This window comes from Cupressus sempervirens, chromosome 4, assembly GCF_028749045.1.
Source record: "Cupressus sempervirens isolate cs-2001-9-10 chromosome 4, ASM2874904v1, whole genome shotgun sequence".
Taxonomy (NCBI): Eukaryota; Viridiplantae; Streptophyta; class Pinopsida; order Cupressales; family Cupressaceae; genus Cupressus; species Cupressus sempervirens.
Genome location: NC_143121.1, coordinates 56080385 through 56224563, shown reverse-complemented (window position 1 = coordinate 56224563; position 144179 = coordinate 56080385). Strand labels below are relative to the sequence as shown.

The 144179-nt window shown below is 34.0% G+C and overlaps 2 pseudogenes; both read left to right on the top strand.

The window, feature by feature from the left end:
* The first annotated feature begins 33056 nt into the window (after nt 1-33056).
* Nucleotides 33057-109691, top strand: LOC149559918 (DExH-box ATP-dependent RNA helicase DExH12 pseudogene; annotated as a pseudogene).
* A 1818-nt stretch (nt 109692-111509) lies between these two features.
* LOC149559917 (GDSL esterase/lipase EXL3-like) lies at nt 111510-118467 on the top strand (annotated as a pseudogene).
* Nucleotides 118468-144179: the final 25712 nt, after the last annotated feature.

Sequence of the window (144179 nt, the reverse complement as noted above, 5' to 3'; positions counted from 1 at the left end):
TTCTTGGTGTTGAAACCTATCTTTTAATATATCTTTCAATGCAGAAGTTATTGAATTCATGTGAAATGAATTCACCACCTTTGTCTGACCTTAAACATTTTAGTCTTTTCCCTATTTTTTTTTCTACTCTTGCCAAATACCATTTAAATTTCTCAAATGCTTCTGATTTATTTTTTAGATACATGACAGTCATCATTCTTGAGTAATCATCAACAAAGAGAATGAAAAATTTCTCTCTAGTATAGCTTTCTATTCCAATAGGTCCACATAAATCAGTATGCACAATTTCTAATATATCTTCAGATTGATAGTTTTTACTTTTAAAACTAGTCCTTCCCATTTTACCAATCTTACAGTTCTTGCATAGACCAACCTCAGGTTTCTTAATGTTAGGAAGGCCTCTTACTTTCTTGAATTTGCTTATTTTTATCAAATTATCAAAATTGACATGACACAACCTTTTATGCCATAACCAACTCTCTTCAATTTGAGTAGTAAAACATGAGCATTCACCAAGTTCTAGATAGAATAAGTTACCTTTAGTTTGGGTGCCAGATCCTATCAGCTTCCCTTGCTCATTCAACAGTCTTTCCTTTCCATGCATGAATTCCACCTTGAATCCAGTATTGAGTAACTATGCCACACTTAGAAAATTATGTTTGAGACCTTCAACCCAATAGGCATTATTACAAACAAGTTCTTTGGTTAGACAGATTCTTCCTCTTCCTTTTATGAAACGAGGTTCATTATTACCAAACCTTACACTACCACCATCATAATCTTCAAACTGATCAAACTTAGTTTTATCACCAGTCATATGATGTGAGCAACCACTGTCTATAATCCATGTATCATTCTTACTTATATGAGAGATAAGATCAATTTTATCTTCCTCATCATTATCAGAATCATCTTTAACAGCAATATAAACAAGTTCATCCTCACTATTATCAGAATCTTTAGAATTTTCAGCCATGAAACATGATTTCTTACCTTTGTTCTTGAATGATTTGAAATATTTCTTGCCATTCCATTTATGATCCTTCTTTTCATCATTGTTCTGCTTGTTCGGGCACCTAGCTGCAATATGACCAATTTCTTCACATGAAAAACATATTAGAGGAACTTTACCTTTATATTTTCCTCTACCTCTAGAGTATTTTCTTGGTAGAAGAGCTTCAATTACTTCAAGATCACTGTCTGAGCTTAGATCTGATTCATCTTCACTTTCTGACTAAAGTTTCTTTTTGCTTTTCTCCTTGAGTGAAATTTTGGCCTCAAATGTTGATTCCATGTTCTTGGAAGCTAGAACATAGTTGTCAAAGTTATCTAGTTCAAATGCAGTTAATCTCCCAACTATGGCCTCAAGATTTATCTGATGATTTTCTTCACATCTTCTTTCCTGAATTGCAGACACTCTGATTGCATAAATGGGAAGCAAGGTTCTGAGAACTTTTCTTACAATTGTTTCTCCTTTGATGTCACCACCAGCTGTCCTGATTGCACTTACACATGCTTTAACTCTTTCAACATAATTTGCAATGTTTTCATCCTCTCTCATATTCATTTGATCAAATTTTCCTCTTAGACTTTCTTCTTTTGCTCTTCTCACATTGTCATCCTGTCCATAGATTTCTTTTAGCTTGTTCCACATGTCAAAGGCGGTTTTGCAGTCCTTAATGTCATCAAATTCTTCATAACTGAGAGCAGATGCTATGTCTATCATCATGTTGTTGTGAGTTTTCTTTTCAGCAATATCATTAACTGACAGTGTGCTAGAAGGTTCTTCATATTTTTCTTCAAGGTATTTTAGTCCAGTATCACCAATAGTAGCTAGATGAAGTTTCATCAGTTCTTGCCTTGCTGAGAAGTTATCTCTATTAAGTTTTGGAATTTCTCTTTTGTAAGACATCCTGATCTTTTGCTTAGATCCTTGAAATCTTCTCCTGCAAGTACCAAAAGCTCTGATACCAATTGTTGGAAATGAGAATGAAGTAACTAAGAGGGGGAGGGGGTGAATCAGTTACTACAAAAATATTTCACAGTCCCTTAGATGTCTAAAAGTTTGATCTATTTTATAGATTACTGAAACTTGATATTGCAGCAAATAATAACAATCATTAAGAACTGATATCAAAACAATTCAGCAAACTCAAACACTAGAGACACCAGATTTAACGTGGAAACCCAATATGGGAAAAACCACCAATGTAACTAGTTACTATTTTTCACTCTTTTGAAGTGAGCCCTGTTAGGAGCCAACCCTGTTAAAGGTTACAAAAACACACTATTAGGTGTGACCCTGTTAGAGGATTTAAACACTCTGTTAGAAGTGGCCTTGCTAGAGGTCTTTACAAAAATTCAACTGAATTATCACCTTGTTAGAGAATTTACAAAATGGCTGTTAAACCAACTCTGTTAAGAGATTTGGATTCACTGCTGCAAAGGTTATAAAGCAACAATGAAGTGACCTGAATAATATGCAACTTATCTTTTGCTGATTACAGATCTCTGTTTGGCTTGATTGGATCCTTACTGATCAAATACAACTTTACAGCTCCTTTAATCCTTCATCAGGATTCACTCAGTCTCCTCTTATCCAAGTATTTGCTTTCGCATCCTTGCTTCTCTTGTTCTTCACTTGTTTTTACACCTTTTTTTTTTCACACTTTTACAACTTGAATAACTCTATATATATATATATATATATATATATATATATATATATATTTCAGATTATCAAGTCGACTCAAATAACTTGGAAAACAATTATTCCAACAGTCAGCTGAATTTCAAGATTTAACAAATCCCTTTACTGGCCGACCCAGCATGGTAAACACTGTTCAAAAATAATTCCTGTGTTAATCAACTGAGCTCGGTTAATATAGAGAATTCCGTGAAATCCTTCAGTCGCTGAGTGAACTCGGTAAGCACTGAGTTCCCTGTGATGACCGATTGAGCTCAGTGAAACTGACTCCACTTTGATGACTGAGTGAGCTCAGTGAAAATTGACTTCTCCATCTTTTCTTCGATGATCGAGTGAGCTCGGTGAAAACTGACTTCTCCATCTTTCCTTCGATGATCGAGTGAGCTCGGTGAAAACTGACTTCTCCATCTTTCCTTCGATGACCGAGTGAGCTCGGTGAAAACTAACTTCTCCATCTTTCCTTCGATGACCGAGTGAGCTCGATGAAAACTAACTTTTCCATCTTTCTTTCGATGACCAAGTGAGCTCGGTTATTACTGTCTATTTTATTTTCTTCGATGACTCAGTTCTCACTGTCTGTTTTATTTTCTTCGATGACTCGGTTATCACTGTCTGAACTCGGTTAACTGAGATTAAAGACTGATATGACATTTTTTGTGACATCAAGGACAACACTATCCAACAAATATGTCTCTACAATAGACATTGATAAGGGTTGCACATACATTATGTTAGATTAAATAATTATTATTTATGCTTTTACTTAAGTTTACTGAGGTTAATGCATTTATTTATTAGTTGTAGTCTAGGAATTGTTGACAAAAAGGGAGTTTGTTACTATCTAAGTCATACTTATCTCCTCACCTTGATTGAGGATATTCCACATTTTGTGGAGATATGTTTAGTTGTCAACCTTATCTTCTAGTGCTTTCTAGCTTGTTCTACAAGCTTCCTAAAAGCCTTTATATTTGGGCTCTCCTATTGTAATTTTATATCTTTTTCATATCAATATTTCATAGCAATTTTTTTTTCATTGTTGCAATACTTTCTCTCTTAGTTTGTTTAGTTTCTCCAAGCTCCACCCTTCCTTCATTGGTTTCCCTTCATTAGGTTATTTGCATGCAAGTGATCTTGGTGTATTGTGAAGTTGGCTTTCATTTTCTTTCACATGCTACTACTTCTTGGCTAAAGAATTTTTGAAGTTGCAATTTGAAGATACAAACCCTAGTTTGTTTGTGATATTTTTCTTCAATCTAGGGGAAGAGGATTTTTTTAGAGCATTTTGGGCCTAAATGGACATTTCAATTGAGTTTAAAAGGCCGCTACAGTCAAGATCCATATAAAAATTTTGGATTTTGGCTTCTATGGCATCAGGGAAATTTTTTTAGCCCCTCGAGAGGTCATATGGATGAAAAACTAAAAAGAAATATATTTACAGAGCTATCGAGAAGCCATCACCCTGCCACTATAGCCTCACTCACACACCACCAATTCTTGGTTAGGGTGCCACTATAGCTAGCAATGATGCCTAAGCATGGCCATCACTGGTGGCCCACTAACCCTCCACCATGCCAATGAAGACACCAGCTCATCACCGATCGTGCCTCCTCCTGATAGCACTTTTGCTAGGTTCTACTACATTTGCATTGGTTTACAGCCACCTATACTTGTGTCTAGACACATGAATTTTTCTACTAACTTGGCACTATTCTATGGGTACCACATGGCATTGGTGCCATGTTGGCACTTACCACGTGACCCCTGCTATGTCAGTCCACCACACCATCTTCCTACCATGTGGATGCCATGTTGCACTACCACATGACATATTTTTTCTCTAACAACCCCCTAGCCATCAATTTTAATCTAGTGATTTGTGGACATTAGCATGATGTCAGCACTAGATCAACACCTTTTTTACCTACTTGCAATTTTTTTGCCATATCTTGAGCATACAGAGGTATTTTTTCAATCCGAAAGAAGTTCTAGAAAGTTGATTCTAGGATGAAGACATTGGAGTAGATATTTTGTGGTTTTGATGTGGTTTAGTGGCTCATTTTTGTATTCAAAGTTAGATGTTCTATTTTTCACTTCAGCAAGCTTATCTTGTGCATCCCATCTCTATTTTTTTGAAAATGTTATATTTTTGTAAAGTTGGTTCTGTCCTCTTTTCAAAAATGCTTTTTTTTTTCCTTTAGATTTTGTCCCATGCTCTTTCTATCATGTTTTTAGCATTTTTTCTCTATGGTAGATATCTTAGGTATTCCAATTTTGAGGATCATTTTCATGACATGGGATCTTTTATTTTGGGTTGTACTATCTTTTGTATCATATTTTTTCCCTTTCTAATCATTGTTGATATCATTTTAAATCATCTTTATGCAAATTTACTAAGATAAAGTGTCACTCTTGCATTTTAGGTACATGAACATTGTTTTGAGATAGTTGTACTTGCACTATTTTATAAAGCACCATGGTGGGGTTAGTTGTTTCTATTTTTGTGCTCTCTTCCTTTGTCAAGTGAGTGTCCCTTCCATGACATAGCCCCATTATGTATCGATGACACATTCCTTCATAGGTCTTTGTACCTCTTACACTCTCTCACCATTCTTGGTTCTTTCTATAGAGCATTTTGGCCCACTTTCTTAGTTGCTTGTCATCTCACCCCATCTACATTAGGGGAGGTTATTCTATTGTTCTAATGCTTCCTTCGTTTGATGGTTAGATAGTGTGAGCTATGTATTTAGTACTTGATCTTATATACTAGGTGATTGTAGTGGCTGGCTACCTATGAATTTTGGTGAGATGGATCATCTACCATATAGACACTCTTGATTCACAACCTTCTATTTCCATGGAGGTTCATTAGATCAGCATTTTCTTTCTAACAAAGTTTGTGTCTTCTTCATGCTTCAGTGATGCTCTTCATGATCTTCTCTTTTTTCTTATTTTCTAGGACATTCATCTAGTTGGAGGCTTCTTTAGTCCTTCACTAGGTTTTCTTACCTCTTTTTGGAGGAAAGTTTTTCCCATTTGGATTTATCTCTTTTCTCATTTTTAGATGTTGCATTTTTTTTCTCATTTCTACATGGGTACCTAACATGGCATAGTTGTTGAGACCCATTATGCATTTCATCTTAGCTATTGTAAGATTAAGTGCATTCCCCTAAGTTGCACTTAGTGGGGGTGTTATAGTAAATAATTATTATTTACGCTTTCACTTAAGTTTACTTAGGTTAATGCATTTATTTATTAGTTTTAGTCTAGGAGCTATTGACAACTTGAGAGTTTGTTCCTATTCATACTTATCTCCTCACCTTGATTAAGGATATTCCATTTTTTGTGAATGTATGCTTAGTTTTCGACCTTATCTCTTAGCACTTTATAGCTTGTTCTACAAGCTTCCTAGAGGCTTTGATGCTTCCTAGAGGCTTTGATATTTGGGCTCTCCTATTTTAATTTCATATCTTTTTCATATCAATATTGCTTAGCAATTCTATTTTCATTACTGTAATACTTTCTCTCTCAGTCTGTTTACTTTCTCCATGCTCCACCCTTCCTTCTTTGGTTTCCCTTCAGTAGGTCATTTGCATGAAGGTGATCTTGGCACACTATGAAGTTAGTTTTGATCAACTTCTACAAATTATACCTTGTTTCATGGTTTATCTAACTTCCTATGACTCACTTTCTTTCATAGCAACCTTTGCTAAACTTTTCTTCATTATTGTCTCAATCTTCTTGTGAGATGCTTTCTCTAAAGATGCTTGATGGGTTGATTGGGTAATCTCTTCATAAGTCCCAAATCTATACTCTGCTTGGTCCTTCTCAAAGTTCAACAATAAATCAATATATCCAATTTCTAGATCATCACTTAACACATAACCTAAGTGATCAAAGAATGTTTCCCAATGTTCTATTGCTTGAATGTGAGTTGAATTTGTCTCAACCATAACACAAATATCTTCTTTAAATCTTTCTGCAATTGTAGGTGCAATTCTAAAGCTTTGTCTCATCTCATTCTAAAATATTTTCATTATTAGATTCCCATTATCCAAGACTTTATCTATTGGATGTCTTTTATATACATTGGTAATGTTCTCCATGGTACACTTCTCACTACTCATAATATTTGTAACTAATATGTATGAAAATCTCCTAAGTACATGAAAATATATACAATTGATCAATGATTGAAATCTAAACACACCATTGTTAGTCCTCTTGAGTCTTTGCTAGTTTTCAAGGAATTGCATTCTCAAAATTTCACTAAGGTTAACTTGTTCCTTCTCAAAAAAAAATCATATAGGCTATATAGATGAATCTTGCTAACAATTCATCAGTCTTAGAACTTGCACATGTGGAGTAGGCAATGATTCTACTCAAGAATCTTACATCATCTTATTTAATGGTGCTTATCACCATTGTCTTCCCATTATAAACTGATTTTGTGTAGCTCTCAACTTTCTTCTTAATAAGTTTCTCACCAAACGAGACATTTTCTTTCTTAATAAGATTGGTTACCTCATGAATAAGGTTGGCTAAAATATAAACCACATTGTCTTTCATCCATATTTTTCCATCATGAATTCTACTTAGTGTGATCTGAGTCCATTCATCAATGTCTAATTCTTGGTAAAAGTGTTATTTGAATAGGTCTAGTTCTTTCAAAATGTTCAAATCTAGGCATTATAGTCATGTAATGGTTAAAGAATAATTCCATATCTTTATTTATATATTATCTCCCAATAGTTTCAAACTTTTTGCTAAGAAAAATTCTTATGTCTTCCAAATATGCTACATTGTTTGGAGTAATGGATAATGTTGAATAAGGTTTTCGTTTTATGGGTTTCATGGAAGCAACCTACAATTTTGGTCTCTCCTTGTTCTCAAAATTATGAACTACTAACATATCCATGATTCTACCAAATATAAATTTTATCAAAGAAATTATGTGGAGAAACAATAAAATACCTCTTTCCAAAAATAGAGTTTACTTTGAAATTGCCTTGCCAAGTTTGTTCTAAGTACTCTATACTTTGAACATAATCACAATGAAGTAGTAATAAAGTTTGTACTCCATTTCATTCAATTCAAACTTGCATTAATTGTGTGCTTTGAAAACATGAAAAATGTTGTTAACTACATTCTAAAATCAAATATATGTTCAAAAAAACTTGTTTTATCTTCAAATGCTACCTAAAGTTTATCGTAGCTTCCTTGCATCCTAACAATGCTCCAAGAATCCTTGTTCCACAAAATTCTTTATAAAAAAAGTTTTCATTTTCTTCTATAGAATTAACTTTCTATGTAATAACAATAACTTTTAATTCCTTTGTAACAAGTTCTGATAAGCTCCAAATTTTAAGTAAGCTTAGATATTGTCTAAAATTATCTTGCTACACCTTTTCCCAACTTTGCTACCCATAATTCACTCTCTTAAACAAACTTTCAAATTCTAGTACTGTGAACAATTTTAATTCAACTTAGTTGAATCAAACTCGATTAATAACTTCAATCATCATGTTTCACCATTTTTTAACTTTTCTTTTGAAATGTATAATCCTTTCACAAATGCCTCATTAAGTTCTTCTCAAAGTTCACTAACTACATTTCTTTGATCTTCATTATCTTTTCTAGTTTTGGAGTTCCTTTCATGAATCCTTCTATCATTTCTGACATTTCTTCAATCATTCCTTCTATTTATAAAGTTTCTTCCATTGCTCCTTCTATCTCCAAAGTTTATGTCCATTATACAATAGTTTTTTGTTTATCCAAAGTCATTGCATAAAGTTGACATACTAAAGTTCTATTTCTAGGATTCTACTGATCAATAGTTGCATTAAAATTTTTAGCTATATCAAAATTTGTTATACTTATAACACACAACATTACCTCTTTCTTCATAAGGTCTTACTTCTCTACATGTCCTCTCATTAGATCTTCTTCTATCAGCAAGGTTAGTATTTCCAAACATTCTACTATTCCTCCTATCATTATCATATTTAGGTTTCCTACAATCAATTTCTCTATGACCCATACTATGAAAATTATGGAAATAAAAATTCATAACATAATCAAAATGATTTATTTGCACAATTTATTTTCATACAACGTATCTCATTACATGAAAAACACTTACCTCTAAATTCATACCTGGTTTCCTTAGTTGATTCCACTTGCTTAGGTTCATCCAATATAATAGTTTCCTTGTCTTGTCCAACTTATTTAGGTTTATTAGAAGATTGACTAGATTCAATCTTATCATTAGAATTATCTTTTTCTTTCAATTGACCTATTTTGAAGCTTCTTTAAAGACATGTTAAATAAATAACTAAGACTAGTCTTTTCATAGGTAGGTCTTTGTACAAACATTGAATCATTGAGATTTTCTCTATTGGAGTAAATATTTTCAAGTTGTTGCTTGCACTGATTTAGTTAACCTTTCACAATAATGTTGTACTTATGAAGTTCTTCATGATCTTCTTTCAATGCTTCAAACTTAGATCTCTTCTTTGCTAGACTTGTTTTAAGATCTAAATTTTTAGTCGTCAAGTCAAATTCATTTTTTCTACAATCACTCTTAAAACTCAATTTTATATTAGTAATCTTCAATTCATACTTGAAGATCTTCTACTCTATATTTAGCTTTGAATAATCATCATCACTAGTTTTAGATGTAGTAGATTCAACCTTGGATTTGAGATGTTCAATCTTTTCCCTCAACTATCCAATATATACTTTGAAATCTTCTTATCTATCCTTTATCTTATCTCCTTCTTTAGTAAGGAGATCAATTTGTTCATGTGCCTCTTCAAGTTTCTTCATTAATTGTTCCATATCCATAGGGATCTTACTCAAGATGATAAACCTCTTCTAAGTAATTGTGCTCTGATACCAATTGTTAGAAATAGAAATTACTAAGAGGGAGGGCAGGGGGTGTGAATCAATAATTTAAAAACTTTAGTCACCAACTAAATATTATTTATTAATTTCAACCATACATAAGAAATTAAACAAGTGATGTTGAACATTAACAATAACCATGCACAAAGATAACTTGTAACACCATATTTTGATAACTAGGGAAACCCTAGCCAAGGGAAAAGCCTGATGGGAATGATACCCAGTACATAATATACTGATATATATGTTCCTTGTTAGAGGATGGACCTTATTAGGATTCAAAGAGAAAATTGAGTATAGAGAGCACCTATTAGGATACTTTTAATCCCTATTAGGAATTGTAGTACAGTAGATTCAAGATAAGCCCACTACCCAAACATGAACTTCCAATTACAAGAAGAGTTCACTACCCAAACAAGTAATTAATATAGGTGTTGTAACTTTTTTCTTGACTAAAATCTGACCTCAGCTAGATCTTGGATCACCAAATTGGGTTCTCAAATACTTCACATATATCACTTCACAAAAAGTTTGCATATCATTTTTCATAATAGAAAATGCACAATTCCTAACAACACTTTGAATTCACAAGACATCCTTTGCATAAATACCATGCCTTTTCAATAATTATTTCTAGGTCAGCTCAAACCATCATATACTTTTCCAACTTATAGTAAACATCTAGGATATTGGCCCTAATTGGTCAAGTAATTATTTTGTAAACAAAATAATTCATTTCTTTTACTTTTGTTGTCTCATTTCACTGGTAAAACATGAATATGTCTTTTCCATACTATTTTCTTAGGTTATACATGCCATCATCAACATATATAATATCTCTATCTAACTTCTCTAGTCATAATATGATGTTAATAATAAGTTACATACAAAATAATACATTGATGTAAATCAAATTCATACTTAAACAATTTTTTGAGTACCAAAGCTAAGTATCTTTATTTCTAAGGTTTTCTACAAGCATGTACATCATGTATTGTCATAAATGACAAAAATTACATATCTTCATTAGCTAATTGTCAATAATAGTTTTCCTCCAAATTATTGAATGGTGGTATGGAGACAACATCCCTATTGTTTATAATTGTTGGAGAATCATAAATTAATGGCCTAAAACATATTTTTGGGGAAATTTTTTAGAAGGATACTAAGTTTTAAAGAAAATCCCATAAGTAAAGACACATATTTCAAATCAAATCTATTTTGGGAAAAAGTGAGAAAGGATAAGAAGATTCATTGAAAGTTTCTAGAATAGAGATGCATGTGGAATCTACATACTTAACCTATAACCTAACTTTAATTTTTACGAAATATTGGCTAATAAAATCTATTTTGGGCCAAAGTGAGAAAGGATAAGAAGATTCATTGAAAGTTTCTAGAATAGAGATGCATGTGGAATCTACATACTTAACCTATAACCTAACTTTAATTTTTACCAAATATTGGCTAATATGACATTGATTATGATAAAAATTTGAAATTTTAGGCATACATACATATATATATATATATATATATAACATAGTGCATGGAAAAAATAGATTGCATTGGCAAAGTCATCACTTAAATACAAATACTTATGTATTATTATTAGCAATTAGCCTAAAAATGGGACCCAATTTTGGTAATGTGCCAATGACATTGTGACCCCAAAAGTGCAATAAAAAAAGAAGAAGCCAATTTTGGGGTCCCTAATGAGTGAGATTATCCAATTGGTGAATGTTGGCCACTAAGGTTAAACTTGATTTCAGTGCCACATATCTTAGCAATCTTATTCTCAAACTCAACCATAATACTTGAACTATTCAGTTGTGATGTACTCAAAAAATTATAGTTAAGTCCTTCAACATAATATTCATTGTCACATAAAATATTTTTTGTGAGTTTGATAGAGCCTTTTCCTTTTATCAAACATGGTGCATCATTACCAAATTTTACACTATTGCCATCATAATAATTCAAGGTAATGAACTTAATTTTATCTCTAGCCATGTGATGTGAACACCCACTATGAATGATCCATCTATCATTCTTGTTCACACAAGACACTAGTTTAGTTTCCTTATCCTCATTAGAATCATCCTTCATTGCAACATACACCACTTCATCATCATGATCATCAAATTCATCTTTGGTTTCATCTTCTACAATGTAGCAAGACTTCTTACCTTTGTCTTTATAATCTTTGATGTCCTCATCTCTTCTACTCTTATATTTGTTTCCACCTCTATGGTTCTTCTTCTCTAGACATCTAGCCATAATATAACAAATGACATTGCAATTAAAACACATGATAGGTACTTACCTTTGAATTTTTCTTTATCTCTATGAAATATCCTTTCTAGAAGTACTTCAAGTTATCCCACATCGTCTTCATCTATATAAATATTAGTGGAAAAATATTTTACCTTTTCCTTCTTCTTCTCATTAGGTTCCTTCAATGACAACTTAGCTCTGAAAATAGATCCAACATTCTTAGATTTAAAGTTATCAAAATTAGATAGTTTAAAAGCACTAAACCTACCTACTAGACCTTCAAGAGTCAAGATAGAACTTGGTAAATATCCCAACTCTTGTATTATAGAAACTCTAATAACATAGATGAATAGTAGTGTTCTCAAAAATTTACTTAGTGTACAATCTCATCATCTTTCTTTCCAATAGATCCTCTTATAGAATTAATAACATCATTTATTCTAGAGCAATACTGAGCAACATTCTCACCTTCATACATTCTCATATTATCAATCTTATCTCTAAGACTTTCAAATTTGGCTCTTGATACACTTGCATCACCTCCAGAAATGGTGTGAAGAGAATCCCACATTTTCATTGCACTATCACAAACCTTCATGTCATAAAAATCCACATAACTTAGGGTAGAGGTAATCTCCAACATTTCCTGATTTTGTTCTTTCTTCTTTTTCAAATCTTAAATAGTTCAAGCTCTAGTAGGATCAACATGCTTAGTAGTGATGGTAGATTGTGCATGATCTCCAAGACCTCCTAGGTGTAGCTTCATGAGAATTTTCCATGCAGGAAATTTGTCTCTATTAAGCTTGGGTATCTATTATTTTTACATCTTGATGTTTTGTTTCTAGTACCTTAAAACTAGTCCTCTTAAGAAAATGACTTTGATACCAATTTTTGAGATTTCTTACAATAATTGGAGGGGGGGCAGGGGGGATGTGAATTAGTTATCCAAGGTCCAAATGTACAAATAAAACTTTTCATAGCTTAGTAAATCCATATCCATAAAACATATTCATCATGCATGCATCCATTAGATCATACAAGCAATTAAACTTGTAGGTTAATCCCAAAATAACTTTATATAAATAAAAGCATAAAACATAAAAGATTCAATAATACATTTGTTATAATAATTTAATGTGGAAAGCCAATTTCAAAAAAATTACAAGTAACATGCTACTCATTCTCATTCTTCTAAAGTGATGCCCTATGAAAGGCCAACACTAATAAAGGTTACAATACACACTGCTAAATATGACCTAGTTAGAGGATTTCAACCACCCTATTAGGAGTGAGTCTTGTTTGAGGACTTTATATAATTTACTTGTAATGTCACCTGGTGAAACAATTTACAAATGAATTCTAGGTCAAACTTAATCCAAAGGATTTATTGTAGAATGGTACAATGATAAGAAAGTAAAAATAAGACTTGATCTAATAACAACTTACAATTAACTTGAAAATTATAGATCTTTATTTTAGTCCTTCACTCTAGTTGGCTTTCATGCACTTAAGCTCTAATAGCTTGTTCACCCTTCAACATTCATACCCTTAAACTTTCTTTCTTATCTTTCCAATAGTAGTCTCTTTTGTTTGGTCTTTGAATGAAAAAGTAACTTAGACCTATAGTGTAACTCAGGTTCTTGAACATGGGTTAACCTTGCTTCTGACTAGACATCTCTATAAATAGAAAATTAAGGTATTTTTATGTTTATCCTCTATCATCCACATTAGGGTTTGGTAAGATTAGGTAGGATTCAATGAATCTACCCATCTTTTCATTTTAGTACCTTTTAGAAACTTCTCCTTCAATCCTCTTTGAATTCTCCTCAAAATGATTTACCATGAATTCTATGCCACAAGCTCATTATGTAGTCATCTTCAAAATGCTTTAAAAATTCCATGAAAATGAATAGTCAACTCAAATTCATCAAATTGACAATTTAACATGAATAGTGGCACTCAACATCAATATGTCATCACCCAGCTTCCATACTATTCGTCAACTTGTCATCCACTAGATAACATGATAAACACTAAAGCTTATTGGTCCTTGGAATTAACTAAACTTTACTCAACTTATATTGTATCACTTAGCATATGCTGAAATTTTACTTTTCTCAGCTCCAACCAATTTTCTTCTTGGCTTGCACTAACTTTTCTTAACACCTATTGTCCACTAGATCAATCTTGGTAGACTCAATTATTCTTGCTTGTTCTTCTAGACTATTTTAGTCTATCCAACCTTTACAACCTTAAGTAGATAATACACTATATCATCACTCTCTTAACTAATCTTTTACTCCTTTTTTATACCATAACTCAACCTTTTCTCTAAATTCTTATCTCATTTGACCAAATCCTCTTCATCCATCAAAAAAATGATAGTACTCAAATCAACTAGGTAGTTGTCTTACCAATAATTAGCAGGTTTGACATTTGTGACAAAATAATGATTGAAACATATTGTCATACTATATCAATATGTTTTCAACAATATGATGATTTAAAATCATATAGTGGAGACCTATTAAAATATATTATCCCTTTGAAGGAAAATGTCAAACCTTTAAGACAAAAGAAGAGGCCTGTTACTCCTATATTTGTACCAAAAATGCAAAAGGAACTAGTGAAAAGTAGGAATGGGGAAATTATAAAGCCTAATAGACACCCCACATGGATTTCAAACTTGGTGCATATTAAGAAGAAGAATGAATATATCAGGTTGGTTTAGATTTTAGGAATCTAAATGTTGCTTTCTTAAAGGATAAGTATGGTTTACCAAATATGTAGGCTATGTTGAAGCAAGTTACTGGTTCAGAGTTGATGTCAATTATAAAAGGGTTTCTAGGTTATAAGAAAGTGTTAGTGGATGAAGTTGAGCAATATAAAACCACCTTCACAACACCTTGGGGTACTTATGTGTATGTTAGAATACCTTTTGTCTTGACCAATCCTAGCGAAACATTCCTAAGAGTTAATGTTTCCTTCACTGATTTTATAGATAGATTTATGGTGGTGTATGAAGATGAATTGCATGCTTACTCTAGGAATTCATATGATCATTGTAAACACTTAGAGACTATTTTTGTGAAAGCTCTAGAGTATAAAGTTTCCCTTAAACCAAGAAAATATGTATTTAGGGTAATAGAGTGTAAACTTCTAGGTCATATAGTATCTAAGAAAGGAGTAAGAAAAAATATAGAAAGGTTTGTTGCAATAGATAAAATTCCCAAACCTAATAATGTAAAGGGAATTTAGTCATTCTTTGGTCGGGTCAACTTTTTGAGGAGATGCATAACAAATTTTGATGAAATTAGTAGACCAATTTCTAAAATGCTCAAGAAAGTAGTAGGGATCAAGTGGGATGGGTAACCTTTAATTGAATTCCAAAGTGTCAATGAAGAAATTAAGAGTGCACCAATGTTGAGAACACCATATTATGGAAATCCCATGAACATTTTCTCTTTATCTTCATTCCATACTATTGCAGTAGTGTTACTCCAGAAATAGGGTTTTGAACAACCCATTGCATTTTTACCAAAACCCTTCAATCTGTGGAGCTTAAGTATGACATAAATGAGAAAGATTATTCTTTCATGAAAGGATTTACATCTTTCATATGTTCCTTGGTGGGTACCATTTTCATAGCTTTTGTTCCAAGTGTTGCATTTAAAGATATTTTCTATTAGTGGGAAGTTTCTTTCAAAATATGTAGATGGATAAAAAGGATCCAAGAGTGTAATATAGATATCTAGATCAAAAAGTTTATAACAAGTCAAGTTTTAGAAAAAATTCATGGCACAATCAAACTTGGACGCAAATAAGATAAATATTCTAGATGATGGTCATCACCCTTATATTTGTGATTTGGGTCAATGTGATTGGTATGAAGACATTTTTCCCTATTTTTATAGTATATTTTTGACCCATCTACAATGAATGATAATGAGAAGAGATCCTTGAAACTCCAAGATATTAATTTTTTTAGTGTTGAAGGAAAATTATGGTGGACAAGTCTTTAAGGAACATTATTCAAATGTGTTGATAAGGAGGAGTGAATCAAAATTCTAAATGAAATACATAGTGGAGTATGTGGTGGCCATTCTATGGCTAAGACAACATCTCACAAGGTGATGAGATCTAGTCTTTAGTGGCCAAATTTATTTAGAGATGCTTATGAACTAGTGAAGAAGTGTGACTCATGTCAAGGATTTTTTGGTTAGCTGGATTTTTCTTGAAATATGTCATTGAAACTAGTGGAGGTACAAACCCCTTTTGAGCAATGAGACATTTATTTCATAGGTGAAATAGCTAACATGTCAAGTGGTGATAGCTCATGGATTTTGGTTGCCACTAGTTATTTTACATAATGATTAGAGGTTAGTCCAACCACAAGGTCAACTAGAAAAGTTGTGAATGACTTCCTCTTAAATAATATCATTAGTAGATTTGGATATCCTGAGAAGATTTTAAGAGATAATCCCGTGCATTTTAAGTCTGATGAATTTATTAAATTTTGTGACAAATATGGTATAACCATATCAACTTCCTCCCCATATCACTCACAAACAAATAGATCAATTGAGTCTCTAAATAAGAGTCTACTAAAGATAATTAAAATGATCTTAGATGAAAACAAGAAGGCTTGGGATTCCAAACTATCTTTGGCAGTATGGGTAGATATGATAACAGTTAAGAAGGATATTGGATTGACACCTTTTCATTTAGTGTATGGAATTCTAGCTAGACTACCTTAGAATAATTTGATGGATATGTATAATTTTATCCAAAAGTACGATGAGGATATGACTGATGATGTGCAAGAAAGGATTCATGAGCTCACTAGATTAACTCAACATAGAAGAGAAGTGTTAGAAAGAAATTCCAAGTTACATTTTCAGGTAAAACACTAGTTTGGCAAGAGGCCAACAAATAGAAAATTTGAACCTGATGACCTGGTACTGATGTGGAATGCAAGGCGAGAAGATAAGATGAAGCATGGTAAGTTTGACTCCATATAGCTTGGTCCCTATCTAAATATTCCAAATAGGCAGAGATTCATACATGTTGAAGGAACTCTTTGGTAATGCTCTTGGATAGCTAGTTCATGGCACGTTCTTGAAAAAGTACTCTACTAAGATGTATTTTCTTTCCATCACCAATAGGATAGTTTTGTACATACTACAAATCCTATATATAGGTGTGTTTCCTTCATGTTATTGTTTGTTTTTGACCTCTAGCTTTTTTTCAGGTGTGTGGTCTTCTCTAATTGGAAATTTTAAATCCTTATGTGAACATGGAGTATCCAACATCCCCAAAAAGAGTCATTATTGGTTTTTTTTAGTAAGAGTCCTTTTTCCCATTTTAATGTTCTTATTTTTCTAGATCTTATGCAAAATTGATTTCCCTATATTGCAAAAAAATCTTAGTTGCAAGCGTTTTGAGGTTAAAACCCTAGATCTAGTTTGAAAATCATCTGAGTGTCTTATTTTTCTTTATTTCTTTTTTATTAAATTAAAGAATGGGGTGTCCATCATCCTTTTTTGTTTGAGCCTAGTAATTATTCACTTTAAGTCATGACCATATTCCTTTTTGTTTTAAATATATATTATATCTTAAAAGACAAGTGTTACTTCATCATAGTTAGGGCTCCTTTAGGAATGTCCTATATGTTGACTTCTATACTGCCTTTGGTTGACACTTTAGTTGATAACTAAACCTTAGTTTAAAAAAATATTAAACATTAGCTGGTTTTAAGTGCATGAAATGGTGGGATCTCAAATCAATGGCACATGTTTCCTTGCAAGCTTTTATTGTCTTTTTAGTGAGAATCCATGATATTTCCACATGGATAATGATAGGACTAGATACTCTTTTCCTTAACCTTACAATCGAACCAAATCAATGACCAATGTTTGTTGGCAAGATTTTTCTCTCTTTGAGATGATGCAGTAGCATGTGGACACATGGCCAAGACATGGGCCTATGCCTTCTAAAATAAAAGGATGTTGATCCATGATCCTTGTTAACTCATAAGCCCTAACAATAGTTGTAGTGATAAAGAAAGATCTTGATGTGTAGAGTACACCGAAGCTCGTGTTGTTTAGTGGGACCAATTCCAATGGTGATTCAATGCATTATGATTGGTCCACATATGATTAGATTTTCTATTGTGAATGGATTTGAGGTACCAATCATACAATGGATATGCCAAGATTCTAATATGTAAACATGAGGATTAGGTTTTCTTTTATAATACAGTGGGTACTCTCTTCTTTGAATCAATGACTACTATGGTTTTGTATTTTGATATATGGAATATAAAGTTAGTAAGATCTTGAGATGTGGTTTGTGTTAGAAGTGGCCCAAAATCCCTCATAGGATTCATGGGATGGCTTAACCACCTCTTGTGGTTCTATGAGACTATTGGTTGTATCAAGCATTGAGTGGTTGATATTTTAGTGAAATGGAAACCCTGGCCCTTCTAACAAATTGTATCAGAGCTTGGTCATAGGTTTGAATCTCACAAGCCATGGAAAATAATGCTAGGAGGGAGATTGTTGGTAGTAGCCTAGCATCCCTCATAGGATTAGTAAAATGGATTAACCACCTCACATGGTTCTATAATACAATCAGTTGTATTGGGAATTGACAAGTCAATATTTTTGTACAATGGTAACTTTGGCCTTTGTAACAATTTGATTAGTAGAAAAGTTTCTAGCAGAACCTAAGGACTTAGCAAAGCCTTGCTATATGATTGGGCCTTGTCAACAATATTAGTGATTTTTATTATGTAAGCATCTAAATTTTTAATCCTAAGATGATCGCATGGTTTGCATTTTTTCACAAGAAATTTGTATTCTTATGGTGATGAACCATGATACTTCCACATGTCAAACCCACACTATAGTATTTTATTGTTACTTAAAATGAAGAATTATGCACAAGGATGAAATCAATGATGGGGAATTAATCACACAATAAATATAATTCATCCATTTATTTAGAAATAAAATGAGATTGATGACTTGTGTATTATTGCAACTATTTGGCATCTATATGGCAAAAAAGTGTGATGTACACATGTGGCCCATCTACTTTAGTGCATGGAATTTTCAAAAGATCTTACATTATCACTTTTTTGGACTCTTATTGGTTGGTGATGGGTGGTAAAGGATGAGTTAGATGGTTAGCAAATGTCAAAGGGATATCACATTTGTTTGATTTGAGTCAAAAGATAATCAACACTAGATGTTTAAACTTTGTACTAAGATAAGAAGAGGGGCTTTCTTCATCTTGATAGAGTTATAGTTATTTTTCACAAATTCATGTTTTTATTTTTTAGTCAATTGAGCACCTTTCATACTTCCCTAAAGATACATAGGTGCAAAGGTGTGCAAGTGAGCAATTTGATGATTAGGTGAAGGAATTATCTCTAGAAGGTTCATAGGTGCCCAAGTGCACATTGTAATATTGAAATAAGCATAAGTTGAAGGACTCCAAAAGGTGTGTAGGTGCAAAGGTGCACATGTGTGATTATGTGGAGGTGCACAATTTGAAATTCTTGAAGATGATCAAAGTCCCAAAGATACTAAGGTGTGCAAGTGTGTAATTTAATAAAGTTTTGAAGAGCAACATGCATAGGTGCAAGTGAAAAAATTGTCTTAAATCATCAAAAATATCAAAATAAGTACACTAGAGTGCTCTCAAACCCTGCCTAACTAAAATGCAAAAACCTTTTCCAAAATTTGCAACTTTGATTTTTTGGTGAATTGATCACCTTCCACACTTTCTTGAAGGTGCATAGGTGCCCAAGTTTATAGGTTTGCAATTTGAAGATTATTTGAATGAATTGTATCTAAAATATCTAGAGGCTCCCAATGTCCCAAACATTACCATGGCTTCCTTGTCTTCTACAACAGCTAAGATGACACTCAAATCCATGACTTTCAAGTTTCAAGGAATGCCCAAGAATTAAAACTTCATGATTTCCATAGGGAAGTGAGGGGAAAGTATGAAGCTTTAGACTTGTTAGCTCCTCAATAAATAACCTCCACCATCCAAAAGTTTAGATGCAAACATCCACATATCATTTTGGTTGAAGGTAAATAAGACCAAGATGATGAAAACTAAAAAGTTGTGAGTTAGAAAAATTCTCACTCTTGAAAAATTGTGGAGTTAGAAAAAGTCACACTTTTGAAAATTGTGGAGTTAGAAAAATTCTCGCCCTTGGAAAACTGTGGAGTTCAAAAAATTCTCACCCTTGGAAAATTGTGGTGTAAGAAAAAGTTTTTCAATTTTGGGGTTTTCATATAGGTGAACTTTTCATAGGTGCACATTTTAGAGGTGTACCAAATCAAGAGGTGGATTGACAATTTTAAAGAAGTAGTGCACGACTAGTTGCTATTTTTGAGCATTTCATTCATTAGAATCACATTTTGACAATAGTTCAACTTGTATAAACACCTACAGAAGACCAAGATTTCATTTTTAGAGGTCCTAATGACTCTCAAATCATCTCATGATTTCTCTCTTCTTATCTTCTTCTTATTTCATGTTTTTTAGTCATGTAAAGGCTCATGCACCTACTAATTGATATAAACAATGGTGGAAACCTACTTAGAACCATTTCAAGAGTCATTTTGTATGTAATTAATTTTATTTTATTAGTTTTTTAGCATTATTTTTCATTACAAGAGATACCTCGCCTAACACAAAATGAGGAGATGATTTATTTTAAATACATGGATGTAATATGTACTCCAAGCTGATATTTTGATGCAAAAAAGAATATTATTGGTGGTCTCATTCAAAGTGTAGTAAATCTTACCAGAGCGTGTTATTTTTTGTGAGCTCATGTTCATGAATGATAATGGAACTAATGGTTTTATTTCCTTGGTATAATTTTATGATCTTTGAGTTCTCCTATTTTCCTTGTGTTAACAAATTTTGCTATTGTGACTAATTGGAGAAAGAATCACAATTATTCATGTATAGTGTTTTGTCTCGTATGAGTGCACTTTTTGTGGCCTCACAATTTCTTGAAACATGAGACATCTTTTCACTTTCATTAAAGTTTCCATTGACAATTGCATCATTGGAGTTGAGAAAGTCTTGCTCCAAATTCCATTGGTTTCCTACTAGATCCTTCTGATAATTTAATTCACATACATGTTGTTACTTTGGTCTATGTCTATTAGGAATTTCCCTTTTAGTAATTTTCTTCAAATATGTTTTTACTCTACATTTGTTATTTTATTTTTAAAATACTTGGATAAAATAGGAATTCATATAGGTACATTGGTTAGGAATTGCAATAAACCATAACATACAAAATAAAAATATATATCTTTCTTTGTAATTATATCTTAGAAAAGTTGTGCACATTGGTGGGTACTAGAAAAGGCCTCCTTTTGAACATTCACATTTATCTTCAATTGAGTTACCCAATAGGTTTAAAAACAACCATGTAAAACCTTGGAGTTGGTCATTGATCATCTTTTTAAAAGAGAGATTTGAAAGGATTTTTTTCATTATGGATTGTGTAAAAGTACCACTCAACAGAAGTGAGGCTAGAAGGAGAGTATGAAAGCCATTCATCTGAATGAACCAAGTTTTTATTTGAAATTTCTACAATTTTGGAAGTTCTGTAATTTTTGAACACTATCACTATTAGAAGGTACACTTTTTAGAGTAGATAGAAATTGGAAGATCCTAACCAACCATCTCCATTTTAGTGAGCTTTAATGTCTTCACAGGGTGGACCTGACTTCCTAGAACTAGGAAACTTTTGCAAATCTCAAAGTGATAAGGGGATACCAAGAATCTACTACTACCATTTTGTATTTCAAGATATTCATATGTTCCACACTAGAACTTACCTCCACCATCGATTCCACCTAACTTGCCATCCATGTTTTTTCTCAATACCCAAAGTTCACCTTTTAACCTAACTAGTCTATTACATGACTTCCCCAAAATCCCTAAAAAAATTCTGATGGTTCATCTATGGAGAATCAAAAACAATAGAAGATTGTATTAAGATTTTCAAGGAAATCTATAATTGAAACTACATTCAACATATGGACATGGTCAATTGCCTATTCCTTTGCACTTTGAGAGAAAGGAAATTCAATTGGTACCTAGAAATATACTACCACAATCAATAAGGGATTGGAAATCCTTTTAGAGAAAGTTTTGGGCATAATTCAAGGTCTATATTGATCCAACTATCCTACATCATTAGTTCATCTCAACTAAGAGGGATCCCTTGTAGACTATTTCACATTTTAATCATTGCTTCTATGGGATGCATCAAAGAATAGAGTTTTCTTGCACGATACCACAAGAAGTTATCATCCAGATCTACTTGGGGATAATGGATTCATTAGCTTCTATTTTCTAAGTAGGCTCCCACCCAGAGACATTGATACCATTAAAAAGGTCTTCAAAGAGGCTAAATTACATTCATGAAGCAAGTAGATACCCATGGTGAAGGGAACTTTGGGTCTTCCTTCACTTTGAATAATATAGTAGTCATACCACCATTTGTAGTAGGAGCATCTACCATGCCCAATCAAATTCCCATGTTCAATCCAGCTCCCTTAGTACAATAGGTTAATGTTTTTCCAATGCCAAAAATTACATATTCAGGGGATGAGCCCCAAAATATTGTATTCCTTGACAAAAAGACTTCTCCACCTACAAAACTCGAGAAAAATATGGCTGGTAAATTTAAGTCCATGAAGAAGATGATATATGTTTTATTCAATAAAATTATTAGAATAAATTTGAATTTCTCAAGAAATCAAGGAAAACTTTCATGCTGTTTAAAATAATTATTCTCAAAATCAGAGAAGAAATTATGGTCCCTATGATAGCATCAACACTAAGGATAATGGTATTACATCTGTGAGTCCAAGTAAAAATGGACATGAGTACAATGATGTTTCACATTAGCCACCCAAAATCATGGAGAAACAAACTTTTATATTTAGTACAATGGTGTTTGAATCATATGATAAATCTACAAGAGGACAAAATGATGGAGATGAACAAGAGGAGTTTGTCTTCCCAATCAATGAAGAGAAAGAGCACAAACACTCTAGGATACATGTTTATTGCAGCAACAATAGGAACACACAAGGTTGGAAATGTAGAGAATAATACCAAATGGATGATTCCTCTTTATGGTTGCATTCTACTCCTCTAGACATAGAGGCCTATAATACTCCAATGTATTATGAGGCTCCAACCAACATTATTGTGATAGTTCAAAAGGAATTTCATGTAAAGGTTGAGGTTTTGAAAGGTTTTATGGATAAAACAACAAGAAATTTGAAGTATCTTGGAGAAGATCAAGATTTAAACAACCTTTTTCTTCCTAACTATTGTCATCTTCATCAAATGATTTATTCAAAGTTGGAATTTGCTAGTTACCAAAGATGTAATATCTAATGTGTTAGTGTGGATAAGTCAACATGTTGAAATTACTGGAAGTACTAAAATTTTTGCAAGTTTTGATGTTGCAATAAGTGTGGATATCCTAGGAAATTTTTAGGACAAATAAAATTCTGAAGTTCCAAAACTCCATGGAGATGCACAAATTCTAAAAGTTACAAAAAAAGATCAAAATGTAGAAAATTATGAGGTTTCTAAGATTCTAGAACCAAGAAGTGTTCAAGATGAAGATGCCAATGCTTCCTACTATCATATTCGTATGCCATTTGATAATGATAAGGTACCTCCCTTAGAACAAGATATGTTATCAAAATAGATGGGTAGAATGCTTAAGTGGGTCTCAAGCTCGACTGAGGAAATGTCTATTTGTATGTATTCTATGCACATATGAAAACATTCAGTCAAAAATTCATTCAGAATCTATCCTTCTGGATTTCATGTAGAAGTAAGTTGTCCTAATTTCTTATTGTCCCAAAAGATTGCAATGGAGGGAAAGTGTAATTTTGAACATTCTTGTTTGGTATATGAAGGAGGAAAAACCTTAATTAATGAACCATGCAAATTGAAAGGAAGGCTTGTGATTGTGGTTTTTCATCACAAGAAGCCTAAAGGAGATAATTAAAGGTTGAAGGCTAATGATGGTGATAATAAGAACCATAAACATAATATTCTATATTTTGGTCCTTGTTATAATATCTATATTACATCATCAACACTAGTATTTCCATGTGTGCATGGAATTGTGCACTACGATAAAAGGCCATGAGAATGAGAAATTAAAATGTGTGAGTGTACCCATATAGTGGGGGACTCACAAGATTAGGTGGCATCTTTCTGTTATCCCTCTTAGTTTGAATATGATGATATAGGTAAGAAAATTTATTATTGGATCAATCATAACCATGGAGAGTTACCACAACTTCTTATTTTGTGTGATTTGTATCCAAAAATTGAACCAAGATTGTGTTGGAATTATTTATAATAAATAAGAGTGGGACGGGGGGGTGTGAATCACTAATCCAAGGTCCAAATATACAAATAAAGCTTTTCAATGCTTAGTAGACCCATATCCATAGTGTTAGAGTAAATAATTAATTAATTATTATTTATTTATTCTATTACTTAAGCTTACTTAGGTAAATGCATTTATTTAATATTTTGTATTTAATGCATGTAGTGGTTAGTTGTTAACAACATGGGAGTTTGTTCCCTTCTAGCATGTTCCACCTTTTTGTGGAAGTGTGCTTGGTTGTCAACCTTATCTTCTACCACCTTCCTACTTGTTCTACAAGCTTCCTTGAGGTCTTTATAAGCAACCTCTATCTCATTGTAACTAAATATCTCATTGTGCATATTGTAAATATATTTTTATTATGTTTGCATACTTGTTCTCTCTCATGTCCATTTAGGGTTTTTTCCTTGCTTCATGCTCTTCCTCTCCTTGGCTTCTCTTTGACATGTTCTCGCATGCAGGTGATCTTGAGTTTCTTTGGATTTGGGTTTCATCAACTCCAACATGGTATCAGAGCCTTCCTACTGCTGCTTTGTTGAAGAATTTTTGAAGATGTGATTTGGAGTCACAAACCCTAATTTGTTTGTGCATTTTTTCTTCAAATCAAAGGATCAAAAAAAATTTGGAGCACATTGGGCCCAAAAAAATGCTACCATTGGATTCAAAAGGCATTTTCAACTAGGATCCATATAAAATTTGTCAAATTTGGAGACAAAGCTCCAGAAGGAAAAAAAAATTATTCCAAGGCTTTTCTATATGGATCGTACGGATGCAGTGCAAAAAACTTTCAAAAAATATATATAAATAGTGTTTTGCCATAGCAACACCGAAGCACCACCCAGTGGCCGCTCACGCTCCACTCACGAACCACTGCGACCAACTCTGCCACCTGAAGTCAGCTCGACCTCCTTCGTAGAGTTTCTCCTAGCAGTGCCTCCTGATCCAACCATTGCAACTAGCGTTTGCGCTTGTCTGCAACACTTTTGCTGGTGGTTTCCACCCAAGTGCCACTTTTCCCAGCTGTCTGATAGTAGTCGCTGCTCTGGAGACTCAGTGGCCACTTCAGTACTTCATCAGCCACCTGATCCAATTTGGTTCTAACACATGGACAATGTTCTTGCCCCATCACCCACTTTTGTTAGCACCACCTCAGCAGTTTGACTTCCATTTGGCCACTCATAGGGGTGACACATGGCCTAAGTGCCATGTGGCACCTTGCCACATGGACCCACCACATCACCATTGCCACGTCAGCACTTGCCACATGGCTGCCATGTGTCACTACCACATGGCATCTTTTTTTGCTATGATGGCTGATAAGCTATCAAATTTAGGTCAATGTTTTAATGATATCAGCATGACATCATCTCTACATCAGCATACCTTGCCTTACACATCTCTAGGATCAGATTTTGACCTACTTGTGGTTTTTTGGCCATAACTTTTGCATACGAAGGTATTTTTCCAATCTGAAAGAAGCACTAGAAAGCTAGTTCTGAGATGAAGACATTGGGGCAAGTATTTTTAGGTTTTGATGCTTTTTATTGCCCATTTTTTTAGTTGAAGTCTGAAGTTCTATTTTTCACTTCTGCATGCATATCTTACATGTCCCATGCGCATTTTTTGAAAACTCTATATTTTTGGAAAGCTAGTTCTATCACCTTTTCAAAAATGTGGTCTTTTTGTCATTTTTTGGCCCTTGCTCTTTCTACCATATTTTTTTCATTTTTTCTATATGGTGGATATCTTGAGTATTTTAGGCTCGAGGATCATTTTCTTGGGATGGATTCTCTTATTTTAGGTTGTACTTTATTTTTTTATAGCTTGATTTTAATTTTGATCATTGTAGCTATCATTTTGAAGCACTTTTATGTATTGCACTGAGATAAAGTGTCACTCTTGCATTTCGAGAGTCATGAACATTGTTTTGAGTCAGTTGTACATGCACTATTTTCATAAAGCACCATGGGAGGGATAGTTGTATGTTGTTTTAGGCATTCTCTCTTTGTCAAGTGAGTGTCCCTTCCATGACATTAGCCCCATTCAGCGTCAATATGACCATGTCTTTATAGGTGTTTGTACCTCTTCCTCTCTCATCATTCTTGGTTCGTCTATAGGAGACTTTGGCCCACCTTCTTAGTTGCATGTCATCACGCCCCGTTTGCATTAAGGGTGGGTTATGCTGTTGTTCTAACGCATCCATAGTTCAATGATTTGATAGTTGGAACTATGTATTCAGTGGTTGATCCTATACACAAGGTGATTGTAGTGGCTGGCTACCTATGCATTTCAGTGAGATGGATCTTCTACCATATAGAATGCTTGGTTCATGCCTTCTTCTTTCATGGAAGTTCTTCAAATCAATAGTTTTTCTTCTTGATAGAAGAATTTTGTGGCTTCTTCATGCTTTAGTGATGCTCTTCATGATCACTCCTTGTTCTATTTTTAGGGGACATTTCCCTAGTTGGAGGCTTCTTCAGTTCTTCACTAGGTTTTTACCTCCCTTTGGGGGAGGGTTTTTCCCATGTGGTTTTCTCTCTTTCCTTGCTTATAGAGGTTGCATCTTTGCACTGTACATGGGTACCTAACATGGCCTCATTGCCGAGACCCATTCTACATTTCTTAGTTTTGTGAGCTTAAGGCATTTCCCTAAGTTGCACTTAAGGGGGGGTGTTAGAGTAAATAATTAATTATTTATTAATTATTTATTCTATTACTTAAGCTTACTTAGGTAAATGCATTTATTTAATATTTTTTATTTAATTCATGTAGTAGTTAGTTGTTGACAACATAGGGGTTTGTTCCCTTCTAGCATGTTCCACCTTTTTGTGGAAGTGTGCTCAGTTGTCAACCTTATCTTCTACCACCTTCCTGCTTGTTCTACAAGCTTCCTTGAGGTCTTTATAAGTGACCTCTCTCTCATTTTAACTAAATATGTCATTGTACATATTGTAAATACATTTTTATTGTGTTTGCATACTTGTTCTCTCTCATGTCCATTTAGGGTTTTTCCCTTGCTCCATGCTCTTCCTCTCCTTGGCTTCTCTTCGACATGTTCTCACATGCAAGTGATCTTGGGCATCTTTGGAGTTGTATTTCATCAACTCCAACACATAGAACCTTATTTTGCATGCATACATTAGATCATATGAATCTTAAATGTTGTAGCTTACTATCTTAGGTCAGAACAATTTTGCAAAAATGTAAATCATGAAACATAGTAGATTCAATAACACATTTTACACTGGAATTTTATTTGGAAACCCAATTTGATAAATACCAATACCAACATGCTATTGACATTATAGTCAAGTTTGTTTATTAGTGTTGCACATTTATTTAGATAGCTAGTAGGTACCAAGCCTATTGTATAGTTAAAATTTCTAACCAAGTAATTTTGGCTCTACCAAGTTCTACAATTGCTATCAAGTTCCAAGAATATCATTTAGTTTATACCTAGTAGTATCTACCAAGTTAGTGCTTGTTAGTGTAAACCAAGCTTCATAATGTTCACCAAGTTTCTGAGTAGAAACTAAGTTCTATTGTGGTTACTGAGTTCATAGTTTCATTGATGTGAATACACTATTGACTAAGCTATGCAATGTCAAACAAGTGATTTAGTTTATATTGAGCTCATAGTGATCACTAGTACATTTGAGGCCATTTTTTGACCAATATTAATCAAAAATTTGACCCAAAATTTGACCAAATTTAATAGGTTGAAATTTTTCTAATCAAAATTTTGACCAACCTACTGGTTGGTCAAAATTTTGACTAATAAATTGGTAAAAAAATTTCAAACATGGTTGCCCAAGTTCTACCAAGCATTGGTCAAAATCTGCCAACAATTGGTCAAATTTTTTTGAGGCTCACACTTATTCAGGTCCAGTTCAGCAATGGCCCTTCTTATGAAATTGCTATCTAAAACCTTTCTAATGAGATAATGTTTTATGAGCTCTTCATCAATGGGATGGAATGTGAATCCAGGAGGCAGTTGTGCATCACCTATATCATGACTATAACTAATGTTAAGATCCTCTATTATTCAATTCTCTTCCCTATCACCCATATTCATTTCCTTTGCTATGGGAAATAGGTAAGAGAATTCAATAATAGAGGCTCTTAACTTTAGTTACAGTCATGATCTGGGTGATGCACAACTGCCTCATAGATTAACATTCCATCCCACTGATGAAGAGCTCATAACACATTAACTCATTAGGAAGGTTTTAGATGGAAATTTCATAGGAATGGCCATTGTTGAAGTGGACCTCAACAAGTGTAAGCCTCAAGGAGAGTTCAATTCCCTCCTTTATTATTCAATATGTGTATAATCCCACACACCCATTTGATCTCAAATGATGATATGTACTGAATGTTGAGTGTCTGTGATGATTGATCCAAAACCATCCATTTCATGCCTTCATCTATACATAATGTCTTTCTAGTTTCTTTCTACTTGCATGCGCATTTCATTTCATATGATCATTTGAAAATTGTGTCACTTTAAGCTCTCAACTATTTCCTCTTGATTGATTATCTCATAAATGTTGAATGAGAGCTTTGGGATAACATATAGGCATCCATCAAAGTATAAAGGATTTTTTTTAGATGGTGTAGATGAAATAGTAGCATTTTTCTAGGGAGACATGCTTGTAAAATGGAGGCATAGATAAGTCATGTGAACTATTTGACAAGATTCCTGAACATAATGTGGTCATCAAAAGCCATGGTTGTTGGATATGCACAAAATAGATATATTGAGAGAATATATTTGTTTAAGTTGAAACTACCCTGGTAGACATGCATGCAAAATGTGGAATCATAAGTAAGGCATTTGTACTATTTTATTGATTGCCTCCATGAAATATCATCTAATGGCAAGACAATATTGCAAGATATGCATATTGTCCTAGTAAGAATCATTAAACAAGGAATAACCTAAGGCCTGATCAAAGAGCTACAAATATCAAAGAACATAAAGGAACTAACAATGGAACCATGATTAATCAAGATATATATCAAGTAGCATAATATGCCCGAAAAAATTGGACATGCTAAAAGAACCTCTAGGTACCCAAGGCATAAATCATTTATAAGTAAATCATTGAATTCTTTCTTGAAAGTGTAAAAGATAGGCTAGGTAAAAATCTATACCAAATTACTTAGATCAAAATTCATAAAACATATGTACCAGGTTTAAAAAATTATTCAAAACCACCAGGTTTGATCAATTCAATGTTGAAAAACCATAATTACCTAGTCCAAAAAATTGATTTGTTCAAGAGATCCATAAAAATTGGAAATCCAAAACCCAAGAAAGAGTTCACTACAATTTGTATAGGAATTGAAAAGCTAAATATGAATTGAAAAAATTTGCTAGGTACAAAAAATTTGGAGCAAGTTGAATTTGATTTAAAACTAAACAGATCTAGCAACTACGTAAGAAAGTTCACCATTTGACACTTTAGCATGAAAATTCAATCAAAATCAAAGACAACATGAATACAAAACACTTCACACCAAGACATATACCATAATTCAATTACCTATTAAATAGACATTTCAACCTAAAGAAAGTGGGGATAACATAATAGAGCAATCATGCAAAAAATTAGAAGCCTATCATTCAACTGCCTATAGAATTTCCAATTTCACTACCATAAACATTAGATACCTACAATCAAAGGATATCTTCCTTGCTACTGACATCCACAACCCATAATATGATTTAATTTTCCATCCCATAGGCTTTGACTCAATCTTTGATTAAGAAACTACCATAATACATTCATAAAAACTTCAGTCAAATGTTCAAAAATCATTTCACACAACTTTCTACAACTATTAGTATTTCTTACCTATAAAAAAAAAGGCAACAAATATACATGATTACCTGAGTCAATAAGCTAGTTTGAGATAGCAAACCTCCAACTAACATCTAGCTTGTTGGATTTTCAAGACCAACAAAGTTGAAACTAGATCCCATACCTCCAATTGGTTGATGTGAACCTTGATACATATGTATTATGATGAAGAAAATGTATGCAACACTAACACTTTTGGTTATGCAAGTCGAAAGGTTAGAAATATGAGTAGAATTAGATAAAAAACTATTTATTAAGAAATGGATGCTTTAATTTATATAATTCCTTTAATATGTAATTCACATTATGCATGTGGTTTTTGGACCTACTGATGTGTGCAATGAGTGTGCAGGAAAATTAACCGAGACAACTCAAAAAAAAGAAGAGCTAAATTACTTGTTAATTTTATGCTAACCTTGTATTGTAATTCTTTAAAAGGTTTTAATTTTATCTTACTACTCCCCTAACTTTTAATTGTTCCTAATAAGTCTTTAAAGGCTTAGAAACATTAAATTTAAGTACCCATATGGGTAAGGGTATGGGTGGGGGTACTTTCCAACCCTTTAGCCTCCTAGGTTGACTCTTAGGGTCACTCAAAAACCCTATTCTAGGTTGATTTCGAAAATGAGTTGTTCTCTACTTGGGTTAGTGAAACCAAACCCCCATCTTGAGTTACTTGTAGCCTAGTGGAGTTAAGGACCATACTTAGAGGCATTTTGGGGGGAGTTTTTGTTTTGTCAGGTCAATCCTCTAGTTTTGGAGGAAGTCTTGAAGATTGAAGGAAGAAAGGGAAGCTCTTCTCAAACCACCATTTTCATAACTCTTTTATGAAGGTAGGAGTTCTTCACTCCATGAATGGTTCTTTATGTGTGTTCATGTTTTGAATCTTGCTTGAATCATGTTGGAGACATTAAGTAGTTATGCGGAGGGATTTTATCTTGTTTTTTCTTAATGTTATTCATATGCCTTCTTGATGTTTTGATTTTTTTTGAGAGGTTTTCATGGGGATGTTTTTGGCAACACTCACCCTTGGATAGGGAAGAAGTGGCCATGCTTGGGAAAAAGGGCCTTAGTTGGACCTCAATAGTGTAGAGTCTCCTCTCATGGTGAGAGGAGGGAGAAAGGGTAGGGTGTATGGGCCCCTACTTGTCATCCCATACCTTGTTGTTATTAAAAATTCTTGAATGTGGAAAAGAATGAAAATCCTTGTGGATATAGCCTCGAAAGGGCCTTGTGAAAGAATGGAAGTTCTTGAAGTTTTAGCCCCGAAAGGGCTATGTGATGGTATGGTGATTGACTTCTCCTATTGAGAAAATCCACCTTTCCCCTATATTGGTTCATTGTTGGACCTATTGTGCAACTAGGTGGGAATGCATGTTTAATTTGCTTATCTCCTTGTGTTGTTTATCTCCATGTTGGTTCTTGCCTCTTCCATGTTTACCCTTGTTGCAATGAAGACATTTGATAAAAGTTCTCTTGTGGAAGCCTTGAAGAAAACTCAATGAATTGTAATATTATGTAAGTTGTAATTGGATTTGATGTAGTGGCAAAGACATCAGGTTTTCTTACTGGTTCTTTCCCGATGGAGCCTTGAACCAGGATGAATAATAGAGGAAAGAAAAGATTATGAAATTTTCTTTGCAATGCTCTCATATGGTTACAAATTTTGGCATATGTATATAAGAACTTAGAATGATAGATAAAGTCTTGAATTGAGAAATTTCAAGTTTCAATTATGATAGTGAAAGACAATTGATGTTTTGAAGTGTTCAATTTGATGTTTTGAATATTAGCATGTAATAATAATTATACATGGTGATCACCTAGTTATCACATTCATTGTTAAGCTTCATTAGTAATACAATAAAATTTGATAAGGAGTATTCATCACCTTCTTGAATTCTGAATATAAGATCATAATTCCTTGTTAAGCTTCATAAAGAATAAAATCAATTTGATTAAGAGGATTATAATCCTTTGCATGCTTGTGTGTCAATTTGATTTAGGGGATTATAACTCCATATTGCCTCTAGAAATGTTTAACTCACCTTGTTTATCAAAGAATTTTAGCAAGAAAACATGTCAGCACTTAGCCAAAATTGGCTTCTAAAAAAAATAAAAAAATGTGCACCTCCAGGTCAAAAAGGCTCTCTGGAAAATGTATGGAGAAGCCTTAAAACTCCCCATGTCACAAAGAATATTTCATGAAACATTCTTCTTTACATTGCAAATTCAAAATCATTGCTATTTTATTTAATAATACAATTTTAATTAGATTGAATATAAAGCATTTTTATATATGTATGTTAATGCTTTTAAAATTTCATCCCTCAACTATAAAACTTTATGCAATTACTAACACACTCACATCCCCACCTTGCCACCTGTGCGCAGTACAATGGTCATGTCAATATGGGGTGTATGGAGGAAGAGCATTAACACCAATATCTGCCTAAACTTAATCCACCCACCCATATTTCCTTACCATGCGTTGGCATTGGTCTATTCCATCCCTCAGGCATCATGGAAGTACGGATGTCCCCCACTCACGTTAAGGAGGCAATGTAAATCCGTCCATGCTATGCAAAATAAACAAGGGGAACTAACATTATTAAGTGGGACATAATCCCCTTAATATCTCCACATATTCTCCCTAGCACTGACTCTCCCAACCCTTATTCATAAGCAATGTACCACTCATATCATCCTCGAGTTGCATGTGTTGGGAATGAAAAAGGCTTGGTTGAATTTTTTTTAAACTACCTAAACTTAATCACCAACCCTCAAGCCACTTATTTCATCCCCACGTGAATTATTAAGCTTGCCCTCACTCATGCAAGGGACAGAGGAGGCAGGTCTGTTAGCACTGACAGACCTTGGTCAATGCGTTGGCGATTGGGCAGCATGTAAGGTAGGTGGGGTATGGTTTGGGGTTAAGTCTTGGGTGGGTGTGGGTTAGTAGTTTAGTTAGTTGTGGTGCGGTTTATAATGACCATTAGTTATAGTGAAACATAAGTTTAGTTTTAGGTTAGGGGTTTAATGATATAGTGTTAATAAAGTTATGTTATTAATCGATAATATAGGATTGTTAGTTTAGTATTGGTTAGTAGTATTGATGTCTAAGATAGCTTTAGATATGTTATTAGATAAGCTAGTTTGAAATTAGTGAGTTAAATTGTATGAATAGTTAGAATTTGTCAAGTAATGTGGCTTACTAGTTAGTTTTTTTTTAAAATTGATTAGTAATGTAATTAGTTATTTCACGTATTAGTATATGTCACTCTATAATTATTTTAATTATTTAAATTGATTTTAGTTAGGAATAATAGAGATCAAGTTGGTGTTGTTGATTTTATCATTCGGTTAATGTTTTAATTGGTATTAATTATTTCATGTTATTAGAATGTTTAATTAATGTTGTTAGTAGTCGTTTTCTTATTATTTGTAAGATTATTTCTTAGATTTAAGTAGATATTTTATGTCATTAATTAGTTTTTCCAAAATGGTGAGATAGTTAGTTTAACTCTAATGTTGGCATTATAAATGTGGAGTTGAATTTATTCTAATTCTAAATAAAGTCTAGATTAGTTTTATTTTACATAGCTAAGATAATGTGTTAGAAATTGTAGATAGGTAAGTAGTTAAGTTAAATTATTTCATTGAATACTTTAGTAATAAGAATAACTTAGCAGTTTTAAGATGTACTTTCAATTAGTGTAATTTGATTTTAGTTAATACTCTAGTTAGCTACTGGATAGATTTAGTTTTAGTTATTATGTTATTAAGTTAGTGTATGGATGTTAGTATCTTTTGCTATTGACTTATAATCTAAGAAAGCTAATTTTTCCATTATTAGTATAATATTAGTGATCATAGTGTCTTTAATTATAGATAGCATTTTCGTATCTTGAATTTGACTTGGGTTAATGCCGGTTATAGATTGAGTTTGACCATTAGGCTCAACTTAAAGTATTGAAGACATATCTTGATAGTTGTCTGGCATTTCATGTTACTTTGTTCTAAGGATGTGCGATCTCATTTGGGTTAAGTCTATATGAAGTTGTTAAGTATAAACTAGACTTAATCATTTAAAAAAAAAAAATAATTGTTGTGTGTGTTTTTCCCTTATATTTTGGGCATGACACTACAATTAAATGATCCAACTCATTGATCCTTATCTTCAACACATTTTTCATATCCTAGGAAATCAATTTAGTTACCTAGAAATTATGATTCCTTGCAAACAACTAAAATGTTGTTCCTTAGCTAACACAAAGTTATGGCACTAGGTCATCACTGAGTTACTCAATTTCTATTAAAATTATTTCTTAGCATTAACATTGTCACTTGGTTGATATTGATGCTTGGTCAACACTAAATTTTCTTGGCCTTATTGTAGCTTTATTGACACTAGCATCAGTCAACATGTTCATCAAAATTCCTTAGTCTCTTACTATATTTCTTTGTCAAGCCTGCACATTTGATCTATCTTGGCTCACCCTTCCAAGACTTGAACATTATTGTGCTCTCCTTTTGCAACATGATTTACACAATTTCACTTTATCTTGTCAAAGTCTAACTAATCAAATGCCCATATGTAGTTTCCTCTTCATAACTCAACCTTTCCTCTAGATGATTTTGTCAATGTCCATATGAACAACTTTTCAAATCCTCTTCATCAATAAAATAGATATGACATTTAGATTAGATATAAATTAGTCTCACCAATAGATTTGACATCAATAATAGGACAACAATTTTTCCAATTGTAGTTTCCAACAATAAGTCATAGAATCATAAGTAAATAAGCTTATGCTATGTAAACTCATCTTCTACAAAATCAAAAAGGGGCTTTAGACATGAAAAAAAGGTTTTTAAAAATTTCATTGAAAAATAAATTCACCTTTTTTCATGGAAAAGAAGAGCCCAATTAGTATAAATAGTATTATTAAGAAATAATATGGCATGATTTACGTATACATGTGTGATTGAAGCTTGCAAAAATCTTGTTTCTAGAAAATCACTATACCTCCAAGCTATCAAGCCATTCCATTGAGATGATATTTTCAAAGCCCAATTCTTGTGTTCCATCAAAATTGTCCAATATATTTGCAATGTTTCAGAGGTAAGATATTGAGGTTTGAATTTTATTCTAGCCTAAGACTTTAGCATTTATCAAAATGAAGTAATAAGTTAGCAATTGTGATTTTGATGGGAGTGGTCAATATCTATATTAGGAAAATGTAATACTTTTTCCTCTTACATTTTACTTATCTTAAAATATATTAAATAATCCTAATATACTATTTAATATAGTTAAGTTTATATATATATATATATATATATATATATATATATATATATATATATATATATATATATATATATATATATATATATATATATATATAGAAACAAAATAGGATGGTCATATTTTACATTCATCATAGTATTTGGATAAACATAATTGTGAATATTAATAGATAATTATCTATTAAATTTTTTTATATGCAAGTATAGAACTATTATATAGTTAATGGACACTTTTTTTCATGAGTTATATTGTGGGAGATGAGTGTCTTGTTTTCACATATAGGACAAGGAATCCTTTGATGCTATTTTGAGTATAAATTTGAATTAGTTTGAGTCTTTTCATGGTTAGAAAATAGATGAGCATTTATTTGGGATAGTTAACTTACACATACTTTTAGTTCCTTTACCCTTTTCTTGTGCTTCAAGGTGGAATCCAAGTTCTTAGTTACTACATGATTTTTTGACTTGTTTGATGCAAATTTATATATTTTGAGGCTAATTTGAGTTGATTTTTAGTTGAACATCACTTGAGCATAGTTTTGAGGAACATTGATAGACAAAATCTTTTATTTTGGTCAAAATAAATTACATTATTTTTGCTTGTGTATGTGTATGAATTCTATTTTTAAGATTTTGATGGGATGGTTATATTAATATATATATATATATATATATATATATAAACATTAGGGTTAGCCTTTCTATATGGTTAATTTCTTAATGGTTCTTCCTTAGGTCCTTATTCTATCTCACACTTTGCACCCCGCATATTGCATGGATATTTATGTCATGAGCCCAAATTAAAAGGATATATGAATATTCGAATAACATATTATACAATGATAATAATTAAGAATAATATATAAAGAAAATATACTACGTAATAGTATCAAGAATAATGATATTACTAATATTATTATTAATATAATATTTTATAATTACATTATAAATCAATAATATGATGATATATCTAGCTATTATCACATTGGATATAAATAATATTAATAACTAAAGGTAATAGATTGGTTAATTAATCAATATAATATTATATCTAATATGGTACAACCATTAATATGAAATGATAGTACAACATAAATATACAAATATAAAAGTAAATAGTCTAATATTATGTAATATATCATTAATATAATAATACGACATAGAATCAATAATACAATAAATAAATAAATAAATTGTAAACATTGGAAATATAGTTTATTATATATATAATAATAATCTATTATAAATATTAAATGATTTATAAAGTCAATAATCCTTAAGAAGAGTTATTAAAAGATAATAAGTATAAGACTATACATAGAACAAACCATTGTATAATATTATATTATCATTAAAATATATATGATTATAATTGATATAATTTATATCATATATTATATAAATGAAATAAATATCATTTTAATTTTGACAAATTAGAATAAATAAATATCGTTAAAAGTATATACTATATATTAACTAAATATAATGTTAACATATTCATAATAATAATAATAATCACTATGAGTAATATGCATTAATATATATTACAAACATTTAAATATAAATCTAATAATAAAAAATACATACTAATTTAAAAGAGTATATCTATACCCTAAAAAAATATAATCATTAATACGTAAACCCACCTACAAATTGAAGGACACGTCCTTTCAAGACAAGGTAGTAGTATTTATCTAGAGTTGACATCATCAGTGCCGAGAAAGGAGTTCCACGGAGTTGTGAGCAACAAAATCCAGGTGAAGGAGGACATACACTTAGTGACATTGGAGAATAAAGGGTAGATCGAATTCCTATTCACAACAAATAGAAAAAACACATGGATTGTTCCAATCGGCCATGATAGCAACTCAAGTGAAATAAGGTGGCATACGGATTGAATCCAATATATGATCAGAACTTGGAAAAAGATATAGGAGATAGCACAGACTATTCATGCAAACATAATAAGATTTATAAGGTTGTGTCTCAAGAGAGCGCGATACAGAAACTCCATTCATCATTCACTTTACAAATCCATCTCAACAAAATAGAAGCACGTCACCATCCAACGCCAATATTTTGAACCAACTTTGACTGCATATTAAGCGAAGGAAAATAAACGTGGCAAAATCTTCTGATTGTCCAAGCATATTGACATATCAGATACATCACCAAATTGTCTACGACTTGTAAACATTTATATCAGACATAGCCTGATCGTAAGAAGGTGCGTTGCATAGTTTTCTTGTCGTATTAAGAATAATAGTGATTTCACTATTCAAAACATTCATGAGATATATCAGTCATAGTTTTAATCATCGGAGGAAATATGACAAAAAGGATACAAATAAGGGAAAAGTTGTGAAAGTAATGACCTCCAAAATGGCTTCATTACAACTGGTATCAGAGCCAGATTTGAAACTTTGGAAAATTGAAGGCCGGCACTTATATAAATATTCAAAGTGCACTGGAAATATGGGAAGATCTGAGTCATAAATCTCATCACAGTCATAGATCTGCTATGATAAATGTCATAGGAGCCAGTAATGTTTGAATAAAGTTATGAATGTCAAGATCAAAATTCAATGGATCACAACACAGTAGCGATTCCTCTATAGTCGATCCTCTGTAAGCATTATGAAAAATACAAGGACGGCCGATTCAGATAAGAAACAGAATGATTAATAAGATGCCATTAATACGATAATAGTTGAGACTCGTCAACACCTTACCAAGGAAAATACAACAATTTTCATAATCGGCGTTTCTGTATAAATATTGATTTTCAGAAGAGGTATCAATGTGATCGATAACAAATAATAATATCAGTGATCACCATATCAACCACGAACATCAACATTAGATACTAATTTACTTAAAGAGGACAATTAGTTCTTCACAAATATAAATTAAATGAACTGATCACCTATGAGAAGCATTAAGTAATAAACCAAATGGTCTTGAGAATGCAGGAAAATGCGAATAGCCAGTTGAGAGCAAATTGCACACCAGTTATAGTTGGAGATAATTATTAAGGGACATACAGAAACTTCCCACAAAATATGCCTCGTCACTGAAAGAATACGTAAATGAGAAATCATTTCAGATCATCCATTGAAGACATCAGATTATAACTTATTTCGTCTTAAGCTATTTTGGATCTGCATTGATTGAGTACGAGGTTGGAGCTGTTTGAGCCATATATCCTAGTCTGATTGCACAACTTGTTCAAGTTTGGAAACCACCTTAGAAAACACATGGACTCTTGTTTCATTACCTAGCAAAGATTTCAGTTGCTGGCTTGTGGTTTGAAGACTGGGCATTGCTTAGAATTTGGAGTGTAGTCGGCATTTTGGAACAAATAAATAAATAAATAAATTCTGAAATAGGTGCACAGTGTTCCATTTGGTAATCTTCGGATGAAAGAACCTGTGAATCTTTAGCATGGAAAACATTCTAAGGGTATAATATCATGGTGTCATGAAATCTGTAAAGGCCAGAGATAAGTATGGATTAGAGACAATATAGAGCCCTAATTTGAGACAACACAATAGCAAGAAGCATCAACGGCCAGATAAATAAGATAAGCAGCGTGCATAGTGGTTTGAATACATACCCAAAGAAATTAATGTAGAAAAACTTCGAATAAAGATGTGCCTACCAACAAAGCAATATGCTACAACAACAATAAGGATGTGAAAATCTCCCAAAATGGCACCAACAATCAGAGTAAATGATGTCATGGGTTTCTAGTTAGTGTTCATATGACAGATGATAATGATGCATTGAACGAATGGTGACGTGAATAAAAAAGTTACAATAAGGAATTTAGTAACAAGTGCAATCAAACTAAAAAGGGAAAATATTAGTTATATCATATGGAGTCAGTGTGATTGGAATGGTTCCAACATAGAATAAATTGCGATACTATAAAGAAGTGTTTAAAAGAATTCTGACTATGATTTACAGCATTTTAAGAGTAAAGATCACATTCATAGGCATTTATTGAAGACAATAGACATAATGGAATCGTGATTAAACAAACCAATAGTTGCTATGATTGACATGAAGTTGTTGCAAATGCTTATATAAGAGACTGATGTGAAGACGTAATTATCAACTATTATGAGCCAAGCATTTGATGATGTCAGATTGAAGAGCCAGACCATCTATGAAGATATTGAGGCTTGGAGAATGCTTTTGGTACAGACCTAATACAAACCCCCAATAAAATTTTATAATATCAGAAGTTAGTAATAGGAGCAACTAAAGATGTGGTCTACATCTAAAGAATATGATTTCGATGGTTGACATATTCTTGTAAATTGTCTTTTGTGGGAAGCCGGATATCTTTTTGATGGGGAATAAACAAAGACAACGATGAGGTAAATAGCGGTATCCTCTTTAATAGTTGATGTCCCCATTCCTGACTTCAAGACAACTAGAAGCTATAAATGATTAAAATAAGTTTTAATTAAAGAATTAAACTTATTATTAAAAAGAACGATTAACTTCAAGCATGATATCAAGTATTAACAAAGGATAAGAAGTTCAAACATTGAGAAATCAATATTTCTATAGTTTGGAAAGGTAAATGTGGAGTCAATAAAGAGATATAAGAAAGATAAAAAAAGTATAATACAGATTTAAGGTGCTTCCTTTTATGTATTGTCAAGCATGACTTAAACTTTGCCAAGCCATTTGCTTTATTGAAAGATTTGCAAGATTATCATAATTCAATATCCACTGACGGAGAGGCTTCTCGGCTTTTCCTTCAATTTTAAAATGAAGTGGAATTGTCATACAACGATGGAGATTAACGAAAGAATAAGGAAAATGAATCATAAGTTGTCTATGCCACTTAGAATGCAAATAGATATATGGAGCATAGGATATGGAATTATAATGGAGAAAGTGGATAAGAAGTTACCCCATAGTCCTAAACTACCACTTCAAACACATAATGGTAATGAGGTATGGTAAGGAGGTAATTTATATCTTATTCATATATTGTTATTATATGGAAAATTGTTATATTGTTATTATATGAAATGAGGTGTAGTGACCTATCATAGTTTAGTGACTATTGGTTTTACACCTGACATTACAAAAGAATAAATACATGTCCATAGAGTAGTGTATATTCCAAAAAAAAAGAATTTAACCAATTATGATAGAAGGGAAAACCATGTGATTAGATAGTACATAGGGGTCTATTTCTCATCCATATTATATTCTCTTAAGGTAGGGAGTTGGTGGAGGGAGAGGCAGAGTAAATTCGAGCACCTGACAGATTTCCTCTAGGGAACCGAATGTAGCTTGTTTCAAGTGCCCTCTGCATCATCAATCTATCATCTCAAGATGATCGTAATAAGGAGAGAGAAAGTTTTTTGTGTATTATAAAAAGAAATCCTTCAAATGAACTAAGTAAAATAAATTTAACACTCATCCACATTATGATATCCTAAGGTAGGGAGTTGGTGGAGGGAGAGGCAGAGTAAATTCGAGCAGCTGATAGATGTCCTCTAGGGAACTGCTTGTAGCTTGTTTCACATGCCTTATGCACTATAAATCTACCATCTTATGATGATCATAATAAGGAGAGAGAAAGATTCCTTCCAAAGGATTGTGTAAATGAGAAAAGGAATCATCACAAGACTCATCTTTCTTTAGAACTATTATATGCTAATATTTATTTGTGTTGCAGGTCCATGATCAAAAGGTGTATTAGGTAAGTATATTATATAAATCATTCCCTTTACTCTATTTCATTGTGAAAATTAAATTATAGTGAATCAACAAAGAATGTATAATGTGTCTGCATCGTGTATGCTTTGTGTTTTCATGCATTCATGTGGCTACTTTGTGTTTGCTTTGTGTCTTCTTCGATTAATATGTATACTTCATGTCTACTTTGTGTCTTCATGCGTTAATGTTTATATATTGTATATATTTATATTTCATAATTTTTTTAGCATAATCATTATTTTAATAATCCCAGAATAGGCCATTAATTTTATGATTATAAGTTGAGTGGAAATTAGAAATTTCTTGAGGGCAAGCAATTTGAGGAAGGGCGGACTTGTCATGAGCCCAAATTAAAAGGATATATGAATATTCGAATAACATATTATACAATGATAATAATTAAGAATAATATATAATGAAAATATACTACGTAATAGGATCAAGAATAATGATATTACTAATAGTATTATTAATATAATATTTTATAATTAGATTATAAATCAATAATATGATGATATATCTAACTATTATCACATTGGATATAAATAATATTAATAACTAAAGGTAATAGATTGGTTAATTAATCAATATAATATTATATCTAATATGGTACAACCATTAATATGAAATGATAGTACAACATAAATATACAAATATAAACGTAAATAGTCTAATATTATGTAATATATCATTAATATAATAATACGACATAGAATCAATAATACAATAAATAAATTGTAAACATTGGAAATATAGTTTATTATGTATATAATAATAATCTATTATAAATATTAAATGATTTATAAAGACAATAATCCTTAAGAGGAGTTATTAAAAGATAATAAGTATAAGACTATACGTAGAACAAACTATTGTATAATATTATATAATCATTAAAATATATATGATTATAATTGATATAATTTATATCATATATTATATAAATGAAATAAATATCACTTTAACTTTGACCAATTATAATAAATAAATATCGTTAAAAGTATATACTATATATTAACAAAATATAATGTTAACATATTCATAATAATAATAATAATCACTATTAGTAATATGCATTAATATATATCACAAACATTTAAATATAAATCCAATAATAAAAAATACATATTGACTTAAAAGATTATATCTATACCCTAAACAAATATAATAATTAATATGTAAACCCACCTACGAATTGAAGGACACGTCCTTTCAAGACAAGCTAGTAGTATTTATTTGGAGTTGAGATCATCAGTGCAGGGAAAGGAGTTCCACAGAGTTGTGAGCAATGAAATTCAGGTAAAGGAGGACATACACTTAGTGACATTGGAGAATAAAGGGCACATTGAATTCCTATTCACAGCAAATAGAAAAAACACATGGATTGTTCCAACCAGCCATGATAGCAATGCAAGTGAAATAAGGTGGCATACAAATTGAATCCAATATATGATTAGAACTTGGAAAAAGATATAGGAGATAGCATAGACTATTCATGCAAACATAATAAGATTTATAAGATTGTGTCTCAAGAGAGCATGATACAGAAACTCTATTCGTCATTCACTTTACAAATCCATCTTAGCAAAGGAGAAGCGCGTCAGCATCCAACACCAATATTTTGAACCAACTTTGACTGCATATTAAGCAGAGGAAAATAAACGTGGCAACATCTTGTGATTGTCCAAGCATATTGACATATAAGATACATCACCAAATTATCTATGACTTGTAACCATTAATATCAGACACAACTTAATCGTAAGAAGTTTCATTGCATAGTTTTCTTGTCATATTAAAAATAATAGTGATTTCACTATTCAAAACATTCTTAAGACATATCAATCACACTTTTAATCATTGAAGGAAATATGACAAAAAGGATACAAATAAGGGAAAAATCGTAAAACTAATGACCCCCAAAATGGGTTCATTACAATTTATTGTAGCAAAAATGATTTGTAGCATTTTTCCTTGAGTAATTACATAGAGATATTGATTCATACTACTGTGTTTTAGTGATAAATTCTAGCTATGCGTTATATTCAAATATTGTGTCAATTTCTTTCATTGGTGAAGTTTTATTTGTACAAATTGTATAGAATATGATGCCTCATGATGAATATAAAAATTGTCACTTTCCTTTTAGTTTTCTCATGCACAAGAATTACAATACCAAGCCCATTTGTTTAAGTCATTTTTGTAGAGATTGTATGGTAAAGTTGTGAAGTCAAGGAGTTTTATTTATGGATAATTTTGTGAAATATTTTTCTACAAATATTATCATTTTGGTTTATCAAATACATAGATTTAAGTTTCAATTTCGCACAATATTCTATTTCTTTTCCTATCAAATATAGTTTAAGTGATTCAACAAGGTAGGGAGCCCATATTCCAAATATTGAATTTTCACAATAGGCATACGCACAAGTGTAAATTTTATTCCATGTTTTAGGGAATTATGAGTTTTCAAACATAACATTTTAGGTGCAATTCCTTGTGATAATACATTTTGGCATATTTAGTGGGACACAAACCAATTCTTATTTTATTTGAGCTACATTAAATTTTGTTATTTTGGTGTGAATGTAGATTTTAAATTTTGTTGAAGATTATTCATAGAAGTTGGTGACTTTGTGCTTTCAATTTCAAGATTCAATGGTTATATTTTATGAAAATGCACATATTAGGAAGCCCTAATAGAACAAATGAGAAATTGAGCATTTGTTTCATTTTTTTAGGCTGGTTCCTTATATTTGGCTCAATACAATGATATAACTATTGATATTTTTAAAAAGTGTTTCAAATTTAAAAAGAGTGTTAACTTGTGATTTGATAGAAGTTTAATAACCTTTTGAGGTGACAGAGAAAACCTAGCAATTAGCTAAAGACCATGGCATGCATTCCCACATAAGTCAAAAGGACCCACTAACAAGACTAAGAAGTGTTCTCCCCTTTGAATTCTGCAAGATTCATGTGGGTATAACATTGAATTTATCTTCACTTCTCTTTATAATGTTGTTTATCATAAACTCCATTATAGTAGATGGTTTCCCTTGCTTCTTCTAATTTATAGAGTTGGTGGAATATACTTAATGGCTAATTCATCAACCCTACACCTTCCTAAGTCATGTATAGGTAAATCTTTATACATCCACAAATAATTCATGAAATATGAAGGATTTTACTTAATATTTTGAGACCATGTAGCTCAACAAACTCTATTTATTATCAATTTATGAAGAATTCTTTATCCATTCAGGTTGTTCATTCACACAATATGATACATTAGACTAAACCTATTTCCTTACTCTATAAGAAAAAAATTAGTACCCAATTTCAGATCTCATGCTTCTCAAAATCTTCAAATGTTATCCTCAGTTATCCTAAATCATACCAAGCATTTGCATAAACAGTTGGGTTAATAAAAAAGCATGGATTAAGATATTATCAAATCTTAGAAAATTTAAAGATAATATAAAAAGAGACAAGATGTGAATTAAGAAACCACATATTTCTTATTTTATATTAATCTCCTTGAAAATTATACTTTGAAAATGTCAATTCATATAAACTAAATTGACTTAGAACAAATTGGACACAAAAACTTATGAATCCATTAAATGGTTGAAAATAGAAAAACTTTCTACAAAATCTTAGGCTAACTTAAAATAAAAACTGGCACCCCTTATCTAGCCATGGGAGCTCACCTATATAGATGAGTTGAAATAAGGTTTGGACATAGAGACTAAAACACATGCAATATTTTGATTGGATATTCTAGTTTGTTGCAAACAATTAGTCAACCAGCTATGTAAAACAAACATTAATTTATTAAAAACTTGATGTGACAGCTTGTTCTCACATGACCATCTCCTTTTGTATTTTACACTTTATCTTGTTTAAATTATTCCTTTATTTTGGCCTTTATGGTGGTGAATCCTCATGATTTGAGTCTTCAAGTGGAATACACCTTTTAACCCACTCTTCAAATTCATCATCTATTGGCCACATGTGACTTAGGATTTGATCTGCTACCTGCCTATATTGGTTGTACTTAACCATGGCTTCAGTAATCTCTTTCTCAAAATTCTCATAGAATATCCCAGAGTTAACCAAGTTGTACATGCACTCTTGGAAGAGTATCATATCCACATTCTCTTCTATCCTTTCACCATGTTACTTACCATGGGATGGCCTTAATTCTCCAAGTAGCAGACCCTTTGATATTTTTTTCTTTATCCAAAATAAGTAGAACCAAGGTGTCTTGAAAGCATTGTATCATATCTTTAAATTATATCATTTTATTTTAATGTAATTAGGTAATACTAAGAAATTTGAGGTGGTTTTCCAACCTTGGTTGTAGGCATATCATTTTGAGGAGCATGATGATCTATCCTCACACATAGTTCTACCTTTTTCATCTTCTCAATCCTACATACCCACTTCTAATATGTTGGCTCAACCAATTCTCTACCATCTTTCATTTTTCTAATGGTTGAATACAATATATTACATACTTCAAGAAGCCTAAACAACCTATAATTTATCTTTTCATGTAAGAACATTAATGGACTTGCATCAATAAACACTTTTTTATAATAGAATAAATTATGTTTATTTTCTAGCTACATTTGTAAATCCAAAACCTCCTTTATCAGTGCATCGTCACTTTTTCTTTTCTTTGAAGGAGCTTCCTTGGGTTGTACCAGGATAACTATTCAAGTAAAAGGAACCATGCTTAACTATTCTAATGAAGTACCTTGCTCATTACTTGATGATTGATCCATAATATAATTCTTAGTTGTTTCAATCTCAACTATCCTTTTCTCCAACATATTTACTTGGCGTTATAAATTAGCATTCACTTTTGTCATTTCTTCGTGTATGAAAAAAACATATGGTTCTATGTTTCCTACAACTGCTCATATTTCTTTTCTATTCCTTCTACAATATTATGCACATAGGAAACATGTTCTCATAGATTCTTAGTAGAATGGGAGAGTTTAGCATCCTCCACTATTTTTAAAACCACATTCCCTCTAATTCCACTATCCTCATTAACACTTCGAACAAAAGAAGAAGATAAGGAAGGCCAAGTAGCTAACATAGCTAAATCCTCATTGTAATACATTCCAAAGATGGACCTCTAAGCTTCCTTTTTAGGCCTTTTTAACCTCATGTCTTTCATGATTGAGTCAACTGCAATTCAATAAAAAATATTTAGATTTGGAAGTAATTGGATCCCTAATTCTTTAAAAATTATCTTCCCTTATTCTAGGGTAATAGCATAAAACTTAATTATCATCTCATGCTCCACTTCTTGAGCAAGGTCATTAGGATCATCATGTGGCATTATTATTCTTTTCTCTTTAGGTTTTTCGATATAATAGTCGCTATGATATTTATATAGCAATTTATTGAAGGGGATTGATTTGATAAATTTATCATTAGTCACATCCAACTTATAAGACTATATTCTCAACTCCCTTGGGAAGAGTCCTTTTATTTCTTGTGTCTTAATATCAAAAATTGGTGCCCTACGAACTTGAAGATCTCTTCCTACTAACAATTCTTTAGGAACATAGATGCATTCTTCTTCTTCTTCTTCTTCTCCATAAGGTTCAATTCCCCGAATTTCTCTACTTCTTGTATGCTTTTTATATCCCTTTGGGACTTCTCCTTCACCAAGTACATCATCATCATGCTTTTCATGTAGTGGGGATATAGCAAGTGGTCTTGGAGATTCTAGAGAAGGAGATCTTTTTATTGGATCTTTTGCCTGTAGGCTCTAGTTCTTATAAATTTATTATCTCACCCAACCTTAAGTAAAATGGTTGCTCTTCTAGTTTCCTACTCTGATACACTCTTGAAACATTTGGTGTTTTAGTATCATTCTTCAGTTCATCACCATGCATTTGTGATTATTCTCTCATGCTTGTCTATCCTCTCCCTTCTTTTTGAACTATGTTGTCACATTGTATCAACATATTCAAGATCTCTTCATCTTCTACAAAAGTATATTCTTGCTTCTTTGTGTTACCTAGCTTTTCATTCATAGTATTATATATATTCGATAAATTTTCAATTATTATTCTTCATTTCCTATCTAGGCTCTAGAAATTTGAAATTGGATCACAATTTGTATCCTTTTCATGAATATTTGGCAACATCTCTTGGTATTTATGCTAATAAGATTTCTTTATTTTCTAAGATTTCAAATCTTCATCATTTTTTATGATGTCCTCTCGATAACCAAATTGATTCTTACCACTAGGTTGGTTGTTGATCTTGTGCATCAATCTTTCATCAAAGCCTCCAATGTCATTCAACATTTTTGAACTTATTTCCATACTATATGGTCTAAGAAACTATGCTAAATCACTTCTTCCATCTTTAATGATTGCAAAGTTTGAGACTCTATAAGATTGGGAAAAAAAGTTCATTTTTGGTCCTTTCTGGTAGGAAATTACTTTCTTGAAGCATGGAAATCTACCTCATAAATTGAAGAAAACAAATCCTCAATGGAAAATACTTGGGTAGAAGAAAAGGCCTTCTTGGAAATACATATATTCTGATAACTATGGTGTGAGGGTAAAATAATAAACCCATTAATGACACATCTTTGGATTGACACCAATATTAATTGGTGCCAAGAAAGCTCTAAAAAGAATCATAAATTACTTCATCCCCATGCTCCTAAATTCCATGACACATCTACATTATAGATTTACAAAATTTCCTGCTCGTTGTTAACCCTAATACTTGGTAAAGTGAAGTATAAGTATATACCACAACATCATTTTAATGTTCACAATTACCTATGGTGTGTGATATGACCAATGGTGCCAATTTGATTCCATTTATTTCTTTTAAGAAGGAAAAAATTTGTTTTTGTTGCATATCAACCCCTTCTTGATCAAAATCTTCTTCAAAAATTTTAAAATTTATATCCTCGATTATGTCTAGGGTAGGGTGTAAGTCGAAAGCTTTTCTGATAGGTTCAACTTTAATATTTAGTAGGACGTCCCCATTTACATCTATGATTTTGTGTAAAATAGGGTCATATCTATCGACCAACTCCAATAGTAGGTCAATATTGAGGAGTATAGTGGGAATTACTCGAGTGGTAATTTTACACGGTGCTTAATCACATAAGTCCTTTCAAATCTTTCTCTTGAAAAGATGATCAATGACCAACTTGAAGGTTGTAGATGGTTATATCTGAACCTTCTAGATAACTCAACTTTTGATAAATGTGATTGTTCACAATGAGGCCTTTGTTGGTATCCACAATATGAACAACTTTGCTAAAATTTAACCACAAAGAAGATTTTTTATTTATTTATTTATGATGAATGCAATTCCTAACCAATGAAACTATATCAATTCCTATTTTAAACCAAATGTTTTGAAAAGTAAATAACAAAGATAGAGTAACAATTCATGGGTTATATCCTGAGGTCACTAACAACATGGTAAATTTTTGGAAGGATGGCAAGGTTAAGGTGAATGGTGTTTTGTTTATGACCACACAGGAGATTGTCATTGTAGTTACTAAGATTCCAATGGAGGGTTTCAAGTTTTTCAAGGATAAAAAACTCTCTACCAATGCAGTGAAGGATTTTGTGAAGAGCACTGATGAAGTGAATGAACTAGTTAAAAATGAGACATTTTATATAACATAATCCATCAAGAAGCTCTGGAGGTATGTTTTGTATATTGTCATTGAATTTATTACTCTAGATCCTAGGTTTGATTGAGTAAGAACCCATCATTTTGTTCTTCCTAATCATTTTTGTCATGATAGTAAAATATTTTTCCCTTACTATCTATTTACCTCCATGAGTAAGGAAATTTCTACTTTTAAGAAGAAACCTACTATCAACCCTACTTTGTATGAGGGATTGTTACTACTAATCTATGAGCACTTCAAAGCTTAGACGGTTAGCAACTTTCCTTCCTTGGATGCGAAAGTTGACAATGGTAGTTCTAGCTACTATTATGATTTTGATGACATTTAGAGCATAAGCTCAGAGAGGGAGGGGAATAACTCTTCTGGAAAGAAAATTAAGGTTCAAGTTAAGAAGTGTCCCTTTGTAATAACCCTAAGAAGAAAGAGTCCTAGGGACCATGGCCAAATTTCTAGTAAAGATGAGATGGATCATAATGAGGATGATGTAGACATGGCTTTAGATGATGAGGGTAAGGAGAAGGAAGAGGACAACATGGAAGAACATGCAAGGAAGAAATAGAAGAGGGATGGTATGAATGATTAGAGGGTATCGAATTAGAGGCCAGATGTTATGATTCTCCCTCTATCCCCTATCCATCCCCAATCCCATCCTGAGGACAAGGATAAGGCTAATATTGGTAGTAAAGAGGGGGATGTGCTTATCAAAGATAGGAGAAAATCTTGCAGGAATTTCAATGTTAGGACTACAAAGATGGGAATTTTTAGAGAAGCTATGAATCCTTAGATTTTGGTGGCTAATCAGGAAGAACCTCAACTTGAAGAGCTCATTGACCCTTCTATTTTGGTTATCACTGATAATGTTGGGGAGACGTGAATGAATCTTTTGAATAATGCTCATAATAGCATGATTTATAATTTTAGATCAATCAAGTGGCTTTACCATGAGCTAGAAGAGGTTAGACAGAAGGTTGGTCAGTTGGAAGGCAACACAAAGAATATAGATAAAGAGAACTAGGAGGAACAGGAGGAAGGAGTCAGTCTGGCTAAGAGGAGAATAAAGAATCTAGAAAACTAAAATCATAACTTGGCTAATGAGATGATTTCTCTCCTCAATTTGATCAATGATGAAATTATCTCCTTAATTGGTGTGCTTAAAGATAGAGGCTTGCTAGCTAGTGAAGAAGGTAAGGACAGAAAAAGAGCTCGGTCTGATGAAGATATGGCCACTGATATCACCTATACCAATTTGGACCAGGATACATAGAAAGCCCAGGAGAAAATGGTCAAGGAGAACCAAAATATTTATGAGGTAGCCTAGGCCATGTAGGATCTTGAGAGGAAGAATGAAGAGTAGACCTCTTATTATTTATTTTCGGTTTTTTGTTGTATCTTTTTTGGCTTTTTGTTCTGGATTTTGCTAAGTTTTGTTAAAAGACAGTTTTTTTTTTCGCCTTTCTATTGGCCTCTATTGCTAGTTGAGCCTTGTGCTTATTATGAACTATTAGACATGTTTTTATCTAGATAGGCTTCTATTGCTTAATTTTATCCATGTTTATGTAGCTACTTTTTGGTTTCAGGGTCCTTGTAAAACTTGTTTATCTTATCAAAAACAATAGATTTGAAGCAAATTACGGAAAGGGAAATTCCTAATGGACATAAGCCAAAGTAACAAAATGTTTGCAAACTAGATTCTCAAAGGGTTCGAGTAGGAAACCAATGAAATTAGGATCAATTCTTCTTGAAGTCCACTAATGCAGTCATTGATGAGAACTTCAATAAAAATAAAATATGTTTCACGTTTCATCAAATTGTGAGACCTTGGAAAGTCACTCACATGAGACAAAACACCATGCAAGAAGAATTGTGATCCTTTCTCCAGTTTGTTACAATACCTAAATTCATTAGCATAAGGCAAACACCAAAACTAAACGATCACACAATTATAAAAATGCAACATAACAATTAGCTCTATTATCATTCATGAGTTCACAAAAAATAACACACTTTGACAAGATTTACTACACTCAGAATGAGAGCACCAATAAAATTCTTTATTGCTTTAAAATATAAGTTTAGATTATGTATTACATCCATGTATTTAAAAGAAATCCTCCTTTTGTGTTCGTAGTGAGAGATCTTCTAATGAAAACTCATTGTAAAAAAATAATAAAATAAAACTAATTACATATAAAGTGACTCTCTAAATGGTGCTAAGTAGGTTTCCACCCCTTTTTATATTAATTAATGTGTGCATGAGCCTTTACATGACTTAAAACCATGAAATTAGAAGAAGATAAGAAGAGAAAATTCATGAGATGAATTTAGTGTCACTAGGACTTCTAAAAATGCAAGCTTGTCCCTCTCTAGGTGTTTCTGGAAATTGAATTTCTATCAAAACATGTTTTTAATGCATAGAATGATAAAAAAATAGTAACTGGTAGTTAACTATAGGTGTACTACTTCTTCCTCAAAATTGTTGGCATACCTCTTGATTTGGCACACCCCTAAAAAATGCACCTCTCTAAAAAGTCCAAAATTGACAAAAAATTTCAAACTCCACAATTTTTTAGTTTCTATCATCTGGGTCTTGTTGACCTTCAACTAAAATGATGTGTGGATGTTCCCCTTTGAACTTTTAAATGGTGGAGGTGATTTCTTGAGGAGCTAACAAGTCTAAAGATTCATACTTTTTCCTCATTTCCCTAAGTAAATCATGAAGTGTGAATTCTTGGGCATTCCCTATAACTTAAAAGTCATGGGTTTAAGTGGAATCATAGCTAGTACAAAAGACAAGGAAACCATAGTAATGTTTGCTACCTCGAGGGCCTCTATATGTTTTAGCTATGCACACCTACGCACCTTTAGAGACAATTCATTTATTAAATCTTTAAATTGTGCACCTACACACTTGTGCACCTGCACACCTTAAGGGATGTACACAAGGTGCTCAATTACAAAAAAATCAAAGTCCCCAATTATGAAAATAATTTCTCGTTTTTCTTAGATGGGATCTCAGAGCACTCTAGTGTTTTTATTTTGATCATTTTGATGATTTAGGCCTATTTTCACAAGTTTCACACATGTGGACTTTTCTCTTCAATTTTTTTTTTAAATTACACATTTGTGTACCTTAACATCATTGGGACTTTGGGTATCTTCAAGACTTTAGAATTACACACCTTCGTACATTCGTAGTGTGCAACTTGACACCTCTGCACCTTCTAGAGACCTTTGACTTATGTATATTTTAAAATTAAAATTCACATGTGCACACCTTCTAGATCTAATTCCCTCACTTAATCACCAAATTATGCACTTGCATACCTTTAGGGAAGTGTGCAAGGTGCTCAAATCACCCAAAAATCAAAGTTCTTGGTTTTGAAAATGATTTTTTGGTTTTTCTTAGACAAGGTTTGGGATCACTCTATTATGTTTATTTTGATCTTTTGGATGATTTAGGTCTACTTTAGAGTGCAAAATTATCATATTCTTGAACTCCTTATACTTCTTCTATTTGAAATCCGAAGGCAACTATTCTGAAAATGCACATGCAATACCACTATCATTTTTTGTGCTATGGATAATGAGGATGCCATGATGACCTAGAAAAAATATAAATATCAATATACTTGTGTTATGGGTTGAAAATGATGCTAATTGACTAGAATCATAAACCCAAATTGCAAATTTTGTTTCCTATGGCCTCTTGGAAGATACCCTATTCCATTGAATGAGCTTCTGTGAGCCAAAGAAAAGGAGGTCCCCTTTTTTGAAGTTGAAAATGGGGCATGTATTGTGGAAGCAAAAGAAATATCCCTAACAATAGGAAGAAATGAAGAAGGTATTTCTTTATCAAAAAATGATTTTCAAATGTGTAGCAAGTTTACAACTTGACTCTAGATGTAGTAGCGGCTTTTGAGAACTTCAAACAAGAATCTCAAACTTTTTAATTTTCATACTTAGTGTGTATTTAATGTCTCAATTCCCTTGACTCTCCTAAGTGCCAACCATCATGAATGTGCAACAACATAGAAAGAATCTTTCACTAATCGATGAGAGTTTGAGAAATCCCCATTAATAATTTTTCAATCACTACATGACTAGATGTGTGAAACCATTTAGAGGGATATTAATGAGTCATCAGTTACTTGTTTCATACTTAGTGTGTATTTAATGTCTCAATTCCCTTGACTCTCCTAAGTGCCAACTAGCATGAATGTGCAACAACATAGAAAAAATCTTTCACTAACCGATGAGAGTTTGAGAAATCCCCATTAATAATTTTTCAATCACTATATGACTAGATGTGTGAAACCATTTAGAGGGATATTAATGAGTCATCAGTTACTTTTCATTGTATTTTTATTGATCTATTTATTAACTTTACAAAAATTGTGCATTTTAAATTGATTCTTCCTTGAAAATTTTGTTCATTTGAAGTGAGCCAATGATTACATTGTGCTAGCTCCTATTCATCACCTTATTTTGGCTTGTTCCAAGTTTTGGAGTCCTATTTGATGACACCATTTTAAAATTTTATTATTATTATTATTAAGTGGTCAAGGTGTCAATGTTCCTTTTTTGTGGACCTTTTTCCAATCTGATGACTTGCATATTTATCTTTTAATGAACTTTGGGAAATTCACATGCCAACAAGTGATTTTGATAAGCTGCTTGAGAAACACCCTATTTGAACCAAAAATATTTGGACTATCCCTTAGCCACTATTCACTATTCACCTATCTTGAAAGAAAGACCAGTTGGGGTGGACTCTAATTCAAAGACTAAAAGGAAGAAGAAAAAAGATGCAAAAACTCAAACAAAATTATCTTAACATAAATAAAACTAACACCTAACTAAAAAGATGAAAAAAATAAAACAACCAAACAAACTTTTATATGTAAAACCTTGAATAATAACAACAAAGGGTGGCTCTTAGGAGAATTCTCATTACGTGCAATGGTAATGACCCAACGCATATATTTCTAAGAAATGTTGACTTTTCTTTGTACTCAAAAGTATTAAATTTGGTCAATCTATTGATATAGGATTATTTTGAAGTGAGGAACCTATAATGGAACAATCATTATTTTGCCATTGATTTCAAACCAACTTCTTGATGATAAGAAAACTACTTAGTTGATTTCAGTATGTTATCATTTGTTTGATTGATGAAGAGGATTTGATCAAATGAGATAACAAAATAACCTAGAGGAAAGTTTGAGTTATGGTATGAAAAAGGAGTACAAAGATCACTTAAGATAGTGATGATATAGCATAATGTTTAGTTTGATTGATGAAGAGGATTTGATCAAATCAAACAATAAAAGAACTTAGAGGAAAGGTTGATTTACAGTATTAAAAAGGAGGACAAAGATTAGTTAGGAAAGTGATGATATAGTGTATTATTTATCTAGTTAAGGCTACAAAGGATGGATAGATTAATCAAATCTAGGAGAGTGACTAAGAAGAATTGTGTCTGTGAAGCTTAACAAAGTGCATAGTAGGTGTCAAGAAAAGTTAGTGCAAGATGAGCAATAAAATCAATTAGACCCAAGAAAAGTGAAGATTTAGTGTATGTCGAGTGAACATAGTGTAACCTGAGTAAAGTTTAGTTGGTGTCAAGCATCAATAAACTTTTGTATTCATTGAGTAAACTAGTGTTGACCAAGTGAAAGAATAGTATGGAAGTAGAGTGACAACATATTGATGTCAAGTGCCAATATTCATGTTAAATCAAAGATTTGATGAATTTGAGTTTACTATATTTTTTCTTTAATTACATGAAACATGTGGGAGATAATTATGATGAGCTAGTGCCATAGAATTCAAGGTAAACCATTTTGTGGAAAATTCAAGGAAGATTGTAGAAAAGTTTCTAGAGGAACCAAAGGGGAAAGTGGGTATATTCATTTTATCCTACCTATTCCCACCTAACCATAAAATGGGTGATTGTGGTTAAGTGGAAAAATATCTAAAATATCCTTTTATAGAGAGAGCTCATCAGAAGAAAAGTTTTTCATGTGTGAGAACCTAAGGGAGACAAGGAGTCTATGGTATTGCTTTATTCAATGGCCAAATACTAGAGACTGCAATTGGAAAGAAAAGTAAGGAGGCTTAAGAATATGAATTCTTGAAGGGTGAACAAGGTATTAGAGCTGAAGTGTATGAAAGACAAGTAGAATAGAGGACTAAAACAAAGATCTGTAATCTACAAAAGAGTTATAATTTGTTATCAGATCAAGCCTTACTATTAATTTTTAATCATTGTATCAGCCTAGGGTAAATAATTTGGATTAAGGTTGACCTAAAAATACTTTATAATTCCTTTAACTGGGTGACATTCTAATTCAATGATCTAAAGTCCTCTAACAAGGCTCACTCCTAACAATGTGGTTGAAATCCTCTAACTAGGTCACATTTAACAATGTATATCATAGTCTTTAAAAGGGTTGACCTTTCATAGGGAATCACTTAATAAGAGTGAGAATTAGTAGCATGTTACTAGTGGTTTTTCCCACATTGGGTTTCAACATAATTTTTTTGTGTCAACTATGTTATTGAATCTATTATGTTTCATGATTTTCATTTTTGCAAAATTATTTTGACCTAGGACAATAACCTACAAAATTTAAGAATGGTATCATCTAATGGATGCATGCAAAATAAGGTTTTATGGATATGGGTCTACTAAGCATTAAAAATCTTTATTTTTTCATCTAGACCCTGGATAACTAATTTACCCCCACTCTCAATAATTCTAAAGAATTCCAATAGTTGGCATCAGAGTGGAAAAATGCTTAAGAGGTCTATTTTAAATGTATTAGAAGCAAATGATCAAGATGTCAAAAAGAGAGTTCTTCATGGAAAATTCTGATGAAGCTACACCTAGGAGGTCTTAGAGACCATGCATAATCTACCATCACCACTGAGCATGTCAATCCTACTACAGCCCTAACGAGTGATGATCTTAAAAAGAAGAAAGAACACAATTAGGCAATGTTGGAGATTTCCTTTTCCCTAAGTTGTGCTTAGTTTGATGGCATCAATGGTTGTGATTCTTCAAAGAAGATGTGGAATTCTCTTCACACCATTTATGGAGGAAATACAACTATTTTGAAAGCCAAATTTTAAAGTCTTTGAGGTTAGGTTTGATGATACGAGGAATAAAGAAGGTGAGAATATTGCTCAATATTGCTCTAGAATAAAAGATGTAAATTTCATAAGAAGAGCTACTGGTAAGATATATTATGATACCATATTAAGTAAATTATTGAGAACACTCCTTCTCATCTATGCTATTAGAGTTTCTACCATACAAGAATTAAAATGTATGCCAATTTCTAATCTAACTCTTGAAGATTTGGCAGGTAGGCTCAATGCCTTTGGGCTCTCTAATTTTGATAACTTCAAATTTGACAATGTTGAATCTACTTTGAATGCTAGGCTATCACTAAAGGAACCTAATGAGAAGAAGAAAAAGGTTAGATATGTTTCCAGTAATAATGACACAAATGAGGAGGATATAGAACAACTTGAAGCACTATTAGCAATGAGATTTCACAAAGGAAAATGAAAATTCAAAGGTAATTTACCTATCATGTGTTTTAATTGCAATGGGGTTGGTCATGCTACTACTAGATGTCTAGGGAAGAAAAAAATAGAAGTGGAGACAAATACAGAAGCATAAGAGATGAGGACAAAGAATATTACAAAGAACAAGAAAAGAAGTCTTGTTACATTGTAGAAGAGGAAATGAGAGATGGATCTAATAACTATGATGATGAAGTGGCGTATGTTAAATTGAAGGATAAATCTAGTGAGGATGAGGCAACTATTCTAGTGTTTTATGTGAAAAAGAGTGATAGATGGATCATTGATAGTTGGTGTTCACATCACATGAATGGAGATAAAAGTAAGTTCATTACTTTGAATTATTATGATGGAAATAGTGTAAGGTTTTGTAATGATGCACCCTATCTTATAAAATTAAATGGATCTATAAAAACTCATAGAAAATATCTTGTGTGACAATTCTTGTTATGTTGAAGGACTTAAGTATAATTTGTTGAGTGTGCCACAACTAAATAGTTTAGGTTACAAAGTTGAGTTTGAGAAAAAGATAGCTAAGATCTATGACTCTAATGGGAAACTAATTGGGAAAGGTGATCAAACTAGAGGTAATATATTTTATCTTCATATCAATGATCCTACTTGTGTTGTTGTAAAATTTCATGATTTGTGGTTATGGCACAAGAGTCATAGGTTTTCCTAAACTTGACAATATAATTTGCAAACAATATCAGTTAGGCAAGATGAAAAAATCTAGTTGTAAGAGTAGGACTCACGCCTCTAAAATAATTCTTGAGATTTTTCATACAGAATTGTGTGAAACAATTATTGTAAAAAGCTATAAGGGTGATAGTAAATTACCCTATTTGTTGATAAATGTTCTATAATGATGATAGTCATGTTTCTAAAATAGAAATTTGATTCTTTCCAAATGTTCAAATGGTGGAGAATTTACATCAAATGAGTTTTAGATGTTCTGCAATGATAGGAGAATCAAAAGAGAAACATATGAACCTAGAGACCCTCCACATGCTTGAATTTATGAAAGGAAGAAAAAATCTTTAATGGACTACACTAGGGAACTCATGATGGAGAAGAATGTTTCTTTGCAATACTGGAAAGAAGCTATAAGTATAGCTATCTATGTTAGAGAAAAAAGGATAATTTCATTTCATTTATTAAATTACCTTTTCTCCCTTCTTAAGATCTTTCTTTATACATTTTTTTAGCTTTCTTTATTTAATAATTATTTAATAATTGTTAAATAGATTTCTCCTTTAGATTACCCTTTTTTCGATCTCCTTTTAAAAGGACTGATCTCTTTGTAATTATGAATCTCTTCAATCTCTTCTTATTCTAAATATACAATTTACATGTTTTAAGATCAAACCCTTGCCTCTTCTTATCTTTTTCTTCTCCATGATAGGTTTTTTACATGCAATTATTCTTGGGCTTTGTGGATTTGATTTGCATATTTTCTCAAATCCTACATGGTATCATAGCTAGATCTACTATAGCTTGTTTGATATTTAGAAAAAAAGGGAGAACAGGGGTTTGGTGAATCAAATATTTTGTCTTTTAGATATTTCCTAGTAAAATAGGGGTTCACCAATGTTTGGAGCAGTTTGAGGCCAAACAAACTTCATCAATGGATCTAGAAGGAATCCAAATCCCCATTTGCATATAAATTTTGTCTATTTTGGACAACATTGATCTAGGAGGCAAAAAAAATTGCTCGATAAGGATGTACAACCTCTACACATAGTTTAAGCTGAGATATTTGTCAAAAAAATGAAAAAAAAAATCAGGGTTTTTGGCTACTAAAGTCTACTAACCACATTGGCACCACAAGCAATCATTGCTAGTGGTCACTACTTAGTAGCTCCACTAGTGGCTTTGCTGGCAATTTTTTGGTAGCTCCACTCAAGCATACCACCAATTTTTAATTTTGTGGTTACTAATTAGGAAATTATTGTACTTGATTATAACCCTAAAGCAGTAAAAATACAAGTATAAAGGGGCTTAGGGTTAGAGATTGTTTCATATGGTAATGCAAAAATTGTTTCTTGTGGCGATATTGAGCTGTAAGGGATTAAATATTGTAATCAAGTTTTAATCACTAGATCGTAAAATATTGGACTTGCTATTTGGTGGACATAGCCCAAAGTTTGGGTGAGTCACATTAAATCGTACTATCACATGTTCATTTCTATGTGATCTATTATTTTTTGATATTCGTTATATTTTCATGTAATTATTATTTTTGTCTGTGGTTTAATCCTAAAAAGTGGTATCAGAGTGAGGTTGTTTTTCAGTTATTCTCTATAGGAAAGTTTCATAGTTGAGTGGGAGCCTCACGATTGAGTGGGAATGATGGTAGATGAGGGTAAGCTGGGGGTTTATAGGTTTAATGGATAGAACTTTTAGTTATGGAAGATGCAAATAGAAGACTATCTTTATTAAAATAATTTATGAAAGTTGTTGGAATGCAAATCCAAGAATTGGGGATCTATGTCAAATTATGAATGGGATCTTTTAGATAGAAAGGCACATGGAAGCATTTGATTGTGCTTTGCACCATCGATGGAATTTAATATTACAAATGTGAAGATAATAGAAGAGTTGATGAAAACCCTAGCAACACTATATGAAAATCCCTCCTCCTCAAACAAGGTATTTCTCATGAAGCATTTGTTTAATATGAAAGTGGCAGAAGGTGGATTTGTTGCAGATCATAAAAATGATTTTAATACTATTACTAGTCAGTTATCTTCTATGGCTATCAATTTTGATGAAGAAATTAGGGCTCTCTTGATTTTGTGTTCTTTGCCTAAAACCTGGAATGACTTGGTAATAGCTGTGAGTAATTTTTTTCTTGAATCTAGTACCCTAAAATATGATGATGTGTTTGGTGTTATTTTGAGTGGGGAAACTTGTAGGAAAATCTTAGGTGGATCTACATTAGGAATTACTTTGAACCCACAAAGCAGAGGCAAAATGACTGAGAGAGGAAGTAATTTCAAAAATCATGGGAAATCAAGAGGAAAGTCAATGGGGAGGAGGTCTCAATCGAGAGGACTCAATGACTGATGGTATTGTGGGGAACTAGGGCATAAAAAGAAAGATTATTGGAATCAAAATAAAAGTGAAGGAAATAAACTAGATGGAGATAAGGAGGAAAATGTGGTAAGTAACGAATCCGAATAAGATATTTTTTTTTTGTCTCTAGAAAGTGTTGATTATTCATGGGTTTTAGATTTTTGTGATTCATTTCATGCTACACCTCATAGAGGTTATTTCATTGATTATGTCCAAGGGGATTTTAGACTTGTTTATTTGGGTGATAATGAACCCTGTCAAATTGTTGGAAAGGGAAAAATTAAGATTAAGTTGCAAAATGGGAATCATTGGCTACTACATGAGGTAAGACATGTTCCAAGGATAAATAAGAATTTAATTTGAGTAGAGCAACTCAATGATGAGGGTTGTGTAGTACTATTAACAATAAAAATTGGAAGGTTTCAAAAGGTTCCCTTGTAATAGAAAAAGGTGTGAAAGTAGCCACCTTATATCTTTGTATAGGTCATATTGTTCCTTCTACTTTAATTGTTTTAGAGAAAAATGAGTGCTTAGGAATAGTTGCTAATGTTGAGCAAGGAAAACAAATAGCAGCTATAAATTCTGATATAGTGTTGTGGCACAATAGACTTGGGCACATGAGTGAGAAAGGTATGAAAGTACTTCATTTAAAGAAATTTTTTCTAGGTCTAAAATGTCTTAATATAGATCTCTGTGAAAGTTGTGTGTCTGGAAAACAAAAAAGAGTGAGTTTTGTGATGACTAAGAAGGAAAATAAAAAGGAAAAATTACAGCTTATGCACACAAATGTATGGGGACTGGCTCAAGTATCTTCCTTTGGTGGCCCTCATTATTATGTTACATTCATTGATGATGCAAATAGTAAAGTATGGGTTTATTTCCTTAGAAATTTGATGTATTTCAAACTTTTAAGAAATGGAAATGCTTGGTTTAAAATAAGACTAGTAAAAAATTAAAATGTCTCAGATCTAATAATGTTGGTGAGTATTGCAGTCATGAATTTGAAGATCATTTCTCCACTAATGGTATTCATAGATAGAAAACTATTCCAAGGACTCCATAGGAAAATGGAGTGGCCGAATGCATAAACATGACTATAATGGAGTGTGTAATGAGCATAAGGTTGCATGTTGGGTTGCCCTTATACATGTGGATGGAAGCTATCAATATTGTTTTATATTTGATTAATAAAGGTCCCTCTACTCCTCTGGGTTGTGGTATTCTAGAGGGAGCATGGACTAGTAAGAAGGTGAGTTATTCTTTTCTTAAAACCTTCAGTTGTGTAGCTTTTGCTGACATAGATTCTAAAAATAGAACCAAGGTAGAAGCTAAGTCAAAAAAATGTGTATTTTTTGGATATGGCATTAATGAATTTGGTTATAGGCTTTGGGATTTCAAAAATCATAAAAATTTAACAAGCAAGAATGTCCTATTCAATGAAAAAGTGTTGTACGAAGATCTGTTGTAGCAACATGAGGAGAAAGAAGATGATTATGTAGTATTGCATGATACTTCAAAAGATGATGTTCTAGCCATTCCTCATGATGTACAACAATTGTAACAACAAATACTACACACACCAGTGGATGTTACATAGTCAACAAAGAAAACTAGACCTCTAGAAAGATTTTCTTCCTCTTTGTATTCAATTTTACTTATTGATACTGGTGAACCTGAATGTTATGATGAAGCTATGTAAGTGGATACTAAGATTCAGTGGGAGTCTATAATGAAAGGAAAAATGGACTCTTTGCTGAAGAATAAGACATTGGATTTATGCAAGTTGCCTACAGGTAAAAGGGGTCTACAAAATAAATGGGTTTATAGGAGAAAAGTGTTAGAATTCTTTAGAATAACTAAGAGGGGGGGTGAATCAGTTATTCAAGGTCCAAATTCCCTATTAATACCTTTTTACTACTTTTAATGAATCCATACTTAAATCAATCATATAAGCAAGTTACAGTAAATCAGCATGCAAAGATAAAACACTCAAGATCAACACATGACACAATGATTTACGTGGAAACCCAATTTGGGAAAAACCACCAGTAACATTCTACTTGATTCTCACTCTTCTGAAGTGATGCCCTGTTAAAAGCCTGCCCTATTAAAGGCTTACAACACACTGTTAAATGTGACCTTGTTAGAGGATTTCACCAAACTGTTAGGAATGGACCTGGTTAAAGGTCTTTAGAACATTCACTTGGAATGTCACCCTGTTAAAGGATTTTTCTAATGGCTATTAAACCAACCTAAGTCCATAGGATTTAGACTTACAATTACAATTGCTAGAAAGTAACAATAACGGTCTTTTGATCTGATATAACTTACAACATACTTTGCAAATTTCAGATCACACTTTCAGTTCAATCCTTATGCTTGGCTTTAATCTCTTTAGCTCTAACTGCTTGTCTTCCTCTCATGCTTCATCTCCTTGAGTCTTCTCACTCATTCTGCCAATGCAATCATCTTTGTGGTCATCTATACAAATAGAATTTTTGCGCTATCTTCTCCTAGGCACATTCTTCAGCATTTCATGCTTTTATGCTTGACCATTGTCTCTTTTCCTTCTATCCCCTCTTGCTCTCTTTTTTTTCATTAACTTATGTCTTCTTATATAGAAGTCTGATTTGCCTTTACCACTCAATTCTCCCTCTTCAATTTTAGGGTTTCAAAATTGATTAGGTAGGATACAATGTATCTACCTCATATCTTGTTTTCTTCTTGAAACTTCACCAGTTGTATCTTAAAAATGATCTACATGGTGTTCTGTGCCACCAACTCATCATTCTTATCTTCCTTTTAATTCACAGATTTATAGATAACAACCTTGTTGGCTTAGATCTGGCGAATCTTTGATTTCCTAAATAATGCAGCAACTCGGCATTATTGAGTTATTGGTGCTTGACACCTCTGTGTTACTCGGCACCTATACCAGCTCGACACTTGAACTTGCTTGGCACTTAAACTTACTCGGCACTTGAACTTTCTCGGCACTTGAACTTACTCGGCACTTGAACTTACTCGGCACCACTCAGCATTTGAAGTTTACTCGGTATTAACTAGAACTTGCTCGGCTCTTACTAGCTTTCCTGGCTCCTTCTCTCTAATGAACTTAGTTTGAGCTTTACAAAAGACTTAGTTAAAACCTTAAATCTTTGATATGTTTCAGTGTACCCATTCTTTGTAGTGTGTCATCAAATACATTCTTTCATCAATGGCTTAGCTGATCCTTGTACTTCATTCCAACATCATAACTTCAACCTTTCTCTAGGTATTTTGGTTACATCTTATTAATTGCCTCCACCTTGACAATCAACTAATTGATAGTATTTGGATCACTAAAGAAGTTTTCATCCCTACAAGTAGCAAGTTTGACATCAATGACAAAACAATGATTGATGACATTCTTTACTAGTTCCATATTTTATTCCAGCAATCTCCCTCAACTTTTCTTATAATTATTTCAATCATTTCCAACAAAAAGAAGAAGAAGGAGGTAAGAAAAGATTTAAAGCTAGGTTAGTTGTAAAAGGATTTTCACAGAAAAAAGGAATCAATTTTGATGATATATTTTCTCTTGTAAAAATGACTTCTATCCGTACCATTTTAAGTATCGTCACTACTGAAGATTTTCATTTAGAGTAGCTTGATGTTAAAATAACCTTCCTTCATTGTGATTTGGATGAAGAGATCTATATGGCTCAACAACAGGGATTTAAGGTCAAAGGTATGGAGAACTTAGTGTGCAAATTGAAGAAAAGTTTATATGGATTGAAGCAAGCATCTCAGTAATGGTATCTAAAATTTGACAATTTTATGCATGAGCATGGATACAATAGGTGTCATTCAAATCATTTTGTTTATTTTAAGAGTTGGATGATAACACTTAAATTATTTTATGTTTATATGTTGATGATATGCTTGTAGCTAGGTCTGACATGGAGCATATTAAGGGGCTAAAATGCTAGTTAGCACATGCATTTGCTATGAAGGATTTCAGGGAAGCAAAACAAATCCTTGGTATGAATATTGGAAAAGATAAGAAGAATAAAAAATTGACACTATCTCAGGCTGATTATGTTGAGAAGGTGTTACAAAATTTCTCTGTGGAGAATGCTAAAGTTGTCAGCATACCTTTACCTAGTCATTTAAATTTGACTAAGGAGATGTGTCCCAAGACACAAAAAGAGGGGGATAAGATATCCAAGGTACCCTATGCTTTAGCTATAGGAAGCTTGATGTATGCTATGGTATGTACAAGGTCAAATATTGCACATGTAGTGGGAGTCATTAGTAGGTATATGAGTCATCTAGGAATTGAGCATTGGAATATGGTCAAGCAAATTCTTAAATATTTGAGCCGAACATCCAATAAGTGTTTACACTTTGGGGGCTCTACTACTGATTTACAGGGCTGTGTTGGCTTATATTTGGTAGGGGATATTGATACTAGGTAGATTACTACAAGTTATGTCTTTACTATTTGTGGGGTAGCTGTGAGCTAGGTTTCTAGGTTATAGAAGGTTAATGTTTTATTCACTATAGAGGTAGAGTATGTTGCTACTATAGAGGCAGCCAAGGAGTTGATATGGCTTCAGTTCTTCTTAGAAGAACTGGGACATCTTGAGAAGGATAATTATTTTTTTATAGATAGTTAGAGTGCCATTCATCTTACAAAGAATTTAGCTCTACATTCAAAGACAAAACACATATAGTTTCCATACCATTTCATTTAGTCAATTTTGGAAGATGGAAAATTAAAGCTAGACAAGATACATATAGATGACAATAGAATAGATATGTTTACAAAGGTATTAACAAGAGGGAAGCTAAACACCTCTTCAACTTTGGTTGGTCTTCTAGACTAAACATGAAATAAAGAACAATAGAGTCCAAGATGATTTGATCCAATGGGAGCCTCATTAAGTAGCAACATAGCTACAAGATTGGTCTTCAAGTGGGAGATTTTTAGTTTGTGGTGACTGATCAAGAAAGCACTGTACATACTTCATAAATTCTTTGGGATTAAAGGCATCACCTTGAAAAAATAATTTAGGCCCTATTTTATCATGATTTTGGGCTAACATGTAATTATTAATTATAACCATAAAGCGATAAAAATACTTGTATAAAAGGGCTTAGTGCTAGGGATTGTTTCATAAGGAGATGCAAAAAATAGTTCTTGTAGTAGTATTGAGTTGTAAGGGATTATAGATTATAATCAGGTTGTGATCACTGGATTGTAAAATATTAGACTTGCTATTTGGTGGATGTAGCTCAGAGTTTGGGTGAAACACATTAATTCTTGGTGTCTTATACTCTTTTCTACTGATCTATTATTTTCTAATATTGGTTATATTTTCATGTAATTGTTATTTTTGTCTATGGTTTAATCCTAACACCAACCCCCCACTATTGTGGCCTACCTCTCTCCACCCAACTCCTACTCAACGGCCACTCTGCCAGTAGCAACAATGTTTTCTTTAAAAAATTATTATTATTATTTGTTAAAAAAATATTTTTTTATGCATTTTTCAGGGGTCCTCGTTATTTTTTCTTACTAACTTGAGCATACGGACATATTATTTTGATCCAAAAAATGTGTGAAAATGATGGTTCCAAAATAGACACATTGGTGTAGGTTTTTTCTGATTTGGATGCAGTTTGGTTGCCTATTTTAGCAATCAAAGCTAAATGTTCAATTTTTTACTCTAAGGGACATATCTTGTGTGTCCCATCTCTATTTTTAGAAAATTTCACAATTTTGAAAAGCTGGTTCTATCTACTTTTCATAAATGTTGTAATTTCTTCTAGATTCTACACCATGCTCTTGCTATCATATTTTTTGTTCTTTTGCTCTATAGTTTATATCTTGGATGTTTCATGTTTGGGGATTGTTTTCTTGGCATGAGATATCTTCTTTTGGCTGTACTTTTTATTGTATTAGCTCTTTACCCTTTTTTACCATTGCTGGTATTATTTGTAAGCATTTTTATGTAAATGCACTAAGATAAAGTGCCTCTCCTTGCTTTTGGGATCTTTTTCATCATTATGATTTATTGTACTTGCACTATCTTATAAAGTGCCATGGGGGGATAGTTGATTGCAATTTAGTGCCCTCTTCCTTTGTCACATGAGTGTCCCTTCCATGAAATTAGCCCCATGATGTGTCAGTGACATGTGCCTTTATAGGTGTTTCTATCTCTTCTTTACTCTTGATGTTCTTAGTTATTCCTGTTTTGCAAGAGATTTTTGGCCCACTTTTTTAGTTACATATCACCTCACCCTTGTCTAAATTAAGGAGAGGTTCTTCTATTGTTTCTAAATCTTCCTTAGTTCATTGGAGTGAGCTATGTATTCAGTATTTGATCCTATGTACTAGGTGATTGCAATGGCTAGATACCTATGCATTTCAATGAGATGGATCATCAACCATATAGACATTATTTATATTTCAAAGGACATTTTACATATCAACCATTTCTTTTTTATAGAGTTTGCAACTTTTTCATACTTCAGCGGTTTTCTTCATGATCACTCTTTGTTCCTATTTTCTAGAACATTCCTCTAGTTGGAGGCTTCTACAATCCTTCACTAGATTTTTTGCTATCTCTTTTTGGAGTACTGTTTTTCCCACTAGAATTTCTCTACTTCTCTATTTTATAAAGATTTTTTTGTGGGGTAAGTGCACCAAGTTGTGGTGCCAAAAGGGGTGTTAGTTTGTGGTGACTGATTAGGAAAGTACTATACATACTTAATAAATTCTTTGGGGTTGGGGTCATGGCCTATGTTGTGCCTGACATATGGCCAACATGTTGTAACCCTAAAGTGGCATAAAAATACTTGTATAAAAGGGATTAGGGTTAGGGATTAATTCATTTTTGTGATGTAGAAATTGGTTCTTGCAGTGGTATTGAATTGTAAGGGATTATAGATTGTAATTATGTTGTAATCACTAGGTCCTAATAATATTGAACTTGTTGTTTGGTGGACATAGCCTAGGGATTGGGTGAGCCATGTTAAAATTTTGGTGCCTTGTGTTCTATTTTGTGTTATATATTATTTTTTGTTATTAATTATATTTGCATGTAATTTTTATTTATGTCCATGGTTTAATCCTAACAAGGGGGGTATAAGTGGACAACATTTTTTTGAAATCAATAATTTCTAAACTTCAACACTAATTTGAAGATAGGTATACTCAAAATTTTTAGATATGACAAAAACAAAAGTAGTAATCCTTTAAATCTAGTTTCTAACTACTAATTCTTTTCAAAATGGTTTAAATTAGGTCCTTAGAAAAGGGGCCCACAAAAAATGGTACTGTTTATTCCAAAAAAAACATAACATTGTACTAAGTGTGGCCCCCCTAAAATTTTAATTTTTTTTTGAAATCCATTAATCATTCTAGTCAAAAGTTACTTAACACTATGTATTTTATCCTAAATTTTTTGGGTAATTTTATAATGCATATTTTTTTAAATAAAATTTTCAACTAGACACATTTCAAAAACATGAAATATTTCTTTGCTGCCCCTAAAAATGATTGAAAACTAATCTAAAATTAAAACTTCCATTTTTCAAAGAGTGTAGAATGGAATCTACTTTCTAAAAAACTAAGGTTTTGCAAAATTCAATGAATGAGATAAAATCTATAGCCCAATTAGTATATGTTGGTTTTTGACAAAAAATGGACATGCATTCAAAAGAAATTATAGATGAAAGGCTTGAAATAGTTCAAATAAAAAATAAATTATGTAGTTATATAGCTAACCCGGAGACCTATAATGTCATGTAACCTAATCTTATCAATGCTCAATGATGAAGAATCTTGAAGGAGAGCACACAATAAAAATAAATCATTTTTTTTATGTTTGCAACAAAATACATCTCAGACTAGTTTATAGACTCAAAACCTTTGGGTTGGATCCCCAAGGCAAAACCAAGACTTAGGCTTGGTTGAATGCAAGGTTTGAATAATGCATATGCCCTATAGAGCATGCATGCAAACACTATTTAAAACTTTTTAAATTTGGGTCTAAATAGTGTGTGTGAACTTTAGTGGACACACATTATTGAGACCTGAATAGTGCATAGAGAGCTAAGAAGAGAGGCAAAACAAGAGTGAGAGAGAGTTAGGGTGTGTGTGTGTGTGTGTGTGTGTGAGAGAGAGAGAGAGAGAGAGAGTAGGGAATGAGAGAGGGCAGAGAGAGTAGGGGTGGCAAAGAGAGTACAGGATGAGAGAGAGAGAGAGAGATGAAGTGTGAGAGAGAGCAGGGGTGGCAAAGAGAGAGTATGAGATGGGAGAGAGATTGAGAGTAGGGGATGATAGAGAGAGGAAGTGAGAGAGAGAGTAGGGGTGGCTAGGAGAGTATAGGATGGGAGAGAGATTGAGAGTAGGGGATGGGAGAGAGAGAGAGAGAGAGAGAGAGAGAGAGAGAGAGAGAGAGTAGGATATGGGAGATAGAGTGGGAGAGGGACAACAAGAGAGAGATGAGGATGGGAGTGCATGTGTGTGAAAGAGAGAGAGTAGAGGATGGAAGAGGGTGAGAGAGAGTAGCTTGAGAGAGAGTAGGCAATGGGAGAGAGAGAGTAGGCAGTAGGAGAGGGAGTGGGAGATGAAGAGAGAGGGGGGATAGAAATGTTTGTAAGAGAGAGAGAGAGAGTAAGCAATGGGAGAGAGTGAAAAAATGTGAGAGAGATTAGGGGGTGGGAGAGAGAGTAGAGAGGGAGAGAGAGTAAGAGAGAGAGTAGGCAGTGGGAAAAGGAGTGGGAGAGGGAGAGTGAGTGAGAGATAGTGTAGCAAATGGGAGAGGAGAGAGAGTGGAGGGATGTGTGTGTGTGTGTGAAAGAGAGAGAGTAAGGAATAGCAGAGGGGAGAGAGACATAGAGAGAGAGTAGGGGGTGGGAGAGGGAGTGGGAGAGATAGAGAAATGGGGATGAGAGTGTGTGTAAGAGAGAGTAGGGGATGGGAGAGAGTGTGTGAGAGAGTAGGGGATGGTAGACAGAGAATGAGAGTAGGGGATGGGAGAGAGTGAGAGAGAGAGAGAGAGACAATAGGCATTGGGAGAGGGAGAAACAGGGGGCATGGGAGTGTGTGTGATATATCTAGAGAGTAGGGGATGGGAGATGAGAGAGAGGGGGAATGGGAGTGCTTGGGTGTGTGAAAGATAGCGAGTAGGGGATAGGAGAGAGGAGAGAGAGAGAGAGTAGGGGATGGGAGAGAGAGTAGGTAGTGGGAGAGGGAGTGGGAGAGGGAGAGACAGGGGGGAATGGGAATGTGTGTAAGAGAGATAGTAAGGGATGGGAGAGAGAGGAACTGCGAGAGAGATTAGGGGTTGCATAGAGAGAGTATAGGATGGGAGAAAGAGATATATAGAGTAGGGGATGGGGGAGAGAGAGTGAGTAGGTGGTGGGAGAAAAAGTGGGAGAGGGAGATCGAGAGAGAGGAGGATGCAAATGCATGTGTGTGAAAGAGAAAGAGTAGGGGATGGGAGAGGGGGTTAGGGAGAGTAGTCTAAGAGAGAGTAGGCCATGGGAGAGGGAGTGGGAAAGGGAGAGAGAGGGAGGATGGAAATATGTGTAAGAAAGATAGAGAGAGTAGGGGATGGGAGAGGGTGTGAAAATGTGTGAGAGAGTAGGAGGTGGTAGAGAGAGAGTAGATAGGGAGAGAGTGAGAGTGAGAGAGAGATTAGGCGATGGGAGAGGGAGTGGAAGAGGGATAGCAAGTGAGAGATAGAGTAGGGAATGAGATAGTAGAGAGAGAGGGGGGGATGGGTCTATGTGTGTGAAAGAGAGAGTAGAGGATGGGAGAGGGGAGAGAGAGATAGAGAGAGTAGGGGATGGAAGAGAGAGAGCATACGGTGGAAGAGGGAGTGGGAGAGGGGGAGGGAGCTGGATGGGAGTGTGTGTAAGAGAGAGAGTAGGGGATGGGAGAGAGTGAGAGTAGGGGATGAGAGAGAGTAGAGAGGGAGAGAGTGAGAGAGAGACAGTAGGTGGTGGGAGAGGGAGAGAGGGGGGATGGGAGTGTGTGTGAGAGATATAGAGTGTATAGGATGGGAGAGAAGAGAGAGGGGGGATGGGAGTGTGTGGGTTTGTGAAAGAGAGAGTAGGTAGTGGGAGAGGGAGAGAGAGGGGGGAATGGGAATGTGTGTAAGAGAGAGGGAGAGGAGGGGGAATGGGAATGTGTGTAAGAGAGAGAGAGAGAGTAGGGAATGGGAGAGAGAGAGTTAAAGTAGGGTATGGGAGAGAGAGAGTGAGAGTAGTAGATGGGAGAGAGAGTGAGAGAGAGGGAGATAGTAGGTAGTGGGAGAGGGAGTAGGAGAGGGAGAGAGATGGGGGATGAGAGTGTGTGAGAGATCTAGAGAGTAGGGGGTGGGAGAGTGAGAGAGAGGAGGATGGGAGTGTGTGTCTATGAAAGAGAGAGAGTAGGGGATGGGAGAGGGGAGAGAGAGTAGTGGATGGGAGAGAGAGAGAGTAGGTAGTGGGAGAGGGAAAGAGAGGGGGATGGGAGTGTGACTAAGAGAGAGAGTAGGGGATGGGAGTGTGTGTAAGGGATAGAGTAGGGGGTGGTAGAGAGAGAACAACATGGAAGAGAGAGAGTGAGAGTGGGGGATGGGAGAGAGTGTAGAGAGAGAGAGAGTTAGAGAGAGAGCTAGATAGTGGTGGGAGAGAGAGTGGGAGAGGGAGAGAGAGTGGGGATGGGAGTGTCTATGATAGATCTAGAGCATAGGGGATGGGAGAGGAGAGAGAGGGGGAATGGGAGTGTTTGGGTTTGTGAAAGAGAAAGAGTAGGGGATGGGAGAGGGGAGAGAGAGTAGAGGATGGGAGAGAGAGGGTAGGTAGTGGGAGAGGGAGAGATAGGGGGGAATGGGAATGTGTGTAAGAGAGATAATAGGGGATGGGAGAGAGAGGAAGTGCACGAGAAATTAGGGGTTGCATAGAGAGAGTACATGATGGGAGAGAGAGATATATAGAGTAGGGGATGGGGGAGAGAGAGTGAGTAGGTGGTGGGAGATGGAGTGGGAGAGGGGGAGAGAGAGAGAGAGGAGGGTGCAAGTGCATGTGTGTGAAAGAGAAAGAGTAGCAGATGGGAGAGGGGGTTAGGGAGAGTAAGCTAAGAGAGAGGAGGTGGTGGGAGAGGGAGTGGGAAAGGGAGAGAGAGGGGGGATGGAAATATGTTTAAGAAAGATAGAGAGAGTAGGGGATGGGAGAGGGTGTGAAAATGTGTGAGAGAGTAGGGGGTGGTAGAGAGAGAGTAGAGAGGGAGAGAGTGAGAATGAGAGAGAGTGAGAGAGAGAGAGAGAGAGTAGGCAATGACAGAGGGAGTGGGAGAGGGATAGTGAGTGAGAGATAGAGTAGGGGATGGGATAGGGGAGAGAGAGAGAGGGGGGGATGGGTCTATGTGTGTGAAAGAGAGAGTAGGGAATGAGAGAGGGGAGAAAAAGATAGAGAGAGTAGGGGATGGAAAAGAGAGAGTACATGGTGGGAGAGGGAGTGGGAGAGGGAGAGAGAGGTGGATGCGAGTGTGTGTAAGAGAGAGAGTAGAGGTTGGGAGAGAGTGAGAGTAGGGGATGAGAGAGACTAGAGAGGAAGAGAGAGAGAGAGAGACAGTAGGAGGTGGGAGAGGGAGAGAGGGGGGGATGGGAGTGTGTGTGAGAGATCTAGACTATAGGGGATGGTAGAGGAGAGAGAGGGGGGATGGTAGTGTGTGGGTTTGTGAAAGAGAGAGCAAGGGATGGGAGAAAGGAGAGAGACAGTAGGGGATGGGGGAGAGAGAGTAGGTAGTGGGTGAACCCACAATAGTGGGTGAACCCACAATAGTGGGTTACACTTTTTTGCCTAAACTGACACTGAACTGTGAATTTTCAAGAAAACTTTCACTTTCGGATGCAAATTTCCATTTAACAATTAGGAATTTGAAGATGAAGTAAACTAGAGTCTTTTAGAATTTTCTGTGTAGAATCTAAATATTTTTTTTTTTTTTAAATTTGACTTGATTTGATTGAATTATTTTTTATCCCATGAAAACTGGTATGTTATCAAAAACCTGATTTTTAAAAAGTGATATTGTTTTTGACACACATAACTTTTTTTCTACAATAGATATCAATGTGATTCTTTCAAATTTAGTTTGTTAACATCTATACCAAAACCATAGAGGTGATTTGATGTTTTTATCCTTAGTTTTTCATATTTTATTAGCATTTAAAGTTGACCAAACATGAATCTGGACATACATGGCTTTTGACACAGGTAACTTATTATATATTTACCTGATTTCAAATTTTCTTTTTTTGATTGATAGAGGACTTGAATATGAAGACCGTAGTTATTTTTCAATTTTTTTTTCTCTTAGTTACTATTTTCCATGAGCATTCAATATAGAGATTTATTTTTTATAACAAACCTCTGTTCAATTCATGTGCAAAAATGTATACCTAAAAAATTCAAAATGTAGCAAATTCATAGTCATTAGAAAGCTCATTCAGAGAAATTCTATCATGGAAAATTAAATGATTTCAATGCTCCATCTGGACCTAGTAATTGAGCCTAGAAGCCATGAAAAAAACTGAATCTATTATAGAATTTGCAAAAGACATCTAGTTTTTTAGTTTTGGTAGAAACTAACTTTCTATCGAAAGTTTTTAGATAATTTCGATAGAAAGTATTAATATTTATTTTTGATTAGTTTCTAGTTTTCTGTCCTAAATATTTTCAATCGAAACTATTTAGGACCCTTTTCTTTAGTTTACCTAGTTTCAATTGAAACTAGGTTACAAATTAGTTTCAATAGAAACTATATGAGTACTTTCTATCAAAAAATTTTGGGCTAAACAATTGTCTTTCACAATTTTGGAGGAATTTCTTCCTCCAAAAAAGTGTAACCCACTATTGTGGGTTCACCCTAGTGGGAGAGGGAGTGCAAGAGGGAGAGAGAGGGGGGGAATGGGAACATGTGTAAGAGAGAGAGAGAGAGAGTAGGGAATGTGAGAGAAAGAGTGAGAGTAGGGTATGGAAGAGAGAGAGAGAGAGAGAGAGAGAGTGAGAGAGAGGGAGATAGTAGGCAGTGGGAGAGGGAGTGGGATAAGGAGAGAGAGGGGGGATGAGAATGTGTGAGATATCTAGAGAGTAGGGGATGGGAGTGTGTGTCTATGAAAGAGAGAGAGTAGGGGATGGGAGAGGGGAGAGAGAGTAGGTGGTGGGAGAGGGAGAGAGAGGGGGATGGGAGTGTGTGTAAGAGAGATTATGGGATGGGAGAGAGTGTGAAAGAGAGTAGGGGTTGGTAGAGAGAGAACAAGATGGAAGAGAGAGAGTGAGAGTGGGGGATGGGAGAGAGTGTAGAGAGGGAAAGAGAGTTAGAGAGTGGTGGGAGAGGGAGAGAGAGAGGGGATGGGAGTGTGTGTGAGAGATCTAGAGAGTAAGGGATGGGAGATGAGAGAGAAGGGGTATAGGAGTGTGTGTCTATGAAAGAGAGAGAGTAGGGGATGGAGGAGAGAGTAGGAAATAGGAGAGGGAGTGGGAGAGGAAGAAAGAGGGGGAATGGGAATGTGTGTAAAATAGAGAGAGTAGGGGATGGGAGAGAGTGTGAGATTGTGAGAAAGAGTAGGGGTGACAGAGAGAGAGTACATGATGGGAGAGAGAGAGTGAGAGTAGGGGATGGGAGAGAGTGTGAGAGAGAGAGTAAAGGATGGGAGAAATAATGAGAGTAGGGGATAGGGGAGAGAGAGTAGAGAGGGAGAGAGATAGATAGTGGGCAGTGGGACAGGGAGTGGGAGAGGGAGAGAGAGGGGGGATGGGAGCATGTGTGAGAGATCTAGAGAGTAGGGGATGGGAGAAGAGAGAAAGAGTGAGAGAGAGAAGGGGATGGGAGACCTAAGAGAGAGTGAGAGAGAGTAGGGGATGCAAGAGAGAGTAGGTAGTGGGAGAGGGAGTAGGAGAGGGAGATCAGGAGAGAGTAAGGGATGGGAGAGAGAGAGTAGGGGATGGGAGAGAGAATAGGTGGTAGAAGAGGGAGGGAGAGAGAGAGAGAGAGATTAGGGGATGGGAGAGAGGGTAGGTGGTCATAGAGGGAGAGAGAGAGAGCGAGAGAGAGAGAGAGAGAGAGTAGGGGGAGGAGAGAGGGTGAGAGAGAGTAGGGGATGGAGGAGAGAGAAAGTGGTAGGAGATGGAGAGCAAGAGAGAGAGAGAGTAGGGAATGGGAGAGGGGAGAGAGTAGCCCAAGAGAGATAGAGGGGGATGGGAGTGTGTGAGAAAAAGAGAGTAGGGGATGGCAGAGGAGAGAAGGTGAGAGAGAGTAGGTAGTGGGAGAGGGAGTGTGAGAGAGAGTAGGGTATGGAAGAGGAGAGAGTGTGAGAGAGAGTAGGGGATGGGAGAGGAGAGAGAGTGAGAGAGAGAGAGTAGGGTATGGGAGAGGAGAGAGACAGAGCAAGAGAGAGTAGGGGTTGGGAGAGGATAGAGAGTGAGAGAGTAGGGGATGGGAGATAGAGAGTGAGAGAGAGTAGGTGATGGGAGGAGTATGAGAGGAAGAGTGATAGAGAGATTAGGGGATGGGAGAGGAGAGAGAGAGTAGGTGATGGGAGATGGTGGGATAGCAGGAGATGTATTTTCACATAGTGCTATGCGCTATAGTGCCTATGTGGTTTATAGTGCATACATGCTATAGCGTGTACACACTATTTGAAATCACCAAAAAATGGTCACAAAGCAAGTTTGGGTCCCTTTTGATCCATATTCTACTTTTTGTCTATTGTGCATTCTATTGTCTTGATAGAAAACATGGGTTTCAAGCTATTGGAAGTTAGGAAACACTATTTTAAGACTTTTTGAAGGTAGCAAATAGAAAATTTAATAATTGGATATGCTATTTGAAGGCTTTTTTAATATTCTTTATATAGAAAAGAAGTCCTTTTAAAATATTGTTTGTTGATATATAGAGACAAATTTGATTATAATTTGACATGTTGTTTAATATATAGTGAATTTATTTAAATTTGTATGTTTGAATGAATTTTTATTTAGAAATGGTTAGAAATTTGGCAAGTTGTTTGCTATATATTGTGTATTCATTGAAATAATTACAAATTTTATATGTATTTGAATGATTTGTAATTTACAAGTTGTAAGTAATTTAGAGGTTTGAATAATTTGACATGTAGAAATCATCATCATGCAAGGAAGAAACTAAAAACTCAAACAAAAGAAGAGAGGGAGAGAGATTTGGCAATTAAAAGAGATAAAATGAAACTACAATGTGAACAAAGAAAATTGAAAAGAAATAATAAATAATTGAATTTCAAAGAGGAACAAGAACCATTGATACAAAGAAACAAAGAGAAAGAATTGGAAGGACAAAGAGAATGAATGAAACTATTATGCTCAAGAAGAAAATTGAATTGTGAAGCTACACCATCTTCCAATGTTGTAGTCATATCATCCTCTCATGTTGAAGAGACACTAACTTGTAGATCTGATGATGTACACACTCCATCATGTCATGTTGAAGGAACAACATCAATGAATCAAGTAGGTGATATTCCATATTTTGCATCTTATTTCCAAGGCTCATCATCTTTGGTTCAAAGTATGCAAAACACTAAACCTTATGTTGATGTTCAAAATGTTGAGGGAATGGAAGAGATTATAACACCTTCTAAAATTTATTTTAGAAGACCAAAATATTTTATTGATATTGATAATAACATCTTGAAATCGATGCCTGACAACATTAGCAAGTGTACTTGTCAAAGAAAAGTTAATCATATGTGGAGATTATTTTTTGAAGAATTAAATATTATAAGTCAATGAAAATTATTTGTTGAAATGATGAAGAATTTGAAATTTAGGCCTATCATGAAGATTCTTGGACTAAGAATGATGGACAATTTAGATGAAAAAAGCATTGTAAAGAATCTAATGAGTGCTTTTGACAAAGTGGGTTCTAAATCACACAACAAAAATAGTAATATCACAAGATGAGTACTTACATTGAAAATAGTAAGTACCTAAATGAAGAAAGCTTGACTCATCAGAAAGACAAGCAAAACATTGAAAATTGGTAGAGGTACTCTAAGGAGAGCAATGCTAAAGTGTGAGAGATTGGAAGATCCAACCAAAAATGAGTTATGGACATTTAGTGGTGGACTATAGCAAAAGGATAAATAAATTAGTGAAGCTTTGAAATCATTAATCAAAGATTTTTAGAAAAATAGCACTTGTGTTTCCCCTAATCAAAGAGATTTTGTAAAAAGGAGGATTGGTAGCCAAAATCACAAGCCACATGTGAAAAAAAATTTGGACTCAACTCAGACATAATTTTTTGCCAGATTTATTGGTATGTATCTTCAAATTCGAATAAGTCAATTTTTTTTTAGATGGGTAAACCTTTTTATGTGAAGATAAATCACACACAAAAAACTTGATGTTGTAGGATACATATTGAATTTTGTAATCATTTTGATATTTTTAGGCATATATGTTTGTTTTTGCATTCTAAATTTGTTTTGCAGGATTGTGACATGAATGAGCCACCAAGATCTTCAAGGGAATTCATATCCAACATTTTATGTGAAATAGGAGTTGGCCAACAATTTTACAAGACATCATGGTTGGATGGTACATGCTTATTTAGTAGTTCTTTGTAACTTTTGTCAACTTATGAACATATGGATAGTACACATGCAATTGGAAATAAAATAGTAGATTATGGAAAATTTAAGATAGTGATATATGCTCTAAAAGATGGGAAACATGGTAAAAGATGTGATTTAGTCATTGAAAATATTACAGTGTATGAGTTCATGAAGATTTTTTGTGAAAAAAATATTTATGAGTATGCAAGGCATACACATAGAGCTTGATGGTTGCATTTTCAATTCAAATTATGAAAGGATATGTTTCCATTGGATACCATTATCTTGGTTGTAGACTTTGTAGAGAACTACACACTACAACCACAAAATGAGGTGCAAGAAAAGTATTATACTTCTCTATAGGTTTTCATATTTGCTAACATTACATTCATGCATTCACGTACAAGTACAAAGGATGAAAGGAACATTTAGAGAGAGTACCATTTTTACATTAGTAATGATCGATCACATTCTAAGGAGTTTGTACATGGTTTTTTTCAACTATTTTATGGAGATTTAGCTAATAGGGGCATAACATATCATCAATTTAAATTATTTGGTTAGAAAATTGTGCATCTCAATTCAAGAATGCACAAATGTTCTATTGGTTGAGTAGGATGCACAAGTTGTGTAGAATTCAATATATGTGGAATTTCACAAAGGCTAGTCATGAAAAGGGAGAGGATGATGGAGGAGGTGCATGCATCAAAAGAGCCTTAGATCATGAAGAACTAAAGTACAAAGATGGAGCAATATTAAAAAATGCAATATCCATCATCCAGTGGTGTAATGCTATAGTAGGTCTAGCTAAGGAAGGTGGGTCTATGGTTTGTAGATTTTTTTGGTTAATAGATAATACTAACACTACATCATATGAGGATTATTGCACACTAATAAGATCCAGTGAGTTACACTCTTTTAGAAGCTCTAATGTAGGTCCATGGAGTATCCACACATGAAAAATGGCATTCTATTGTCTATCACATGCAGAGGAAAACTGGGATGATTGAGAGTCAACTGAATGGGTGGACAAATGGAATATACAGGTTTTGGACCCGATTGACATCTATCATCCCCCAAAAGCATTGAAAATGGTAGAGATGGATTTTTCTATTGACTTTGACCACTTTTCTAATCTAGTGCAACCTAGTAATATATATATTTATATATCTTTGTAATTTTAATATGTAACTTTATAACTTTTACCTAAGTATTTTTTGGATTAATAACCACATTTGTACATTTGTCACTACAGGCCACATTGTGTGTTTGTTGTTATTGCACCTAAAGGAAATGAAGAGGGAAAAATTATTATTATTTTCATTGCGTACAAGCCAAACAAAAATTGGATCACTCAGTTATAGATGGTGAAGGTTTAGAGTACCATATCGATGTAGATGATATTCTATGAAGAACCCTAACTTGTGGTTATTCAAGAATTGGAAAATAGAGAGGAAGATTCTTCATTATTCAAACCTTGTTGTCACATCAAATGTCCACTTGATAAAATATGGTGGAAAACCACATAATAAGATTTTTTGGAAAGTTCACAAGGTAGACCACAAGGCAATACTTGAGACATTAAAATGTAGAGCAAATCTCGTTGGTTCATTAGATTGAATAGGGAGAGAGGGAGAGAGAAAAAGAGTGATGAATTGGATCCAAATACAATGTTGCAACCTCTCCCCCAAGACTGTCCACATGACAAGGTGTGTATTTTTATTATGTGTAAGTGATGAGATAAGTTTAAATCATAGATTTTATGTTTTGATTTGTTTAGAATCTAGATACATTATTTGAATTTATATTAGATTCTTTAATAGGATCCATTTTCAGATTAGTCATTTGAATAAGTGAAAGTTTAGAAATTGTTGTTTGGATCAAAATGTAATGAAATAACATAAAAATTGTTAGAATGTGAATGCTTTGTGATGTAAAATCATGATTGTGTGCATGTAACCAGAAACTTGAAACTAGTGAAAGCAATGATATAATGGGAGAAGCTTCCAAGACTCACCAAGCCATTTAGTAAGCCACTTGATTATTGCTAGAAGCTCAAAAAAATAATTCATTGCATTTGGAACATTATTACGAATAATGATATTATGACTAACATGCTTTTATCTTTTATTTTTTTTATTATTTGTAATTATTTTAGATAAACTCCAAAACAAATTTATTTTTGAATCATAAACTTATAAAACCCATCTTATAAATTTTTTAGATGTTATTTATTTGGAAGCATTAAGACCAATGTGTATGATCTTTCATTCACTCCTAGTCACAAGATTCAAGTTTTTAACATATGTATGGGTTCAGGGGTCAAATCCTTTAAGAATGACCATAGGTTGTTATGATTGTTCGATCTTAGTCTCAAGATTGTATGGTTGTGGTTGTGTGGAAGAATCCACACCCTTAAGGATAATCATAGGTGGTTCATCAATGTTTAATTTGTAGCCTTCCTTTTTCCCTTTAGACCTAATCATGTTTGTGTTCTCACAAGTTGGCTCAATCATATGTAGTTGATCTTTGCATCCTATTTTTCTTCCTAGAACTTTCTTCATGTTCATGCTTGGGTAGGGGTTCATTGAAAACCTTATGATCAGTATTATTCATGACTCCATCCACCCCAAATTTCTTATTATCAATGATATCTTGAATAAGGTATTTAAGTTTCATATAATTTAAATCTTATGACCCTTATTCCTATCATAGATGCAATAGTGATTGTCATTCCAAAATTTAGGCTTAACCTTTGGTTCATAAGGTTTATAGTTATATGGTAGTGTAATGATCTTATTTGAAATCAAAGTATTCAACATCCATTCAAGTGAGTCTCCTAGCGGTGTATAGGTGTGCTTATATTTGGAAACCCATGATGGTTTACCTCTACTAGAGTCATTAGATTTGTTTGAGTCAATATTCTTAGAGAAGCATATTGTTTTCTAGTTTGAATGTCATTGGTCAAGTTGATCACATTAGGATCTTTAGGTTTGGGTGTGTCCACTATACCATCATTTACCGCATTCCTTTTCTTGTTTCATGAGTATGATTTACCCTTTACATTATTGTTGTTGGTTTTGTCCTTTATCAATTGAGTTCACCCTTTTTAACTGAAACATGCTCAATTTGTAAGGAATTGGAAAATAGTTGTTTCCTATGTTCATGCTACAATTAAGGCACAAGGTTGTTGATAAATATATAAATCTTTTCAGCTTTAGGGATTTTCCTTGGATATCATGAATAAAGCTTCCTCCATCACTAAAGAAAGGAAATAGAATATTTTCCTTGGTGTTGTTTGATGCTGCATAAGTCTAGGATAGTGAGATTGCATATTGAATATTGTACGAATAATGTTGGAAATATCATTTTCCATTTTATCAAATGGAATAAGTGGAGGAGAGAATTTTGTGAAGCATTCCATACCTTTCCCAATAAGACTTCTAGAAAAAAAGGCTTATGAGATAAGTACAATGAAGTATGCACTCGGTAAAGATATTTACAAAAGACTGTTAAGTCTATCTTATGAAACAATTTAGCTATTCCACCTATTTGGATGAACCAATGGCTGATATCTAATCTACAACTTGATTTATTGAATTAGATTCCTTTGAGTGTAATGATCAGCTTGTTGTAATAGATAAATTTTTGTTTCTCCTTATATTGCTATAGCCTTTTACTTTGCACTTCTACTCTTAGTGTATCACATCTTATATTTTTCTTCATTCATTCATACCTTTGGATGTGATACAATATATTACATATATACCAATCCAAATTAGAATTCATAAAAGTCAGTTACAATACAAGTTTCACCAAAATACAGAAAGTCAACCCAACTATAGGTACTTAGGTTTTGAAGACAAACTTAGTGAGGTATTGATGCTCAATAACCATTTTCAAAACTCAACATCATAATGCACTCGATAGATGTAGAAGTTTGGCTCATACTAATCACTTCCAAGTGGACTGAACTTGGTTTGCATTGGTGACTCAGTCAATATTATGAAACCTAGCATATAAACTAAATCACTTGATTCATACTATAGAGCTATGTCAACACTATCACTATGAGGTTGGTATAAACTAAATCACTTTGTTGACGTTGCATAGCTTGGTCAACACTAGATTCACATTACTAAAACTATTAAATCAGTAATCACTTTTGAACTTAGTTTGAATTGAGAATATTAGTAAACATTATGAAGCTTGGTTTACATTTACAAGCACTAACTTGCTAGATGTTGCTTAGTGCAAACTGAACGATGTTCTTGGAACTTGATAGTAACTATAGAACTCAATAGAGCTTGAATTAATTGGTTGAACTATTAATTTTATAATAAGCTCGGTAGCTACTAACTTGTTGAATAAGTTTGTTTCACTAATAAACATACTTGATTGTAATGTCAACAATTTGCCCCTTTGACATTAGTGACAAAAACACTTATCAATCAAAATTGAATTCTCAAAAAGTTTAAAACAATCTTTACTCTCCATCATGTGTCTTTAGCTCTATGACATATTCTATTTTTGAGATTTTTCAAAATTAATTTTGTAAGAGATGTTTATCTGTATAATGCTCCCCCATACATATATATTCAATATACATTATATACATCTTCTCATCTTCTCCTCTTTTAGTGTATCATTATATATTACATATTTTCCCTTTTTACAATATGCTTTACATGTTATATACATCTTCTCCCCCTTTCTAACATAAATGCCAAAGGTGTATGTGACATAGTTATTCAAATATGTGACAATAAATCAAAAATATACCTTTAGAATCAATGATAATGTCTAGTACCAATTTTCTTCAAACACTTTGCTTGCATGCAATACAATTTGAACTTTCACTAATAAATCCATCATGTGATTAGAAACAGAGAATTTTTTTATCATGGATGAGAGTTCCAGCATGCAAAATATGTTTTTGTAATACATCCATGTTTAGGAATATCATTCCTTGTATATATACAAGTGTAGCCCTTATCCTGGCTTCTTCCCTTAGCAATTATGCTAGCATATGAGTTAGAAATCTGATCTTTGTATAGTGAGTAGAACTATAGCACAAGTCAAGTGAAAATTGGTGTGCACTTTCCTTTAGATCTTTATCTATCTTGGAGAATTTATCTTTTATTTCCTGTGAGAAGATAGATGCATCACAGAGTTTACTAAATAGAGAAGTCATATTGTTGGAAGAGGTTTCTAGTGAGATAAGAATAGTAGACAAGTCTACTTGGTATATGGTAATATTTTTTATTATTGGCTCCAATACTTTATTTTAAAATCTCTTCTCTAGTCTTTCCAACAATTTCTCTTGTCCATTCAAATATTCATTGAATTTTTGGACCACTTCTACTAGTTGAGCCAAAATAGGTTGACACTTATATAAACCTCAGTGCCAAGTGCATCTGCTAGAATGTTCTTTACATCTTCAAGCTCTTGACACTCTATATTCCTTTCTTCTCTAATTATTTATTTCTTAGCTTTCCTCTATAGAAGCTCTCCTACTATATCCATTCTATTAGGATTTAGAGTAGAGATATCCTAATTTTAGATAACTATATCTTCATCAAGATCAATGTCTTCTTCCTTGTCTTTTCCTTTTTGTCTATATTGGATTTTCTCATTGAATTGATCCATTTCTATTTGAAATTTCATCATCCTCTCTTTCATTTTCTTTTTAGTGTTTAGATCATTCTACAATTTATTTCATTCTCTTATCTTAGATTCATGATTTCTACATTTGCATTAGTCAAGTAATTAATGAAGTCTACTTGTTCAAGGGATAGATGTTGAATTTCATTATTCTTTCCTTATAACTCTTCTTTTCTCTTGTTTTTCTCTTCCATGACTTCACACAATCTTACTGACTGAATTTCTTGCTCTCTTTCTAGCTTTTTAATTCCTTCTTGAAGTGTACCATTCTTTTCTAATAGTTCTTTGATTGCTTCATTAACTTCATCTAAATTAATTCCTAAATGAATGTCCTCAATTATTTCTTCAATGTAGAGCTTGCCATTCATATGTACTACAAGATATTTTTTTCTCTTTAGGGATTAAGAGAGTTTCTCTTTTTCCTTCTTGAGTTGACCAATAGCCAATTCCAAATTTAGCTTTTCATTGTTAATAGCTTTATCAAGTTTGAATACCTCCATACCCTCTGATCTTTGCTCAAGCTACTAAAATTTTATTTGAGAGCCACAAATATCTAATACCAATTGTTGGAAATATGAGATAGGCTAAGTTACTATGAGGGGAGAGGTGAATCAATAAATAGGAAAACTTAATCTTTATTCACCATTTAATCCTTCATATATATTTTGATCTAATTGTATGCATGAAAAAATGAAAGCATTAAAATATTCATAACATTTTGACACACAATATGGTGACCCAAAAACATTCCAAATAGAAAGTAAAACTGGGGTGGGGATGATACACTCAAGCTTTAGTACTATAATATAAAATTGGCATGTTAAGGCTTACAATGATCAGTTCTGATGATCTTCCCTCTTAGGAGCAATAAGGACTACTAGGTCCACCTTGCAAAAGAATTTACAGACATACAATGAAGTATGCACTTGGTATAGAGATTTACAAAAGATTGTTAAGTCTACATTGTGAAAGGATTGAACTAATCCATATATAATTAGAATGAACCAGTGGTTGATCTTTGATCTATAGCTTGATTTGCTAAATGATATTCCTTTGAGTGTAATGATCACGTTGTTGTGATAGATAAATCTTTGTGGCTCCCTATGCTATTATAGCTTTTTTTTAACACTTCTTCTCTTAGCATGTCACATCTTATCATGTTTCTTCATTTGTTCATATCTTTGGTTGTTATACAATACATTACATATATATCAATCCAAATTGCAATTCATCAAAGTTGGCTACAGTACAAGTTTCACCAAAATACATAAAGTCAACCCAACTATAGGTACTTGGGTTCTCAAGACAAATTCGGTGAGGTTCTAGTTCTCAACAACCATTGTCAATGCTTGACATAATCATGCATTCAATAGAAATAGAAGCTCAACTCGTACTAATCAATTCAAAGTAGTTTGAACTTAGACTACATTGGTGACTCAATGAATACTGTGAAGCTCAACATATAAACTAAATTACTTGATTCACACTGCATAGCTTAGTCAACACTATCCACTAGTACATTTGATCCCATTTTTAGACATAAAATTTTGACCATCTATTAAAATGGGGTCAAATTGGTCAAAATAAGCAAGGAAAAATCACATTTTTTAAAAATCCATAACAATGTTGGTCAAAATTTTGACCAACACGAGCTTCATTATGTTAAAATGAAAAGTTTTCTATTTCATACATGAATTCGTTGTTATGGTAGAAAGACTTGTATGCTTATATTTGCTTCCATGACATAGACTAAAAGGGTATCTGTTAACAAAATCTACATCGTCCCTATATGGATTGTATACAGTATTGAAGAAAAATGGAATTGAAGGGAAAAAAAAGTTCTTTATGTTCTTTTTTATGCTTATTTCTGCTTATTTCTACTTACATGGCATAGACTGAAAGGGTATCCACAAACAAAATATGCACCCTCCCTATATGGATCATATAGGGTATTGAAGAAAAATAGCATTGAAGGGTAAAGCAAGTTCTTTATGTGCTACTCTAGTACATTGATGTCCTTCCTAGATAGATGTTTAGCAACCTACAATGCAAAGGGGATTGAAACAACATCATTAAATCAAGAATAAATAAAAATGCAAGGGAATGATAGAAATAACATAATGAATGCTCCTATACTTTTTCATTGTCTTTAGTCCTCCATTTTGGAAGTTCTAAATCTCTTACATATATTTTTTCTATGTAACTTTTAACCTTTGTGCCTTCCACATCTACTATATAAGCTTTCATTTTCATAGTCTTTTATTAGATACTATGATCTTTATGTGTATTATTGTGAACTTCATTTAGTCATGTTGCACTCTTACCTTTGAGTGACCCATTGTTCTTTTCATTTCAGGAACTCTATCTAGTCATGGTTCAAATTTTTTATTGCACATGGATAGAAAACTATCATTGATTTTCTATTTCATCATTATTAGGAAGCCTAGGTTGTACAATTAATAATGATTGGGTTTTTTTATTATAGGGTGCAATTCAGTCTAATGATTCTAATGTTCAAGAGAAGCTTCTTGGAAACCCATTGGATGATTCTAAAATATTGGAGCTTGTTATTGGATAAATTCATGGAGTGGGTACAAACATTTTTCTTTTTCTTTTTTGGCATTTCTTAGCTCATGCTTTTGACTACTTGTTATCTAACTCCAGTTAACTCAACACAAATCCTAATACATGTTATAACTATCAAAAGAATTATATATCTAGTGGATTATAACTATGCATCTCATATACTATTTAGTATTACATTAAAAAAAATCATATTCTTTTAGGTTGTTCAAGATTTTTTGATTTTGTTATATTTTAAAATGGAAATTTTGAGTTTTTTTAATATAGTTTTTAAATATGAAATAGTCATTTCCTATATCTTGTACTAAACTTTTATCTTATCCCAAATTGTGCCCCAATCTCCAAAAATGAGAGACCTTTTCATACCCAATCCCCTAGGTTCTCTACTAATTGAATGAAAGATACTTCTTCCCTTAAAACTATCAAATTAAACCCTTTTATTTCTTAATAAGAGTGGCTCCCTGTTGAGGCCTATCTATTTGAAAGAGTAGTTGGGATTGCTAAGTGTACAATAGAAAAGGTGCACTTCTCTAAACCATTCTATCTGAGGTTCTCCATAGATTGAAAAACTCAAATGCTGACTTAGAGCTCCCTAGTCATGGAGTGCAAGGGGCATACAAATGAGCATATAAGAGCTCTCAGCTGAGCCTTAGAAATGTAGCCCTTGCTAGTAAACCACAAAATGGGAGATTCTTTGGACAAGAGCAAGAGTGCTAGTATCAAAGAGCTCTTGGATCATGCAATGCAAAAATGAAACTATATTAGGATGAGATGCACAATGCAAGCTATGCTAAAATGAGATGAGAATGTTACAAATCCAACTATTAAGCTATGTGATCTAACTATTTGCAAAGAGCTCTTGGATCATGCAATGCAAAAATGAAACTATATTAGGACGAGATGCACAATGAAAGCTATGCTAAAATGAGATGAGAATGTTACAAATCCAACTATTAAGCTATGTGATCTAACTATTAAGCTATGTGATCTAACTATGTGATCTAACTTGTAGCATAACAATATTCAAGAGTGTGTTTTCATATGAGGGGAGAGCCCTCTTTCTAAAGAAAAATGGATGGTTGAGATCAAAAGACAAGAAATGGTTAATCAAGGGTGGAGAATAATCCTTGCTTAATTTTTGACATTAAAATGTCCTTAGTCAAAATAAAAGGCTCCACTCATAGAAAATTATGCATTTTTGTAGAAAATGATTTTGTTTTGTCAAAATGGGAGGCTTCTCAACACATTGAAAATTACACTTTCATGTATAGACAAAATATTTTGTCAAAATAGAAGGCCCTACACATAGAAAATTACACTTTCATGTTTAGACAAAATATTTTGTCAAAATAGAAAGCTCTACACATGGAAAATTAAACCTTCATTTGTAGACAAAATATTTTGTCAAAATAGGGGGCTCATTTGTAGACAAAAAATGCATTTCTTTTATTTATAAAATAAGAAATGTGTGGATGAATTTTTGAGAATTATATTTGAAATAAAAGGGAGAAAATTCTTTTAATAAAATATATTTTTAGAATATGATGGTCAAATTATAGGTTAAAATCAAATAAATTGATTTTACTTTATTTTTGTGATCAAACACTTGATAACATTAGCAATAAATGCTAGAAGGGGGTTTATGGTCTAGGTAACCATTTTTAGGTGATTACATTTGTTAGGAATAAGGTGTCTCAACCTTTTATAATTCCTATTATTATTATGATTATTTTCGTAAATAATATGTAAATGTGAGTGTACATGTCTAGTTGGCATGTTGATCACTTACATGTGTCGGCATCTTGAAGTGTGTGAAGGACATCATGGTTGAAAAGGTTATGACAGATTCCTATGACGTGTAAGAGCTATTTAAGGAATGAGCTATGACAAGTGTAAGAGCATCTTATGATATGGGGACTTTTTTGGGCCCCCAAGAATGAGTGGTTGGTGTGTGCAAGAGAATATGCCAAAAATAGGTTGGTATGCTAGATTCCCTTACACTTCTCTTGTGACTACTATTTTTGGTGGATTCTATGACAAGCTTTCATTGCCTATTCAAGGGATGGATGCCCTTTTCTTGGTATTGCATGTACATGTGGCATTGTGCATGGTTCTTGGTGGTTGAGCCATGAAAAATGCCCAACTCCTTTGTGGGCAATTTGTTGGGTCTTAAGATATTCATAAAAGTAGTATTGCATGTTGAAAAGGAAGATGTGAGTGTGCAAGTACTGAGGTGCTACTAAAGTCTTCTATTGTTGCTATTAAACTTGCATTGCAAGTGTATTGTAACCTTATGTTGAAGATAATACATTGTGCAAGTTTTGAAGGGGTAGGGTTGTTTTACTGGAAGGTTTTTCCCCACCGGAAAATCTTTGTGTTATGTGTTTCTCTCTCTATCTATTTTTTATATGCATGGTTGGCCACAATATTATTGCTTATATGATATCTAATTTGCAAGTGCAAAAAATTTAAAAGGATTTGCACCATACTTTCCTTAAGAGATTAGTGTAGGAAGTTGTTTTTGCACCTGAGTTTCCTTACAAGTGGTATCAGAGCTTGAGCAACTTTTGATCCTAGTTGTTGGGTAGGGTTTTTTGATCTAATCTCAAGTTGAGTGGGAGTCTTGTGCAGAGAATCCTAAATCTTATTTGCAGATTGAGATGGAAAGTTCATCATATGGAAGAATGGAGGTGGGGAAATTTAATGGCACTAATTTCGAGTTGTGGAAACTCAAGATGGAAGACATGTTGGAAGATCGTGACCTATGGAAAGTGACTTCAAGTGCTATAAGACTAGCAACTGTAGCTCAAGCAGATTGGTATATCAAAGACCGTAAAGCTAAGAATCTCATAAGACTCTATTTAACCAATGCAATTCTTCTGAATGTTCTAGATGAGAAAATCACATCTAGTTTGTGGACATGACTTGGGTTTGTGTATCAAGCCAAATATCTGGTGAACAAGTTGTTCCTAAGGAATAAGTTGTACTCTCTATGAATGGTAGAAGGTGGATCCTTAACAAATCATTTAAATGCATTTAATCTAATGGCTGGACAATTGACATCAGTTATTGTCAAGTTAGAGGAGGAGGATCGTTGCTACACACTTTTGTGTTCTTTACCAAATTCATGGGACCATCTTGTCATGGCTCTCAGAAGCACGATAGTCACTTTCAAAATGGATGATGTGGTGTCTTCACTGCTATCAGAGGAGATGCAAAGAAAGGCTTCCATTTTGGAAAAAGATGCCCTTGCTGTTCATGGGAGATCCACGAAAAGAGGGAAGAAAAATGACAATAATTCTAAAAATAAGGGTAGATCCAAATCCCATGGGAAGTCAAAGACTTCCAATAAGTCCAAGGTAAAATGTTGGAACTATGATAAACTTGGGCACTTCTATAAAGATTATAAAGAGTTGAAGAAGAAGATAAAAGGTTCAGATTCAGCATCAGAAAGATCTCAAGAAGATGGCGATGCATTCATCATTTCTTTTGCAACCCATGCATCTGATGATGTGTGGTTTGTTGACTCAGGTGCATCTTTTCACATGACCTCTCATCAAAACTGGTTCTCAAAATATGAAGAGTTCGACGGTGGAAAGGAGTACTTGGGTGATGATTCTCACCTAAAGATAGTTGGACGTGGAAGGGTCACTATCAAATTTCCTGATGGACAAGTAAAGGGAATCAATGGAGTTATGCACATTCCAAGTTGGGCAAGAAACTTATTATCTGTAAGTATGTTGAATGATGTAGGTGTGCAAGTTGTTTTTTTGAAAGAAGGATGCAAGATGATGAGAGGATCGATAGTGCTTGCAAGGGGTATTAGGAGAGGTACCTTATTTCAGCTAGATGCATGTATTCCTCTATGTAATAGTTCTTCATCCTCGCCATTTGAATGAGCAGTGAAGAATTCTGTGGTTATTGGTTTTGATGGCAATGCAAACACTTTGGAAGGTAAGCTTCCTGTAGAAAAGACAATGCTGTGGCATATGAGATTTGCTCACATTGGTGAAAAGGGTCTCAGAACCCTAAAAAATAAAAATCTTGTTGAGGGGTTAAATGATTGCAATCTTGAGTTCTACTTTTGTGAACACTGTATCTATGCTAAAAAAAATCATGTTCAGTTTTACTCTAGTTCTCACAAATATTTTGATGCTTTGGATCTTATTCATTCTGATGCATTTGGTCCTGTAAAAGTTCCTTCAATCTCCAAGTCTGTATTTTTTTTTATCTTTCATAGATGATTATAGTATAAGGACATGAATTTATTTCCTTAAAACTAAGACACAAGTCTTTAGTCAATTCAAGGAATTTAAAGCCCTTATAGAGAATCAGACTAGTAAGAAGATTAAGTGTGTGAGAATTGACAATGGTGGTGCATTTTGCTTAGCAGAGTTTGAACAGTTCTATAAAGAACAAGGCATCGAGAGGCAGAAGACAACTCCTTATACCCCACAACAAAATGGAGTTGCAAAAAGAATGAATAGGACACTGATGGAGAAGGCTAGGAGTATGCTTAGTGGAGCTGGCTTAGAACAAAAGTTTTGGGCCAAAGCTATGGCCACTGCTTTCTATCTGGTTAATAGATCTCCTACATCAACCCTTGTTGGTAAGACACCTATGGAGGTGTGGTTTGGTAAGAAGCCTTCAATTATACTTCGTGTTTTTGGTTGTGAAGCTTATGCACATGTTCCAAAGGAGAAAAGATCTAAGTTGGAAAACAAAGCTGTTAAATGTATTTTTATTAGGTATAGTGCTGGTGTGAAAGGATACAAGCTTTGGGATCCTATGACTAGTAAGGTGTTGTATAGAAAAAATGTTATTTTTAGAGAGCTAACATCTTCTCCTATTGTGCTACAACTAGATGAAAAAGAAAAAGAAAAAGATGTTGTTCAGTTGCCTCCTACCCCTGAGAAGAGTGAATAGAGAGAACATGTTGGGTCTAATGATGAGGAGAGCTCTAGCAGCTTTGATAGTTCAGAAGAAGAGGAAGAACAACCTCAACCATAGCCCTTGAGGAGATCCAGAAGAGAAAGAAAGCAACTAGAAAAGTTTGGTTATTCTATGTTAGATTCCAGTTGTGCTTTTGCTTTGATTACTAACACTGATGAGCCTAGATCTGTGAAGGAGGCTTTGGGCATGGAAGATGTAGGTTCTTTGATTGAGGCTATGGATGATGAGATGGCTTCATTAGAGGGAAACAATACTTGGGACCTTGTACCTTTTCCTAAAGCAAGAATATCTATTGGCTGTAAATGGGTGTTTAAGAAGAAATTCTATGCAGATGGCAGTGTTGAAAGGTACAAAGCTAGATTGGTTGCAAAGGGGTATTCACAGGTAGAGGGAATAGATTATGGAAAAATATTCTCTCCTGTTGCAAAGTTGACATCCATTAGATTTCTATTATCTCTTACATCATCATATGATTTAGAGATAGAACAGATGGATGTGAAGACAACTTTCCTTCATGGTGATTTGGAGGAAGAGATTTATATGTCACAGCCTAAGCACTACATTGTTAAAGATAAAGAATTCTTTTTTTGCAGATTAAAGAAATCTCTATATGGTTTGAAGCAATCTCCTAGGATGTGGTACCTTAAGTTTGATGCCTTTGTGTTGTCAATTGGATTTGTAATATTGAAATCAGATCATTGTATTTATTTTAGAGTTCAAGATGATCACCTTCTTATTGTTGCATTATATGTTGATGATATGTTGCTATTTGGGAAGGGTAAGGGTATGATTTCTGATTTTAAATCTCAGTTGTCAACACAATTTGAGATGAAAGACCTTGGGGTAGCAAGGTACATCTTGGGTATGGAAATCTGTAGAGAAAGGTCTAACAAAAAACTTTGGTTGAGTCAGAGTAAGTATGTGAAGTCTGTGTTGGACAGGTTCAACATGGCAGATTGTAGACCTTTGTGTGTTCCTATTTCTGTGGGAACAAAGTTATTTGTAGAAGATTGTCCAAAATCTCCTAGTGAGATGGAGGACATGAGTAGAGTACCTTATGCTAGTGCAGTTGGTAGTCTTATGTGTGCTATGGTCTATACTAGACCAGACATTGCCCAAGTAGTGGGAGTCCTAAGTCAATTTATGGCTAATCCTGGAAGGGCACATTGGGATGTAGTTAAGAAAGTATTTAGATATTTGAGGGGTACATCAAATTACTCCATATGTTATCATGGTAACTCTTTTGGATATCCACATTCAGTTTGTATTCATGGATTTGTGGATTCAAATTGGGCAGGTGATATTGATAGTAGGAGATCCACCGATGGTTATGTGTTCACTATGTTTGGTGGTGCCATCAGTTGGATGAGAAAGTCACAACCTGTGGTTGCTTTGTCTACTATAGAAGCTAAGTACATGGCTACTAATCATGCTTTTAAGGAAGCCATTTGGCTTAAGAGATTGTGTTTTGATGTTGGTGTTGATGTAGAACAGATTACTATTTGGTGTGACAGTCAGAGCACTATTTTCCTTGCGAAGAATCCAACTTTCCATGCCAAAACAAAGCACATTGATGTGCAGTTTCACTTTATGAGAGATATGGTGGAAGATGGAAAGATAAATTTGGAGAAGGTAGATATTGTGATAATTGTCCCCAATGAAAACTCGATGTCAATCAACACATTGAACACTGTTGAAATGCTAGTCCCACACAACTGCTCTTCTTATGAGCCAGCGTCATCTTTCACAAAGTGTGAACAAAAGCTAAAAATGATGAGCCTTGGTATGGGCAAGTACACTTTGGAATCTATTTCTGCCTTACTAGTTTCCCCTCGGTCCAATGGGAAACCAACTACTGCAAAGAAGCCTTCCGCTTCTGCTATGACACTTTTTGGCATTTTAGTACCTTTGGAAGCAGAAAAGGAAGAACAAACCATTAAAGACTAGATCTACAGAGAAGAGGAAGATCAGGAAGTTACAGTGACTACTCCTATTTCACCCAAAAGATATGGAAAAGGCTATACATTTTTGACAAAAATGGGCTATCAGGGTCATGGGTCCTTAACTGGTTGTAAGAATGTTCTAGTTGAACCTTTAAGTCATGTTTAAGGTCGTGATACTCGAGACACTGCTGGTCTAGGCTTTGGGCTAGACAATGATATACCAACATGTGGTCGAAGACTATGCACATCTAGTGAATCAGAGGATGATGACCCTCCCATGATTGCTACTACTTCAAAAGATGAAGACTTTGTACCTCTCACTTCCCTCCTTTGGGGAGAAGAAATATTGACCACCGATAATGATAAGGAAGCTTCCACTTCCCAACAATAGGAATCAACGGAATCTACTCCTAAGGACATGAATAGAGGATGAATCAAAAAAAATATTGCTCATCTCATAGCTAGGGATCAAAGTACAGATTCTCATGAGTATGAGCAGGAAAGTCTATCAGATGCATCTTGTGAGTTAGGGGTGGATGTAATTCATGCCTATACAACCCAACCAAATGTAGTTGAATGGTCTAGTGTAGGGTCAAATGAGTTTGACTCACAATACATCTCAATGGAACATGCTAGTCCCTCTAGGTCTATTCCTAAGCTAGACTCCTTTGTGACATTCTCTATAGGCTCTACTTCACAAGTCACTAGAGATGACTCCTTCCATATCAATCACATTGAAACTTCCTCCTCATTCTCACTAATTCACCCAGATCTCATAGATTGGTCTCTCGAAAATCAAAGACCTAAAATATGATCTTTCTAGAATTACTTTGAGATCGCTTGTTACATGAATTCCATTGAACCTATCACTTCTTCCACTAGTGAACCTACAATTAACATGATAGAATCAGATATCAAGTAACTTAGTCAAAAAATTAAAAGAAAAAATAATTGGTCAGATGGTGAAAACTACATTGTGGTGATGTTTGACCCCCAAAAAAGTAAAAATAAAGGCGTATCTAAGGGTGAAAACCTCCCTGAGGCACCTATGGATGAGGTACTTGGCAGTCTACCAAGATATTTTTAGGATAGATCTTTAGTTCTAATTGAACCTACATAACCTATCAACTTGGGAACAGAAGAATGTCCTCAAATTATTCATGTAGCTCAATCCTTGTCAGACAAAGAAAAGACATAGTTTTCTCAATTCTTTCAAGACAAGAAGGTCAAATTTGCATGGACATACTTTGATATGCCAGAGCTTGATACAAATCTCATCATGCATCACTTATCAATCTCACCTAATGTCAAGCCTATCAAATAGAATCTAGGAAAAATGCATCCACATGTGGCCCTACTGGTCAAGGCTGAGTTGGAAAAATTATTAACTACAAAATTCATTAGGGCCATTGATTATGTAGAGTGGATTTCCAACATTGTGCTTGTCTCTAAACATGACAAATCTATCCGAGTTTGTACTGATTTTAGAGATCTCAACAAAGCATGCCCCAAGGATGACTTTCAACTACCAAACATCGATATGATAGTGAACATGACTACGGGTTATGAGATGTATTCTCTCATGGATGGATTCTCTGGGTATTACCAAATCAAGATGGCCCCAGCAGACCAAGAAAAGATAACTTTTACATGTGTGTGGGGTACCTTTTGCTAGAATGTCATGCCTCTTGGGCTTAAAAATGCCGGTGCTACATATCAAAGAGCAATGAAAACCATCTTTCATGATATGATGCATAAAAACATGGAAGACTATGTTGATGACACACTGGCTAAATCTAAGAAATGAGACACACATCTTGGAGACCTTAGTCTGATATTGGACCATATGGAACATTTTCAACTTAGGATAAATCCAAAAAAATGTTCTTTTGGTGTCATTTCTGGGAAATCGCTAGGTTATATCATTTCAGCAAAAGGTATTGAGGTTTATCCTTAAAAAGTCCAAGCTATCATGGATATTCCTCCACCAAAGAATATCAGCCAGCTTAGAAGTCTACAAGGGAATCTAAAATCTATAAGAAGATTTATCTCTCAATTGGCTGATAAGGCTCAAGCTTTCAATAAAAATCCGCATAAACGATCTACCCATGTTTGGAATAGTGATTGTCAATAGAGTTTAGATCAAATTTAAGGCTAGTTGGAAAAACCTCCTATTTTTATGTCACCCATCCTAGGAAAACCTTTGATTTTGTATATTTCGGTTAGGAATTCTTCTCTAGGAGCACTTTTAGCCCAAAGTGATGAGTTGGGTAAAGAAAGAGCCATATACTATATCAGTCAAACTTTGGTAGCCTATGAACTAAACTATACAAGTATAGAGAAGGCATGCCTTGCTGTAGTATTTGCCTCTCAAAAACTCTGACACTATATGTTGGCACATATAGTTCACTTGATTGCTAAGATAGATCCTTTGAAATATCTATTAAACAAAGTTGCACTTACTAGTCATCTCGCTAAATGGATGATGATTCTTTCTGAATTTGACATTCAGTATGTCAAACATAAGGCAATCAAAAGGCAAGTCATAGCTAACTAGTTGGCTGACTTTCCACTTGAAGATATAACACCTATGCAAATTGAACTTCCAGATGCCTCGATCATGTACATTATGGAGAGAACATGGAAGATGTTTTTTGATGGATCACATAAACAAAATGGAGCTGGAGCAGGGATTTTGTTTGTTTCCCCTCATGGCTATACAATCCCAAAGTCCTAAAAATTCTTGTTCCCATGTACCAACAATATGGAAAAATATGAAGCATTAACAAATGGGATCAAAATGACTCTTGAATGGTGGATAACAGAGCTACACATGTACGGTGATTCTCAACTTCTTGTGAACCAAGTAAATAATGAATATCAAACAAAGGATGACAAGTTGATCCCTTACAAAAAGTTGATAGATGCTCTAAAGAATTATTTTACCTTTGTAACATTCCAATAGATTCCTAGAGCAAAAAATAAGGCTATTGATGCTATGGCCATCTTAGCATCTATCCTCCAATTATAAGACCATGAATCACAATTTGAGTTCCTAGTGGAAGAACTATGTCATCCTGCCTATGATTCCTTAGATAACCAGGTGATCTACACTGTTGTAGATCACGATTGCTCCCGCTACACAGCTATCTTCTCCTACCTATGTGATCAAGTTATCCCTGAAACCCTCATAGGCAACCAAAAATGCCAACTCCTCTGTAATGCTTCACATTACACTCTAGTCTATGGTGAGTTGTATAGAAAGAGTCTAGATGGAACATTGCTTAGGTGTTTAGAGCTAGAAGAGTCTAAAAAGGAACTTGCCAAAGTCCATGAAGGCATTTGTGGGGCACACTCTAATGGCCTTGCACTTGCCCGAAAACTACTTAGGACGAGTTATTACTAGCCCACCATGCAAGTTGATGATGTTCACTATGTGAAGTCCTGTTAGAAATGTCAGCTTCATGGAATCTTGATACATGCTCCTGGGTGAGAATTAATCCCTTCTATGACATATTGGCCATTTCAGCAATCCGCATTTGACATGGTAGGAAAGATCCATCCAAACTCATCCAACGGCCATAAATTCATCATCACAGCGATAGAGTATTTCAATAAATGGGTTGAAGCTGTACCATTATCTGCTGCTACAGAAAAACATGTTGCATTGTTTATACTAAATTACATCATTTGCTCATATGGTATCCAATCCTCTATTGTTACTGATAATGGAGGGCATTTTAAGAATAAGGACCTAAAGCAGTTGTGCAAAAATTTTTGAATCAAACAACACTAGTCCTCTATTTACTATCCCCAAGGGAATGGCCAAGCTGAGGCCTCCTACAAAACATTGCTGAAAATCTTGCACTGTACAGTTCTTAAGTCTGGGAAAGATTGGCATCTATAGATAAATCCAACACTTTGGGCCTATAGAACTACCGTCCATACTCCTATAGGGGCCATACCTTTTTCTTTAGTCTATGGCTCTGAGGCTATTCTCCCATTAGAAGTAGAGATCCCCTCCTTGTGAGTCTCGTTACATGGGTTGATAACTGATGAAGACCATAGAGCTATGCAGATACATGAATTAGAGACTCTTGATGAGTGTCATAAGGAAACTTTTGATCACATGAGAGCTTATCAGAAGCACATGTCTGCTTAGTATAACAAGAAGGTTCATCCATGTGAGTTTCAAGTTGGTGATCTCGTGCTTAGAGAAAATCCAAAAAATCAATAGCATAGGGAGCAGAAAGGAAAGTTTGAACCTAATTGGTTAGGCCCATACATTATCACAGCAGCATTTGGGTCTGGGGCTTATCAGTTGTCTATTGTCAAAGGTGAAGCATTAGTAGAACCTATCAAGGTTCTACACTTAAAGAAGTTCTATGCTTAAAGGCTTACTACTCAACTATCTTGTACATATCTATGAACATGAAAAAATCCTAAAAATTGCAAAAGGTCAAAAAATTAAAAAAATAAAAAAATAAAAAAATGGTACAAAAGAAGTAAGAACGCCACCTTTGATTCAAAACAGGGCAAGAGATAGCACTTTTGGACTTCCCTAAACAACACAAGGCCTTAAATGCTAAAAAGGGCTATAGTTGAATTGTTAATTTTCTGTCTCTAAGAAAAATTTTGGTTCTTTGTGGCTTTCCATTGCAATTAATAGAAGATAGGAATAAGCAAAAGGCCTTGCATATATAGTTGAATTATTCAAAGGTATTTGGTGCAAAAGTATTTGTTTATCTGAGGTTGAGAAGCTTATAGCCTGGACTAGAGTAGTCTATTAGGCTGGTATTTGATCTAGAATTAATTTCATAGATACCCAATTGACAAATAGTTTGGGTTTTAAGTTATACTCTACCAATCAGTGGTTGCTCAGCATTAGGGGTAGATGGAGAGAAGGAAGGTTGTGGCTTAGAGGAAACATGGAGTCTGATTATGTATTGAGATACCATAGACATGAATTGCAGGAAAATAAATGCACGTCTGCGCTATCCACTTTGGCCAATGATCACCAATGTTTATTTTAGCCCTCAGTCAACCCGCTTGGCATCATAAATTCCCTCCATTACCTCTTTAGGTACCTCACATGGTCCTAATTACCTTGTATTCCGCCAAATCTCACTCACATCCTCCATTTCACCCAAAAAAATCAAAAAAATTCAAAAATTGCCTTAAAATATCAAAAAAATTCAAAAATTGCCTTAAAATATCAAACAAATTCAAAAATTACCTTAAAATATCAGAAAAATTCAAAAATTGCCTTAAGATATCAAAAAAATTCAAAAATTGCCTTAAAATATTTTTAAAAATTCAAAATTTGCCTTAAAATATCAAACAAATTCAAAATTTTCCTTAGAATATCAAAAAAAATTCAAAAATTGCCTAAAAATATCAAAAAATCCCACAAAAGCCCAATAAATTCAAAAGTGGGTAAAAATTGCCTAACATGGTCATAAAAGCTCAAAACATTTAACACCACACCAAAATTCCTCTCAATTTCTGATATTAAGAAATTGATATTAAGAAGAAGCATGGTAATGTCCTAAAACATAATTCTAGGGTTAGGAAAATCTAGCACAACTTGGATAGCGAAAGGGATGCCGCAAAGCTAACCGTTTCCTTCCTTCTATGCAGCCATTATTAATGTAAATCAAGAAGGATTTTTAATCTTATTTAAGTTGCAGTAGCCACAATTAGTCTAACCACCTTCAACAAATATATCAATGCTATCTTGAAAGCCTCGATATCCATTAGATTCTTTCATCTTCATACAGTTGGGGGCACAAAATAAGTAGGTGTAAGCATAAGAGCTTGGTTACCCTTTTAGCACCTTTTTCAAGGCCCAAGTGTCTTTTTTTGGACCCCTCAAGTGCCTTTTTAGGCCCAAGTGCCTTTTTCAAGGCCCATCAAATGCCTTTTTAGGACCAAGCACCTTTTTCAAGCCCATCATTACCTTTTTAGGCCCAAGCACTTTTTTTAAAAGGCCCATCATTTTCCTTTTTAGGCCCGAGCACCTTTTTCAAGGCCCATCATTTGTCTTTTTAGTCCCAAGCACCTTTTTCAAGGCCCATCATTTGCCTTTTTAGGCCCAAGCACCTTTTTCAAGGTCCATCAATTGCCTTTTTAGGCCCAAGCACCTTTTTCAAGGCTCATTAAGTGGCTTTTTAGGCTCAAGCGCCTTTTTCAAGTCTCATTCAGTGACTTTTTAGGCTCAAGCACCTTTTTCAAAGCTCATCTGGGTCAAAGCGCCTTTTCCAAGGCCCTATTTTTTCTTTCTCAAGGCCCCAAGTGTCCTTTTTGGATCAAAGCACCTTTTTCAAAACCTTATTTTGCCCTTTTCACAGCCCAAGGCATCCATTTTAGGCCCCCCAAAAACATCTTTTTTGGGTCAAAATACATTTTCAAAGGCCTATTTTATCTTTCTCGAGGCCCAGATGTCCTTTTGGACCCCCAAAATGCCTTTTTATAGACCTTGAGAATGTTTGTCTCGGTGCACACTTACAGAAACATCCCAATGTTGGCCTTGTAATCATCTGTAAGAGTTATTAGTACACACATAATTATGCCTTACACACTACTGCTCTTCAAATGTTATGCAAATTTGTAGACATTTAGTTCCTTGCATACAAGTAAAGGTTTTCCCTAATCTACATATTGTATTTTTCACACTTTTATGGAAATAACCTTTACAATAGTCTTTGAAAATTCCAAAAACATTCACATATTTTTCAAAAATTCCAAAAACATCCATATATTCATAAAAACGCTTACAAAACATTTCAAACATTTTTCAATAAAATCACAAGAACATCCACCTACGGCATGAGATGACCACAATCCACTTGAACAAATACTTCCTACTACACAATACACAAAGTCACAACATCAATAAAATGCTCTTCAGTGTCCTCCTTGTGGAGGTGGGGCATTTGGGTTGCCAGTTGGGAGTACTCCTATTTGTGCAGTCCCAGATGATGAAGCTCCTAGTATCAGTCTTACACCTTCCCAGATGGTATCCATTGAAATTGAGATATGGCCACATCTCAACAAAGTATTCATCTGATTAATAAACATCCTATCTAAGAAGGATATTCCTCTCCTTTGCTCTAGAGGGACTGCCTGATGATACAATCCCATGTAGTACGTTGCCTCTCATGTTAGCTTCTCTGACTTCTCCCTCACTTCATTCATGTTTGCTCACAATTTTGCTATCTCAGCTACTGTTGTTGCCTGTTGAGCAATATCTCATTCTGTCTTATATGTATTCATAGTCAGCTTCCATGATTCCCTCTCATGCTTTACTTCATGCATCTGGTTCATGAAGTGGGTGATCCTTGCATTAGCAACATTTAATTGATCTTGTGATCGATATGCTATGGCATTGGTCTTTGCCATTGTTTCTCTAAATGCTTCCACCTGAGCTTGTAACAACATCATCTCATTGCAAATTCGTTCCACCACTACCTGCTCTACTGCTAGAGATGTCTTTATAGTTTTTGCCCACGCTTGTTCTATTGATAGCACTGCTTCCACTCACTTTGCTTCCTCTCGTGCTCCATCTTCTCGAGCTCTTTCAATCAAACCTTGAAAGAACTCTGCATTTTTCTCTACATTATTATCCCACTTCATCTTCTCCGCTAACACTTTCTTTGGCTCCAATCCCATTCCCTTGGCTGCATCATGAACTGGTGGCGACACCATGCTAGGTTGTGCTTCCTTAAATGGATGAAAGGTAGACCTTAGAACACCACTTATGTTCTCCTCAAGGATGTTTCTCATACCCCCTAAGATGTTTCTTGCCTACCTCCATGGTGATGCAATAGGCTTTAGCACTAGTCCTTGCTCCATATCATGGGAAGGCTCCTCCATCGGCATTTGATCCTCCACCTGGCTATCTGTGAAACTGGTATGCACATTCGTAGTATCACTAAGTCTCTCCAGGCTTGGTGATCTTATTTCCTCTATTGGTTTCTCTTCCTCCACGAGTCGTTTTGCACTCTCTGCTAACAACTAAAGCAAGGTAGGATCCTCTATGTTGTCCTCCATTGGATCCTGGACTGGTAGCTCCACTTGGCTTGCTCTAGCCACTTCTAGATTGGATCTACCAACCCTTTGATGAGACGATGCTCCTCTTGGTTCTGACCGCTTGCACTTTTCTCTTCTCTCTCCCCTTCGCCCTGTTCCTTCCACCAAGCTATCACTTCCTTCATCAATCCATCCCCCCTTTCTAGTATCTACCATCTCTGGTTCTTATTGCACTTTATCTTGAGTGCTGGCCATGAGTATAATAATTCACAAACTTTTTTACTTCACCCTAATTTCTCAAGACTACTACTAATCTTACAAACTTGTGAATTGGTTCACTCAATGTAGCTGCTCATTTATAGAAAAAATTTCACATACATTGTTGCCTCTACATGTCATTTCACTTGTCTAGTCATTACAACGTGTCAAAGTAATAATGGAGTAGGTGAAGTCATCTATTGATTTGTCAATATTAACTTGGGAAGTTGTGGACAGGTGTCTCACATATCCTTTGTTATTATACTTTTTGCTCGATTTGTCCATTGGATACTGCACTTTTCATGATACGACATGATTTTTTTTTCATTTCCACTATACTTTAATGGTCTAAACCGACTCCCACTTTTTCTTTATTCAACAAGATAAGAACAAATTGCACATTGTTAAATACTATCACACGCTATTTTTCAATAAACAAAGACTATGTGATGTTTTCTTTTCTTTAGTCCCATGTCTCTTGCCACCCAATGATGTTCAACACTAGAGGAGGAAAGACTATGGGATATGATCTTTTATTTTATTTTTTGGTTGATGGTTTAGTTCTAATAATTTGATGAATCCATAATAAAGGGGTGTCTACTATAAGAGCCTCTATCTCGTGTTGGATGGCCGTGTATACCTTGACTCCTTTTGTATGGATGTTTTAGTGAGGTTAGTTCTTCTCCTTGCTTGTTGGAGTGAACTCTTCATGCTATAGTACATACTGATACTCATCCTATTAAGTGAATGTATGGGTCACTGTAACTATCCTTCGCAAACTTCTAGCTCAAGTTACCAACGCATGGGTCATTACGAATAGAAAACTTCCTGATTACTTAGCATAAGAAGGATCTCTCATGTGTCTGGTGTGCTTGTTTACAAGAAACATTCTAGTCATCCTAGCCTTTATGCTTGGATGATTATGTTCCCTTGCCAAATTAAAAGGGATAGGTGTTTTGGTCATTTCGGCTTCTTGTGCCTTAATGCTTACATCTCATCCCAACATCCAAATAAGGTCATAGTCATATCTTCATAGCTCATGCTAGTGCTAATTGTATGATATTATAAATGCTCGATGATGAAATTAGAGTCTAAATGTTTTGTACTCCTTGCTAGTAAACCAATTTGCATATTCATTTGCATAGTCTTGCATTCCTTCATATGGGGAGAGCTCTCTCTTTATTTATTTTTAGACATCTCAGCTAACTGCTTTCATCTCATCTTTTACTTTCTTCTTGATCATGTCTTTTCACTCTTTTGATCTTTCGCTTCACCTCTTTGATATTCTGTCATCAAAAGGGTTAACCCTATCATCACATCTATCTATCCTTTTGTATCTCTTATTATTTTTGACCCTAGCTAATTTTTCCATTCTGGATACATTGTCAAGATTGAAATCAAAATTTGAGTTTATTTTTTGGGACAAAATCACATTTTCACATTCTACCTTCTTCTCTGCAGTTAGCTAACTGTTGGAGGTCTAGTCCTTGAATCTCCACTAGGGTATCTTCATTCCTCCATGAATTCACTATTACCATGTTTCATGTCTACTTCAATTCACAACTTTCACCTCTACATCATTATTTTCAATTGATTTGACCTCATTTTCATATTTCATCATTCATGGTCAACTCTTATTAACTTGGGACGTTCCATTACTTCTTTATGGTCAACCTTTGGTTCTAATAACCTATCTATCATTATGGACTTTGCTATATCTTAATTTTCTCATATCTTGCTAGTTTCTGCACTTCCTCTCTACCATTTTCATTTTGATCCCAAGGGGGCAGACATAATCTATCATTTCTATGCTTGACAACATTTTCTCTTTTAGGGGCATATGCTTGACCATCTCCATTTTCTCTTAATCTATCTACTAGTGTTCTAGACTATCACTATTAGTCTGGTCACTCAATGCTTGCTACATCCATCACTATTATAGTCTTTTTATTCTTTGACTACATGTGCTCCCATATCAATCACACATTAGTCAAAGAATGGCTTCATTCTTTGAAGTTAGAGCTATCTATCTATTTGCTATCATGGCTTCTTCATTTGATGTGTTCCCATATCAATCACATATTAGATGAATAATTTTAAGCTTTTTCTATTCTTTGATCACATGTCTTCCCACATCGATCACACATTAGTCAAAGAGGGGCAAATGTAATCGCCTAAAAATGGTTACCTAGACCATAAACCCCCTTCTAGCATTTATTGCTAATGTTATCAAGTTTTTGATCACAAAAATAAAGTAAAATCAATTTATTTGATTTTAACCTATAATTTGACCATCATATTCTAAAACCATATTTGATTAAAAGAATTTGCTCCTTTTTATTTCAAATATAATTCTCAAAAATCCATCCACACATTCCTTATTTCATAAATAAAAGAAATGCATTTTTTGTCTACAAATGAGCCCCCTATTTTGACAAAATATTTTGTCTACACATGAAGGTGTAATTTTCCATGTGTAGAGCCTTCTATTTTGACAAAATATTTTGTCTACACATGAATGTGTAATTTTCCATGTGTTGAGAAGCCTCCCATTTTGACAAAACAAAATCATTTTCTACAAAAATGCATAATATTCTATGAGTGGAGCCTTTTATTTTGACTAAGGACATTTTAATGTCAAAAATTAGGCAAGGATTATTCTCCACCCTTGATTAACCATTTCTTTTCTTTTGATCTCAACTATACATTTTTCATTAAAAAGAGGGCTCTCCCCTCATATGAGGAGACACTCTTGAATATTGTTATGTTGTAGGTTTTCTAATAGGTTTTCTTGGAGCTTTTGGAGAACTTCTCATTTATTGTTTCATTCTTTCATCCACTTCATATTATTCTTAAGATCATATTGCATGTTAGTGTAGTTTCTTTGCAAATAGTTAGATCACATAGCTTAGTAATTGGATTTGTAACATTCCCATCTCATTTTAGCATAGCTTGCATTGTGCATATCATCCTAATATAGTTTCATTTTTGCATTGCATGATCCAAGAGTTCTTTGACACTAGTACTCTTGTTCTTGTCTAAATAATCTCCCATTTTGTGGTTTACTAGCAAGTTCTACATTTCTAAGGCTCAACTAAGAGCTCTTATATGCTCATTTGTATGCCCCTTGCACTCCATGACTAGGGAGCTCTAAGTCATCATTCGAGTTTTCCAATCTATGGAGAACCTCAGATAGAATGGTTTAGAGAAGTGAACATTTTCTAGTGTACATTTTTGGCACCCACCGTGTGGCTCAAATTTGAGAACCTATGAGTGTCTTCATTTGATGTGTTCCCATATCAATCACATATTAGATGAATAATGTTAAGCTTTCTTGATCTATCTACTAGTGTTCTAGACTTTCTATTAGTTTGGTCACTCAATGCTTACTACATCCATTGCTATTATAGTCTCTTTATTCTTTGACTGCATGTGTTCCCATATCGATCTCACATTAGTTAGAGAATGGCTTCATTCTTTGAAGTTAGAGCTATCTATCTATTTGCTATCATGGCCTCTTCATTTGATGTGTTCCCATATCGATCACATATTAGATGAATAATTTTAAGCTTTTTTTAAATTCTTTGACCACATGTGTTCCCACATCGATCACACATTAGTCAAAGAGGGGCAAATGTAATCACCTAAAAATGGTTACCTAGACCATAAACCCCCTTCTAGCATTTATTGCTAATGTTACCAAGTGTTTGATCACAAACTTTTAAAAATAAGGTAAAATCAATTTATTTGATTTTAACCTATAGTTTGACCATCATATTTTAAACACATATTTGATTAAAATAATTTGCTCCCTTTTAATTCAAATATAATTCTCAAAAATCCATACACACATTTCTTATTTCATAAATAAAAGAAATGCATTTTTTTCTTCGAATGAACCTTCTATTTTGACTAAATCATTTTGTCTACACATGAAGGTGTAATTTTCCATGTGTTGAGAGCCTCCCATTTTGACAATATTTTTGTCTACACATGAAGGTGTAATTTTCCATGTGTTGAGAAGCCTACCATTTTGACAAAACAAAATCATTTTCCATAAAAATGCATAATTTTCTATGAGTGGAGCCTTTTATTTTGACTAAGGACATTTTAATGTCAAAAATTAGGCAAGGATTATTCCCCACCCTTGATTAACCATTTCTTGTCTTTTGATCTCAACCATCCAATTTTTTTTAAAAAGAGGGCTCTCTTCTCATATGAAAAGACACTCTTGAATATTGTTATGCAGTAATTTTTTTTAGAGCTTTTGGAGAACTTCTCATTTGTTGTCTCATTCTTTCATCCACTTCATATTAGTCTTAAGATAATATTGCATGTTAGTGTAGTTTCTTTGCAAATAGTTATATCACATAGCTTAATAGTTGAATTTGTAACATTCCCATCTCATTTTAGCATAGCTTGCATTGCGCATCTCATCCTAATATAGTATATTGAATAAACCCTAATATAGTGTACATTAGCAATAAATTCTAGAAGGGGATTTATGGTCTAGGTAACCATTTTTAGGTGATTACACTAAGTAGCTATAAGCTGTTATTGAATGGTGTGTTGGATACCATTGAATCTTCTATTGTTTGTACAATTTTTTTTTGTGTTTCATACGTTTTCTAACTATTATCCATTAGGATAGTGATTAACCATAGCCACCATTCCATCATTTTATCTAAGTAAATTGATTAACTTGGCCCTAGCTTTATGTTTTGTGCCTATCATCCATAGTGCAACAACTAGAAACTTGCTAAAAGATCTTATTTTGGCACAAAAGGAAACTTGGTTTGCAACTTTGATGTATACCTGTGCACTATTCCAAAGATCTTATTTTGGTACAAGAACAAGGAATGTTAGCATAAGTTGTAGAATCTATGTCTACACATTTCAGTTTCATTTTATTGAATGTTTATAGATCCCTTCAACAAATCCATTTTGTACATATCTTGTAATCATTTCATTTCATGAGAAGACATCATGTAAGTTCTTATATTGAAAATTGTAACTCTTCATACTATTAAGTCCACAATGTTCTTGAAAAATACAATCTCTATTGAAAAATTAGGTTCCTCTAGACTACATGGTTTTGTTGGATCTAGATAGCCTCATCTACTTAAACAAGTTAAATGAAATCCTCTTGGAGATAAAAAGAGAGTGATGCACCTTCTTTTACTTTAGTTTCAAATAATTCCCATTGGGCATGATTTTAAGGTGGCTCAAAGTTGCCAAAAGTGTTTAACTGTAATCCAAGCATGGTGTTTGGAATTAGAAATTGATTGTTAGGCCTAGAGGTTGAACCACTTCCATAATATTGGGCTTTTCTCTTTGTTCCAATATAATCATGGGAATGTAAACTCCAATAATATTTTGAATTCTAAGATAGTGACGGAACATATTAGGTGAAGCCTCATGTTCGGAATAAGGTGTCTCAACCTTGGATAATTCCTATTCTCATTATTTGTTTTGTAAAATGTATTTCTTGCAAATAATGTTGATGTGTCGGCATCTTGAATTGTGTGTAAGGAGATCATCACTAAAATGGTTATGATAGATTCCTATGACATGTAAGAGCTATGTTAGGAAGATTCAATGATAGGTGAAGACATGTGGCAACTGATAATTTTGAGTACTCTACACTCTACCCCAATAGTGGGGTTCCTATTTTCTCGGAGAATGGTAAAACCCTAATACAGTTATCTTTGGGAGTAACCCTAAAATCCTCATGGGTAACACTTTAGGTTACTCATGCAAGGCACAAACTATTTCAAATTTCATTCTCTACCTCATTATAATTGGAACGTGCTGGAATCTACTGGAAGAACCAATAAATGATATTTCTAGTTGTGGTGATTATTACAATGTTAACAAAAAACTTGATGCATGATTGAGAGTCTTTCGAGTAAGTTAACTCTTTTGAAAAATTGAAGGAAATTCTATTCCCACCCCACCCCTTGTTGACACCTTTAACAAAAATTAGTTACAAGTCACCTTGACTGATATTGGCTTTTGACCTGTTGCTTTGTGTTTGCTTGCAGTCATGTTCTTCTGCTAGTTTTAATGACGATTGATGGTCTATATCTTAGTTCTTGTGAGTGTTTCTTTGTTCATCTCTTTGGTGGTTTTTCTTTTTTGTGGATCCTTCATTGGTATTTCCTCATTGCTCAAGAATTTTATCTACAAGAACATAATATAGGGAATTCAAAAAAAAACTTCAAAACAATGTGAGGTGTTACCTTCTCAAGCCTCTATTGATTTTGCTAAATACATAAGCTTATGGCCTCTAAAAGTCTTCATGGACATCTTACATTATAATTTTAACATACTTTTAACATCCTATCAATTATACTTTTAACATACTTAGGATAACTTGATTATTGTCAAGATGCATGACTATAGACAATAAATTTAAAGGAACCCTCTCTACATGTTTACAAGGGAATATTGTACTATTATGATTGATAAGAGAGTTTTGTTTCAGAGGCTCAAAAAAGGGATAAATGCCAAACTTGTATTCTAGGTCTCAACCTTGCCATTTTTTTATATGTCATATCTACATTAAGGTTGCATATATTTTCTGTGCCCTTTGTTAATAGCAACTGCTCTTAATATTGTCAAATTTGTCAAAATGTTGACTTTATTATTTGTGAGCCCCCATTGGTGTTTGCATAATTTAGGCAACTCTTGTAAATGTCCTTTCACTATTGGGTTTCTTGTAAACTCTTTATATGATCATTTAATTTAGAGAAGTGGGTTTTGGTTTATGTCTAAAAACAAGTAAAAAAAGGAACTCAAAGTTATTCCTCATCTTCTAACAATTTCAAATAGAGATTCAATCAATTTCTGGTAGTTGTAGGTGGAGGAGAATCATAGGGGAGAGAAATGTTTGGAGATGCCCCCATTCAATATAGGGGCCTTTGCATATTTGACTTTTCAAATCCTTCATACAATTGGCTAGGAACTACAAAACACTCACTGGTGTTGCCTTCTTATATAGATAGGGATGCCCTTATATATATTAGTTGGCTCATATTGCATACTATAATATTTTTTGGAGATCTAGTTATATACTAGCAGCGAGAGGCTACCCATCCCACCCATTCCCATCTCCATCTTTCTAAGTGATAAACTCTATATTGATAAATGATTATATGGATTGCCTACTACAATTCATGAAGAATTCATGTATTATAGGTTCAATAAACTCCAAAGTGTGGAGGAAAGCATAGGATAGGAAAACATGACATGTTTAATAGTGGGCATTATGGGCACAAACAATACCAATCCTATTTATTATTTATGATTATAGTATAGTCTACCTATGCATAGTATAGTAAGGTATAGTTAGTGAAAATATCAAATTCATATGGACTATAGATAGTAGTAATTTTTAGATTTGCCAATCCTATCTTATTCTGCCAGAGAAATATCCACCTCCAATTGAATTATTATATTTGCAACCATTTCATGTATCTGCATTAAGAAATCCTTCATACGTAGCTCTATATAAGTAGTTTAGGCACTTCAATCCTATTCAAACATAGGTATTTATAGTCCTATATAACTTAGATGATAATTTTTTGGTTGCACCACCCAGTGGAAGTGGTAAGACTATTTGTGTTGAGTTTTCTTTGCCATGACTGTATCAAAAAGGCAGAGACAATACATTTCAATCTATTTACATTGCTCCTATAGCTGCACTTGCAAAGGAAAAATATTATGAATGGGAGAAAAAGTTTGGGAAAGGTTTGGGATGGAAAGTAGTTGAACTGATAGGTGAGACTGCAACTAATTTGAAGCTACTTGAGAAAGTTCATATTGTTATAAGTTCACTTGAGAAATGGGATTCTCTATCTCGTAGATGGAAACAATGTAAGCAAGTGTAGCAAGTCAACTTATTTATTGTTGATGAACTTCATTTAATTGTTGGAGAGGGTGGTCCCATATTGGAAGCAATTATTTCTAGAATGAGGTATATTTCAAGTCAAATTGAAAATCATATTTTCCTTGTTTCTCTTTCCACTTCACTTGCAAATGCTAAAAATCTTGGTGAGTGGATTGGAGCTACTGCACATAGCATTTTTAATTCCCCCCTAGTGTTTGTCATATACCATTAGAGATTCATATCTAGGGTGTTGATATAGCCAACTTACACATCAATAATTCAGCATGTAAAAGAAGGAAAACCAACTCTAGTGTTCGTTCCAACAAGAAAACATGCCTGACTTACTGCCTTTGATTTATTAACTTATTCAAATGCACATGGTAGGGAAAGATCCTAGTTTCTTCAAGTTATTGAAGAAGATTTGAAACCTTTCATTTCCAAAGTGAAAGAACCTACATTGAGCCATGCATTATCTAATGGAATTGGGTATTTACATGAAGGTCTCACTTTGGTAGAATAGGAACTTGTAGCCTAGTTGTTCAATGCAGGGGCAATTCAAGTGTACATTACAAGCAATTCAATGAGTTGGGGATTGTCTTTTTCAACTCATTTGGTTGTTGTCATGGGTACATAGTATTATGATGGATGGGAAAATGCTCACACAGACTATCCTATAACTAATCTTCTCCAAATGATGGGGTGTGCTAGTAGACCTCTACTTGATAATGTTGGAAAGTGTGTAATTTTATGCCATGGACCTCCTAAAGAATATTATAAAAAATTCTTATATGCGCCATTTCCTATGGAGAGTCATCTAGATCACTTTCTCCATCATCATATCAATGTTAGAGTTGTTGTGAGTACTATTGAAAGTAATTAGGTTGTTGTAGACTATCTTACTTGGACATCCTTCTATTGAAGACTCACATAGAATCCAAATTACTATAATCTTCAAGGTGTTAGCCATAGGTATTTGTCAAACCACCTTTCTGAGCTTATATAGAGTACATCGAGTGATTTGGAATCAAGCAAATGTGTTGCCATAGAAGATGATATGTATCTTTCTCCTTTGATCTTGGGGATGATAACATGTTACTACTATATTAGCTATAGCACCATTGAACTCTTTAGCTCATCCTTTTCTACAAAGACAAAGCTAAAAGGGCTTCTTGAAATTCTTTCTTCTACCTCAGAGTATTCATAGCTTCCCATACAACCAGGTGAAGATGAAACATTAAGAAAATTGATAAATCATCAAAAGTTTGCTATTGACAAACCAAAATATATCAATCCACATGTAAAGGCAAATGCATTGTTGCAAGATTACTTTTCAAGGCATTTCATAGTTGACAACCTAGCACCAGATCAGTGAGAAGTGCTTCTTTCCAGTAATTGGCTTCTTCATGCTATGGTGGATGTTATTTCTAGTAATGGTTGGTTGAATCCAACTCTTGCAGCAATGGAATTGAGACAAATGGTTACACAAGATCTTTGAGACCATGATTTTTTCCTATTATAGCTTCCACATTTTACCAAGGAACTTGCTAAGAAGTGCCATGCAAATCTAGGGAAAAGCATTGAAACTATTTTTGATTTAGTTGAAATGGAGGACAATGAAAGGCATGAATTGTTATAGACGATAGATTTACTGCTCTTAGACATTGCTCATTTTTGTAATTGCTTTCCAAACATTGATTTGGCATATGACATAGTTGACAATTATGATATGAGGGCTAGAGAGAATGTAATAGTGCAAGGCACTCTAGAAACATATCTTGAAGGTAGATAGGAGTTGGATCCAATTGATGCACTAAGGTATCCCAAAGAAAAGGAAGAAGGATGGTGGCTAGTAATTGGGGATTTAGAAAGCAATTAGTTGCTAGCCATTAAGAGGGTATCGTTCCATAGGAAGACTAAAGTCAATCTTGAGTTTACTGCACCTTCAGAGCTTGCAGAGAAGACATATACATTATATTTCATGTGTGATTCATACCTTGGGTATGATCAAGAGTACACTTTCATAGTCAATGTGAATGAAGCAAAAGATGAAAAAAATTGCAAAGGAATGAATGTTATTTATTGAGTACCACAGTTGTACAAATTTCACATGAAGTTGATATGGTCAATATATAATGATGGAGAAGGATTGTATGGCTCATAGAATAAGCTTCATCTAGTAGCTTGAATGATTTACCATGGGTTTCAGTGATACATTATTTTAGTTAAAAATTCATTAATAAATAAATCTTTCCATTGGTTTCACCAATCTATGATTTCAATACAAAAAATCATTACTAATGCTAATATTAAGATGAATTGTGGCATGCTTGCATTTAATGCAACCCATTAATTGGGAATCAAGACTTTAGAAAACTAGCTAAGTGTACTTGTGGTTATCGTATTGAGCTTGTAATAACTTAATTAGTTAATGTTATTTTCACAGCATAGAAGTATATGGATTCCCCCCTCAATGACCAAATTTTTCTCTTGTTCCTCTTTTTGAAAATACTTGAACCTAGAAAGGACCTTGTTCAAATTTACTAAGTCCCTTATAGAAGGATAGACATTGAAAATTGAAATAAAACCTTTAAATTCTATTGGAAAAATCTCCTAATGATCATCATATGGGATAGATGGAATGAAAGAAACTCAGTAATGGAATGAAAGAATATCAATAATATCAAGGCAATTCGATATTTAATTAGTTAGTTTAATTAATCTCTTAGGCAAAATATATGAGGAACAAAGACATTGCATTAGTGTAGACTATAGTAAATGACTTAGACACTTAGATATCAAGAAATTTGTACTTGTTTCAAATTGAAACATCTAAGTCCCACTAAATTCTCAAGCATTACTGGAAGAGGTAATGTAGAAAAATATTAAGATATTTGAAGCTTGATAAGTAGGAGATATTTTACACAAGAAGTCAAATTGTGATCTTACTATTAGGATTAGTTGTGTGTTTTTGAGTCAAACTTGTTGATCTTTGTTTCATGAGTAGTGGCTCAAAAGAACCCATTTCTCATGAAATGAATGAAACAACCAACACTCATTGTATTTATGTGACACTTACAAAGGTGAAGCATTCATCAATGAATTTGACTAGAAAACTACATAGTTGTATCTTAATAGCAATATCAAAATAAACGAAGCTTGTTTTGATATTGAGTTCTCTTTTAGACTCTTTGAAAGATTATGACAATATAATTTTTCTTAATTTTGTTATTTTTGTAAACATTTGTTTTTTAGTTTCATTTGGGTTAATATTATATAATGTATATGCTAATAGAAAAGAAATGAATATGGTATTGAAACAATTATTGGTTTTAGAAGTAGGATGTTGAAGTTGTAATTCGAGAGTTGTAGGATTGGTTGCTCCCTCATGACTCTTTCCCTCACTGAAGGATTTCTCTGCAAACAAGCCTTGAACTTGTCCTAATAAGCTTGGAAAGCTGTTTGATATTTGAGCCTCATTAATGATAATGGAAAAAAGTTTTCTCTTGGCTAATTATTCTGGATTTGAAGAGTAGAAAGTGCACGACCAATTTCATTTATTTTATCTTGAGATGAAAACTATTTACTACCCATTGCATAGTGTTTTTTTATAATAATTATATCTGACAACACACCACAAAACCTTCCTCTTCATATTTTGATATAATAAACAACTTAGTGAAAAAATTGATTTGAGTGACTTTTTTTTTTTAGGTTTAAAAGGAGGAACATCGTAATTTAGTGTTTGGCAAAGTAGTTTATGAAATTTCTTAGTGTGTTTTACAAATAATTGCAATGCTTTTGTTTTGTGGTTTGGTTCTATATATATCTCTCTCTAATGAGTGTTGTGTTTTGGTCATCAGGTAATCTGAAACATCATTCGTTGCTGATATTTATGAATGGCATGGTGCTCGGTTTCACACCAGCACTTTCGCCACTATGGAGGCCATTGTTAAAGTTGAAAGGCATTTTCACCCAAGTCAGTAGAAAGCAAGATTCTAGTGCCCGAAATCATATTTCTGTATATGTTCAAGAGTGATATTTCTCAGCTAGATTGAACCTCAAGGTAACCAATAATGGTTTTAGTTGAGAAGGCTAGAAGTCTAATCTTTATTACCTAAAGACTAGCATAATGTTTCATCTAGAATAGCCAACAGTTTGTTGTGATGCTGTAGATGAAACATCTATAAAATATGTCAACTTATTCTTTTTATATTTAACAGGAAAGCTTCAATCTACTAGACAATCAAAATCCTCCATGGACCTTTGAACTATCAAAAAATAAGAAATCCGCAATTCCTGTAGTTATTGAGATAGGCAAAATCAATAACAATTTAGATGCTTCAGAGGTACGCTTAAATGGTGCAGCGTCTACTTCAAGTGCTCGGTTAATGCTAATAGATGTGATACATGTAGTACATAGAGCATATTACAAGATAATGGGTATGCTGTAACTCTACAACTTTTTTGTTTGCGTGCAATTAATGTTGCATTTCATATGATCAAAGCCTTTTTCTACTCAGTGTAGATGCATGCCAACTTTGATAATGGCACAAGATTTCAATTATTTTGAAGCTTTAATTTATGTAGGATATGCCTTAGTTTGTAGTTAAAATGCTTCTTTTTATGATTACATATAAATAATATTATTAAAAACAAGGTGGAAAATGAGACCTTTATATTTAGTAGTACCATCTTCTTTGAGATCTGTGGGAGGTACTCTTGTTTGCATGAAGATTCAGACTATGTACCATCTAACTTCTTTGATTATCATGGGCAGAGGTGTTTGAATCTTATCATTTTTGAGGTGGTTAGTTCAAGAAGTAGGGTACTACAAAATATGCATGCTTATATGTTATGTACGTTCTTTTGGACATATCTTAGATATTGGTAGTATCAAGTTTTTCTTGGACATAGTGAAGCATTGAAGAGTAGACACTTGTATTCGGGAGTGTCAATAAAACCTAAGATGGGAGGTGTATACATGCACCACAAGTTACACTAGGGAAGGCTGGATTGTTAAGGTTCTAATCTCTCTGATCACCCTTTGCTTTTATAAGGATAAAAAAGGCTTACCAATTGTTGTCTTGATTTTTGCATTCACAAAATTGGACAACCCTATGCAGTTTCTCATCAATATTGTTCTAGCAATAGATGTTAATCTTCCAGAATAAATACTAAATCAGATTTGAGTTGCACCTTGGATTTTAGTCATATTTCATGTATTATGAGTTAAGTTGAATTTACATTTTCTCACTTTGTACCAAAAAATCTAATGTATATTGTGATGTCAACATAGATAGTCTATTCTAATTATTGTTTTGTACAATTTCAGTTAAAGACACACAAATCAACAAACTTTCTATTGATGTACTTTGTAGGATCAAGTGAAAATTTAATAATCAATTGTATTTGTCAATTTTTAATTAAGAAATGAAGCAAAGGTTGGACTGGATTTAATATGATTATTTTCTATCATTTATTGACAACATTTTTATGACTTTTCCCTATCATTGGTTAAAACTAAGGATGAAAGATGAAAAATACATTTATTTACTTTTGATTTTAAGTACAACATAATCCTAATCAATAGCATTGTCCTAGTAATGATGTAATAAATACCTATCATATGGATTCTTTAGAATATTATATTGATTTTTCTAATATAGGAACACAGATAAAGTTTTAACTAAAAAAGAAATAGAGTTCACTCTTATGTGCAACTCCTCTTTTAGCTTGAGGGTTGGTTGTGACAAATGATCTAGTACCATTTTGAAAGCAATTGAAATTTTAAATGGAAAACAATAGTCCACAACAATTGAAGTTGAAAAGAGATATCTTGATTGCAAGGGCTTAAGAACACATTTTAGTTTAGAGAGAAGCTTGTACATTTTTAGCTAAATCTCTTATGATATTTTTTGTCTGGCATTTCAAAGTGGAAACTCATAGATCACTTTCTTTATTTTGTAGGTACTTGATGCAACAAGCGATGAACCTTGGGGTCTACATGGGATAGTTATGGCTGAGATTGCTTAGGCTACAAGAAATTTGTAAGACAATCTTTAGGGTTTTTCATGAGAGGTCTCACATAGATTTACATTTCATTTTGGTAGTCATCCAACAAATAATAGAGAAAGCAATTTGTATTTGATGCAGCGCTGAAAGCTAGTTGGTTATTGGTGCTCTCTTGAAAAGGGTTAGTGACACCAATAGAAACTAGAGTCATGTTTACAAGGTAGACTATTTTGATCCTTCTTTGGTAGTTAGTAATTTCAAGCTGCATATACTTGGTTCATGCCAAAAGTCAACAATACTATATGACTTACTTGAGCTAACATTTTTAATTTACAAAAAATAAAAATAAAAGATTGTTGCAATGGAAGTGTTCCTTCTTTTATATTCTGTCAAAACTAAAAAATTCATTTTGTTCTCATCTTATGGAACCTTTGAATTTGTAAAACATTCTATTAAGAAACACATCTTTTGTCATTTCAAGGCATTAACTATTCTAGAATATCTTGTGGCAAATGGATCTGAATGTGTTGTTGATGAACTATTGGAACACACCTTCCAAATTTTAGTATAAGACCTCACAAGACTGTATTTTTGTTGGCTAGGAAACTTACATCGGACAACTAAAATTAATTTACTTATATGTTTGTTTCTTTCTCTCTTCTCTGCTATATATTGAATATTTCTAGGTTGTTCTATTAAAATATTTGAGATTGATGTTTTAGCTATGAGATTGATAGTTGGAATTTTCACTGATTAGACACTTTCAAATTTTGAGTTTGTTGAACCAAATGGTTAGGATAAGGGAATCAACGTGAGAAAGAAGGCTTAGAATATTCTCTCTCTTATCAATGATAAAGATAAAATATGAGAAGTGAGACAAGTAAGTGACTAGTTTTTCTTTCATTTCCTTCCAACTAGTTTTTGTTGATAAGTAGGAGATACATTCCATAACATGATATAAAAAGTACTTGTCACAGGCTAGACTGATATGGATTACTTGACATATATTCATAGCCATCTTGAAACTACACTCTTAGGGTTTCCAAAATCCATTCCTTAGCCTCTCTTGGGATTCACCCACTTTGCAAGGAATTACTCCAACCATACCCAACAACCTATCCCTAATTAAAAGGGGCTATAAAAAGACACTAAGTGATAGGATATGAATATATCAACTTCAAATAGATTCTAAATGTATCCATGTATGTATGTGTTTATGTATATGTTTATATATTTCTAATTTATAAATATAAACTAAGATCAATAGTATATCTTATTAACTATACCGTGTATTGGCTTTTAGTCTTATTAGCTTTCAAATACTACATTTTGTAAATTAGTACTAAAGTGTACTCTTGTTGTTACACTTTTGCTTCCAACTGATTAATAATCACTCATAGGTCTGTGTATGCAATCTGAATTCTTCTTTTAAATCACTAATCTCTTATTCGTCCCCTCCATGATGTTTCAAGATCACCTTTTTATATCCCCTTAGAGATGTCTCTTTTTGGATAGTCACAATCTTTCAATTAAGTTAGATCTTCTCCTTCTTAGTCACCATACCCCTTTGGAGACTAATTAGTATGCATCATTTGGGATATAACATGGTAATCACACTCTTTGTGGCTGACAATGTTAATTGCATGATTATGTAATAAACTTCTTCTTTTATGGGAATGCATCACAATAAGTTGATGGCCATTCTTGATTAAGAATAGGTAATGTCCATACATAATTCCTCTTATATATGAAGATACCTGTAGCTATTTTGTTATGATATGATATTAGATGTAATCCAATGCTTTCAATGATATGAGGACTGTGTGTATGGTATGTTGTTTGTTGTACCATCACATTCCTCCACTTGATACAATCATGCTTGTTGTTTAGTTGATTATGTGCCTCATCTTAATGTATGCCTAACTACCCATGTTAACATTAGTTTTATGATTGATTTATACACAACTTTTCTGATTTATACATAATCATTAATATATCATTGCTTTTTGTTATTATATATTGCTTCTTGTTTTACTCTGCTAGTTATTATTACATAACTCATGGGAAAATTGCTACTTATAATGAACTCTTTCAATATTGAGCCCCACTAGACATTAATTATATAGAGATATGCTTAAATACTATAAAGTTAGTTACAATAATATTTGGCAATTGAGCCCCACACATTAAAATATTCATAGGTTTAATTTCTAGCTTATTTTCCAAATGTGATAGTAATAAATTTAAATTGCTCTATGGATGTCCACTTGTTGATGAAGGAGCATGTATGAGATGATTTGATGTATGGGATGGGAACATTTATAGTAGTAGCATAGAAAAACCAAGGGAAGGTTTTGTAGCATGGAATGGACAATGATTGTGTGTCTCAAAGGTTCTCCACTCAGTGACCCATCCTATTAAGTGCCACGAGAGAAGACACTTAAACTAAAAACTTGATGCAACCTACAAATTTGAAAGCTTTCTAAATTTTGCTGCCCCAAATTAGTCTCCTTTTGTAAAGTTTTATAGATAGGTGGTACATGTTTGTAGTCAAGGAAGGTCTGAATTTTACCATGTTAACATGTTAATAGTAACAAGTATGGGTAGAGATGGATACTCAACATGGGCAGGTTAATGTGTTTAATCACCCCTTTCCTTCATTAGTTGTTATTTAACATTGCCAATATATGCTAATCACTACCCTCTTTGTTCACAATAGTTGTCATTCAATATTGTCATTAACCGTTATTTAAGATTGTGATTAACCCTCTTTGTTCACAGGATTTGTTATTCAAATGATTAAATGCTGACTATAACAAGCCTGAATTGCTAGCAACCCATTTAAATTATTTCTTTTGCAATGGAGATAGACATATACAAGAAATATATTAGTTGTTGTCAACCCATTTACAAAGCTTCCACATCTATATGATGCTCACATGATGGAGCAATATAGAGATGCCCCCTTTGGAGAATTAGGCCCCCATGTTTTTGTAATTGTTGATGCTTCATATCGGTAAAATTTTCAATCACTAAATGACATCAGATACTATGTTTTTTTGGTTGATTACTAATGACAAAAAAGTTTACTTTTCCTTTTTCTCATTTTGACATTGTCATTACAGGATAGTGATCAATGAACAATGTAGCCAATCAATCTTGGTTATTGGAGAAAGTGGAGTAGGACAATTGTCAATTTCTGAATGTAAATAAAAAAAAGGTATGAGATAGGGTAATCTTGCTTGTCTAACAATGGGCATTTCTTTCCCCTAGTGATCCATAGTTATAGATAATTTTATCATTTAATTTTCCATAAAATCTTTCACTGACATTCTCAAAACTCTAGAGGAATATTGATGCCCTTAAGAGTCATCTAAATTATATGCTTAATAGCACTTCAAGTGTAGAAAGTAGCTGAGGAAATGATAAATTGTAAGTTTTATTTTGAATTAGGCCCCTCCTTAACTTGATCTACTTAGTACTCATTTAATGTGCTAATTTTCTTTTCTATATTTACACCATAAGTTTTTGATGTCTAATTATCAGAATGTTCTTATTTGTCTCAAAGTTTATAGATGGGATGATTACATTCTAGGGAACCTTGTGTAACTTCCCATTTACATAGAAAGTTGATAAATTTTTACTATTTCTATTGGCTAGGCTTCGAAATATATGGACAATAAATCAACTTTTACATGAGATTGTCATGATCCTCCATTTCTTTAAGTTTATTTGAATCTAACAAAATAGAAGACAATATTAAACAACCATGTTGAATTGCATGATTTAATTTATGTTAACACTTCCATATGTTGAGGTCAGATAAGTCTCCTGATCATTCTATAATGTTATTTGTAGGTGGCTAAATGCATAGAGATTCATAGTTAACCCAAGCATATGTAAAACATAATGAAGCCCAAGAACATAACCTTAAGGCATACAAAAACAAATAGTTTTAGCTACTCATTTAGGACATGTAGCATTATCTAATCCTTGTATTTAAATTCAAAAACTAGTTGTAGTGGCTGAAATATTTTCCTTTTTCATGCCATCAAACAAGTTTGTATTCCTACTTGAAATGATATATTTGCTTCCCTTGTAGTATTGATCACGTGGAGTTTTTTCTCTAGCATCTGCACTAGGCATCAAAGAAGTAGTTCTAGCATATTTAGATGATAGTCTCACCTTAGATGATTTGCTTACAAGAGTAAGCTTCACTTCAGTGGGCTCTAGCTATGATAATTTTACTACAGAGAATGGGGTAGGCATAAATAAGTCTTTTTAAAGCATTTCCATTTAAGCATTAAAATGGTTACATTACCAATGCATGTAATGTGGGTAATTTGTTATTTGGGCTAAGAGCTTTTTTATTTTGTGGGGGTTGTACAAAATGTGATAACATTTTGGAAGCAAGTGTAGTATTTTAGGGAATATGCATCTCAAATAATAGTTGTTGTTTGGGCAGAGCGTGCTTGGAGTATTGTAAGCAATGCACTTTACTACTTGGCTGCAGGGAATGTTGATTGAGCTTTTAGTTATTTCTTCAATATAGGAAATGCTAATAGTAACCATGCTAGGGTCTATACAATGCTAAAGCTAGAAAGTTCATAGTAGCAGGGCTATCCATCTTGGGATGTTCACCTTCAGAAAGAACATTTCTTACTATGGTAGGGAGGCCATGCAATATAAGAATAAATGATGCTTCACCCTACTTCAATAGAAATTGGGCACCTACTCTCTCCAACTTGGAAAGCTCACTACCAAGATCAACTATTGTTTACTCAAACATATATGACATTGTAGTGGATGTTTTTGCTTATCCCTTCAGATATGGTAAGTTCAAATGACATTGTAATTTGATTTTTAAATTCAATTGTGTAAATATTTTTAGCATCATCATTTTGGATCAAATGAATTTGTGGTTTAGCATCAATGTTTTGGATCAAATGAATTTGTGGTAAGCATAATCTTGTAGCTATATCAATATTAATCTATTTGAAAAGTAATTTTTTTGTTTTTCAATTTGATTGTGTATGGTATTTTTAAGATCAATGTTTCAGATCACACTACAAGATCCATCATCAGGAGGCAAGAATGCAAGAGTGAAGTGTAACAGATGATTTGGTGTGGGATGTGGAAGTGTTGGTGATCCCATTGGGGGGCATTTACCACAAATTATTAGCATTAAATGACAAAATCAAATAACTGAAGTAAAGCATCACACATCGTAAAATAGCATAAAAATGTTCAGTGTGTCCAATAATGTTATGACATAATGAATCATGAGTATCAAAATAACAATGTATCCTTGGTGCTAGGATGGGTCGGGGCGAGGCCTCACATGTAGGAGAGGATTAGGTAATAAATCTAAGAGATGAATTCAAGGAAAAGTTTCTAAAAAAGAAGAGATAAATAGAATGGTGATTAGATACATTGTATCTAATGTATCACGTCATAAATCCTAAGATCAATAAAGTTGATTAAGTACAAAAATATTAGAGCTACCTATTTAAGGAGGTATAGAGGCTAACTTTTTCTATAGAGAGAGTCTATACCATAGACAAGTTGTGCACATGAGAAGGAGTTCCAAAGAGTTGGAGTTGTTGATGTTTTTGAGTGGAAAATCTAAGTAGATAGCTTAACTAAGTTGAGAAGAAGTTAATGGTGATTTCTTGAAGGTTTGCCAAGAAAATATGAGATTGAGATGATAATTGAGACTAGTTAATGAATCAATATTATGATCTAACCATAGATCTAAACATACAAAGTGATTTTTACTTAACATATCAAATATGATGTTACTTTCTAACCATTGTCTATAGTATTTGAAATCCTCTAATCAAGGTTGACCTAATAGTCATAAGGACTTAACAATCTATGTAAATCCTTTAACCAGGTGACATTCTAATAGAATGTTCTAAAGCTAATAGGATGGTTAAACCCTTTAACAAGGTAAAATTTAATAGTGTGTATTGTAACCTTTAATAAGGTTGGCTCTTAGTAGTGTTCACTTTAGAAGAGTGAAAATTGGTGACATGTTGTTGGTGTTTTTTCCCAAATTGGGTTTCCACTATATGTCCCTTTGTCATGTGGATGTCATTATGATGTTTTACAAATTAAGGTTTACATTCTATGGATCTTCTATTTTAGATTAGTGGACAACTAGCTTATGTTAAAAATGATTTACAATAGAGACGTAGCAATGGAATGATAATATCTAAAGCTTTTTCAGTGTTTACTTGCTCAATTAGTTAATCTAGACCTTAATATTATAAAAATTAGAATCATAGCATTGGTTCATGTAGAGAGAATTTTTAAGGTACTCAAAGATAAAGATCATGGCATACAAAAGAGAGGTACCAAAGTTGAACAAACAAAACTTTCCTACATGGCATAAGTTGATAAGGATACATATAGCTAGTATTTGTGGTCATTGATCCTACATTAGATTTTTTGGATAGTGCATATGTTGACATAACAAGAGTCCCTTTCTGATTGCTTAATAATTGAAAGAAAAGAGAGAACATAAGCAGTTAATATTGGAGATTTCTTTAGCCATAAGCTATTTTGCATTTGATGACCTAAATGAGTATATAAATTCAAAGGAAATGTTGGATAACCTCAAAACCATCTATGGAGTAGATAATAATGTCTTCAGAGCCAAATCAAAAAGTTTGAGAGGTAATTTTAATGTAATGAGAATGATAGAACGTGAGAACATAGTGAAGTATTGCACAAGAATCAAAGACATTGTCAATCCTATTAATGGAGCAAATGAGAAGATTGAAGATGAAACAATAATTAGAAAGGTATTGACAACTTTAATTTCTATTTATGTTATTAGGGTTTTTGCAATACAAGAACTATTATGTACACTAGGTAATTATTTAACCCTAGAAGGTGTAATTCATAGGATTGCTACTTTTGAGATGTCTAATTTTGATAATTACACTCCTACTACTATTGAATCTTCTTTTAAATCACAATTGGTCCTTAGTGTATATGAGAAATATGTTAGCAAGTAATACTAATCTATTAAGAAAATAAAGCATTAACTAGCATAAAAGACATAACATATATGAGAGACAAAGTGAAACCCTCAAATGAGAATATGAGCCATGGAATGGCTCTCCCAATGAGGATAGTCACTTGATTTAGGGATGAGTCTATTTGATAGGATTTGGGATGTATGCTCAAGCTTCAAACTAGCTTCAATGGAGATTTTTTGGATTTTTGGTGTGGATGCATGCAAAAGTATGGATTTGGCTTCAAAATGGCATTATAACTTTACTTGATGGATTGTCATTGAAATGGCTTGGGAGAGGATTCCTTAAATAGGCAAGAGGTTTGAGGCATGGAGGGCTAAGATGGAAGGAAAGATGAAAGCTTAAGGAGAGCTAGGATGCACTCAAAAGGGAGCACATGGATTGTGCTTGTTTAGCACCAATCGGGGAGTGACACATGTCACAGGGTGAGTGGATGGAGGAAAGGGGAAGGATGAGTCTAAAAGGAGGCTCAAAGGATAATATATTCATAAAGACCCTTCATTATGGCTTTTGTAAGAGCATTCATTGTTGGGTGGTTGGGATATTTTGGAGGGAGTTGAGATTGTTGGCTTTCCTTGGCTTAAGAAAGTCTTAAGCTTGTTTAGGGAATGTGACAACATTAGGGGGTAGATTAGTCTTGGGTTTAGGATTAGATTAGGGATGTTAGAGATTTGCAAGTGGATGGCATTCATGAGGGTGGGTGAGTTAGTGGCTAAGCTTGGTTAGTATGGGTGGATGGGGTGGATTAGGCTAAAAAGAGGGTTTAGGAATAAGTTAGGGGCTTTTAGATTTGAGGATTTTATTTATCAAATAGATTTATTTAATAAATGGGGATTTTGGAATTAGATAGAAGAATAGGATTTAATTGATAAATAATAGGTTATTTGATTTATCAATTAGGACTATAGATGATTAATTAAATTAATCATCTAGGGGATGGCAAAGGATTAATTAAATAGGAATTTAATTAATGATTCCTTTAGAGACAACTAAATAGGATTACCAAAGCAATGTAATCAAATTTAGGTATCTACACTTAGCAAGAAAGGAAAATGAAAATATTTGAAGAATGATAATGGTACTTATGATGATGAGCTTGATGAACTTGTGGCACTAATAGCTAGGAGATTTGGAAGAGGCAAAGGAAAATACAAAGGTAACTTCCCATTATATGTTTTTCATGCAAAAAGGTTGGTCATATTATTCCAAGGTGTCCTAAAAAGGAGGAAGAGGATATATAAAAGAAAGGAGAGAAAGTAAAAAGGAAGAAGAGATGATTGGGACTTTAGGAAGAATAAGGAATACAAGGAAAAATGTAAGAAATATTGTTATATTATTGAAGAAGAAACTAATATTGAATATGAAAGTAATGATGAAGAGTTAGTCTATGTTGCTATGAAAAAAGATTCTAATGAAGATGAGAAAATTTCTTTAATCTCTTATTTGAGAAAAAATGATATATGGATAATTGATAGTTATTTCACTAATCACACGACTAGTGATAGAAGTAAATTTGAGAACATTGGACCATAGAAGGGAGGATGTGTTAAATTCTGTAATGATGTTCCATGTCTTATGAAAGGTAAAGGGATAATTCAACTAATTGATAAAATCAAATGTGAGAATTTTTACTGGGTCAAAGGACTTAACTATAATCTGTTGAGTATTTCACAATTTAAAAAATTAGGTTACAGAATTGAATTCCATCATTGAAAGACAAAAATATTTGATGTTCATGGTAAAATTTTTGGAAGTGCTGATCAAACAAGAGGTAACTTGTTCTATCTATATTTATCTGATGAGACATGTTTGTTTGCACAATATGAAGATATTTTGTTATGACACAAGATGTTATGTCATATAAATTTTGACAATTTGGTTAGCATTACTAAAATGATAAGAGTAAGAGATTTCCCGAAACTAAAGAAACTCAACAATGATATGTGTAAACTATTGGAAATAATATATAGGAAATTTTATTAAGAGGGGAGTACCAATAAAATTTTTACTTATCTCACCACTTGTCCTTCATTAATACTCTAATTTAATTGCATGCATGAAAGAATGAAAGAAAATAAGCATTCCTAGAAATTTAACATAAGATATGGTGACCTAGAAATCTTCCAAATAGAAAATAAAATTGGGGTGGGGATGATACCCATAAGATTTAATGCTATAGTATAAAGTTGGCTAGTTAAGGCTTACAATTGATCACTTTTGATGATCTTCCCTATTAGGAGCAATAAGGACTACTAGGTCAACCTTGTTAAAAAATTTAAAAAACATACAATGAAGTATGCATTGAGGCAAAACAATTTTACAAAGAATGTTAAACCTACCCTATTAATGGATTTAGTTGATACACCTATTAGGATGCACTAGTGGATAATCTTTGATCTGTAACTCTAATTTGTTGGTTGAGATTCCTTTGAAATATGAAGATCACCTTGATATGATAAATAAATATTTATTGTCCCTTATACTACTTGTAGCCTTCTCAATTCACACTTCTATTCATTATATTTTCTTCATTCATACTTACATATTTGGATATGAGAAAATACATTACATATATCAATCCAAAACATAATTCATCAATGTTAGCTACAACATAGATTTCCATTAAGATCACAAAGTTAACCTAACTATTGGTACTTAGGTTCTAAAGAAAAACTTGGTGAGGTTCTGATACTCAACAACCAATATCAACACTCAACATCATCATGCACTTAGTTGACATAGAAGCTCAATTCATACTAATCACTTCTAAGTAGCCTAAACTCAGTCAATACTTGTGTGACTCAATGAACTCTATGAAACTAGGAATATAAACTAAATCATATAGTTGACACTCCTTGGCTTGGTCAATGCTAGATTCACATCACTAATACTGCAAGCTCAATAGACACTGGAGAGCATGTTTGACAATGTGCAACTCAATTAATACTATGAAGCTTAGTTAGCACTATCACTGATCAACTCAATAGATACTACTTGGTGTGAACTGAATGTAGATTCTAAAACACAGTAGCAACTATAGAAATCAATAACAACTATAGTATACTATAGTAACTAGACAACTTGGTTAACACTACAAAATAAAAGATAAGCTCAGTAGTAACTATAGATCTTAGTAGTAGTTTAACCAGTTGACTATGTGTGAGTCACTAATAAGAAAAACTTGACCTTAATGTCAACAATCTCCCCCTTTGGAATTAGTGACAAACACTTATCAATGCAAAACTAAATGGTCAAAATTTTCAAGTCAAACATTCTTTTATCTCCTTTTTGCATCTACAACTCAATAACATACTCTATTTTTGAGATTTTTCAAAATTGCTTTTGTAAAAGATGATTTCTTATTATCTATATACATGTATTTGTATAATACAATACTACTCCTCCATACATATACCACATATTATACTTCTCCACAATACTCTTACGTATGTGCAAGATCATGGTCAACCAAACTATGCTCTTAAGTTGTAATAAAAAATTAGAAAATCAGGGTTTTATCAACTTGGCGTGCAATTTTCTATTTGTTATTAGCTTTATATCAAAAATTTGAAAGAAAAAAATCTCTAGAAAATTAAATCTAGTTTCTAAACTACTAGGATTTATCTTAAAAAAATAAAATTTGATTGGTCAAAATTTTGAATTTTAATGCAATATTACAAAAATTTTGGAACAAAAATAAGTAGACATATGTTTGACAACCTTAATCAAAATAAAATGATAATATTTTTTAATAATATTCTAGATATAAGTAGTAGACTCATGCCTATATGTGACAAATATTTTTGGGTATTTTTATTCTAAATAAATAATAATTAATTAATTTTTAACTTTAGTATTTTTGGAATAAAAAACTCTCATTTCTGACCACCTTAACTAATTCAAAACTCTACAAAATTCAAATTTTCATTTTCCTCCTTATAGTAGAAGAAATATAGAATGTGATGCATCTTTTGGGTTTAAAAAATGTTGTACCATTTTAAAGTTATAGTTGTTTTTCAAGTAGTGCGTCAGTTAGCACTTTATACGTAACTCCATTAGAAAATAAGTAATAATTACTTAATAAACTCATAATTTGACAAAATTTACATTTATGGAAAGATAAGCACATTCTTAAGAAGCCCTTTTCATTTCATCAAATTTTGGTGAAAAAGAAGTCGTTAGCTACATGTTTGAAGTAAAAAAATAGGCCAAAAAAAACATTTTTAGGATGTTTATAAAGTTGACCATATAGGTTTGCTATCAAAAGATATAGTAGACCTTATAAAGATATTAATTGTTTTCATTTAGTATCAAGGTGGGTGGGAAAAAATTTGGAATAGATTTTGAAATGGTTTGAGATATTTCAAAACTATAGATTTTTTAGATTGCCACTTTTTGGCACACCATGATCTTGCACATGCCCTCTTCATATATACATCCATCTTATATTATGCTTCTCTTTACATATATTTCTCCTCCTTTTTGACATAAATGCCAAAGGTGTATACTACATGGTGATACAAAAATGTGATAAGAAATTATAATGTACCTCCATAACCAATGCCATTGTCATGTCCCAAGTTTCCTATAACACTTTGCTTGCATGCAATGCAATCTACACTTCTCTAAATAACTCCATCATGTGATCAGCTATGGACAAGTTATTGTCATGGATGAGTGTCTTGGCATGTACAGTGTAATTGTGCAATGCATCCATGTTTGGGAGAATTATGCCTTGGATGTCTACACATGTAGCCCTTATCTTGGCTTCTTCCCTTAATAATTCTACTTGTATATTTGTTAGATATCTAATCTTTGGAATGTAAGAAAAACTATAGGTTGGGTCAAGTGACAACTAGTGTGCACTTTCCTTCAAGTCTTCATCTATCTTAGATAATGTTTCTTTGATCCACTGGGTTAAGATAGATGTATCACACAACTTACTAAATGGTGAAGTTACATTATTTTTAGATGTCTCCAATGAACTGAGAATAGTAAACAATTCTACTTGATGGATTGCAATTTTTTGTGCTACTTGTTCCAATACATTGTTCTCCAATTTATTTGCTTCTCTCGGTAGCAACTTATCTTGTCCATTCAGATATTCATTGAATTTTTTCATAATTTATACTAAATGAGTCAAAATGGGTTGTGAACTATCAACATCAATACTTAGTGCATGTACAAATATGTTCTTTACATCTTTAAGCACTTGGTTTTCCCTACTTTTCTCTTCTCTAAGCTTCTATTTCTTAGCTCTCTTTCACAATAATTCACCCATCATGTGCATTTGATCAAGATGTAGAGTAGAGATATCCCAATTTGGGATAACTATATCCTTGTCTAGATCAATATCTTCTTCCTTACCTTTAATCTTAATTGAAACTTTAGTACTCGGTTGAGACTTGGTCTCAATTGTCCTTGTAGTTGCTATGTGCATAATTGGAATAGTAACAATAGCAGAGATAGAGGGGCTAGCCACAAAAGTAGATATGGTACTGATAGTAGAAATACCTTTTTGTTGTATTATGAAATATAATGATGGTGGGACTTCTTGTTTAGTAGATGAAGTGTTGATCACTTCAGTCAATATGGTACTCATTTGAATGGATGCAAAGATTGGTTGGGTGGTTGGTGTTGTAGTGGTTGCCACAACAAACATGGCATAAGATTTCTTAGAGCTTGATGGTACTAAAGCTTTCCTTGGAGAATGAGGAAATAAGACCATCATTATTGCTACAATATTTTCAAGGTCAGTTTCCTCAATACTTTGAATCTCTGGAAGATTCTCCTCTGTAACTTCTTATTCTTCCTCATCATCATCAAGATTTACATCTTCTATATCTTCATCTTCATCGTCATTATTTTCATCATCTTTCTTGTCATCTTCATTTTTATTATTAATATGAAAAAAAAGGTCACTTAGTTGATGAAATTTGTAAATATTCTTCCATGTGGTAGTGGTAGATTTTACCATAGATTCTATGTCTTTCATCAGCACAAGACATGTATTGAATTTAAGAGTGAGCTTTTCATCAGTTTTCTTTATGGATTCTTTCACCTCTTTGTCACTAAGAACTGGCATAAGTTTCCTTAGAGTCTATTCAAATATATATTTGTAGTCTTCTTAGCATGCTCCAATCTAGTCTTGATTTCTTGCATAAGCTCATTGGAAATTTGTTGTAGAAGTTAATCAAGATATGTGGTCTGCTCTCTCATAGATTCTAAATTCTTGCATAGACTCAAGTAGTCTATCATCCCCAGATAGAGCCACTGTTGGTCTGACTTTTTGTGTGATAGAAGTCTTTTGTCCAATTGTAGAAAAATCATATTTTTCATTCTAAGTGAAACATAGGGTTTCTAGATAATTCATCCCTTTGCTAGCCTTTGAAAAAACCTTGCGAAAAGCCTACGTTATTTCTATTCATAAATTGTTAGGCGCGAAATATTTGAATTTTCAAATAAGGTAAATATTTTGTCGTCTTTTATCTTTTGTGCCCCTGAGATACCTTTCCTTTCATATTCCCCAGCCATTCGATCTAAGTAGATCCACCATTTTCGTTACCTCGCTATGCAAACATGGGCACTTTTTATGTATGGTGAGGTAGCGAGTGCAGAATAGTTTATAAAATGGGGACCGCAAAATAAAGATACGAAAGTCAGAGCTTTGTTTTCTGGCTGATTTATTATTCAAGTACACATTGCAATTACCGTCAAAATAGGAAAGGGGACCTAGCAGAAGTAGTTTCAAGTCAGAGCCAAAATGATGATTTTTTCGATGCTTCGCTACCTTGCTATCAAAAAAATTTGACATCTCACCATTAGCGAAGTAGCAATGCCCATGAAATTGAAGAGCCGGTGACATTGCAATTTGTCAATACCATGACTAATCCAGGTGGCATGACAAGTAATAACAACCATTGTCAAAAGCAGTTTAATAGAAGAAATAATAATCTAATGGACCCTTGCATTTCACGGTGCCAAAATTCATTAAAGTTTTTGAAGCTCGCTACCTCGCTATCGAAAAAAATTGACGTCTCGTCGTTAGCGAAGTAGCGAGGCCCCGTGAAATCAAGAGCTGGTGGGACCTTTGGTGACATGGGATGATGATTAGGACTAAAGTAAGATCTTAAAGCATACCAACTATGTAGAATTATGTACTTCATCAATGCTCTTCTAATAAATGTGCAAAGAGATCATGAGCGTTAGATTAGAATAGAATCAACAGTCCTCACTACCTCACTTTGAAAAGTTGCATGTTTTTTAAGCTATGCGATGTAGCGAATATGAATCAAAAAACTACGTACAGTTTCCTCACATTTGATTAGACCTATTATCAATGGTCATTGTCTTCTCGCTATGAAGAGTTGTGAGGGAGATATGTATAGAAACATAGCGAATAGGGACCACCACCTTCTTTCTGAGCAAGCCCAGTAACATATCATCTTTCAAATTCAGATCAGATCAATGGTTGTCGCTACTTCGCTATGGCAAGGTGCTCATTCTTTATGCATAATGAAGTAGCGACCTGCTGACATGTGTCCTCAGTTGCCAGTGGGTCCGGATATAAGCACCATCAAGGAAAGAGTTATGTACATGGTAAGTTTTCATTGGATGAATTGAACAACATGTCAAGTGCAATGCCTAGTTGTTCTCTCTGTATCACATGATCGTAGGATTTTTGAAGATCGACAATGTAGCTTTAAACACAGAATGTGTTGCCACTCTCTCTATTAATTAGACATGAAAGCATCGCGCATGAAAAAATAGAGTATAACACAAAAGATTTCATCAGTTCATCTTACGCGAGAAAAGATTTTGAGCCATTCTTGTGCAGAAGCAATTACTGAAGGAAAGTGTGCTAAAGTTTGGCAGAATTTGTAAAATTGTCTGTTCACGAAAAGTTTGCAAAAATACAGAGGAAAACAAAGACAGAATTCAAGTAAGTAATACTACCATAATCTTCGTAGGTGTTTCCAGTTCTAAAAAAAATAGTCCAAGATGCCTCCAAAGAAGGGATTTTTAGGTCAAATAAACTATCTGGATAGAAATGTGCATGATGACTTGCTTGAGTTGCTCCCTAAGTCTACTATAGAGACAGTGCAAATTAAAAGGTTAACCTCTTTGAACCCTAGGCTAAGGATAGCTGATGGATTGTATGATAAGGGTAATTGGGTCTAGGATGCTCAAACCTCTCAAACTGGTTTGAGTTTTTTCAAGAAATGGTTTGCAAAAAGGAAATTATATGCCCCTCATGCCAATATATGGAATTTTGATCTGGGAAAGCTAGTTGTTCCTAGTGTGTTTATGGATTATGACCTTCTTGAGGCCATGGCGAAAAGTTATGATCAAGCCACTAAGGTAGTGAGAAGAATGGATGGTGAGGTTTTAATTACCATCAGTCCAAAAGAAATTAGGGAAGTTTTCAGTCTAGGACCTCTCACTAGGTATCATGTGCCCATTGATTTGATAGAGTTAGAAAAAGAATATATGTCCGAAAGGGATGTAGTTAGACAAGATGGACTGAAGGCCCACATAGGCAAAATTGGAAACCTACCACCAATAACATCATCTTCTAAAGAACCTTTCAAGAAATCATGCTTTAATGCCAGAGCAGTAGAGATATACAGGACCCTGTGCAAAGTCTTCAAAGAGGGTGAAGAATATTTTATTCCTGTGAGCTTCATGTATATGATCACCCAAATCTCCTCTTTTGCTGTAGAAATAATTTTTGATATTGCATCTTACCTAGCTAATGAGATTCACAGTGGATTGGTGGGGATTGCAAAGGGCAAGGTGGAAAAGGTTTGGGGTTAGTACTCCCTATTGATGCATATGTTTCTATTTAAAGGGGTTACATATTTTGGTAAAGAAATGGTTTTAAATAGGGAACAAGAGGGGGAAGCACTACCAATTCAATTATGGAGTGCAGACATGACTGGGGAAGTAGAAAATGCTAGTTTTGTTAGATTTGATAGGCACTTTGCTTCTAAACTAAGATGCCTCATATTGAGTGACAATCCCAGAATTCCTAATGCACTAATGCACCTTGTTAGGCCTATGGACAGACCCCATAGTATAAAAGTTACACATAATTGGGGAGATATCATCCCATATCCAGTCTCAACTGTCATTAGGGTTTATGGATTCAAAGGAACACCCCATGTACTACCCTATTAGGTGCCCTTAAAGGTAGGAGTAGCTGAATTTTTATGGTAGTTGGGAGGAGTGGAGGAGACCTTTTTGCACAAAAGGGGAACAGGATCAATTTTTCCTACTTGCACTGTAGCTCACCAATTTGTAATAACTAAAGAGGGGTGGATCTTCCTCTAAAAATTTTTGGATCAGTATAAGATGGCAGTATCTCACTCTCGTTTTTGTGACACAGAAGATTTCTTTAATTCTTCTCTTAGACATAGGATCAAGCTTCATCCAAGTCAGCATGAATTCTATTTCCCTGAAGATGTAATAAGGAATGAATATTCTCTCCAGGAGCAAGAAACAAAGAAAGAGAAATGGAGAGTCTATTAAAAAGTTTTGGAGTTTATTAATTGTTTTGACAAGGATTACAGTCCTCTTAGTAATGCTGCAACTAATGCAGATAGAATAAATAAGATCATGAGTACATTCCCTAAAATAATGGAGGTAATGAATGAGAAGAAACAACATTTTATTGATTCTTTTCCAGATAAAGCAAGGGAAGTTATGAGAAAATTTGGTTTCACCCCTAACATAGGGGCAGGTCCACTGGTTGGGTGAAAAAGGATCAGGAACATCATGAGTGAAACTGGCCACTGGTTTTGGGCAAGGACAAATGAAGAATTGGTAAAGATACAGTTATATTATAATGACATCAAAAAAGAGCTTGATGATTTACAAGAAATTGCAAATTCTTTATTGGTTATACAAAGAGAGGCTCTAAATTTTGATTGGCTAGATGATGCTGCCTATAATAAATGGAAAAATTAGTTTATAGAACAGATGTCAGGAGAAGATGAGGAGGAAGATGCAAAAGTAAAAGTTACCCTTGTAGTTAGTAATGAAGACATGGAAAATCCCCAGGTTAAAGTAAGTTTGCAGGTAACTGAAGATGATACATCACTTTCAAACCTCATGACTATGTACTCCGAGGATGGAGAATGATTGTAAAATCAGATCATATTTTCTTGTCTCAACAACTGAGAAGCATAACAGAAAGGGACCCACCAAGGAATGTTTGATGTAATAAGCCTTTCTGTTATTTGTTTTTTTCTTTTATGACAGAAGTGTATGTAAGTGCCTTTTAAAGGACACCTATCATTTGTCTTTAGCCTGAAGCTTGTTGCATCTCACACTATTTAAGTGAGATCCCAAGGCTAAAGAATGGTCTGAATTCTATTGTTCTAAGTATTATGCTTAGTCTATTTTTGGTCCAAATTTTGAAAGCAAGTTTAAGATGTATTTTCTCTATCAATTCTCTGAGAATACATGAATATAGAATGAGTTGTGCTTCTTTCTGAAGGTCATTCTGAGTCTATTGTAAAGGATATACCATTTTCAAAGAAGATGAATACAAATTATGAACTGTCCCTATATTATTCTTTCTGAATCTTGTCTCCTTTCAATTACTTCGTTGTCTTGATATTGTATTAAGTAAAGGCTTGTGCAATTGAATGCAATCTAGTTAGGTTGTATATCTATTTATCATTTCTATTAATTCAATGGATTAGATAGAAGCTTTGATGAATGTGATAAGGTTTCTTTAGTAGTGGAAAGGATTTTGAATGATGAATTCTGATAAGAATTACTGATAGAATTTGTTGTAAGGAAACAAACTAGATCTGAGAACTTGCTATAGACTCTGAACCCCAATGGATTAGGCACTGATCAAATTGATTTAGGTGAAGGAGAGATATATCATAAATGGTTATCAAAATGCAGCATTAAATCAAACTTTATTTTTATTTCCTATAGATCTTCAAAGTTGGCTAGCACTTGTCTGCATGGAATGTTTTAGCTTCTGTTAGCCACTATTGTTAAAAACATCTGTAGATCTATAGAAGAATTCTTGGCCATATCTGTTTTATGGGATGTGTTTACCAAGTTAGTAAGAATTGTGTATATGTTTGAGGATCTTGAAATGAGAATTAGAATAAAACTAAGAATAATCCTCATACAGTTGTTCCAATTTTGAATCATCCCTAGGTATACCCACCCTAGTTTTGCAAAGCCAAAAGAGTAGAAAACCATCTGTGGTTTTGTTGAAGTTGGGTCCAAATACTTTACATGTGCAATTGTTAATAAGAATAGGCTAGTCTTTAGATTGTGTATGTACTATCATTCTGGTATTAAGCATTTTTTTGCTTAGTAGTTTTAGTACATTTTAAAACACCAACAAAATGGCAACTCTGCTGGGGAGTTGTCCAACACATCTATGAAAAGTACTGCAATTTCTTTGGTCCTGTTGTGTACATGTGTGTCATGTGATCTATGTTTTTCCTGTGGTTATAAGGGAATCTTTTAGTGTCAAACCTTGAGAATTTAAAGAAGATAGAGCCCAAGTACCATTGCTACACACTGACGTATCCAGCCTATCCAAGTGTCTTATCTAACAAGCAAGAGTTGCAGTCTTACGACATCAGTGATTGGTATGTCTGTGCTAGATATTTTTGTTTCTACTTGTGTATTGTTTTCCTTTAGTCAACAAAAGTGTCATTATATATTTTCCCAAAATAGGGTGGTGACTTAGTCAAGGTTTTGAAGCTAGTGCTTATTGTAACAAAAAGGTGGATATGGCTGACAAGAGAAAAAACACAAGAGCTTACATGAGAGCTGATCCTGATGTATCAATGTATACTGATCTACCCCAAGGTGGTAGAAAGAATCAAAATAAGAAGAAAATAGATCCAAATCCCACTTGGAAACCCAAAGGTAATGCATCCATCAATTCCCATTATCAACCAGTAATAGGAAGAGAATCTTCTTCACTTAGCTCTGAATCTAAAACTACAAGACTCTTAGGAGGCATTTTCAGTACCCCATTACCAGATGAGATAGTTTTCCAAGACAAAGATGTGTCTACTATGGGAATTGCTTCATTAAGACCAGATCCTATAACAGATATGAACTATAGGCTAGGATTTAGGAGTTCATCTAATAATCCTTTTAATCCCAGAGTAGCCCCATATGTAGAACCAAATCTTATAGATCTGGATGACCCTGCTAATTCAAAGGCAACTTCTACAGATCCTAAAGAAGTGCACTCTGAAATAAAATTTTTGAAGAAATGGATTGTTGAGGAAGAAGCTAAATGCATTCATCTTGAAAAAGAGGAGCAAGCCACCTTGGATGCCATAATAGAAAGAGATGCTTTGCTAAGAAGGATGGCTACTTTGAAGGAGAAAAATAAAAATTTAGAAAAAAATACCACAACTCTCCATAAGGATGTTTTTGGAGATGTTGATTGTCTGAGAACTAAAAGTTCAAGAACAAGAGAAGCACCTAAATCAAAGGCAAGAACCAGTTATTTCTCAAATTCAAGCTTATAAACTTGTTCAAGTGGATCCCATAGAACCCACTACAAAAGCTCCAGATAAAGGGAAAGGCAAGGCTATAGGAATCCAAATAAATGAGCCTCAAGCTATACCAAGCAAACCTATACAACCCTCCATGTCAAAATTAGATCTAGATCTTGAGAAGGCTCAAAAAGAGAGGGGAGATCTTGCAAAAGAACTTGAGAAGGTTGAGAATGAAGCTCAAGTTGTAGAAACTAGAAGAAAAATCCAATTCATAAAGTCTAATTCTGCATTGGCTTCATGGCCCAATTTGTCTATCCCACCTATAAATCCTACACTAGTTAGTGGTCCAATAATCTCGACTCAAGGAGTACCCCAATCTGCTCCTACCTCATCTTCCCCTATTGGCACCCAAGTCCCATTTGTCCCACCTAAACAATCCCAAGCTACTCCTCCAAGTCAAGCTAATATAGCTAGTACCTCAAATGTTCCTAGTTTCTAGAAGAAACCTATATATCTGGAAAAGTATAGACTAATATCATTTGTTGGTAGTCCTAGTGCTCCACATCCCATATCATTTGATTTAAGAGATAAAGTGGTTAAGTTCTCTGGGAATAATGTTGTTACTAGTGAAGAAAATTTGAGAATTTTCATTGATATGTTGAATGATTATGAAGTTGAACATGAAGATATGGTAATGAAATTTTTTGTGCATTCACTAACAAAGGATGCAAGGGATTGGTTTAGGAGATTGCTTGATGACAATATTACCTCATGGAGTGATTTGGAGAAATTGTTCAAGGAGCAATATGGAGACAACACTAATGCAGGATTCATGTTGAATGAGTTCAACAATATCAAGAAGAATCCAAATGAGTCTACATTTGATTTCAATGTAAGATTCTAGAAAGGTATGTATAGACTTTTTCTAGTTATGAGGTTAAATGAAGATGTCTATCTCACAAAATATTTCAATGCTTTTAATAGCAAAATGGCTTATCTATTTAGGGATAAGGATTCTAAGACTTTAAGAGATGCCTATAAAATTGCAGTAAATATAGAGAATAATAGGAAGGCATCTAGAAAACTAGGTAGGAGGGATGATCCTAAGCTTTTTAATCCTAAGAAAAATAATAAAAGGGAGGGTGACAAAACTCCTATAGGAAAGAAGCCCGAAGAACCTACTATAGGCTAGGTTTTAGAAATGCTCAAGAAGATGAATCCCACTAATTTCAATAAGCCAAATGTTGTTGAAAGACCCTCTATGAATAACAAAAATTTCAATAAGTAGCCTAGAATGAAAAATTACCCTTACACCACTCAGTGGAAAGATGGTAAACCAGTTCCCAACCAGACCCACAATGTGAAGGATAAGGGTACTCCAGATCCCCTGCAAAGGAACACTGTGAATATGAATGATGATGTACCATGGTGCATTATATGTCAATCACCTCATTCTACTGATTATTGTGTTGTCGCTCAGTCATTTGCCCAAGGTCAAGGAGTGCAACCTAAAGAAAAAATTGAAGAGAAAAGCCATGATGATATAAGCTACAATATGGTGAGTATGTGTGATGATTTGATAGATTCTGATTCAGAAGAGCCTAAAAATGATATTACTAGCCAGAGAATTACTTACCAGCTACATCATCAGCAAGTGCTTTTAGATGATGAAGGGTATGATATAGATAAGGTATGCAGTACATTTTTTGATGTAGGTCTCACAAGCTTAAGAATGCCCTCCAAGGAGGAAATTGACAGAATTATATCAGAAATGATTTCACAAGTCCATAGTAATTATAATTTGAGAAATAGAGCAATAAATAATGATGCAGGAAAGCCATCTAGTGTATTCATCAAAGACATCACTCATAAGATGAATGATCAAAACAAGAAAGTCAATGTAGATGTGCCTAAGATCAAGGAAAATAAGGGTAAGAAATGGGAACCAAAGAAGAAGGTTCAATTTTAGATAAGTGAGCCAACAAAACCCATTGTGCAACCAAAGAAATCAGAACTTGATGTTATCAAGCAAAATATGGTGCCTGCTACTCAAAAGATTCCAACTCCAGGTACTCTTGTAAAACTCACTATGGTTGAACTTGTTGATATGATATCTATGTTGTCTCAAATTACTGTAAAAGTGCCCTTGTCTGAACTTTTTAGAATTGAAGAGCATAAGAATAAGGCTTTGTCATGGTTGGGTGGAATAGGAAACAATAATATTGTTATAGATCAAACTGTACCCCAACAAACCCCATTAGTAATAGAGGATAGTGGTATCATATCCCAGATTCCTCAGTGGCATTCATAGAAGATATTGATCCTTTTTTCCTCAATCTAATCATAAAGGGAAAGACCTTAAAAAATTGATAGACTCGGGAGCTTCCAACACTATAATGCATTTCAAAGTAATGGAAGCCTTAGGTTTAAAGGTGGATACCAAGTAGGGTAGATGCAGAGGAATGGATGCTAGGGAAGTCCCAGTCATAGGCACCATCAATGCCTTACCATTCAAATTGTCTACATATCTGAAAGTAGAATTAACCATGTCTGTCCTTGTGGTAGATATACCTCCACACTATGGAATGTTACTCTCCATAAAATGCAGTACTACCATGGGGGGAAGCCTGCAATGTGATCTCACTTATGCCACTTTTTGCATAAGGGACAAAGCTATCAGGGTAAATAGGGAGCCAAGGGTTAATCACATTCTAGGAGAAGAAATTGATAAAGATACCACTTGTTTCCTAGATACTGGGATTAATGCTTTCAGGGCTGAATTAATTATTCAGGAAGTTGAAAACTTACCTGCTATTATTGAACATGAAGTTGAATGTTGCACAAACTCACCAAAATTATGGACAATGTTCTTTGATGGGGCTAGTTCTAAAGAGGGTGCAGGGGTAGGTGTAGTTTTTGTGTCCCCTGAAAATAACACTTTTAGGTATTCATTCACTTTGAAGTTTTCCTACACTAATAATATTGCAGAATATGAAGCATTGCTACTAAGACTCAAAGTTTCCATACATCATAGAATTAAGAAATTATGTGTCATAGGGGATTCTGAACTAATTATCTCTTAGATTAAAGGAACCTACTCATCCAAGAATAAGAGATTGAAACAATATAGAAATGTAGTCTGGGATCAAATAGAATTCTTTGATGCATTTAGGATCTCATGAAGAGATAGGACCCAAAATAAGATGGCTGATCTGTTAGCAAATGTAGCAATCAAGCCAAAAGAAATATCATTTGTAGGAATCTCTCAGATTGAGGTGCAAAATAGACCTTCCATACCTGACAACATTGAAAATTGGCAGGTCTTTGAAGATGACAAAGATATTACAAATTTTTTGTTAAATGAAGAAAAGGACCATGGTCAAGAGATGGATTGCAGTGGACTGATTGAAACCATAAATGGGGAGGAAACCATTTTTGGTCAAGAGATAATGCAATTGAAAACAAATAAGATGCCGAAGGGGTTAGTGGTCTTGGAAAATATTTTTGATAACCAAGACAGACTAAAATCAGGAGTTAATGACCCCAAACATTAGGAGTTAGAAGAAATAAACTTGGGTAGTGATGAAGTTCCTAAAAGGGTTTATATTGGCCAAAATCTGCCTGTTAAAATCAGGAAAACATTGATTGACCTACTTAGAAAATACAGACATGTTTTTTCTTGGTCATATGATGACCTTAAGGCTTACAAGGAGGATCTTTTCTAGCATGTCATACCATTGAAGGAAAATGTAAGACCTTTCAGGCAAAAAAAGAGACCAATCAATCCTACCCTTGCCCCAAAAAAGAAAGAAGAACTGACAAAATTAAGAGATGGTGGGATAATCAAGCCAATCAGGCATTCCACATGGGTTTCAAACTTGGTTCCTATTAGGAAGAAGAATGGAGATATTAGGCTGTGTGGATTTTAGAAACTTAAATATTGCATCTCTAAAAGACAATTATGGCTTAGTTAATATGGAAGCCATGTTGAAGCAAGTGACTGGCTCTAAATTAATGTCAATGATGGATGGTTTTTTTGGATATAATCAAGTTCTAGTAAAGGAAAGTGAACAGTTCAAGACAGCCTTCACAACCCCATGGGGAACATATGTATATGTGAGGATGCCTTTTGGCTTGATTAATGCAGGAGCTACCTTCCAAAGAGCCATGGATGTAGCATTTCATGATTATATTGATAAATTTATGGTTGTGTACCAAGATGATCTTACAACATATTCTAATAAGGCTGAAGATCACTGCAAACATTTGGAAAAAATCTTTATCAAAGCTCTGAAATATGGGGTTTCTTTAAACCCAAAGAAATGCACATTCGGGGTCACAGAGGGCAAACTATTAGGACATATAGTGTCTAAGGATGGGGTGAAAATAGACCCTAAGAGAGTAGCGGCTATTGACAAAGTCCCTAAGCCAAAAAATGTAAAAGGAATTCAATACTTCTTTGGCCAAGTTAATTTCCTTAGGAGATTTGTTACAAATTTTGCTGAGATCAGTAGACCTATCTCCAAGATGCTAAAAAAGGGAGCCACTATAGATTGGAATGGTGAGCCTTCACAAGCATTCCAAGATATTAAAATTGCAATAAAAAATGCTCCAGTATTGAGAACCCTAGATTATTCAAAACCCATGCATATTTTTTCTTTTGCATCCTTCCACATTGTGGCTGCAGTCTTATTACAGAAAAATCAAGAAGGATATGAGCAGCCTATTGCATTTTTCAATAAGTCACTATAGCCTGCTAAACTTAAGTATGAAATAAATGAAAAGTAAGCATATTCTTTAGTAAAGGCTGTAAAAGCTTTCAGATGTTACTTGGTAGGTGCTAATGTTATCGCTTTTGTACCTAGTGTTGCAGTCAAGGATATATTTTCTCAATAGGAAGTATTAGGCAGGAGTTGCAGATGGATCAATAGAATCTAGGAATTCAACATTGATATATAGATAACAAAGTTAGTAAGGGGCCAAGGTTTGGCCAAACTCATGGTTGAAGCTAATCTAGAGGCTAATTAGATAAATCTGGTAAATGACGATCTTAGAGCTGACTTGTGTGACATGGACCAGTGTGATTGTTACACCAATGTCATATATTACTTGCAACACATGGAAGCTCCTCCCCATTTGCCTGAAAATGAAAAGAGGAATACTAAATTGCAAGCCATCAGGTATGTAATTGTCCAAATCAACCTATGGTGGAGAAATTTTGAGGGAGTACCGTTGAAATGTGTTGATAAGGAAAAGGCAAAAGAGGTTTTGAAAGAAATGCATGCTAGAGTGTGTGGGGGGCACTATATGGACAAAACTACTGCACATAAGATAATGAGGGTTGGATTCTAGTGGCTTTCCCTTTTCAAGGATGCTCAAGTTATGGTTAGGAAATGTGATCCTTGTTAGAGGTTTGCTGGAAAGCTAAAGTTCTCAGGAAATACCCCATTGAAGCTAGTGGAGATTCAAGAACCTTTTCAACAATGGGGTCTGGACTTCATAGGAGAGATTTTCCCCAAGTCTAGCACTGGCTATTCTTGGTTTCTGGTTGCTACTGACTACTTTTAAAAATGGGTAGAGGCTATCCCCACAAGAAATGCAACAAATAAAGTGGTCAATAATTTCTTATTGAATAATATTATTTCTAGATTTGGATGTCCATAGAGAATTGTAACAGATAATCCTATGTGATTCAGATCTGAGGATTTCATCAAGTTTTGTGATAAATATGGAATGACAAGGTCATCATCTGCTCCATATCATCCACAAGGGAATGGACAAGCTAAGTCCACAAATAAGAGCCTGTTGAAGGTCATTAAGAGAACCTTGGATGATAATAAAAAGGCATGGGATTCCAAGTTATAGTTGACAATATGGGCTGACAGAGTAACTGTAAAGAAAGTAATTGGTGTAGCTCCATTTGATTTAGTGTTGGGATTCAAGCCAGAATGCCTCAAAACAACTTGATGGGACTATAAAATTACATCTAGTTATATGATGAAGATACTACAGATGAAATGCAAGAAAGAATGGATGAATTGGTAGGACTGACCGAAACCAGAAGAGAAGCATCTTTAAAGAACCAAAAGTTGCAATTGCAAGTCAAGACACTCTATGATAGAAGAACTATAAGCAGAAAGTTCGAACATGGAGATTTAGTCCTAATGTGGAACGCCAAAATTGAGGATAAAGGAAAACATGGAAAATTTGATCCTATTTGGTTAGGCCCATATCTAATTGAAAATACTTGGGGTGAAGATTCTTATATACTCAAAGATGTATTTGACAGTATTCTTGAATTGCTAGTTCATGGACAGTTCTTGAAGATATATTTTTCTTGAAAAATACTTATTTTCTCCATGAACAGTAGTTTTAGGGTTTCCTATCATTTTGTATTTTCTATAAGTCCTTGTAAGTATCCCTGTGCAGTTTGGTTGTTTGTTTCTATGTGTTGTTTTGTGCTCTCTGAAGAAGTTGTCATTCTTGCACCAAGTATGTGGTCTGCTCTCCCATAGATTCTGAATTCTTACATAGACTCAAGTAGTCTATCATCCCCAGATTGAGCCACTATTGGTCTGACTTTTTGTGTGATAGAAGTCTTTTGTCCAATTGTAGAAAATTCATATTTTTCATTCTAAGTGAAACATAGGGCTTCTAGATAATTCATCCATTTGCTAGCCTTTGAAAAAACCTTGTGAAAACCCTACATTCTTTCTATTCATAAATTTTCAGGCACAAAATATTTGAATTTTCAAATAAGGTGAATATTCTATCATCTTTTATCTTCTGTGCCCCAGAGATACCTTTCCTCTCATATTCCCTAGCCGTTCGATCTAAGTAGATCCACCGTTGTCGTTACCTCACTATGAAAACATGGGTACTTTTTATGTATGGCAAGGTAGCGAGTACTGAATAGTTTATAAAATGGGACCGTAAAATAAAGATATGATAGTCGGAGCTTTGTTTTCTGGCTGATTTATTATTCAAGTACACATTGTAATTACTGTCAAAATAGGAAAGGGGACCCAGCAGAAGTAGTTTGAAGTCAGAGTTGGAATGATGATTTTTTTGATGCTTCGCTACCTCGCTATCAAAAAAATTTGACATCTTGTCGTTAGCGAAGTAGTGAGGCCCGTGAAATTGAAGAGCCGGTGACATTGCAATTCGTCAGTACCATGACTAATCTAGGTGGCATGACAAGTAATAACTACCATTGTCAGAAGCAATTTAATAGCAGAAATAATAATCTGATGGAGCCTTGCATTTCATGGTGCCAAAATTCATTAAAATTGTCAGAGCTCGCTACCTCGCTATCGAAAAAATTTGACATCTCGCCATTAGCGAAGTAGCGAGGCCTCGTGAAATCAAGAGCTGGTGGGACCATTGGTGACATGGGATGATGATTAGGACTAAAGTAAGATCTTAAAGGGTTCTAACTATGCAAAATTTTGTACTTCATCAATGCCCTTCTAATAAAATGTGCAAAGAGATCATGAGCATCAGATTAGAACAGAATCAACAGTCCTCGCTACCTCGCTTTGAAAAGTTGCATGTTTTTTAAGCTATGCGACGTAGCAAATATGAATCAAAAGATTGCGTGTAGTTTCCTCACCTTTGATTAGACCTATGATCAACGGCCATCATCTTCTCACTATGAAGAGTTGTGAGGGAGATATGTATAGCGACATAGTGAATAGGGCCCACTGCCTTCTTTCTAAGCAAGCCCAGTAACATATCATCTACCGAATTTAGATCAGATTAATGGTTGTCGCTGCTTCGCTATGGCAAGGTGCTCGTTCTTTATGCATAACAAAGTAGCGACCTAATGACATGTCTCCTCAGTTGCCAGTAGGTCCAGATATAAGCGCCATCAAGGAAAGAGTTATGTACGTGATAAGTTTTCATTGGATGAATTGACCAACATATCAAGTGCAACACCTAGTTGTTCTCTTTGTATCACATGATCGTAGGATTTTTGAAGATCGATGGCATAGCTTTAAACACAGAATGTGGTGCCACTCTCTATATTAATTAGACATGAAAGCATCGCACATGAAAAAATAGAGTATAACAAAGAAGATTTCATCAGTTCATCTTACGCGAGCAAAGATTTTGAGCCATTCTTGTGCAGAAGCAATTACTGAAGGAAAGTGTGCTGAAGTCTGGAAAAATTTGTAAAATTGTCTATTCGCAAAAAGTTTACAGAAATACAGAGGAAAACAAAGACAGAATTCAAGTAAGTAGTACTACCATAATCTTCGTAGGTTTTTCTAGTTCTAAAAAAAAATAGTCCAAGATTCCTTCGAAGAAGGGATTTTCAGGTCAAATAAACTATCTGGACAGAAATGTGCATGATGACTTGCTTGAGTTGCTCCCTGAGTCTACTGTAGAGATAGTGCAAATTAAAAGGTTAACCTCTTTGAACCCTAGGCTAAGGATAGCTGATGGATTGTATGATAAGGGTAATTGGGTCCAGGATGCTCAAACCTCTCAAACTGGTTTGAGTTTGTTCAAGAAATGGTTTGTAGAAAGGAAATTATATGCCCCTCATGCCAATATATGGAATTTTGATTTGGGAAAGCTAGTTGTTCCTAGTGTGTTTATGGATTATGACCTTCTTGAGGCCGTGGCAAAAAGTTATGATCAAGACACTAAGGTAGTGAGAAGAATGGATGGTGAGGTTTTAATTACCATTGGTCCAGAAGAAATTATGGAAGTTTTCAGTCTGGGACCTCTCACTAGGTATAATGTGCCCATTGATTTGATAGAGTTAGAAAAAGAATATATGTCCAAAAGGGATGTAGGTAGACAAGATGCACTAAAGGCCCACATAGGCAGAATTGGAAACCTACCAACAATAACATCATCTTCTAAAGAACCTTTCAAGAAATCATGCTTTAATGCCAGGGCAGTAGAGATATACAGGACCCTGTGCAGAGTCTTCGGAGAGGGTGAAGAAGATTTTATTCCTATGAGCTTCATGTTTATGATCATCCAAATCTCCTCTTTCAGTGTAGAAATAATTTTTAATTTTGCATCTTACCTGGCTAACGAGATTCATAGTGGATTGGTGGGGATTGTAAAGGGCAAGGTGGAAAAGGTTTGGGGTTAGTACTCCCTATTGATGCATGTGTTTCTATTTAAAGGGGTTACATATTTCAATAAAGAAATTTTTTTGAATAGGGAACAAGAGGGGGAAGCACTACCAATTCAATTATGGAGTGTAGACTGTTAGAGTAAATAATTAATATTTAATTATTTATTCTATTGCTTAAGTTTACTTAGGTCATGCATTTATTTAATATTTTGTATTTAATGCATGTAGTGGTTAGTTGTTGACAACTCGGGAGTTTTCTCCTTTTTTAGCATATTCCATTTTTTGTGGATATGTGCTGAGTTGTCATTTTTGTCCTCTACCTCCTTCCAGCTTGTTCTACAAGCTTCCTGGAGCTCTTTATATTCGGGCTCTCTCTCATTGTAACAATATATCGGGAACATCATTTTCTTATTGTAAATACATTTCTACTTGTGTTTGCATTATGATGGCTCTCATGTCCGTTTAGGGTTTTTCCCATGCTCCATGCTCTTCCCTTCTATGGCTTCTCTTTGACAGGTTCGCATGCAGGTGATCTTGGCGTCTTCGGAGTTGGCTTTCCTCAACTCCAACATGGTATCAAAGCCTTCCTGCTGCTGCTTCGTTGAAAAAATTGTGAAGCCGTGATTTGAAGTCACAAACCCTAGTTTGTTTGTGCATTTTTTCTTCAAATCAGGGGATCAGCAATTTTCGGAGCACTTTCAGCCCAAACAGACATCACCATTGGATCCGGAAGGCCGTTTGCAGTCAGGATTCATATAAAACTTTTCGATTTCGGACACAGGGCAATTTTGGCGATTTTTTGAGGAGTCCAAGAGTCTGCCGTACGGATCGTACGGACGCAGAGCGTAAAAAATTTCAAAAAAAAAGGGTTTTCGGGCGCCGCCGCCGCGCCACTTGCGCGCCGCCCGCAGCGGCCGCAGCAGGCAGCGCCGCCCACGCTCCGCCGCGGCTCCTCCCGGCTCCGCCGCTGCCCGGCCGCCGCTCGTTCGCCGCCCTCCGCCGGCGGCTCTTCTCCAGCCCGCCGCCCTGCGGCCACCTCCGCCGACGGCTCCTCCCGGATCCGCCGCCCGTGCGGCCGCCTCCGCCCGCCGACAGCTCAGCCGGAAAGCACTGCACAGTCAGCGGCAGGTATTCAATCCGCGCGTGACACGTGGCAGGCGTGCCACGTGGCACATTGCCACGTGGCCCCTGCCACGTCATGATCCATACCTGCCACGTCATCTACCACGTGGCTATGCCATGTGGCACTCTTTTTTGCGGCGACGGCCTCCAAGCCGTCAAATTTAATCGGCTGACTTGCTGACGTCAGCACTGCATCAGCCCTTGCATGCACCTCTCCTGATTCACTTTTGGACCTACTTGTGGTTTTTTGGCCATAACTCTTGCATACGGAGGTATTTTTCCGATCCGAAAGAAGTGCCGGAAAGCTGGTTCCGAGACGGAGATTTTGGTGCAGGTATTTTTAGGTTTTGATGCTTTTTTATTGCCTATTTTTTCAGTTAAAGTCCGAAGTCCTCTTTTTGACTCCGGCATGCATATCTTTTGCGTCCCATGTCAGTTTTTTGAAAACTTTATATTTTTGGAAAGCTGGTTTTCTCAACTTTTCAGAACTGTCATCTTTTTTCCTCTCTTTTTGGCCTCTTCTCTTTCTATCATAGTTTTGGCGTTTTTGCTCTATGGTTGATATTTTGAGTGTTTTAGGCCCGAGGATCGTTTTCCTGGCATGGTTTGCTTTATTTTTGGCTGTACTTTCTTTTGGTTCAGCTCTTTTTCAGTTTTGATCATTGCAGCTATCTTTTTGAAGCACTTTTTATTTTTGCACTAAGATAAACTGTCACTTTTGTATTCTGGGAGTCATGAACGTTGTTTTGAGTCAGGTGTACTTGCACTATTTCATAAAGCACCATGGGGGGGATTAT